This window comes from Cololabis saira, chromosome 12 (assembly GCF_033807715.1).
Source record: "Cololabis saira isolate AMF1-May2022 chromosome 12, fColSai1.1, whole genome shotgun sequence".
In the NCBI taxonomy this organism is placed as follows: domain Eukaryota; kingdom Metazoa; phylum Chordata; class Actinopteri; order Beloniformes; family Belonidae; genus Cololabis; species Cololabis saira.
This window is the reverse complement of record NC_084598.1, coordinates 9,675,914-9,806,000: the sequence shown is the minus strand read 5'-3', so window position 1 is coordinate 9,806,000 and position 130,087 is coordinate 9,675,914. Positions and strand designations below refer to the sequence as shown.

At 40.7% G+C, this 130,087-nt stretch overlaps 7 protein-coding genes across 15 annotated transcripts in view; 3 read left to right on the top strand and 4 right to left on the bottom strand.

Moving 5' to 3' along the window:
- dlgap4a (discs, large (Drosophila) homolog-associated protein 4a) overlaps positions 1-12,946 on the bottom strand; it is a 120,076-nt gene extending 107,130 nt beyond the window's left edge. For all 4 annotated transcript variants that reach the window (XM_061735409.1, XM_061735410.1, XM_061735411.1 and 1 more), the window contains exon 1: positions 12,655-12,946. The gene's annotated coding sequence lies outside the window, so the exon portion shown is untranslated. The remainder of the gene's footprint in view (positions 1-12,654) is intronic.
- A 24,228-nt stretch (positions 12,947-37,174) lies between these two features.
- On the top strand, positions 37,175-54,600 carry LOC133456813 (poly(rC)-binding protein 2-like). Of its 2 annotated transcripts, none has more exons than XM_061735408.1 (13): positions 37,175-37,315; positions 37,854-37,985; positions 44,227-44,250; positions 44,373-44,405; positions 44,520-44,636; positions 44,729-44,860; positions 44,956-45,084; positions 45,899-45,973; positions 46,157-46,198; positions 46,531-46,603; positions 46,688-46,743; positions 46,833-47,002; positions 53,415-54,600. In XM_061735408.1, the coding sequence occupies exons 2-13, from the start codon at positions 37,917-37,919 to the stop codon at positions 53,449-53,451; spliced, it is 957 nt and encodes a 318-aa protein (XP_061591392.1). In that variant the 5' UTR covers positions 37,175-37,315; positions 37,854-37,916; the 3' UTR covers positions 53,452-54,600. The 2 variants fall into 2 exon arrangements, with proteins under 2 accessions (XP_061591392.1, XP_061591391.1); XM_061735407.1 differs by having other exon boundaries at positions 46,157-46,216.
- Positions 54,601-54,786: 186 nt separating this feature from the next.
- On the bottom strand, positions 54,787-66,688 carry map3k12 (mitogen-activated protein kinase kinase kinase 12). 2 transcript variants are annotated; one of them, XM_061735404.1, is made up of 14 exons: positions 66,449-66,688; positions 64,770-65,293; positions 63,064-63,247; positions 62,792-62,983; positions 62,545-62,703; positions 62,161-62,319; positions 61,890-61,998; positions 61,046-61,155; positions 60,685-60,801; positions 60,435-60,587; positions 59,613-60,336; positions 58,480-58,547; positions 58,004-58,301; positions 54,787-56,948 (listed from the first exon to the last, which is right to left on the bottom strand). In XM_061735404.1, the coding sequence occupies exons 2-14, from the start codon at positions 65,230-65,232 to the stop codon at positions 56,793-56,795; spliced, it is 2,892 nt and encodes a 963-aa protein (XP_061591388.1). In that variant the 5' UTR covers positions 65,233-65,293; positions 66,449-66,688; the 3' UTR covers positions 54,787-56,792. The 2 variants fall into 2 exon arrangements, with proteins under 2 accessions (XP_061591388.1, XP_061591390.1); XM_061735406.1 differs by having other exon boundaries at positions 60,453-60,587.
- An 848-nt stretch (positions 66,689-67,536) lies between these two features.
- aaas (achalasia, adrenocortical insufficiency, alacrimia) lies at positions 67,537-77,102 on the top strand. Of its 2 annotated transcripts, none has more exons than XM_061734740.1 (17): positions 67,537-67,650; positions 68,675-68,854; positions 69,909-70,042; positions 71,839-71,894; positions 71,990-72,081; positions 72,173-72,219; positions 72,364-72,462; positions 72,729-72,872; positions 74,362-74,482; positions 74,562-74,686; positions 74,829-74,889; positions 74,969-75,059; positions 75,211-75,304; positions 76,094-76,161; positions 76,277-76,358; positions 76,478-76,562; positions 76,799-77,102. In XM_061734740.1, the coding sequence occupies exons 2-17, from the start codon at positions 68,744-68,746 to the stop codon at positions 76,952-76,954; spliced, it is 1,566 nt and encodes a 521-aa protein (XP_061590724.1). In that variant the 5' UTR covers positions 67,537-67,650; positions 68,675-68,743; the 3' UTR covers positions 76,955-77,102. The 2 variants fall into 2 exon arrangements, with proteins under 2 accessions (XP_061590724.1, XP_061590723.1); XM_061734739.1 differs by having other exon boundaries at positions 67,538-67,773.
- Positions 77,103-78,364: 1,262 nt separating this feature from the next.
- On the bottom strand, positions 78,365-101,040 carry col2a1a (collagen, type II, alpha 1a). Of its 2 annotated transcripts, XM_061735402.1 has the most exons (54): positions 100,726-101,040; positions 98,936-99,139; positions 97,495-97,511; positions 97,337-97,369; positions 96,652-96,684; positions 96,480-96,533; positions 96,053-96,145; positions 95,497-95,574; positions 94,878-94,922; positions 94,688-94,741; positions 94,469-94,522; positions 94,079-94,132; positions 93,894-93,947; positions 93,726-93,779; positions 93,576-93,620; positions 93,367-93,420; positions 93,184-93,228; positions 93,017-93,070; positions 92,765-92,863; positions 92,608-92,652; positions 92,408-92,506; positions 92,255-92,308; positions 92,033-92,140; positions 91,886-91,939; positions 91,632-91,730; positions 91,405-91,458; positions 90,856-90,954; positions 90,642-90,695; positions 90,479-90,532; positions 90,347-90,400; positions 90,051-90,104; positions 89,652-89,696; positions 89,426-89,524; positions 88,152-88,259; positions 87,896-87,949; positions 87,733-87,786; positions 87,595-87,648; positions 87,200-87,253; positions 86,999-87,106; positions 86,814-86,867; positions 84,744-84,797; positions 84,483-84,644; positions 84,215-84,322; positions 83,296-83,403; positions 83,137-83,190; positions 82,912-83,019; positions 82,760-82,813; positions 82,524-82,631; positions 82,383-82,436; positions 81,611-81,718; positions 81,231-81,519; positions 80,373-80,560; positions 80,032-80,274; positions 78,365-79,934 (listed from the first exon to the last, which is right to left on the bottom strand). In XM_061735402.1, exons 1-54 carry the CDS (start codon positions 100,817-100,819, stop codon positions 79,788-79,790), a joined length of 4,461 nt encoding a protein of 1,486 aa, XP_061591386.1. In that variant the 5' UTR covers positions 100,820-101,040; the 3' UTR covers positions 78,365-79,787. The 2 variants fall into 2 exon arrangements, with proteins under 2 accessions (XP_061591386.1, XP_061591387.1); XM_061735403.1 differs by lacking the exon at positions 98,936-99,139.
- Positions 101,041-107,746: 6,706 nt separating this feature from the next.
- Positions 107,747-124,131, top strand: LOC133456808 (glutaminase kidney isoform, mitochondrial-like). Of its 2 annotated transcripts, none has more exons than XM_061735400.1 (18): positions 107,747-108,048; positions 109,967-110,054; positions 113,031-113,152; positions 114,726-114,855; positions 114,927-115,006; positions 115,140-115,303; positions 115,923-115,981; positions 117,250-117,282; positions 117,384-117,442; positions 117,536-117,602; positions 117,709-117,759; positions 118,202-118,378; positions 118,501-118,632; positions 118,721-118,813; positions 119,623-119,684; positions 122,654-122,730; positions 122,880-122,943; positions 123,051-124,131. In XM_061735400.1, exons 1-18 carry the CDS (start codon positions 107,846-107,848, stop codon positions 123,205-123,207), a joined length of 1,818 nt encoding a protein of 605 aa, XP_061591384.1. In that variant the 5' UTR covers positions 107,747-107,845; the 3' UTR covers positions 123,208-124,131. The 2 variants fall into 2 exon arrangements, with proteins under 2 accessions (XP_061591384.1, XP_061591383.1); XM_061735399.1 differs by having other exon boundaries at positions 107,747-108,054.
- On the bottom strand, positions 124,129-127,067 carry spryd4 (SPRY domain containing 4). The gene is made up of 2 exons (XM_061735401.1): positions 126,885-127,067; positions 124,129-125,114 (listed from the first exon to the last, which is right to left on the bottom strand). The coding sequence occupies exons 1-2, from the start codon at positions 127,018-127,020 to the stop codon at positions 124,573-124,575; spliced, it is 678 nt and encodes a 225-aa protein (XP_061591385.1). The 5' UTR covers positions 127,021-127,067; the 3' UTR covers positions 124,129-124,572.
- Between the last annotated feature and the right edge of the window lie 3,020 nt (positions 127,068-130,087).

Below are 130,087 nucleotides of genomic sequence, written 5' to 3'. Positions count from 1 at the left end.
TCTTCATCGCTGCTAATTTTTGATACCCCAAGGAAACAGTTTTCATTTGTTGCAGGTGAAGAACAGCCATAAGAGCGCTCTTAGGAATAAACAGCTGTTGCATGGGATTGTCCCTGCCTGAGACACATGGGACATAATGGATCCCTGGGGGACACAGACTCATTAATAGCTGTGTGTTGATTAATTGTCCTTGCGGAACGCTCAGCTTAACATGCAAATTTGTGTCAGAGCACCCATTTTGCAGCACAGCCCAGGCAGGGACTTATCGTAAAATGACACTTACGGGGGGAGATAACAAGACACTCGTCAGGGGCTTTACTGTAAAACACTTGCTCCTATTTTGAGCCCTTGCACGAGAAATACATTTGACGAGAGCGAAGTGAAATGTGCCAAAGGAATGAGATTCTTTGCAGACTGCTCATTATTTGATTTGCTTTGTTCTTGTCCTTGTCTTTTTTCCCCCCTCTGCATCACACAAGCAGCTAAGCTGGAGAGCGGAGGATGGAGGACGAGAAGTGACATAAGTAGTAGAGTGGAGTTTGCAGGGCACGGTGATCTGATGCCAGGAAAGGTCACCGACTCAGCAGCGCAGAGGAGCATCCGTTGAGGCGGGCTTTAATCACCTGCCTCATCAGCTCCCGCATGACACGGACTCACCACAGCATCACCAAGGTCATAAATCCCTTTCAAATGCTGTCAAAAAGAATATAAGGAGGCACTCTGTTGCTTTCCATCATAGTTGTCTATTTCTAGAAAATTCGAGAAGGTGATGATGAGACATCAGCTGAACAGACTAAGACACCTCACCAACGATGAGGAGCAAGTAAACGCACACGTTTATAGCACCCTTCTTGTGTCTGAACTTCAGTCACACTGGCAGCCCGTTGCCATGGTAACCAAAGGTCAACGACGGGTTGAAATACTGGATGTGAACTTCGTACTGCGTGTGAACTGTGACATCAGCATAAAGCTATATGACACAGGTAAAGCTGCAGAGACATAAAGAGCAATACTGCACAGTTAACAGTGCAACGTTAAGTTTCAGCTCATAAATCCATGAAAGAGTCCTGTAAGGCAGTGTCTCCCAACCTGGGGTCCGGGCCCCCCCTGGGGGGGCGCCAGAGATCTCTTGGGGGGCGCGAAACTTTGTCTGCTTTGAGGATATGCAGTTGTAAAAATTATATTTACACATGTTAAATAAATAAAAAATCATAATAACACACCTAATGGAATACAGTAATCCAAATCTGTATAAACCCACTTGAAAGTATATTTTGGTCATTTTAAAATACTAAGTTATTTATCAGGATAAAAACTTAAAAATGTACTATTATATAATTATTCAACATTTGATCATACTACTACATATACTATAACTGGTTGTTATAGGAAAAATGTAAAAAAAATGTTGCTCTCATATTAAAAGAGACATTTTTCAGAAATATTTTAATGTCCTTGCAATTATTTTTTGTGTGTATTTTATACATTGGCGACACAAAAGGAAGGAGAGAAAAACAAAGTACAGGGTAAACCAAAGAGAACTGTATCACAAAAACATAATTAATGTTCATTTTTTCAATTAAAGGTTTGTAACGAATAACTTTACTCTTTTGCTGCTAGTACGTATGGGTCGGGGGCCCGGCTGGTCTTAGACACAAGTAGGGGGGGCTCCAAGGAAAAAAGGTTGGGTACCACTGCTGTAAGGGACTGGCGACCTCTCCATGGTGGATCTTCCTCTCACCTCTCACCCAGTGAGCGCCGGAGCGACACAGGCTTCACTTCAACGATGGCTGTGAGGTTCTTCGTATGTACGAATTCTATTTTTAAATGTGTTTTTTTTTTTCTCCACACGCCACACATGTCTTCACAACTCCGGAGCCACTTGATGTGTCAGCACGCTGCAGCATCTTGTGCTTTATACCGTGACCCGGACCAGAGCAGCGTATCACTATGAGCAGCACATGCAGAGCATAATCCAACAGTGCAGTCACGCAGCATGGAGGAGAGCCACACAACAGGCAGATTTTACACACACGTGGAAAGCAGAAAAGAAATAGAGCAGCATTACAAAAGTAGAGGCTTATAATGAGCTGAAATTACTTCAGGGGTTTACAGATTAATAAAAAATTGGGTGAAGTGAAGCCAGAGAATTGAAAATGGTTGACGCGCACTCACGATCAGAGAGGAGAAGAGTTTCAAATGAAGGCAGGATTGTTTTGTTATTATTGCAGTAAAAGCTTCCCAGTAAGTGTTAATCAACGAAAGATTAAACCAAACTGTTTTCCAATACCTTCTGATTACAAACTAAGCACTAGATTTTCCTCTGACCAGTTTGTGGTGAATCAGCATATCAGATTTCTTCCACCAGAGGGAAAGTTGGGAAGGTTAGAGTAAAAAAAATATATATATATAATTATGTATATATATATATATATATATATATATATATATATATATATATATATATATATATATATATATATATATATATATATATATATATATATATATATATATATATATATATATATATATATATATATACTGTATATATATATATATATATATATATATATATATATATATATATATATATATATACACACACACAATTTAAATCAATTATTATTTATTGACATATAAATAATTGCTGGAACCATTTAAAACAAACCCAAAACCAAAATCTTCATAAATTTGATTTGATGAAATCATTTTCTTGATTTATGATTACTAATACTAATGATTTAAAATGATTTGATGCAACAAACAAATAGTTCACAAGACAAGATTTTAAGAGGCAGACTGAGCCTTTTTCATTGTGTCATCACATAGTTACTAATGAGTTGCGTATTTTAGATCGGCGTTGGTCCGCGTCGGCGGCTCTGTTTGGTTCCATCCTACAAGTTGATCGACAGATCAGTTTGATCAACATGCCGCGCATACAACCAGAACTTGATTGTCTGTTTCTGACCCCTTCAGTGATCCACAGTAGGTCTTTGGTCTTGATATATTTTCTAGCACATAAAGAAAAACACTGTGGGTATCTTAACAAGAAAGAAATGGCAAGTGACTTCACGGAAAATCTTCCCCTGAACAGCAAACTTGTTTCCATTCTCTGCTCTGGCACCCCCGTCATCTGTTATTTTCAAACTGCAAGTGTGAAACAGTGTGACTTTCATGACAAATAAATATTCAGCAATCCATGTTGTTGTTAAAGCAGGGCATCATGTAATAAGGCGTGGAATGACAAGTATCTTATGTGGATGGTGAAGCTGCCGTACGGTAATTACCTAGTGTTTATCATCTGACGTGACACTCACGGCATACGGCTGACAACTTAAGGAGTTTCGCTCAGGAAAACCAACAAATCAACAAAAGTGAGTGAAAATAAGAAAAGAGGAGAACAAAAGACCGTTTAACTTTGTCCATGCTCACTGAAATGCCAATTAGGCCAATGCCTTGTGACATTTCTGCACTTTCTCATGCTCCCTTGCGTGTAGTCATTCTTTAGGCAGCTTTGTAATGCCAGAGCTCGAAGACGATAGGTCACAAACACAAGATCCTAACACTTGTACTACTATGGCTGCCATCTTTTAAGCAGAGGGGGAAACCTGTGCTTATATATGAGAGGTCTAATGATCCATCAGTCGACGTCAATACGACCATTCAAAGAATGATTCAATCGCATTTAAGCTAATGGCAATATTGATCAGACACTGATACAAGTAAATTCTCATCAATACATGTTGTCAAGTGGCCTCTCTATGACTATTTTTTACAAAAGAAACAGAGCATTTTTCATTCACCATTCTAGATAAACCCAGAAATAAACATTAGTTACTTTCTGTGATTTGACAGGAATTAAAGTGATTATTTTCAGCCAACACATGACATCATCCCATATTAATCTGCTCCTGCATCAATCTGAATCAAAATTGTACTGCAGCTGTTTCAGTGACATCGATGTAATATCGTAACATGATGAAATGAGTGATTAACAGCCCTGTCAAATATGTGCTGTTTCTAGCAGTGGCAAAACTGTTACATTCCCACAGAAATGCAGCAAATGACACTGTGAAAACAAGGATGGAAGATCAGGAATTGAGTTATTGCTCGAGCTTACAACTTGTCTGTCCACTGGTGATCTATTCAGTAAGTTAAAGCTCCCTCTTTAGCTTTCTTCCCCAATTCTTTACACTCCATTTTCACTTTTATGATAATTTCAGATCTCTTTTCAGCAAAAGGAAGAGAAAAAAAAGAATAAAAAACATCTCCAAAAATCCATTTGAACCCAAATGAACAGTGACAGAAGCCTTGGCCCAAAGGGTGTCTAAATTAGAAACACCAAAACATTGACTAAAGGCATAATGGCTGAAGGGAGAAAAAATTCTGTAATTCTTGCATTTATTCCAACTTTTATTTCATTGCAGAAAGCATGAAAACAATGTCATGCATTGTGTCATTACTTTGTTAGTAATGGTTGGTGATACTGTAAATTCATGAATCTCAGGCTGGGAACACATTCCAAAAATAGTCAGGACAGTAAAGCTGTCACCACGTTGTGCTGCTGACATTTCTACTCACAACACTTAAGACAGTCTGGCATTGATGATGCCAGGCGCAGCAGCATTTTTAGGTCTGATTTTATCCCTTTCTTCCTAGCAAAGTGCCTCAAAGTGTGGAACACTACACGGTTGGTTTCTTCAAATCCTGGTGTTTTCAATTCTCCACACATTCTCTATTTGCACCACGTCAGGATTGCATGCAGTTTGCTCAGTCATCTTCTTCTTCTTTCTCAGCCATGTCTTTGTTATGCGTGCAGAATGTGGTTTTGCTTTGTCTTGTTGTTTAAATGCATTAGAAACCCCTGGAGACGATGTGTTCATGAAGGCAGCACACACTGTGCTACTCAAAAGACTCAGTATACTTGTCACTATTAAAGCTGCCATCACACCAAAGCAAAATCAATTCAATTCCATTCAATCAAACTTCAGTTATCCCTAAAAGGAAATTGTATTCTTGTGGTATAAATTAAAGATAAATAAATAGATGATTTAAAAATAGATATCTAAAATTAGTCAACAGACTATTGGAAGTGTAGCAGAGTGAGAGGCAAGTTGAAAAGCTCCAGTTTTCCAGTGGGGTGTTGTGTTTGTAGTTTGAAAGCGTCTGAGCTCCTGACATCACCCACAGCTTCCCCACACAGGTGAGCTCTCTGTGGACAACATGGACCAAAACCGAGAACTGAGACGTTCATCTTCACAGTAGCATGTCCAGGATTTTGTATCTGTTCGTAGCAAGTCCTGCATTCGCCCCTTGCTTTCAGTTTTCCTGTTCCGTTTGCAGTCTGTCTTACCTTGTGAACGTTGGGCACTTAAAGTTGCTAGCGGGAACCTCCCAAAAATCCAGTAACTGGATAGAAATTTTGTACGTACAACGTTCCTCCCAACCTCAAGGAAGTTACGTTGCTACGGAAACCAGAGGCATCAGAAAACCGATTCCTGAGTAATGGAAAAAATTGAGGGAACTAAGTTTTAAATGACTAAACGATATCTGGATGCATGGCTACATAACGTAACCTTTAAGAAAAAGTGAGTGTTGTCCTCGAGCGTTTGGACGTGGACGTCAAAACCAGAGAGCTTACATGAGCTCCATGAAGACGTGTTTGTTTGTTTTGAAGTTGCAAACAGAATACTTTACTTGAAGAAACACGGCAGCATACGAACACATATGTTCAAATAACGTTTGAATAAATACATTCAAGCCAATTGAGCTTCTCAGTACAATAAACCAAACCTTAGCCTGAGCTTAGGCAATCCTAATTTTTTATAAAGTGCAGGGCTCCTGTATGTGTGTATGTACAAGTGTGTACAAGTGTATATGTGTGTATGTACAAGTGTGTACAGTATGTATATGTGTGTATGTACAAGTGTGTACAGTATGTATATGTGTGTATGTATGTTTATGTACAAGTATGTATGTATATGTGTGTGTGTGTGTGTGTGTGTGTGTATGTGTGTATGTATAAGTGTGTATCTATAAATGTGTATGTATATATGTGTATGTGAGTATATATCTATATATTAGGGTTGTCAAAATTAACAGGGATTAATCCGTCATCATGATTAATCTGATTAAAATTTCGGATACCATCGCATGTGTGCGATATGTGCGGTTGATCTAGTAATGACAAGCAGCAGAACCAATTAACTTGATGATAAAAAAGCATGTTTGGCCTCTCGATGGGAAATATGAGTACAAAAAAAAAACAAGACTACATAAAGCATTCTGCAAGAAGGAATCTTCTTTTCACCTAAGCACTTCCGGCTTAAGAGATCACATTAATATGTTAGTCGGGGATGCTGGTAGCACGGTGGCTAACACGTCCAGCTTGCAACAAACCATCGTCACGAAGCGTCTGGGCCTTGGTAAGTTTACTTCGGACAAATTGACAATTGCCAAGTGGATTGCAACAAAATGCAGACCTATTATCATTGTCGAGGACATGGGCTTTTTGCAAGTTTCCTCAAGATGTATTTTACAAGAATGCAACAAGAAGCACAATAATGTCACAGATTCATGGGCTTTATGAAGCAATGACAATGAGTCAACAATGAGCGGCTCAAGGACTTGAAGTGTCTCCCCAAAGGTGACAGGGGGAGGGTGTGGACTTGGAAGACTCCTCCATGAACAATCCCTACTTGGACAGAATTGTGAAGATGAGCCACCCAAGAAAATGAGTGTTTTACAGATGTTTCTGCCTGACAGAGTCATGCACCTGTACAGAGCAGAGCCTATCATTAGTATGCAGGACTGTCCCTTGGTGTGGTGGTCAGCTCATTCAGGAGGTCATGACTAGCCATCACTGCTGGCTTGCAAATATCTTGCCACTCCTGCAACTACTGTTCCCTGTGAGAGACTGTTCTCAGTTGCAGGTAACATTGTACATAAGAATAGGTCAGCTCTCCTCTCAAATAATATCAACAAGTCAGTTTGTTTTAGTAACAGGGCCACATTGTCACAGAGTGGTGGATTAGGGCCTAAATGCAGGAGAGACGCAGAGGCAGGAGTTCCAAAAAAGAGTGATTTATTATGCCCAAAAAAACACAAGAGCTTACCGCTACAGAAATACAAAATACCTTTCAGGACACAAGGAGGGTGGAAACAGTGTGGACCAGGGGCCTGTACTACGAAGCGGGATTTGGGTTTAGCGAGGTAACTTCAGGTTTAACCCTGGGTTTTCAGGACTACGACGGTGGTTCACTTCTTACCGGGATACATCGCCATGGTAACTTATGCTGAACAGCTAACCTGCTCCGGAGCAGGTTATGTTCGAGATACAGATCGCCGGGTATAAAAGCACCGCCCACTGACCAATCAGCTCTCTTGGAAAATGGCATGCCCTTTCGAAGAGAATCCAGTGGAGCTCGGTGCGCGGATCGTGAGAGGATCCCTCCGAAGAGAACGCGTATTCAGGGACCACCAAAACCCCTTTGCTTTCCCTGATGAGTACTGAACGATCCAAAAAAAAAGGAAAAAAAGAAAAAAGAGGTGGAGGAGAAAATAAAAAATAAATCAATCAATGAATAAATAAAACAAATCATCACCCAAAATCCGATGTACAGTCAATCCAAAACTAATACCAATTAAATAAATAAATCAAGAAGAAATCAAAAAGAAGATGCATTTGTAAGGGGATAGGAAAAAAGGGATTTTCAATTTCGTCCCTCGAACATTCTGAGAAGTCACTTTAAAATACTAAACACCCCCCTCCTGAAAAAATAAAAAATTAAATAAAATAAATAAATAAACCCAATTCTTTGGTACAGCATCAGCACAAGTTATCGGCCAACAACAATAGTTATAGAACCAATATATACAGGACTGTCTCAGAAAATTAGAATATTGTGATTTTCTGTAATGCAAACACAAAAACAAAAAATGTCATACATTCTGGATTCATTACAAATCAACTGAAATATTGCAAGCCTTTTATTATTTTAATATTGCTGATCATGGTTTACAGTTTAAGATTAAGATTCCCAGAATATTCAAATATATGTTTATATCCCTATGAATTTACGCATTTATACAGTCAGCGATCTTTTGCCAGCTGTCTTTCCTGCATTTTGCAGCTGCAACTGTGTTGCTTTTTGCCTGTATTCTATGCCTATACTCATCATATTTCCGTAAAGTTATTGTTTGCTCTTCGCTACTGAAATAAGCGGCTCTGACAGCGGACTTCTCCATGCTTGCGATTGGTCATGCGCTGAAAACACCGCCCCTTTTATGTGCACGCGCTCATATCCAGATTGGAGAAACCTGGGTTGATATACCGAGTTGATAACCACCGTCGTGTGACCGCTTAGCGTGATTGCAATTGTCCCGCTTAGTGAATCTGGATAAGGAAAAGATATCCTGGATATGTTGAACTTGCTTCGTAGTACAGGCCCCAGCTGGGAGCAGGGGAAAGACCAGGATAAGATATACTCAGAAGTCTTGGCGAGACACAGGTGCAAACAATCAGGGCAGATGGGAACAAGGGAAGACAAAACTTAAACACAAGGACATGGGATTTCAAAATAAAACAGGAAATTAAATACCAAAACTGTGACGCACATGAATGTGGATCAATATTCAGAGACAGTTTTACAACTGTTCAAGGTGTTTAATAAACATGTTAAGTGCATAGAAATTGGCATTTTTCTTGTCTGCTTGCTCATGCAAAGTGAAATGTTATTATTATAGATATTTAATCGTGATTAATCGAAATTATATATATATATTATATATAATTATATATATATATATATATATATATATATATATATATATATATATATATATATATATATGTGTGTGTGTGTGTGTGTGTGTGTGTGTGTGTGTGTGTGTGTGTGTATATGCATGACACAATACTTGGCTGTCCTATGTCTCCTTTTACTCCAACACAACATGATACACACTCATTCACATACACTACAACACATCACAAAGTCACCAAACTGCACTCATCACTGTCTTGTCTTTTCTTTCCTGCTCTTTCACGTGCCAGCCTCGGTGATCTTAGTCCTCTTTAGCAGAATTTGTTATTCTATTTCTTTTTCTTCTAGGGTTTAATAAAATATGGCTGGACTGTCAATAGAGCTTGTGAAGGAAACACACTCACACACACACACCTATGTACACAAACACACAAAAACTCTATTGCAAGATTAAGGAGGGGGAGTCCAGGCATTACTGCAGACTGTTTGCCATAAAGTATACACCTTATGGCAAACCGTCTGCACCTAAAAACCAAAATAAACCAGAGACTAGCAAAAATTAGATGATTACCTGTCAAGAAGAATTACTAATTCCACATCCAGATGAAAACCTTTCAAGTCCCGCAGCTCCCTCCACCGCTGAAATGTCACTCCAATGTTCACCAGGTTTTATTTCAAGCACGGTCAGTTTCGTTCTTTTCCCTGGCTGTGATTGGAAGGGCTGCAACGGGAGCGGCGCAAACTCTTTTAAACTGCATTGCGAGCTGCAGGTGATTCCAAAAGGAACAGATTTGTTTCTCAAATTACCTTGATTATGTAATATCAGAAAATAGTGGTAATTTAAGCACATAAGACAAAAATGAACTTAACAACTGTAACTTGAAGTGTTACAGTCCAGAGCATGTTCCTGCAGTCATGTCTTAATGAACTTGATAAACATATGGTATTCAGTTTTCAACAATCCCGATTTACCTTCAACTCAACATTTTGTCTGCCAGCGATCATGCGTTCAGCAAGAAAATTCAGAGAAGAAATGCTTTTAAACGTCATGTTCCTTGCCCGATTTTTTTTCTCCTGCCCTACATTCTTGATATAATTTTGTTAATTTGTCTGGATTTGCGTTCTTATACATGCATGGCTTTGGTTTTGTCAAGGTCACCCATCCAAGATGTTGCATATTTCCAAAACTACCGGCAGAAATCCTTGAAGCAGCTTTTTGTCTTTATGATGAGACAAAAAGCACATCAGAAAATCTGAAGATGTTTCAAAGAAAGAGAAACCATGACTGGAGCCGCTGCAACAGGTTGCAGCTGCAACCTTAAAACAACCACATGCCACCCATTATACCTGCTTTGGATTTGTTGGTGATCACAGTCTGCATGATCCTTTTCTTTCATTCAGAGCACATGGTGCCCATTTCTTCTGTCCCTGATGCCACTGAGCCCAGAGACATCAACGCTGCCTCTGGACAAGGTTAACATAAGGCTGTAGCCCTGAATAAATGCTTCCCATCTGCGTACATACAGCTTATGATGAATGATGGCGGATGCAGTGCCATCTGAGGGATTGGAAATCACAAGTGTCCAGCTGGGTTCCCCCTCGCGTTTTATCCACTAAAAGATTTCATAATTTGTTTAATAAGTTATTGCAGCAGTAGAATACTGCCAACCCTTTCTGAATTTTGTTTGAAGAACATGTTTTTTTTAGCAAGGCAATTATTTTTCTCATCCATATGTTGAAAAACTGGAGTAAGCCTTCCATTAACACAGATTTTACTGATTTTATTTTCACTAAATAGTAACTTTAAATTTCCCTCGACCTTGGTTTAATTGGAAAGTGTTGCACTCCTGAAATGCAAGAATAAATGCATATTAACAAGAAAATTTGAGTTAATATGACAAACAAAAAAAATAATCTTGCGCTTAATCTGTTTCCAATGAATAGAAAGTCAAAGTAAACAAAATGTTGTACTTTTTACTCTTCTTGACTTGTCTGGCATCTGAAATCATTGGTTACTTTTTGTTTCCCAGCCTCGGGTCAAGTTAATTAAAGCAAAATGTTGTTGCAAAATAAATTGTAGGCTATTTTATGATAAGTTTTGTATCAGATGTAACACCTTTACCAGCAACAACATTTAGGAAATTTTTCATCCACCGATTTCACCTGTGTTTCAATAAATATGTATATTTCATTGAAAACAGTCTCTTTCTAAAATGAGACGGGGATGATGTTATTCAGGTATAATTTGACACTGCCAATACTTGCTTTTGGTGGTATTTCTACACACCATTGTTTACAGTTTCCTGAGGCTTTCAATCAATATAGAGAAATAAAAAAGTGCAACATTTCTAAAATGCAGCCAAAATTACTCAGAAATAGTGAAAACAAAAAAACAGTTCACATTTACCTAAATCTTGACATAATAGATTTAGCAGTCCTGGTTGAGTTACTGCAGAATTCCAGTGGGTTTCAGTATGAAGATACTTTGAACGCTACGTTGGCTGATGACGCCATCTGCATGAGCGTTACACAGAACACGCTCTCATCTAATCAGTCCCAGAAGCCCTGACTAAGCCCGTTTTTAAAACACTCACCACCCTGGACCTGAGCCAGCTGGGTTTCCTTCAGACGCTGTGGTACAGCATCATCGTAGCTGTTGGCACCCTGGCAGCAGATGTGACATTGACACCCTAGTGAGATGCTCAGACCACCACCGACAGAGATATTTGACTCTGGGAACCCACAGCTACTGTACTCTTTAGTCCTGAATATTTATGATTTTAGCCTTGTGCTAAAAACTCATGTAAAAGGACACGATACAGAATGAAGATGATTCATGTTTATTCACCTAGTAACCTTTATTGTATCTCTGTACCTTTCTGTTTTCCCCAGCATTGCTACACCGACATCATTCGGTGTAGCATCCACAGATTTGTGGTCCCATTAAGCCGTGGGAGAATTGTTAATCAACTCTCTACAAATAAAATTGGCTTTTAATTATAGGAAGCGCTAGTTCGACAAGGACAACCGATACACAGGTCTGCAAATCAACCACAAATCAATCTCCCACCCAGCATGCAGCCTGGTCCTTGGCTTCTCCGAAGAGCTGAGCTGAGTTTATAGAGAACAAGCTGGCAGCTCTTGCTCCCTCCAGAGGACAGGGCCCTTCACAAAACATGTTTTTCACATAGGCTACTATCCTTTTAGACGCAGAAAAAACTGTAATACTTCTTGCAATGAAAGTGATGAAACTTCAAAGAGAGAACAGTCTCTGATCTTGCAAGTTGGGGGTCTTTTTTTTTTTTTTGAACTCATCAAAAGCAAGACAAGAAAAATCAAAAAAAATAAACCATGCAGCCAATGCAAGTAAATGTTAATTTAGTCCTTGTTAATTCAATATCTGCAGAGAGATTAAAGCAAACACAGATTCATGTAATTGTTCTCAAGAGAGATGGTTTTCCCTCTCGACATAGACGAGACCTTCACACAGAGGTGAGGATTGAATGAAATGTTTCAGGTGCCATTGTCTTCCTGGTATAGGACAAGCTGACTTATAGTGGCAGCCTGGAGCCAGGTTTAGGCTTGTCCAGGCGTCCTGGGGGAGAAATAAATCACGTTCAAATGCACCACGAAGCAGGATCTGGACATGACATAACAAGTTACATATGAACATCTCTCGTGTGGAGCCACACGCAGGAGTCGACAGGTGAAACGCGACCAGAAAACGAGCAAATGGTAAATATCAACTCCGGAGGGGGGGGATTGACGATGCAACAACGCAGCCCTCTGGGCTCCAGTCGAGCTGTCATTTTCTCCCTCTTTTCTGTTTATTATTATGACACATCCCCTGTACGCCCGATCCGAACCCTGAACGCGTCAACGAGCTTACCTTTTACATGGTGCGTTGTGATCAGCTGCAGGATGGGTGTCGCTCACACGGCAATAGTTATCCAGCTCTTACATGCCGTAATATCACAGCCGGGCAGACAGCTGGTAAACAAGACGATCCTGTGGAATTAGAGGGGTGGGGGGGTGTAGTTGTCTTTTATGTCCTCCCTTGGGCGTGCAGCGGGATGTGCGTGCAGGTGTGGAGCGGCGGTCCCTCTCCCCGGCTCCGCGGAGCATCAGTCGGGAGTCTGCCGGGGATGGTGCTGATGCTGATGCTGCTGCAGCGGCGCTGGCTCTGTGGAGACGCGGGGTGAGGGGGGCTCGGGTGGGGGTGGGGGCGTCCGAGGGGCCCACGACGACACGGCCAGCGCCGAGGAGGATGAGGAGGAGGAGGAGGATGATGAACTCATCGGACCCGAAATCTCGCCCTCATGAGCAAAAGGTGGTTGACGGACCATGACGCGCACGCAGAGACAGGCGACATGGGTGATGCGGGAGTGAGTCAAGCCTGATTTATGGTTCCGCGTTAAATCGACGCAGAGCCTACGCCGTAGGGTACGGCGTAGCCTACGGTACCATACGCCGTATAGGCTCTGCGTCGGTGTAACGCGGAACCATAAATCAGCATTTATCCCTCCCGGTCGTCAGGAGCGATGCTCATCGGTGATTCAGCGGGAGAGCAGAGGAACTTTAAAGAGAAAAATTCCTTCAAAAATGCTGGAAGCTTTGATTGAGAGGATTGGTTGACCCGTTTGTCAAACTGAGAACCCCTTTAAAGTTGTTCTGTTGACATGTCGTCAACGTCACTAGGACCAATAACAGGCCATAATTGATTCATCTGCTTATTACAACTCCAATCCAAAAATAAATGTAAAGGAAAACACAATGCAATGAATTGCAAATCTCACAAATCAGTTTTATTCCCAATATGATGAAACTGAGACATCTTGGGAACATTTCATCTAATTTTGAATTTTATTGCACAACAATCTAAAAAAAACTGTGGACAATAAAAGGCTAGAAAAGTTATTGGCTCAAGTCAAAAACAACTGGATGAGCATTTGACAACTAATTAGGTGAAATGGCAGCAGCTCAGTAACATGACTGAATATAAAATGAGCATTTCAGAGAGCCAGAGCCTTTCAGGTGCAAAGATGGGCAGATTCACCAGTCTTTGACAAACTGCATCAAAAACAATTGTGGAATCAATTCAGAATAATCTTCCTCAATGTAAAATTGTGAAGACTTTTAAGATCACACCATCTACAGTGTATAATATCAAGATTCAGAGAATCAGGAACAATGTCTGGGCTCAAGGGACGAGACCAAAGGTCAAAAGTGGATGTTCTTCTTCGGGCCCTCAGGTGATGCTGCATTAAATAAGCCTCATTCTCTTTTTGAAATCACTCAGGGGGGACTTCCAGAGCAGACTCTGAACACAGATTGCAATCCACAAATCATCTATAGAGCTACCGTGAAAGGAAGAAGCCATGAAAACACGATCCAGAAACGTCTTCTCTGGGCCGGAGCTCATTTAAAATAGTCTGAGGCAAGATGGAAAACTGTTCTGCGGTCGTCTGAGTCAAAATCTGAAATTCTTTTAGGAAACCATACGCCGTGTCCTGAGGACTGCTGAGGAGGGGGACCATCCAGCTTGTTATCAGTGCTTGCTTCAAAAAACCAGCGTCTCTGATGGTGCGGGGTTGCAGCAGCGCCCGTGGCATGGGCAGCTTGCACATCCAGAAAGATGCTGGCAGTTCTGACCAATACAGCGAGGTATTAGAGAAGCATAAGCTCCATCCAGACATCTCTTTCAGGGAAGGCCTTGCATATTTCAGTAAAAAATAAAATAAATATGTACTGACCCAAAATACAAATGCACAAAGGGATTTTGCCTCAATATTTGTATTTCCCACACCAAAATATTTCAGAATAAACACAGCAAAACATCAAATGTGAATAGTGCCTTAATATTAACATAGTGTTGTTACTTTTCTGTCAAAAGAAATCATCTGTATATGCAGCATTAGAACATAGAGGTCATTGGAGCTCACAGCTTTCAGTATTACGTATGGCCTCCACGCGCATCACCAAGAGCAACACACCTCCGACACATTGAGGTCAACAGGTTGTCAACTGTGACCTGTGGAATATTGTCCCATTCTTCCTGGAGCGCCGCACGGAGACGGGGTGCGTTTTCTGGAGCTGAAAGACATTGTCGCACCCTCTGATCCAGAGTGTCCCAAAGGTGTTCAATTGGGCGGTTCACAATGCCGCCAGTCTCTCTAAAGCGACTGTTGAAGCAACCGAAGGTTGAATGAGACACATTCAGTCGTCCTGACACAGCTGTGACAGACATCCCTCTGCTGAGCATGCCGATAACAGGCTCTCTCATTACTTGTGACATCTGTGCCATGGTGACTTGTGACAAACAGAGTTCCACATTTTGGAGTGTCCTATTATTGGAGACGCTGAAAGGATTGGCTGTAGACTGCTCACACCGACCTCCCACAATGTGGACTTGCTGCATGCAGCTCATGTGTGACAAACCTCAACAATTCAGTGATCTCACTGGGAATGGCCATTTGAAGTCAAGACTCAAAACCTGAGCAAAACAGAGGTTTCAGCACCTTACTAATTTCTAATCTGGGGCAAATATGTCATTCAAAGTCATTTTAATTACATCTGGTACATGCATTTATATTTTTGCTCATTGTATATCAGACTCTACATCCATCACAACAGCATGGTCTCTCAAAATTGAATGAAACTTGACTGGCAGGCTGCAGGTTTCTGCCTGAAACATGCAAGTCAGGAGACCAATGTTGTGAAAACCATCATACTGTCAATCACTCAAGCAAACCTAGGAATAAAACACACACTGTGAAATCTACACTGCAAATTTGCAGTAATGATGAATCACCAATATATTCATCTCTGTGTGGGTGTGTGTGTGTGTGTGTGTGTGTGTGTGTGTGTGTGTGTGTGTGTGACAGACAAAAATAGTATGTATTAAATACTACACTGTACTATTACAGTATTTAATGTGGATCAAATACTATTCTAATACAATGAAAACAGCATTTATTAAAGCGCTTAACTGAAGAATAATTTACTAAATGAGTTAAATCATGTCTAATAGTATTAATGGATGGATTTGTTCTGTTTGGTATGTGAATTTATTTTACATACTGTGACTGTTTTATATGCACAGATAAGTCGTTTACTGGAAGAGTAAAGATGTTGTGGTTCAACTTGTACTGCAGCATCTTGTTAAGTAGGAGGATTTAAGGACAAACTGTGTTCTCATTTGAGAGTTGGGCAGAGAAAACACAGTTTTCTCTCTGGAGACTTCAGTTTGACAGTTATTATTAATCAACAATTTCATTTGGGATCTTTAGGTGCTGTGGTATAAGTGGTATAAGATTAATGCAGCCAAACTATTTGTTTAGTTTAAGAAAATGTCTAGCTTTTCGCTTTAAATTAGGGTTAGGGTTTTAACTTTCACAACAACAGTCTCTCCCTTCTCCAACTAACTTATCCTGCATGGTCTTTGACAACACCATGTTGATCATTAATCCTGATATAGATATCTCAGTGAGCAATCCCACCGTGCTAGTTTTCTTCCAGCTTCATAGCTTCCTGGAATCACCTTTTATTGTCTTGCTTTACTCTTCATGTTGTCATAATTAAGGTCTTCCAGTCCCAGTTTATCCCTACTTCCTACTAACTCCTCTGAAAGTATGTTTTCTTTATGGTAGGAGATACAGTAGCTACATCTCAGGAAATAGTTCAAAATAATTTTTCCATTTGAACAAGTGATACTTAGTACCCTTGGTAAGACATTTTACTCCTGGTAACTAACGCTGCATTCACACTGCTGGCCCAATTTTTTCACAATTCTGCTTTTGTAAAGGTGCACACGTGCAACTGCTTGCATCAGAATTTAATGTTGACATGACAACCATCTGAGACACCATGCACGTGCACTAGATATCATTCACCATGTGTCATTTGTATCAACAACATGAGAAAACGTCATATTTATGAGACTATACTGAAATGGAGAATTTGTTTGTGGCAAAAACGAAGCCATTGCTGGTATCGGTGACACCCTCCCACTGTCTGCTGTCACTTTGCTCCGTTTTTGCTGACAGATTTGTGCTGCGCTGCCGGTGTCATGCAGAGTTCTGCATGCATACCAAGGAATGCATTCCCAGCACTCAGTGCATGTGCATTGGAAAAAAGGGACATGATATTGGATATTTTTGTTCTCACTCTTTTTGTATTGAATTGAATTGAATTGAAATTTTATTACATCGATAACAATATGTTGGATACATATCCGGTCTGGGAACACAGAGTCACGCAACACAATTCCAGTCTCAAAATTGGAATGGATGATCGGATTTCTGCATCCATGCAGCTCTAAAAATAATAGATCTGAGTCATGTTCATAAACAAAAAAAAAACAGGTAATAATGAAAAAACAAAAAACAAAAACAAAGCAGAGGCAATTTCAGTGATGTAGTGTGAACCAAAATTGCCAGGGAACTTTGCTGGGTCAAATATAACAGTCACGTCTACAGGTATTTACCTAAATTAATGAGTTTCCTTCTTTTGAATTAGGCTCCAAATGTTTGGAGCTAATTGTAATTTCAAACGCTGCATGACAGTTTACATGAAATTTGCAGATTGCTCATGAATACTCATGAGTTTGCACATCATGCTGATAGCCTACCCCAAACATCTGCAGTGCTCCACAAAGCCTGTGACTTCTGTCATTCTGTCAATGGGCAGCAGGTACAGTAGGCTATGCCCCGACAATACCCAGATTCAGCTGGATTGCCCCTATCAATGAAAGAAAAGTGCTCCATCAGGTAACACATGTCAAAGTAGAAGTAAACCAGTTCACAGTCCAGGTTTCTCTTTTTGGCTCCCTCCTCCAAAACATATATGGTATATGATTAACTCTTTTCGTGCTGATCCTCTGATTCTAGTTGTAATTAGCACTGACAGTCTTCAGTTACATAGATGCTCGGTTTTGTTACTGTAAGGAACGTGGACAAATAGGATCGTTTTTTTTAATAATAAAAATACCTCTGAGTCTAAGGATCAAATTCATGTTGAGCTAGCAAAACATAGTTAGGTAAAATGAAATGTGCTGAGGCCAGCAGAACCCCTCCGATGGTGTGACTCAGTTTCAGCATCAAACAGGGAGCTGCTGGATGTTGTTTTAGGTTGGTGATTTCACAGCTGACTGAGCGAGTTGAGAGAAATGGAGTTGCAGCTAGCCTGCTGCTCATCTGCAGTCAGCCTTCTCTTACAACCAAGAACTATGAGAATTGTATAATATTTGGGGGGGTATAGAAGACATACTGTATAGTAGGATAACACTGCAGCTAACTGTATTTTGGGTCATATTACAGAAGAAGCTGCTGGACTGTAGGCAATAAAGGTATTAGCCCTACAGAACATCATAGAAGTATTATACATTACTGAAGAAATACTACAGATCCTCTTGGTCATTATTACAATGATTTTTTTTTTCATATCTGAATTGCGCATTAGTAACTACAAAAGTCCCCTGAGGTCTTTATGTAAAGGTATATTTTCAGCAGTTTCTGCCAGGGGAGGATGGTGTGCGACGTCTGGCTACGCCTCTGGCGTGAACAAAGGCTACATAATAACAGGAAAGAGACATTTGAGGCCTACATTTTGAAACCTGTGAAGGAACAATGGGATGAAAACTTCTTCCAAGCACATCCCAACACATATGGAAGAGAGTAAATGTGACAGCTAAATCCCTATTAAAATAACACCAACCGCCATTAGGACTCTTTTGTATTAAACACAATACTTCAGAACCTTTTGCATCTTCTTCAGTGCACACGTTAAACTATATCCACCTCTTTTGACCACTAATGACCATATAAATGAAGTAAAACATGAAAACAAGGATTATTTTCTCTAGAGTCAAATGTTGTCTGTCCTTTAAGGGGAAATAATCTTGTTGGCTTTCAGAAAAGATGGGCCATTATTGCCTTTGTTCCAGGGAATTATTCATTTTATCTGTCCCCAGCGCCTGCTCTGAATTCAGAACATGAAGAATTTAAATATGCCATTCCCTTTGCTTGGAATCAACCGCAAAATCGCCCGACTCTTTGACAGATACTGCAAACGCGTCTCTTTGTAAAGATAATGACTGTCTAATCTGCCGCTGATAACTGTGCTGTTACTCTTTTACAAGGTTTTGATTTGAAATATGAAGTTTTTTAGTTCTCTTGTGGAAAATAACATGTAAATCTCTAAAGTTCCTTTTCCGGTTTAAGAAGCATTGATTAAAAAATAGATATCATTGTGACCTCAGCAAAGAGGTCAGAGTAAGGATTGAATAACTGTTTCTATATTCCCTCCTCGCCCCACAATATATATACAGTTATTGATATCAAATGATTAGGAGTAATAGTCCAGTTTCTGTACATTCAGAGGACAGACAGGAAAACAAGTGATTAGGAGTAATAGTCCAGTTTCTGTACATTCACCATTCGTCTTTCTTTATTCTTTGTGAAATGTAAATGTCATTACTGCTGTCTTTGTCTTATTTCCTGCTTCATTTTAAAAAATGTTCCCCTTTGTGTGGCATGACTGCATTTGTTTGCTTTCTCTCTGCCTCGGGAGGACGTTGGTTACAAAATGGCATTATACAAATAAATTAAAGTGAACTGAATTAATAGCTTTGCTGCAGCAGCTGAATAAATATGGGGGGTGTCTAGAATAAAGTCAAGCTGACAATAAAAAACTAAAAACAATCCTTCTTCTCCGGAGCAATGCCCACCAGCACAAGGATTAGGAATGGTTGATTAGACAAGACCGTGACTAACAACTTTGAGTCTGATCCAAACTGGATATCCAAAGAAGGTAAAGAAGTAGCCAACAGTTGTGTTGTAAACCAAATACATTTTATTCTCCAAAATGCTGAGCAAAGTTTTCCAACGCTGGTCCCTTTAGTTTACATCATGTCTACCAGCAAGATGGATGAGTCAAGCTCCCTTTTCGCTAAAGCTTCAGGGGACTGTTGGTCAACTATTCCAGTCAAATTCGTAGATTATTTAAATGTTGCTAGTCGACAGCCGTATTATGAGGGTTTATGTTTGTATTTATTGAGAGCATATATCTTATATGAGAGCAGGTATCCTTGTTTTACCTGCACTTTGTTAAAACCCCTTCATATATTATCCTTTCATGTTTGTATTTTTTAATTATTACTGTATGTGACACAAAGATCCAGCTTAACATCCTCTTAACAGCATTTTGGACCTCAAAAGCGTGCCATCATTTTCTGCTCATTTGTATGAACTGAAAAACAATTTTGTGATGTGTCCCTGTTGTCATTCACAAAGACTGGACCCAGATGCAGGATTCAAAGAGGCCAGTTTATCAAACACACACAAAAACAGAGGCCAAAATATTAGATCATTTGTGGTCACAGCTGATTTTTTTATGATAATTTTAAAGAAAATGTCTCAGGATGTCATTTCAAGTGAAATCCTGGATCGCTGCAGAGTATGTGACAGACTGGTGAGGATGGAGGGCAGAGGTAAATGCACCCGAGAGGATTGGAGATGGAGATCAGGTGTGTCTCTCTTGCAGTCCCCAGCCGGCACACACTCAGAGGACAGACAGGAAAACAAGTGCAAGGGCAGGGGGGGACGGACTGCCAACTCATTAAAGTATCTTATGCTTTTCCTTTGTCAAAAAAAGAATCAAAAGGGCTCATCAGCAACTGGCAGGTGACCTAAGTGAAGATGACCACAGTCAGAAAACCTATACAGGATACATAACACCGGCAGACATTTCATTTCAGTGTCGGGTGGGTGTGGGGCTATGAACACAAACATTTCACTCCAGCGGTCACATCTCATTTCAGCTTCGCCCGCGCTCAGTTTAATCAGAAATCCTCTGAGATGGTTTGAGTGATGGCTAGAGCACATGAAGGAATTTTTGAGGCGTTCAGTAAACCTAAATGGATAAACCTCGTGAACATGAAATAATCCTAAATCTATTACCAGATGGTAATGAGTGTAAACTTTCAGTAGGTTCCAGAAAAAGCTTCCTGGTTCAGAGTCTAACCATGAACCTTCTCTCTGAGAGGCAGAAGGGTTAGCCACCATGCTGCCCTGGAATGGACTGTGTGCAGAAAATTTGGTCCAACTTCTTTTTTTTTTTTGTCCACATGTAGTGCATACTTGCTTCAATTCATAGACTGAAAAAATGGTTAAGCTTTATGTACTGTATGAGGTGCCGTGAGGGACATCATTCTGAATTAGCGTTCATAAACATAGGAAACCAAACTCTTTTACATATAATACTGAAAACCTCACACACTCACATGTGAAATGCTCTTAAACATACAACTGGAAATGTATCCACCCACATACACAACTGAAACGTGCTCACAGATACTACCGGAACACTTTCACACATCCTAGTGAAATCTGCTAATATATACAGTTGAAAATGTTTCCCTCATACACACACTGGTGAAATACACACGTACCACTGGAAATACTAAAGACAGCAGTGGTGCGAATGGTATTTGGAGCATTCAGGGCTGTGACCGTCAAATTGGCACATTAATAGATTATGTACATTCTTCAATTTCTCAACGTTGATGCCACGATGCACCCAGCCCCTCCCATCTAATAACAGGTCAGAGGGGCTGCAGCATCTGTAACCACTAGTATTAGTAGTTGTTGGAATAATAGTAAGGTTAGTAACAGTAGCTGTAATTTGATTAGTAGTCGTGTATTATATCACAGCATTAGATATAATAACACATCAAACATAACCATCCATTTTCACTGTATCATTATTACTGTAGCCATACATTGGTATAATAATGCAACATACAGTATATTATTATAACATTCTCTTCTGTTTCTTTTTTGTACCCTTCAAACTTTGGTATTTTAGCTTCATACTGTCTTTGTATTTCATATTTATCATGTCTTTATGGATAATTTTACTTTGCTGAGCCACAGTATTGAAACCAATGTCAGGTAACATGAGTAACACTCAAACCGCCACATGGCAACATCAGTTCTCTACAGCCGTGATTCCCAACCCCCGGTCCCCGGACCGGTACCGGTCCGTAGAGCCGTTACTACCGGGCCGTGGAATGGCTTGTGTTCCGATCATAATTAGGGCTGCAACGACGTTGTCGACAAAAAGCGATAATCAAAATTGTCGGCAATTGTCACCAGACGGTTTTTTCCCAATGGAGTGAGGCATCTCACTTCACTTCACCTCATACAATCTCTGCCCAGAGCCGCGTGTCAGCGCAGCTTTTTTTTTTTTTTTTTTCTTTTTTGCGTCTCCCCGCACCAGACGACTGCGCTCATTGATCAATACTGCAGATGCTGATCAATGATGAGCAGGGGTCCGTTTCACAAAGCAGGTTTAGTGAAAACTCTGAGTCTGTTAACCCTGAAATGAGGGAAACTCTGAGTTTTCCGTTTCACAAAGGGAGGTAACTCAAACCAGAGAAAGAGAGGTAACTCTAGCCTGTTTCACAAAGAGAGGTAACTTAAGCTCTCGGTCAGTTACCGTAGTAACAGACGCTCTGAACCTAACCTGGTCGGGACCAGGTTTATATCAATGAACCTCGAGTTTTTCTGCGTCTCCGCCTCTTTCAGAGACACACGCACATTTGATTTCCTCATTAATTCAGTCAACAGGCGAGTTTTGGCGAAGTTCTGCCGTCTGTCATTAAAAACAGAGTCAGTATTTTAGAAGTCCATTGTCACGAACATGGCATGTCCTTTTGATGAAGACACAATTGATGAAGGTGCAGAATTAATGCGCAGAGAATTAAATATTCGTCGGGAGATGGTTATCAGACCGGGTAATACATGTATATTACAGTACATAGTCTCATTACAGGCAAAGCAATATGTGTTAATCCTTTATTTGTTATTATTTTGATGATTGAATTGTTTAATGATTTCATAATATATTCAAATTTTTTGAGATTTTTTATTTGGGGTTTCATAAACTGTGAGCCATAATCACCAAAATTATAACAAAGGCTTGAAATATCTCACTTTGCATGTAGTGGGAAATAATATTTGTTTCACCTTAAGTTGAATTTACTACGAATGAAGTTTTGCAATATATTCAAATTTTCCGACCTCCACCTGTATATTATTACATGAATAAATAAGAGCATAATACAGGGGTCTCCAACTCCGGTCCTGGATCCACCTATCCAGCATGTTTTAGGTGTCTCCCTGCATGAATGACAGCAGCAAAGTTGAATAAAATATCTATTTTTCATTGAAGAACCCATCTTTCTCGTGTTTATTATCATTTGCCACATAATTAAAGCAACCTCATACTAAATTTAAGAAAACAATTTTTGCATTTTTTTGTCATATAATTTCATCCAAAACTTGTCGAAATGTGTTTCTTTGAGTGGCAGACCTGTCATGGCTTGGCGGACAATAAGTTCTGGTACCCGACCGGACTGAACAGCGCCATCTCAGCAAATCCATCGACACCTCAGCAAACCTCCATGAGCCGTTTCTTTACTGGTTGTTCGAGTAAAAGAAATAGTGATGAACAAGTGGAAAATCCTACCAAAAAGAAAAGCAAAAGCTTTAATCGCAAGTACGACATTATGTATATAAAATACGGATTTGTTGCAACGGGCGATTTGGAGGCGCCAAACACACTTTGTATTTTATGTGGAGAAACGCTCGCCAACGAAGCAATGAAGCCATCCAAGCTTCAAAGACACCTAAATACAAAACATCCTTCTCTCAAAGACAAACCAGTGGAAGGAAAAAACGTGACTTAGATTTGCAGAAGCAAGTTTTAAAGGCCACAACATCAGCTAACGTCGCTGATGATAGCCTGCATTTTAAAATGCATTGTTTTTTTCTAAAATGTTTATTAAAATTGACATAAATTGTCAACCGGTCCCTGAGCTTTTTGTTTATACTTCTGCTGGTCCTTGGCACAAAAAAGGTTGGGAACCCCTGCTCTACAGGACCAGCCTCCCCAGCAGGCCAGCAGCATCTGCAAAAACAGCGTAAGAAGGACTCAATAAAAACAACAAAGTATCCAAGGTGTTCACTCTCTGTCAGAAGTCCTCAGTTGCCAATCTGATTGGATCTCTTGAGTCAAATCTGCAGAGACCCCATCTCATCGTCCACATGTCCCAACGCAAACATCCCAGTACCAGACCGCCTTCTTCTACACCCTAACCGGTCAGGGGTTCTATTGGTGGTCAACAGAAGGCCTATTGTGGCTGATCAGTGTATGTCCATGTATTAATCTATAAGTTGTTCCAATGCATATCTTCCATGTTACAATCTATCAAAGGATTTGTCATGCAGGCATACAAGTTTACATTAGAATTACATTAGAACATATTTTGGTTCTATAAACTGCAGATTTTAAAGATATATTGTGACGTTGTCACTTTTGAAAAGTCAGAAAGAAAAACCACTTGACTAATTTCTCTGTGCAACAGTTGGTTCATATAGCAGCAATCAAGCTAAGTACATAGGCTAATGACATTACGGCATTGGACACTTGGACATACAAATATTAATATGGGAATATTATGACCACAAACCACAGCAGTGGGATACTTTTCAAATTTGTTCAGCCCATAATGTCGGCTGGAGTAGCTGAGTGGCCAGTCAACTCGTCTCATGATAAGTCAGCATGTGCTTGGATAGATAACAATATTTGAAGCTATTTCATTAAGGTGGCAAAACTGAATATACGTGACAAAATCCACCTGGCAAAGTTTCACTTCATACAAAAACATGATTCAAAACTGCAGTTAGGAATAGATGAGATGGGGTTTTTTGGGGTATTTTTGAATGACTTCAGAAGTTGGTTTTATAGATGGTGCACCAAAACGTTCACCCCAAACATGGGGTCAAAGGAGACTCAAGCTAGACCACACCTGCCCACAGTGTCTGGTTTTTCACTACAGTCTTATTAAAGTCCATATTTTTCTCAAATTAGAAAAAACGTGGATAAAATAACAAACCTGAAGCACTCTCCACAGAAGCAGCTGTAACTTTCCCTAACTGATTTTCTCTGTGGCACCACGTTTGCTTGGTGTTTAGCACTGTTGCCTCACAGTGAGAAGGTTCCCGGTTCGACTTCCAGGCCCAGCGGGGGTCTTTGTGTGTGGAGTTTGAATGTTCTCCCTGTGCTTGGGTTCTCTCCGGTTACTCCGGCTTCCTCCCACAGTCCAAAAACATGCTAGTAGGTTGAATGATGATTTTAATTGACTGGTGACCTGTCCAGGGTGTACCTGCCTCTCTCCTGTAATGAGCTGGGACAGGCTGCAGCAGACCCCCATGACCCTGCGAAGGATAAAGCGGGTTTGGAAAATGGATGGATGGATTTACTCTGTCATGTATGCATGTGTGCGCCTTTCATCAGAAAAAAACAAGGCAGCTCTGCAGTGTTGAGACACATTTACATTTACTCATTATGTGAATCAGAACCTTTGTCTGTACTCCTACCCCGCCTGCATTTATTAGGTCATATTGGGTATTGATAGATCAATTGATACAGTAGAAGGAGCAAAAGAGCATTAATGGAAAACCCCTAAAACTTTATCAAAGAATCACTTCCTCCCAATGATTTTTAGGCAAACTTAATATCATATTTCACCTCATGCTTTTTTGACCAATATTAAAAACATATGTTGCTATTAGAAATAGTGATAAAGATCCAGCTTTGTTGAAAAATGCTTAAGTAAAGAAAGAACAGCAATTTACCCCCCCAAAAAAGCAATTTAACAACTTTAAGAGAATTTCTTATTTTCTTCCTGAATAAAAGCTTATCAGGTAAACAGACCATTGCTAAGGTAAAAGCAACACCAGTTGATTAGGTTTTTGTTGTTATTTTTTGGTGTTGTCTCACAACAAAGTTTTGAGGACTGACTATTGCCATTAAAGGGTTTTGCTGTTGATGTTGTTCTTTTTATCCCTTCCCGTACATACGGTCCAGATGGAAGAAAGACAAAGAAATGACTTTCTTCCTCCATTCATTAGAAGGCAATCTGTCTGGGAATGTACCTCATCTTCCCCTTAGTTTCAGATGAGAAATGTCATAACCCCCCACACACACACACACACACACACACACACACACACACACACACACACACACACACACACACACACACACACACACGACCCACAAACCTACGCAGGATGAGGTGAGTATAGAAAATAGAGGGCTGGATGGAACCAATCATGACTGTAAAAGACATTTACTTCTGAGGTTCATTTAATCTGGTCAGTTTTTATCTCAGGAGGCAGAGTGATGGTGGCTTGTTCAGTGTCCAACATATTGCTCTGCATATCAACGTGTCCTTGACCAAATACCTTCAACAGGGCATCCTTCTCTCGTAACTTACTTTTTCATAAAAGCAGCTGCTAATTGCGAACAATATCATTCTAACTGAAACAAAAGAATTGCGTTTTATTACTCTGAGCTGACACATAACCAAATCACATTTGTAAAAAGTCACACACCATAAAAATGTTGACTGAGACAGGGCACATGGGACTGCCAGGGCTTTGTCTCGGGCCTCATTCAGCTGTACACAAATCAGTGAGTACAGTTTGATTTATGCTGAATGTTCTGGAGGAGAGAGAAAGCTGTTCCTGCATCAGCTGCCAAGCTCTGTTGTGAGCTTCATCAAAATGGTTCATTTGGTTTTATGTAACAATGCCCATAGACAGTGTCTGTTCGGAGACGAGCAAACAGTCTCATACCTTACCCAGAAAACTTTGTTGCCAGGTTTGTGTCAGTGTCGGTGTGTGTAAGTGTGCGCTGCTTCCAGTCTGTATTTGTGATGCTTACAGACCCTAATTTGTACGTTCTCATGTTACATAATATACTGTACACTGGACTGTGTTAGATAACAGAAGCAAATAGAGCAGACAATACAGCTCACAATGGAAATATATGTTTTTATCTGGAATAATATACTACTTATTTGACCATGTTACCATATAGTTTTCTCCTTTGACAGGCCTGTTAATCTCACAAAACCAATATTCAGGAGTGGGACGTTGTGGTAAGCATGATACTTTTATAGGTCAAATATATAACTTTCACCCAGCAGCAGTCCAGGAAAATGTGTTGCCATTACATGGTAATGTATATTTTCATGCACTCAAACCAGTCAAACCATTTTTTTTAAATGTATTTATTTATTTTATTTATGCATGCCTAATTTTCCTTGTATTTGTATTTGTATTTAACTTCCATCTTAGTATTTTTGTTTACCAGACATGTCATAACCTGATTGTCCGTCACATGGCCAACATGAGAATAAGAAAATGAAAATATAAATATGAAACCTTAAGCTATAGTTTCATGTTCATGAATTTGAGCCTACACACACAGCTTGGCTACCCAGTTCATGCTGCCATGAATGTGTTTGAATATTTCATTAACAAACTGCAACCACTATTCATGCAGAGCAATTTAAAGTAGACAGTTTGACTCAGACAGAAAAGTGGAAATAAGAGCTCTGAGCCCTGAAAGCTCCACACAAAAGGTTTGTTACCTTTCCCAATACTACGACTGTTTTTAGGGGTTGAATTTCATCCGTTTTCTGTTGTGGAAATGAAAAGCGGTTGAGAAAAGGCGCTCATGAAGGATCCTATAATTGGTCCAGGAAAATATTCCTGTTATGTTAAGGCAATTCAACAAAAACAAATTTAAGACAGAAGAAAACAGGGTGCATTAGTCACTAGGCTGTTAACTAGTCGTCATTATCAGCCAAATTGTGTTACATAAATGGTAAATTTGAGTTACATATGACATATCAACACAAACACTGTGTGTTTACTGTGAACCACATTTCTTGATTTTGAAGTAGTGCCATTGAAAATGTCCTTCACAATGGTTAATATTATCCATTTATTCAATTCAATTCAATTCAACGTTATTTATATAGTATCTATTATAACACAAGTTGTCCCTAGGTGCTTTCCAGTAACCCAGAACATGACCCCTGAGCAATTATTACATAAACAATGGCAGGTAAAAAACTCCCCTAGTGGGAGGAAAACCTTAAACCAAACAGTGGCAAGAAAAACCTTTAGGAGGGAAGAAACCTTGAGCAGGACCTGTCCTGGATCATAAGGGGGTTCCCTCCTGCCGGAGGCCAGCTGGGTAGACCATGAAGAGTGAGATAGGAAAGAGAGAATGAAGAACAGAGAAAGGAAAGACAGATAGATTGTCAAATATACAAAAGATGCATTAGTATTCAGTATCCATCAGCTGGAGAACTAGGAGTTCTATGTACATATGACTGATACATGTTTAGTTGGTGGACTACAGAGACGACTGTATAAACAGATGTAGACAGCAGACATTGAGGTGGTGAAAGGGGGAGACTGTAGATCAGCATGCAGCTCCTGAGACTCTGGCCTGCAAACATGTACAGAAGAGAAAAAGAGGGGGCAGACCAACACAACAAACTACAAGACCAATGGAGAACAATTATGCTGATGAGATACTTCTTATTAATATCTGAGGGTTGAGCTGAAGAAAGGAAAGAGAAGAAGAGGAGAGAAAAGAGTAAGGGGCAGTGCTCAGTGGATCATGTTGGTGTCCCCCTGCAGCGTAGGTCTATAGCAGCATATCTACCATGAAGCTATTATAGTCTTGTTCTATAGCCATGGCTATGACTACTGACTCTAACACACTAGAGTTTACACTAACTAGAGGTTTACTAAACACTAACTTTACCAAACACTAACGTTTTATGTTTTAAAGGTGGAGGTGGTGTCAGTCTCCTTAACCCAGATTGGAAGTCGGTTCCATAGTAACGGTTCCTGATAGCAGAAGACCGTCCTCCAAATCTACATGTGGATACTCATGGAACTACGAGTAAACCTGCACTCTGAGAATGGAGAGCTCTGTTAGGAACTTATCACTGTATAAGTTATTTATCAATAAATTCCTGCCCCTCTAGCTCTGTTTCTAATCGTAGATTGCAGAGATCGTGCTCAGTGCCGTGCATAACTGCTTTCTTCCTGTGGAGGACTGGCATTAAAATGCAGACTGCTCATGCCCCCAAGATATCACGCCAATTATTTGTCTCTGTGGGGGAAAACCTATTTGTGGAAAATCCTCTTAAAATAAGAGTGGGGTGTCACGGCCCAGCACATCCTTTCTGGTTCCTGAATGGACATATTAAACAGGCACATGCCACCTCTCGCTGCGTCCCTGCAGCGCCATCTAACTTTAGCTGTGGAAAGGCGGTGACGTTGCCGTCACCACGCAAGTGCAGCCTTTTGGCTCTTTTCACACCCCTGCAGAGAGAATTCAGTCCCACTGTGAATCCCTGCATCTCTATTTTGGTGAGTTTACAGATCTGAACAACTTGCCCACGGCTTTGGCAAGCATGAAATGAACCTTTGTTTTGATCGCATAAACGCTGCAAAGTTTGGTTCAGATGTCACAAATTACAAATGAGAACCGGCCGTGTCAGATGGATTAGATCAAGTTGTCAAATGTAAAAGATATTAAACTGGTGGTGGAGTTTTGTTTGCAGTGCCGGTGTCATCCATCTTTTTTAGAAGAACTTTTCCTTACTAACCAGGTGATTCATTTAATGCTCGCCTCTCAAGCTGGGAGGCTTTTGCTTGGTAATCCGGATAATTTACTTTGATGTTTGTACGCAGTCTACTGCTGAAGAGAATACATTAGTGTTAGTTTCCACATTTATAATTGTAAACAATAGTATTTTTAAGATTAAGATTAAAGAATGTATTGGTATCATATAGCAGATTGAGCTGTCTTTGGGACATCTTTGCACCGTCTGCATCTAGGGTCTTGTCTAATTTAGCAGGGCCCCAGCATCGCTTGCTCTTGTGTTCAGGGCCTGTTCTTGTGGTGCCGTCATCGGCGTATCGGTGCCGCCTTTCAGACAAGCTTTTTGTAGCAACTGTCAGACTTCCTTCAATCTGCTGGTTGTGTACATGCCTTGGAGGGGCTTCTCTTTCCCAACGCTTTGTCCTTTTTTATCCTCTTCCCCACTGGACTTCTGCTGCCTGAGACATCCATGTAGCAGGTCGTTTCTGGAGGCCATCTCTAGGATGGACTCGTTGCTAGATGCTCTTTTCTTTTCTCCTCTCTTTTTCCCTCCTCTCAAACAGGACTGGCCACCTGTCTTTCACCCAAAGAGAGCTGGGATAGGTTCCAGCAGACTCCTGTGAGCCTGCATGTAGACTGAATTTCACTCAGTGTACAGTGTCTGTGTGCTGGACTGTGGTTGAAACCGTCCTTGAGCCTAGTCATCTAACTAATTGTCAACTTTTCTCTGTTTTTCACTTTAGCTTTCTCTTGTGTATTTCTTGGCGCTTAGCATCATGTCTGCATCAAGTCTGCCTGCTTGGCAAGCAACTATTATCATCAAACCCTGACACACACTTATCCTGTTTGGGTCAGGACTTTTTAGCAGTGGACTACAGGACGTCTGGACTGGACCTGTCACCGACCAGATGACCAGGTAGTTGTTGGGGCTCACTTGAAGGCTGCCGGTTTCAGCACACAGACAGTGTAGCAAACAAAAAAAGAAAGGTTCCACACCTGCTGAATCCTGTACAAGGTCACGTGTTTATCATCTCATTTTGTTTGTACTTTTGTACTTTACTTTTCCTTCATTGTACGGTATTCCTCCTTTAATTTCGTGATTGGTTTTCTTATTCTTTGGCAAACATATTCTTTTTTACTATTTTTTCTGTCTCTCAATATATCACTCCATCGCTCCCCCAAAGAGATAAATGAATTCATCCGAACAAGAAATCCATATCGGTTGCAGCTAACTGGACTTTATGGGATAGTAGAGTCTGCAGTGCACAGAGGGAGTGGGATGTCAGGGGCGGCCGACAAGAGGATGTTAGTTAGGTGGGCGAGCGGCATTTCGTCATACAGCCCATGTATGATGATCAATGACCACTTGGGAAAGAGGAAACGGAGTGAGTGAGAGTACCAGTGGGCTTGTTTGATAGAAGGAAAGAAAGAAAGACAGAAACTGAACAAGGTGACCGTGCACTGGATTTGTTTTCAATTGTACGAGAGAGAAAAGTGGAAAAAAACAAGTAACAAAACACAAATTATGAGAAAATGCAGTGATTAAACTAAGAATATGATTATGTAACCAGTCGCTTGGCAGGAGAGGCACATATAAAAGGCCATGGAGACCATGTGCTGATTGCAAACGATCCTCTCCTCTGCATCATCCGGCTCCCAGTTGCTGTGCTTCAGATCAAACAGCTTTTCTGACACTAATTAGACATCTTTTGTTTTGGTTAAATAAATAAAAAATAAAAGAAGAGCACCTGGCATTTGTATTTGTCTTTCCTTTCACATGCACTCGATTTATATAACCCCTGGCTAAGAAAAAAAGAAATAGCATTAAAATAAACACTTTTTAGGAATCGTGCAGGAGCAGAAAACATTTACCCTGTAACCAGGTTGGTTTGGTCTTTGTTAGTGTTTAATCTGACTCTCATGAACCTGGAACCACATACAGATGATTTGAAGAGCAAGCTCCAGCATCCACTGCCTGGATGTTTAAGGAAAAAAGGAGAAGAAAGCAGGAAGTGCTGAAACATAGGGCTTTCAGAGTAACTTCACTCTGTTATTCCAGTGTGAAGGCAATCTGTCAAAAGTGGAGTCATTTTGCTACTACTACTACTGTCATTTAGCAGAAGCTTTTATCCAAAGCGACTTACATATGAGAGAACAACACAAGCAAGAAATCCCATAGGAGGTCCAGCTGGATCAGTGCTGCCCAGACTGCTGAGAGTCCAGTTGGACACAGGTGCTGCCATGCTACTGCAAGAATTTTTGATTTTTATTTATTTATTTTAAATTTATATAAAAAATATACATTTATTTATATTTTATATTTTGAATGCATGACACTCCGCCAGACATGAATGACAAGTCATAAACCAGTGGGTAAAGTTTGGATTTGTTAGAGTATTGGTTTTAAATAAGAATAACCATTGAGAAAACTATAGGATATTAGTTAAAGTCAATAGCTAGCTACTCTGGCCATCAGCAATTTGCATTGTGGGTGCTCTGATGTGCACCAAATTAATGAACATGTGCTGCACGAGTTCAGGCAGAACACACTGTCAACCAGACCATGAACACATGGTTATGGGGCTTTACTGTTCCATTTTATCTATCTCATTTGCTTCCAAGTTTTATAAATCTAAGCCACTGTAGCAATTCTTGCGATTTCAAATCCAATATAAAAAATAGCACACAATTGAAATGTATTTTGTCAATCATGTGATGAAGCCTCAAAAAAGTTGGTTTGCAGAAAACACAACAAAGTCATGTGTTCTCAGGAACGTGTTTTTCAGCAATGTGCCTTCCACTACCGTGCATTTAAAACAAAAATAATAATGATGAGGTTTGTTATTTTCAGGTCATGAAGCATGTTCCTGAAGTTCTGTCCATGCAGATAACGTGTCATCAGAATCTCTGTGTCAGATAAGACTACGGTAGATAAGATGATACTTTATTGTCGTTCCTTTTCAGGGTAACAACGAAATTGGATATGCATCTTGGCACAGACGCACACATATATATATATATATATATATATATATATATATATATATATATATATATATATATATGTATGTATGTATGTATATACAGTACACACACAAGGATCCTCTTTAGCCTGTTTGTCCTGGAATGCATCCCTCTGTACGTCTTGTGTGATGGCAACAACTGAACCAGGCTATGACCAGGATGTGACGAGTCCTGACAGATACTGTTGGCCTCTTTACGGCATTGAGAGGCGAATATCTGATCCAGACTTGGAAGAGGGCATCCAACAATCTTTTCCGCTGTCCTGATGACCCTGTGGCGCGCCTTCCTCTCCGAGGTTGAGCAGCTGCCGTACCACACACGCAGTCTGTACGACAGCACACTCCATGGCACAGTGGTGGAAGGCAAGAAGGAACTTCTGTTGTAGCCGGTTCTTCCTGAAGATCCTCAGAAAGAAGAATCTCTGCTGCGGCTCCTTCACCACCCCCTGGGTTTTGGCAGTCCGGGTCAGATCATCCTCCAGCTTGATGTCTGGGCACTGGGAACCGCTCCATGTCGGCCCCGTTTATGATGAGTGGTGTGGTGTTAAAGGATAACATGTCACATTAGCCTTAAAAGTTAGGGGGAATCAATAGATTTCTTCCCCAGAATATGAAACGTGTTTCAGGGAAAATGTTGCTTTTAGAACCATAATTTTATGGATCAGCTTTTCGTAGACATACCGGTAATCAGAAATACTGAAAGACTAACTCCAGTGACAATATTTATTATCTTATACATTTAAAATGTTGTGAGTCAAAACAAATTAAACCTAGCTCTATCTTTCTTATTTTTAAGCCAATTTGCTGTGCTAACTCATTCAGCAACATTTCCTGGACAGAAGACCTTCCCTTTACTGCTCTTAACAATATGTAAATGGGTGTTGTTATTTTTTTGTCTTTGTTTTCTTCAGAAAAAATACTTTGTCATTATACTAAGTATTGTACTACTCCTTCTCTATGTATAATGCACCTTAATGTGTTCATATTTGTATGTCTCATACTGGAAAGGATATTGAATGTACTGGATGGATGGGTAGAAAGCGGACAAAAACTCTTGCAGTACTATCATGCCATCTGATGGAATTGTGCACAATTGCAGCACAGTTGACCGTTTTAGTTGATGATGGACTGAAATATCATGTAAGTTGGTTAAAATGTAGGGTTTGCAGTAATTTACACAAAACAGAAGGAGAAAATAGATGCTTGGTCCTACACTGAAACTGCATACTCTAATAACTGCACTTTGAATTAAATTAAATGATGTATGATGCTCTTCCTCTACCACCAAATATCTAAACATGTTGGGGTTTTTTTTAAATTTGTAAAACAAATTATTCTCATGTGCAGTGTAAATACACATTGTGTAAAGCAGTTACAATAATATAAATATTGATATTTATTTTTAGTGTTGTTCATTTTTCTATAAAGTTATATGGGAAATTGTTTGTACTCTTTACCATTACTTTTTTTCTTTATTTTACTATTTCACATTTAAGTTTCCAAATTTTACTGGGGATCCAAAATGTAATTACATAATCAAAAAAAGCAGATGTTTTAATTCTTGTTTCTGTGCTTTGTTTCACTTTATTGCATTTTATTACTTTTATCTGTGTAACATGCCATATATCCCTGCAATGATGCAAGTATAATATATTTAGGGTTCCAAGCAGAGAAGCTGCTGGAAGTATTCTTATTATCATTATTGTTGTTATAACAGATAACGGTTTCCTCAGTCTTTTTGATAGTTGCAGTTTCATAAAAGTTGAAAGACAATCAGCCTTGTGTGCTTGACTTGAAGACAGGCAATCGTGTTTCTTGTGATGTAGTGACCAAAAGTGGATGAAAGTATTGACAATCAGTATGGCATTGTGGAACGAAGTTTCCTGAAATGTTGGCAATGTGGAGCTACTACTACTCTACTACTCACTTACATATCAATATTTAATAAACTGACCATAAATCTGGGATTTAGCAAGCATATACAAGGCTTCAGTTGTTGGTAAGTGCCTACTGGCTGACAATTAATCAAATTTCAGAGGCAGATATTTACAAATTTGAACAACCTATGTATGGTCATAAAACTTGCTAAAATACTTAATTGCACTTAATAGCTAGATCATAGTTGCATGTGGAAAGAATTTAGTAAATTTCATACCTTTTGTCAAATCAAATGGCTTTATGTCCCTTCCCTCAGTTTTTCTTACAGTTAAATATGATTAAAATGGTGGTTTGAAAAAAAAAAAAAAAACAACCAACAACTTATGAGGACTTCCCTCAAGTTATCACAAAACTGGACGAGCATCATCTCCAAACAGCAGTGATAAAAATAATAATAATAATCAATTTTATTTATATAGCGCTTTCTTATATAGATCTCTTATACAGAAGATCACCGGCTCTCTGCCCTCTCTGCCCTCCCTGTCTGACATCTACAGCTCCCGCTGTCTCAGCAGGGCAAGGAACATTTTAAAGGTCAACTCCCACCCCGGTTTCCACTTCTTTGACCTGTTGCCCTCTGGCAGGAGCTTCAGGTCCTTACGATCCCGAACAAACAGACTCAGGGACAGCTTCTTCCCCAAAGCTGTGAACTTTCTGAACCAATAAGCTACATCATACTGTGCAATATTCTTCATCCATTCTGTGCAATATTCTTTACTCATTTATGTGCACTATTCTTCCATCCATTCAAGTGCAATATTCTTTCACTCATTTATGTGCATTATTATTCTCTCATTCACCCATTTTCATATTGTATATATATTTATGTTTCCTGTTTCTTATTTTGTTGTTTACACAGTCTTTGTTTACATAGTCTTTGTTTACATAGTCTTTGCATGTGTGCACTTTTACGGAGCTGCTGCCTAATCTCATTGTACCATTATAATGATAATAAAGGCTTTCTATTCTATTCTATTTCTATTCTATTTTATTCTAATAACAGTAATTATAATAACACTATCACATTCTGTAACAATGAACCTTCCAACAATAATCATGTCTGCTCATTCTGCTGCACCTTTCACTTTTTAAAAATGGTATATATGTCATTTAGAGCCGTCATTACCATGTCTACCTCATACTGCTGCACCTTCAGTTTTTTAATTGTATATATGTTAATAAGTGCCACATTTGTTTATTTACTGTTTGCTATTTTTAAATCTGGGTACAGTGAGCAAAATAACCGGAGTCAAATTCCTTGTCGGGCAATGTTCAAACTTGGCCAATAAAGCTGATTCTGATTCTGATTCTATAGATCTCTTCTTTCAAAAATGTTTTTAAAAAAAATATTGCACAACATTCCACATTGCTGAAGCCATTCTAGTTGCCGTTTTTACGAATCTGCTTTAACCCTGATGAGCACAACTTGCTTCTATATTTGTATAATCCTTTGCATGTTATTTGACAAACAAATTTTTTTTTGTACTCTTTATTTAAATCTTTAAATACAATGAAAAATTAAGAACAAAGGTAACATACGAACACCATATTTTAAAGAAATAAACAAAATAATATATAAAGGACAAGACAGTTGAATGTAAATTAAAAGGATAAATAAAAATAAAAACAACATAATGTGCGAGAGTAGGTTTCATGTAAACAAATTGAGCGAAGTTCTTTTTTGAGTACAAGGAGTTCAGGCTTTCTGTGGATGAATTTGCACTTGTGTATGTGAAATTTAGTTAAAAATAAAGACAGATTAATAAAAAAGAAAGTGTCCCTATCTTTTTGATTAAAATTGTGAAAACCAAAAATAACATTCTTAAAATAAAGATGAAAATCAGAAAAGACAGAATCAACAATATACTTGTGGAAGTCCCTCCGGAATTTATAAGTGAATTCACATGACCAGAATAAGTGAGAATATGTCTCATGATGCCTTTGGCAAAAAGAATAATTAACATCTATATCCTTCTTAAATTTTTATAAATATTGTTTTGCAGGGTTATTTGCAGTACTGGAGTTGAGGGGGGATGAGGGGGGATGGCATCCCTCCTGAAATAAAAACGGTCCAAATCATCCCCCCTGTAAAACTGCCATCCCCCCTTTCCATCCCTTATGTCATTTCATCAATGAATGTGGTTTTACTGCCATTTCAACATTTAGAGTCATCACCAGAAAGATAACACCAGAAAAATTTTGACAAGCTTATTTGACAATTTTCACCTGTTTCAAGTACATTTTCACTTCAAATAAGTAGAAAAAGATTTATCCTCTCATTACAAGCAAAAAAATCTTGTTCCACTGGCAGATTTTTCTACTTATTTCAAGTGAAAATCTACTTGAAACAGATGAAAATTGTTGTTTTTTCCAGTGATGAGTCTTGTTTTAAGTGTAATTTTTACTAAAATGAGATATTTTAACTAGAAATAAGACAAATATTCTTGTTAAGATTTTGAGTTTTTGCCGTGATCCATTTTACTTATCCTGTGAAGGACAGAGTCATATTGATAAGTTCAGAAAACTGTTTTTTCTTGTTGTGTTTTGATGTATTTGATGTAAGCCCAGTGGATATTTAAAGCTTACAGAAGGCTGCATTTAACTGCTGCTATGTCATTCCTGCAGTATTTCTGCAGGTGTTTTGGTCAGTGCTATTATTTGTAATATATTATATTATTTATAATCAGCACAAATTATCTGTCCCCATATGATAAAATCCACCATCCCCCCTGATTTTCTTTTACAACTCGAGTACTGGTTATTTCTTTGACAAACAAATACCACTAAAGTGATTGAATTGTTGTCGTTTCCACCAGTGGGCGGGGCCTGTGCCCCTGTGGGCGTGTCCGACCCGGAGGGGGCGGTGCGTGTCGGGGTCAGAGTTCAGCGTGCTCCGTCTTTTGTGCAGCAGAAGAAGAGTGGAGTCCGAGCGGCAGCAGCGTCTCTTCCCTCTTCCCCGGATCCTCTCAAAACTCCCCCCGAACCTCTCCCCTCCACCCTCGTTACCCCACCCACCCCCTGAACACTCTTCAAGGGACGGTCCAGGTGAGTAGCGATGCTTGTTTCCCTCTCCAGCCTGTAATAGTGAAGGACGGGAGGGGGGAAGAGGCCGCGGGATCCGGCTATTTCCTGGAGCACACCACGCTAGCGCTAGCTGCATGGAAAATTACCCTGGTCGGCTCAAATCGATGCTGCCGGGACTAACGAGCTAGACTCCCGGGTTTCATAACGACACGTACCGATAGCGCGGAAGGGATGAAGTCACGTCGCCCCCGCCAGGAAATAGCCCAGTCCTCGGGAGGACAGTAGGTCATTGTACCGTGAATGAGTGAATGAGTGAATGAGTGGACCCCCGCCAACCCCGGGACTACTGTACTCAACTGGCTCCATTATTCCCCCAAGTTTGCAAGATAACGTTGTTAAAACGCACTGCGAGCTCGTCTAGAGAGCGATACTGTCTGCGTCGCTTCATTGATCCGCTCTCTCTGGTTTGGTAAACAAGCTTCCCTCTTCCCTCCATGTCCTCACAGTTTCCAGCAGACACTTCACTCTGACGTTGTCGTGTTTTTCCACTGTGTTGCAGACTTTTACCCAGCAAAGCCAAACCTCACTTCGGTGACCGTTCAGTCTGGAGCTGGCAGCAGAAATGGATTCGAGTCTGGTTGAAGGAGGACTTAATGTCACCTTAACCATCAGGCTCCTCATGCACGGGAAGGTGAGTGTGTGTGTGTGGCTTCACGCTGGGCTGGAAATCTGCCTTCATGTCAGCCCAGTTTACCCTGCAGGCAGTGTGTTACAGCCTCAGCTCTGGGGTTAAAGAAATACACATTCAAATAGGAAAGTGTTGCTTTGTGTATGTCTTTTTTAGTGATGCACCATTGCATTTGTGGCCCAAATACCGAATAACATACAATGGTTCTTTGCAGTTTTTCATTTATTTTGCCAATTTTTTCACCATTCCATAAATCAAAAAATCTCAATCCCTTTCCCATACAAGTAGTCTACCTAATTATTTATATTATAGTATCATATCTCCATTTCTCTTATGCACTCTTCAGTGTAGGGCCGGGCGATATGGCCTTTTATTAATATCTCGATATTTTTAGGCCATGTCACGATACACGATATATATCTCGATATTTTGCCTTAGCCTTGAATTAACACTTTGATGCATACAATCACACTAGTATGATGACTCTATGGGCCTGATTTACTAAAGGTTTGCGTGTGTAAAAACGTGTGCAAACTTGACAGCACCCGCAAAGCAATGTGCAAGCTGATCTACTAACAGCGTGCAAAGAGGACTGCGCCTCTCAAATGCGCAAAATTGCACACGCAATCCATTTAGTACTTTTGCCCTGATGAATAATCAATATGGGGCGTACCCGCCAGAAATCGCTAAATACTGGGAGGGGAAGATGCAAATTGGTCCATTTACCATGCGCAATGAGATTTACCAAGCCTGAAAGTTGTTGCGGGGATTGTGATTGCGTCTGTATTTAATACGTTCGAAAGGAAGGTGCTAATCTCCACATGCAAAAGGAGAAATATTTTATTTGAATGTTAAATCGAGTATTATTCAGCAAAAGGTTGCCACAGGAGGCACATTCATTTTTTTATTTGTGATAATAAATAAATCACGTGTTTTTGGAGAAAAAAGTGTTTCTTATTGTGCGCCTGTTCTGCAGTTGTCATACCCCGGTGTTGTGCCGTATTCAGCACCCCTGCTGTGAAAAGCACCCCCTCGTCTGACAAAAATTATATTCTCATTTCGTGTCATGTTCTGTTTAGCGTCCAGTTTTGTGTTAATGATTCATGTTTAAATGCGCTCATGGATTCCACAATAGTCATACTTTCCCAGAATCACAGTCACAAATAACAAAAATCGGGTAAATGGTTATTGATGTCATTAATTAATAGCCTGCTTACTGTGTTGTCTTCCATAATATTTGTAAATATATATAATATAAACTGCTAAGTATGTGTTTGTGTGAGTGTGTATATATAAATATATTGAAGTGTCAGTGTGTTGTTTTTTTTCTTGGTCTACTTATCATTGAATATACGAGGGGGTGCTTTTCACGGCAGGGGTGCTGAATACGGCACAACAATTTGCCTCTTCCACTAATATCTCTAACTCCAACTCGTTAAATTTCATTTTGCGCTTGCGACTATATCCTGCTTTCCATCCAGACTCTCCATGGCGCAAAGTTTGCGCCGCAAACCCTAAAACACGCAACACCTCATTTAAATACTGCTGTTTGCACCTGTTATCAATTGCGCACGCAATCTTAGTTGATCACCCGCAAAACACACAACAACAGCACGTGCAAACTTTTTCAGTGCACATGCAATTTAGTACTCTTTATTTAGGATCTTAGTAAATCGGGCCCTATATGTCTACATTAAAACATTCTTGTTCATACTGCATCAATATATGCTAACTTTAAACTTTCATGCAAAAAGGGGGAAATCACAACTTGGTCAAACGCACGTGACTGACGTATGTAAGCAGGTGCGCTTGTTTTATCTCTCTGAGAAGGAGAAACAAGACGAGAGAGTGAGAAAAGCCTGCAATTTAATGCCCTAAAAGCAAATGCGTGACAATGTATACTCGATTCACGATATAGTCATTTTGTACATCGCACAGAGTAGAAGCTGCGATACATCGAGTATATTCGATATATCGCCGAGCCCTACTTCAGTGCTTTTATTTGTTTTATTGCTTTCATGTTAAATACAGCTTCTTATTATTATTATTATTATTATTATTATTATTATTACCTGCGTGCAATCTGTGCCAAGTCAGGAAAGCGGCCTTCATTGGTCCTCCAATATGTGAGAGTGTTCTCACTCCTGGGGATGGGACTTCTGACAGATGACCATCTAACTGTTGAGCAGCTGCGCTTGTCGTCTGCCGGGCACCTGGGTTATTTTCTCGGAGGATCAGACAGTGAGGATTCGCGCACCGCATCAGTAGTTCGGGCCCTTTTCTCTGCCCTGTGCGTCCCGCGACCGTCTCCAAGCGGCTTTCCCAAATCCAACTCGGCCTGGATCATTTCTCGTGTCCTCTGCTTTTTCTCCACATCCAAGTAATGATCTGACATGCTGACATGTTTTCTGCATTTAACACCGCACGCCCCTCACTCCAGCTGTTCGCTATTTTATTGCGCCATCACACGCCGTTATTAATTGTTCGTTTTTTTCCCCACTTATTCCACCGAACACCGAAAGTGTTTTTTTTGCTATTTTCGGCCGAACAATTTCGGTTACCCAACATTCGGTGCATCACTAGTCTTTTTCAGTTAGGTGGAATAAATACAATTCTAAGGGATATTAGAAGTTTTATGAATTAAAGAATGTGATCCCAGGACAAAACATTTCTGTGCCATGGCTTATTGTGCTGGGTGTTTTAAGCCCCCTCAGCACCTTTTTTTCATAAATATTGGATTTTATGGCACTTGACCTGAAAATCATCTATAGTGGTGCGTAGAAGTCCATCTTTGTCTCTTACACCATGCAGAGTGAAGTACTTTGTCAGGCACGTCAGTTGGGATCCATGGGCTCAGATTCAGTCTTCAGAAAAGCTAATTGGACGTGGCTCTTGGAGAATGAGCCGTGTTTGGGTTGGCTGCAAGCTTTTGAATCAGAAAGAGGCCAGTACCAAATTATGTCATCGTAAGGATGGCGAAGCTCCAAAATGGAAGAAAGATGTGTGTTAAAATGTAAACCAACAACCGAAAGATACACAAAAACACTGGATAAATCAAAACAATATAACAAAAAAAACACACAAATTAACCACAAGAAAATCTGCTGTAAGAAGACATGAGCTGAATGAAGATGCTAAGATCTTTTATTTGAGAAAATGTATTTAATTGGAGGGGGTTGAACACAAAAGATGATTACTTGATTTATTAAGTTTTTCATTTCGGAGGACCCTACCAATGCACCTTATCCACGACTGTTACCATACAGTGCTTGTTGCTGGAGCGCTTAAACATCTGTTTTAACGATTTAAGAATAACAAATCTCTTGTTGCTGAATCTTGAATTGACCATTAGGTGGGTGTAAGATCAGCATGCAGACTTTCTTTGCGTTTTCTACCTAATCATGAGCAGCATGGTTGCAGCAAAACACTGTAGCCTGTTCAACATATGTCGCGTTTCCATTGCACCTTTTCACACAAGAAAATCAAAACTGAAATTTCCAATAAATGTACCTCTGCAGGGGTTGGTGTTTTCAATTCTTTTTAATGAGCGGAACTGCTTGTTCTCTCTCTATCTCATCCTGCGAGACTTGTCTTCAGAAGAATCAAAAAGATTTTGAATAAGATGGACGAAATCATATTTAGTCTTTGATAAATTATTGTGATTACTGTTACCTGTTGGCTTCCTGTCAGTTACAGGATTAATTTCAAAGTTATCGTTTTAACGTGAGAGCTCTTCCCCGTCAGGCACAGGTTGATGTGTCTAACCTGCTCTCAAGTCTGGTTTTGCCTCAGACCAGACTCAAAACAAAGGGAGACAGAGCCTTTCGTGTCGCTCCCAGGCTGTGGAGCGCTCTTCCACAGGACCTGAGAGACTCGGCTACTGTGGATATTTAAAAAAAAAAAAAAACAACTTAAATCACACCTGTATAGGCAGGATTGTAGTAAAGATTTGTAAATTAATTATTTTTGACTGTTCTTGTCTGTTTTCATCTCTGTATTTTTTTGTTTCCATTTTTATTTGTGAACTGATTTTTCTTATTTTTTTTTTTATTGGTCTTTTACTTGCCAAGTGTGTCTTTAACCTTGTGAAGAACTTTGAGCCTTTCTCTGTGGACGGCACTATACAAATAAAAGTTCACTTAAATTGTTGCAAAAATAGTCCAAGGATTAAGGCAGCAGATGATAATTCGTATGATTATTCAGAGGCAAAGCCTTACGTAATGCATAATGATTAAGTGGTATTATAGCATATCTATATTGTATTAATGAGGCCAAAAACAGCAGGAAACTAGATTTTGATGACTTTAGATTGACTGACTATGTGCCGCACAACACAGTACTGCCAGAGAAGTGCAAATGCACAAAAAACCACCATGTGAAAGTGTAAAAAGGGTTTTGCAATATTTAATATTTGTTTCCGAATTAGACATTTCCATTACAGGTTTGTCTTTGAGATATTTAGGTTTGGCACAAATCTAGAGGTGATGGAAATGTGACTATAACTGAAGAGCAACGATAATACCCCGTCAGGATTACTCTCTTCATCTCTAGTTTAGAAAAAAACATTAGAATATTTCTCTGAGTCAGCTATAGCTGATTGCTACATCTGTTGGGTAGGAACAGCCTGCACAACATATCACGACTGATAAATGCGTCTTAATAACTTATTGGTATGAAAATGTTGTGAACGCACAACCGTGTATTTTGAAAATGATATTTTCCTCCGTTTGGCTGCTACTCAAGCCTCACAACCCCAGCATCTTTGGGCTGATTCCAAGCTGGGAAGTGGAAAATATTTTACACACTTCTATAAATGCTCTCTTATCAGGATGCGTGAAATAGTTTTGGCATATCCACAACACGGTAACTATTAATGCTAAATTGTTTAAGATGTCATAGTTTTGACTTTCAAATCTGCTTATGTTGTGATTTTGTTATTGGCAGGACTGAGCAGTTTTTGTTTTACTTTCACTCCATCACAAAGCAGCTCATTGAACACCTCGACTTTTGTCTTTTCCACAGTGGGGATAAACAAATTCATCAACAGCTATAACACATAGACTGCATTAAATAATGCACAAAGCACTAGGTCATGTGACCCATTGGTTTTGAAGCCCATTTTTATTCGTACGGGGTCCAGCGATGTTGGTTGAGAAGCTGATGGGAACTTGCCCATCATATGTTAATCAGAGTTAGCTTTGCTCCCAGCTGCCTGGTGAAGTATCTGCAGGTTCTGCCTCGGTTAAGAGCAGCCGGCACCTCCGATTGTTTTACAGATTTCTTAAACTGCCCCCAAAACGAAACATGCGACGGCAAGTAAGTATTTGTTCTCAGCAGAGTGCTTGCAGAACCATATCAACACCTCTAATGATCCGGCTCAAAACCCGTCCCTGTGTTTACTTTGTAGAGAATCCTGACTGTTAAAGAATAGGATTTCAGACGCGGCGGCCTGATAACAGATTCATTTATTGTAACACAAACATATGAAAACAGATGATCATTCTATAAAGCATAAGGATGTTTTTGACACTTGCACAAAGCATTAATACTAACCTTACAAACAATTTGTTAATTGAACTTAAATACAGTCTTTACAGTTGCCTTCAATGTGCAAGACGGTGGACAACAAGCTCCTCTGTACCCCTGACTTGGGAACCAGCTATTTCTTCCCTGCTAATGTCTTCTCAGCTTCAGGGAAGGTGCTTTGCAGAACTGTAGCTCCTCTCAACATCCTGTTGAAGCAGGTAGGAGGAAAGCTGTAAAAGCGCTCCAGCTCTGGCCACCAATTTATTTGCAGAGACGGGAGCGCAAGTATGCAATCTGTCCCTTTTTTCTATGGGAGGGAAGGAACACGTGGGCCCGACAGAAGAGCAGCGAGAATTCAGGACTCCTACATGAACAGTCAGACATTTCTCTGACTTTAGGAGACTCTGGTCTAATGTGAGACTCCACTGTTGCTTCTGTTGGAGAGAAAAACTTGACTCATCTCTTCAGTCCATTTTCTGCAACCCCCCCCCCCCACACCTTTTCTAAGCTAGTGTTGGTATGTGAGTGCAGTACCTACTTATTTAGTTTCAGAAATGCTTTGCAAGTATATAAAATATACAATTATGGGCTTTTTAAGGCAAAATAAATTTTTGGGCTTCTGTGGTCATTGAAAATGAGAACTTTGCAAGTTTTACTTGTTTCATACAGTAACAATCCATTGTTTTGTGTTAATATGTATTTTTGTCATCTTCTGTAGGAGGTTGGGAGCATCATTGGAAAGGTGAGTGATCGCTGTCTATCTAATCTGTCTGTTACTTTATTTTTGGGTAGAATGATTCTGCTTGATGCCCTTTTGTGTCTTTTTTTTTTTCTAAATATTGCATATTTGTGCTTTTGTTGCAGAAAGGGGAGTCTGTGAAGAAGATGAGAGAGGAGGTTAGTTCAGTTTTTCAACATACAAGCAAACCAGACCAAACATGTTCATAACTAGTTTACTCATACATCAGCAAGAGATTTAATTGTCCTGCTTTCCTTCAACCGTCTCTGCAGAGTGGTGCTCGAATCAACATCTCGGAGGGAAACTGTCCGGAGAGGATCATAACCCTTGCCGGACCAACAACCTCCATTTTTAAAGCCTTTTCCATGATCATTGAAAAACTGGAGGAGGTTAGAGAGGCACACCGTACCCTCATCAGACAAGCTGTAATAACAGATGTGACACTCTCTCAAATCCTGTTGATGTGCACCTTTGTCTGCAGGACATCAGCACGTCAATGACTAACAGTACGGCCACCAGCAAACCGCCAGTCACCATGCGCCTCGTCGTGCCTGCCAGCCAGTGTGGCTCTCTCATAGGCAAGGGTGGCTGCAAGATCAAAGAAATCCGCGAGGTTCGTTATCATGTGTCTTATCTTCCTGGAAAATGTTCAATCTGCCCCTTATCTCAGGTGCGTCATAACTGGTTTGTGGCGGTATGTGTCCACAGTCAGCAGGAGCTCAGGTACAAGTAGCAGGGGACATGCTGCCCAACTCAACAGAGCGTGCCATCACCGTTGCAGGGACCCCCCAGTCCATTATCGAGTGTGTCAAGCAGATCTGCATTGTCATGCTTGAGGTACGCTGTTTGACGTGATGCTTCTCTTTAGGCCTGTGTTGACAAAAAATCGATTTTCTGATTCTAAATCGATTCTCATATTAATTCCTAAAAATCGATTTGTATGTCTAAAGATCGATTTCTTTTTATTATATTTTTTATTATTTTATTTTTTTTTTTTCTCCTAATTATTACATTTTTGCCTGGTAAACTTTAATCCCAGTAGTCCCAGTAGTTTTGAAAACTCCTGAACTAAATTAACTTTTCTTTAGAGAAAATGCTGGACATTTCAGCTTAAATTTCTAAATGTTATATTAGTTCAATGAAGTTCATATTATCTATATTTACTATAGCTTGTTTGGTTTCTCTGTTATCGGACACGGTTTGTCATGAAATACCTGAAAAATGCCGGTGCTTCATGGCAAGCTGTGTGTCTGGTGACAGAATAAATCAGACAAGCTAAAATAATTAGTTTACTGCTTGAGCTGTTGCAATTTCTTTCTTTTTTTGCACTTTAAATGGATATTGAAATGCCTATTTGAGTTATTTATTTCTTAGTTATTTCACAATAATAATTGTGTAATTATTATTTCAATAGTTATTTTACAGTCATATAATCCAGGCAACACTAACCCAAATCAATATCGGATCGGATCGAATCAAATGGTGATAATCGATTCTGAATCTTAAGAATCGGAATCGAATCGATTCTTGACATTTGAATCGATACCCAGCTCTACTTCTCTTAATGTGTTTGTTATTTGCTGCGACTGCTGCTGATTGTGATGATGGTTGTTTCTTCAGTAGGTAAATGTGAATGTTTCTACTTTCTCAGTCTCCACCTAAAGGAGTGACCATCCCTTACAGACCCAAACCCTCAGGCTCTCCCGTCATCTTTGCAGGTGGTCAGGTAAACAAAAGACTTCTTTTTTTCAGTCATACATATAACCACGCCCTACCAGCTGGCGTGCTGCGTGTAGCATGTCCGGCTTTGTTTTATGTGGCTCAGGTATGTAGTGTAGGAGACCGTGGGATGTTGGCTCCCGCCGTGTCCCGCTGCCACTCCCTCATTACTGCTGTTGTCTTGTTGCAGGCCTACGCTGTCCAAGGGCAGCATGCCATTCCACAGCCTGATGTAAGTGAAGGGCCCTCTGTAAGTGATCTAATATATTTGCAACTTCGGTCCTGAGAAGCCATGCCACCCTCTTATTTCATCCCTTTATTTTTCTTCTTTTTTTCCCCACACCCAACCACACTTTCTCAATACACACATCCATTTAACTGTTCCTGAGATTGTAGACTAAAACATAAGGCTTAATCATGGACCCATGTTACATTTCATGATTTCTGCTCATTATCACTTACAAAAGGGGAATAAAAGCATTTAATTCTAGCAGGAGGGTTTCAGTTATTCCTAACGTATTTCTGTCGTTGTTCTCCATGTCCTTCCCTCCATTGTTCCAACAGCTCACCAAACTTCACCAGCTGGCCATGCAGCAGAGCCCCTTTCCTATTGCACACAGCAACCAGGGCTTCCAGGGTGAGTGGACGCCTCTGAAACATGCAGTGTTATTGTCTTTTTACTTGTAATATCCACTCAGGGGTTTTTTATTTATTCCTCCAGCTGGGATGGATGCCTCTGCACAAACTGGCTCTCATGAGCTGACCATTCCAAATGATGTAAGTGTTTTTTTAGGTATTCTTTCTAATGACTGATTCCTTTGTGTAGAATTGAATGTGTGAATGGGATTTTTCATCTTCTTCCTCAGCTCATTGGTTGCATCATCGGTCGTCAGGGTGCAAAGATCAATGAGATCCGTCAGATGTCAGGGGCTCAGATCAAAATTGCCAACCCGGTGGAAGGCTCGACTGACAGACAGGTCACCATCACTGGCTCCCACGCCAGCATCAGCCTGGCTGAGTACCTGATTAATGCCCGGTAAGAACGGAGCTGCAGACTGCTGCAGCACATCCATCAAAGTGCGGCGAGCAGGCTGGAGCAGTGTCTTAAATCCGTTTGCTGGTTCACATGTTCAGTTTCTAGAATGCATTTCTGAGTTTATGGAGGTTTGGTTTACTTGTAAGTTTGTCTAATCAGTTGGTGGCAGTGAAGTAATTTTTTTTTTAAAGATGGCCATCTGTCATCACTTGAGACAGTTCTAAATCCTGATTTATTGGGAGCCAGAAATAAAATGCAGAATCATGGTGATAATCTGACCAGACCTCCAGTAGCATCTTTCCTGCTCATAACATTTAAAACCTAATTCCCTTAAGTAGTTTTTAATAAACTTAGTCTTTTTAATTAGATATTTTTTGCATCATTACTTTAAACATGTACACCCAGTATGACACGTATGAACTATGTGTATTCGATGTTTGAAACTGCTCTTGCAGCTCTCCACCACCGCGTTGAGGTAGTAGATTTAAATCAGAATCCACGCTTCAGGCAACAGCACCTGAGGAAGATGAATGTGAGGTTCATGGGCCTGATGGAGCCTTGAATATTTGTCTTTTTTTTTGGTTGAGACACCTTTTAAGCAGATGGATTTGGAATAATCCAGTTCACTCACAGCATCCCATCAGTGTTTTTTTTACAGACACGTCGATTACAGACTTATGTAAAAAGTGAGTTCACGAGATGAAAAGGTGCAGAAAGCCGACATGAGACGCTGGCATACTGGTGTTCTCTAACACTTACTTCATGACGTGTGTGAAACGTGACTGAAGGCGTCACATGTTAATTGCACACCCTAAAGGAGGAGATGATGCTTTCAGCTTTCTTCATATGTTTAAGAATTCATGGTCCCAATTAACAGGCTGAGCTCCGTGTGTGTAAGCGTGGATGAAAGAGACGTGGATGAAAAGCGTTGACTGGGAATGTTTGAACTATGTAACTAGACGGATTCACCTGCATGTACAGCATCGGTACAGTAATAACAACACTGCGACTCCTCCAGATGGAAGTGGCTGCGTCTCTCTCTTTTTTTTTTTTTTTTTGATTTGTGAGCGAATTTTAACCACGGGCGCGGCTCCTGTGATTACGACTACGGGCGGTAACAGGAACGGTTCAAAATATTTGTCAATTTATGCCAATTTAATCAGCTTTCGTGATGTGATATACTGAATAATTGTGGCCGATTCTTTGCCTCTCGCGGCAGGTGACATCATCCTCTCCTGTTCAGTCTAAACTCAACTCTTCTGATTATTTCTATATCTCCCAAATTCTGCATTTTCAAACTATTTAAAGTGAATAATAATAATAATAATAATAATGCATGGTGCAGGCAAGTTTCCCTATGAAGGCAAGTTCTGATCTGTTATAGAATTTGGGGGGGTGTCCCTTACATACACAAGTGGGTTCTCCCTTTTTCACACATTTTTGTCTACCCCAGGAGGTGGAAAAAAGAGGGGATTAGATTTGAGGCCTTTCCAGACATACTCTTGCATACTGGCACCGAAACCGGCAAAAGGGGGAAATGTTCGGCAAACCAAAACGCCACAGGAGTGGTTTTTACCTGCAGGGTTTAGAGACATTCAGTTGAGTCGTACACAGTGTAGAAGGCAGGATTTGCAACGTATGCAAATTATAGACAAAATAGTCAGGGGGCAAACCCTAAGATTGATAACTATGCTCACGCTTCTGGGTAAAGTTTGACAACCTTATTTTTTTGTTAGAAGGAACCCCTAGGAGGAATAATAGGGGTGTTATCTTGGATTTTTTTTGCTGGTGACCACTGGAGGCGCTGTAACATTCAAATACTCAATTCATGCATATGGTCACAATAATGGTCAAAATGTACATTTTATATGCAAAATCTTCAATGTTCAAGATTTTATATTGAGGGAAATGGATAAAACATCAATTGAAAAACATTTTTTTAATTGTATTGCTATATTTTGTCCAATATTGGTTAAAAATACTTTTTTTATATAGGCGTTTTTAACACACACATAAGCATCTTTTTTTTTTGCATTCTAAATAGTAATGGGATGTTATGCTAATTTAAGCAGCTAGGTAGTTAGGCAAGCTAGCAAGGCCAACCTTCACCTTCTGGGGACAATACATGGAGCTCGTGTCTATTCTCCTGGTATTCACACGGGCACTTAGGTGTGGAGATTGGAAGCTATACATGTCAGCATTCAAGAGCATGATGCCCTGGTTCGCTGCTTATGATCACGCTCATTACACAAGATGGGGTACTGTATTCATTGCAGACATGGAACATCTGGCACACACAGCACCAGAGGTCTACCAGGGATTTTTTAGATGGTGATTTTGTTGCCAAAGAAACAAAGCATAGCTTCAACGGGGTTGCCTTTTGACCTTCGCCTTGAACACATCAAGAAAACTGGAAAAGTTGCTGGAGGACTGGTGGACATCACAAGAAATGAGAGTGCGAGAAATCGCTGGTCCATCACCTACAATGAACGTGCTTCCCTGGCAGAGGATACAAGATCAGTCTTTGGGCTGACACATGAGGATGAGGATGGTGAAGATACCCATAAAGACTTTCTTCCATCAAGAGTCAAACGGGATCATGATGATGTCAACAAACTTGTTGACCAGTTTGAGAGATACCATGTCTTTCAACAGCACAATATGTATGATCTTGTGGCACTGACAACTGGTGATGTTGCTTCACAAGATATAAAGGAGGATCTTTTAAATGTTGCAGAGTCTGGCAAACAAATAGTCACTCAACTGGTAAAAGAACGACTGGAAACCAATAACACTGACTTTCATGATAGCCTAAAAAAGAGAAAAACAAAAACATTTGCCACCCTCTACAGTGTGGATGCCAAGAAGGAGAAACTCAGAGCCAAATGTGTGAAGCCAGACAGGGATATTTTCCGACGCATCATTGTATCAATGGAGAGTGGTAGAGAGGAGAACATGGATGAGCTGCTACAGAAGGAACTGTGTGCCGTGCCTCTGTCCATCGCCACCACAGATGCTCAGACCAACCAACAAAGCTGACCGCTCCACCATGTTACAAGTTGGTGCAAAGGAGACAGAGCTCAGGCCATCCAGTCTGAAGACATGCACCATTATTGATGGAATGGCCTTGGTGAGAGCAATGGGGAAACCTCAAAATGCTGCAACTTTTGGCAATTATGCTGATGAGTTCACAAAGAGAGAAACAAGTAATCTACATGAGAACACCACCAGAGTGGATGTAGTCTTTAACCAGTACCAAGACCACTCAATAAAGAGTGGAACAAGAGCAAAACGTAGCACTAACCCTCACAAGGTTCGGACTATTGTGAGTATTAGGGATGTAAAGCTACCAGCGAACTGGAATAACTTCATTGAAATGGATGAAAACAAAGCCAACCTGACAGAGTTCCTATCAAATGAGCTTGAGAAGCATGTGCACAATTATGGACAAAAAATTGTCATCAGTGGAGGATTTAAAGATCCTGAAATAGTGGCATCAGCAGCTGGGATTGATGTTTCTCACCTACAGGCTGCACATGAAGAAGCTGATACGAGGATACTTTTACATGCAGCTGATGCAACAACCAATGGGTATCAGAGACTGATTGTCCATTGCAGAGACACAGATGTACTGGTGTTACTCCTTGTGTTTGCACTTCGACTCAGCCAAGAAATATGGATGAAGGCCGGCACAGCAAAGAAACCACGCTTCATCAAAGTTCATGAAATCAACTTGCCCAAAGAGATCCTCAGTGGTCTGTTAGCATTTCATGCTATAACTGGATGTGACACCACCAGCCAGTTCACCGGCATAAGTAAAAAGACTGCATGGAGAGTGTTTCAGCAGGATCCTGACCTTCTCCACAACTTTGGTGAGGATGAACTACCAAATCCAGCTACTCTCTTTGGCAGAACAGTTTGTGTGCAAATTGTATGACCCCAAATCAACCAGCAACTCAATCCACAAAGTTCGCTGTACCATGTTTCGCAAACAGAAAGCAAATATTGATACTCTACCACCAACAAGGGATGCCTTGACTCTACCCATGATGAGAGCCCACTATCAAGCTAGGGTTTGGAAGCAGTCACTAATGACCCATCCACAGTTCCCCTCTCCAATCAACTGTGGTTGGCACATGGTGGAAGGTACGCTGGTCCCGCAGCTGTTACCCAAGGAGCATGAACAGGCCAGATTTGTGGAGCTGACCATCTTTGGCTGCAAGGAAACAGGAAATCAGTGCAGTACCAGACAATGCTCCTGCCGCAGAGGAGGCATGTTATGCAGTGGAGCATGTGGATGTGCCCGTGCAGGTCGGTGCAAGAACTGCTTTGACCAGGAGGAAATGGCGAACAACAGTAGATGCATTAGTGGAATTTCTTTCTATGCCTCTTGCTCTTTTTCTCTTCACTCTGTGCTCCTATATTTATCTCTTTTCATCTCTCTCTGACGACATTTTACTTTTTCCTTGATTTCCCCACTGCAGGCTTGTCTCATTAACCAGCCAGTTGACATGCTCCCCCCTCTCAAACAAGGACACCCGCTATTGGACCCACTGTTAAGATGTTTTCTGTTGAATACATCAAGTGTGAATACATCAAGTGTGAATAAACACATTTTCTATGAAATTCTGTGTAAAAAAAAAGTCTATAAAAAAGTTATATTTTGTATCCAATATTGGCTAAAATATTACAATATAATTCATAAAGGCTTTTTTAGTATTGTTGTATCTTATTTCCTTTGATATACGTTTTAATCTTGACAATTATGCATACAAATTGTACAGGTTGAGAACTTGAATATTCTAGCGCCTCTAATGGTCACCAGCAAAAAATTCAAGATGACAACACCCCTAAAATTCCTTCTATAGATTTGTTCTAACAAAAAAAAATAGTTTGTCAAACTTTACCCAGACATGTGAGCAAAAGTCTTAACGGAGGCTCTTTTCTAAAGTTGCCCCTTGACTAAGATGCAAAAGAACGCCGTGAGATGCAGGTAGAGGGGAAACAAAGAGGATAAGCTATAGCACTTGTACTTTAAGCTGTGTACAGCGATCAACAGAGGCTGAGACGCTGACCGTGAGCTCTGTGTGGGAATGTTTGACATGGGGGGCCGCCCCTGACTGAATCGGGGCCCTAAGTGAAATGTTGTTTGGAGGCCCCAACGCGCTCACGCCTCTCCTCATCCCGAAGGTTATCATCGGTACAAAATGACCGTATAACATCAAGCCTTTTAACTTGACAGCCTTTATCAATAATAACACGTTGGTATGTATAGATAAAGTAGTTTGGCTGTATAAGTAGAATAAAATCAACATAAAATAAATATTGAATAAAAAAATTCTACTTTAAATAAATATAACCCCCACCACCTCAATCCCCCACAAAAAACTGAAAGCAGGTCTGAAATCAGAACTAAACACGCACGTGTGCCTTTTACGAATGCACATTTATCTCCTTAAAAATAGTCAAACTTCTTAACAGTATAAATTTATATAAAACTATAGCCAATTTATTATATATTGGCTGAAGTTTATGGTTTATATACGACCAACTGGTCATGTTACCACTCCTTTTCAACAGAGGTGAAAGCATATGGTGTTAAGTGTCTGTGGAGATTCATTCATATGGTGTTAACAAGATGTTCAATAAATGTTCATCAGGAAAAAAACAATCCTCCAGTCTAGACACAGACTGGAGACAGAGATTCCTATCTAATAAGTGGCAGCTCAGGTGTTTGTGCCAAAGTTTTATTCAACAACTTATCCACCTTTTAAGTGAAGCACGGGTTTCCTCGTGTTTTGCCTTGTTTCTTTTCTTGCTTGCTCCTGATTCGTGATGTCTTTTGGACATGTTGAAATCTCTACTGCTGTAGCTGCATGAGCCTGTCTGCCCTCTGATGGTCAGATGTCGAGTGCCATAAATCACTGTGCGGTCAGATTAGAAGTCTCTTTTTCTCGATGCATGTCTGGGTTACCGTGAAAATGCGTTCCCTCGTGCAAAATGTGGCCCCCGTTGGCAGATGAGGCCCTTCGCACAGCGCAGGTTCTGCGTTTAGGGAGGGGCAGCCCTCTGTATATGTTTTTGTTGAATTAAAAACTCAAGATGGCTACTAGCCGTGTTAGGCCTTTGTACTCCAAACCCTGCTTGGTTTTTGTGTTTCCAACTTTAAGCTTCAGTTGAATCTGCTGATGTTTAGCCAGGCGAGTAATCGAGGGTCTTTTTCAAGGAAACTATCCGACTTCACACTGAAAGGGACTTCATTTTTATTTTATTTTTTCATCACTTCACCCTCAAAGTGATTACTGCATTTCAGATGCAGAAATATTAGAAGTGGTATATCTGCAGATGAATATTTGTATTTACTGTTTTTAACTAAAACATCTGATCACTTTATTTCCTGTCGTCTGCTCAGGCTGTCTTCTGAAGCTACTGGACTCGCAGCCAACTGACATGGAGCATCTTCATCAGCACCTAATATAACCCCCACCCCTACTTTTTACCGAGAGGTCCCTTAATGCAAAAACCAAGTACTATAAACTCACTGTTTTTCCCCTGCTTTGGTTAGACACCTACTCAGTTGTAATTACAGCATCAACATGATATTGGTATTTTATTTATTTATTATGTTTTTAAATTCCCTTTGCATATAGTTTTGAAAGACTTTTGTCGGTTGTATTTTTTTTTTCTTATTATTTTGCTGTATATCTGTATGATCCTCTTGATATAATGTAGGTAAAACGTTTTGGAAAAATCTGGAAAGGCATAAATGTTTTCTTATGTCAGATTTTTCTTAGAAAATGTAAAAATGAAGAAAAAAAACTCAATATTATAGATGGACTGTTCTTTCCCTTCTTTTTAAATATCTATTTATTTTTATTTAATACACAGTTCCTTGTACAATTAGAATTAATTGATATTTGCCTTTTACTATTTGAAGCTGTACTTCCTGAAAGAGGCATTGTGGTTAACAAGTTTTAGTGGGTGTGGAGATATATGCAGGGAAAAACTTTGAATTCAGAAGGTAACTTGTGTCTTGTTTAGTGCGGGTTCAAAGGAAGATTTTTAAGCTAAATCATGTCTCACCTCTAACTTGCTGGGTAATTATTTTGTCATTCCTGTGTTTTCCATCTGTTTCATCGTCGATCAGGACTTTTGAGCATTGTGTATTGGATTCTGATGGGTGGGCGGGCTTTGGTCACCGGTGGGGGCCTGAATGAGGAGAAAATATTTTCTTTTCTCAGAAATTACTAAGAACATAGTGATGATAACATTGAAATGTTTGTTTTAAATAGAGAAAATATTTTTTTTAACTGCAGGGCTGGGGAATGCTGCAAGGGGCAAAATTACAAGACATATTTGTCCTTATAAGTATATTATGCTGAGGTATTAAATTATGATTAACTAGAAGGAGAAAATAGAGAATTAACACTAGTTTCCTGCTACCTTTTTCCTTTTTGCCTGGGTCAGATTTTATTTTTCTTATTCTTTGCAGGATGAAGAGATGTTTTTGTGCACGTTTTCAAACTATTGTAGATCTGGGTGCAACTAAATTGTTGAAGAAATGAAATGCAGAAATAAAAAATGTGAAATGCTTAAAAAAAAAAATCTTTGTCCATGTATTTATTTCTGTATAAAAGCCGGTTATGACCCTCTAATATTAGCCACGATGGCACAAAGTTGTGAATGCGTAGATCTTTAGATCAAGAAATGACACAGGAACATTTTGGACCTGCTTAAAGTCATTGAAAATAATTTATTTCTCATTCAGCTGTCTTATGTGATGTGACAACAGCACAAACTGCAGCTATAACATGGCCCATCTTTTAGGTTTTTTTCTTTTAACAAACATCACACATTTGTTTTTAACCAATACATTATTTATTGTTCCTCTTAATATTTTTGCTTTCAATATAATTCCTATGTTACAAGTACAATGTGCAATGCTGTATAAAAACAAAAACAGTTATTTAACCTCAAAGGAAACTTACTGTTCTACTAGTAACCACCACAGAGAAGTGCTCTACTCTTTATCTGGTTCCTCCTGCAGTGATCTTAAAGGGTCAAAGGAACGGATGAGGTTTTTAAGAAGCCTGTCAACTTCAAGAACAACAGGAGACCTTCTGGGTCATGACAAAAACAAGACCACCAAGAACTTCTACTGGGTTCATAAGACCCCCTGACCGGTGAGTGTCCCCTCTAACCACATCACATCAAATAGAAACCCCAAATAAAAGTACTTTTGCTCTTTTACACCGATGAACTTCGTTTAACTTTGAAGTAAAAGTTATATGCCGACTCATGGATGTCGCATCAACGTTTCTAGAGAAGCATCCGTTGGTTGTTACAGACAGTATGAAAAGAAAAATAAAGTTGCAGAGAAACAAATTGAAATGGGCAACAAAAGGAGTCGTGGAGCCAGAGAGAAATGAGCTTCCATCTGTAAACAGTTAATATGTTTCGCTCTGTAATAAAAAAACAAACAAACTCGGTAGCCTCCTCTTTTCTGAGGCGCAGTATAAATTTAAAGCTACATTAACAGTGCACCTTACTCTTGGACGTGGCTGAGTTGCATTGTAGGTAACGAAGGCGCTAAGGTTTTACAATTAGGAGTTTGTGATAAATAAAAAAAAAAATCCTTGTTTTGTCAATTTAATCTAGTTTAGTAGTTTATCAGAGAACGAAAATAACAGACAAAACATTAAACGCTAAATTGACACTCGGGTACAACTTTCTTAAACTTATGTAGTGTCATGTTGTTTTTGCTGAATATATTTGGAAAGATGTTCATCAGGCAGAAGGATGCTCCACATCCTGTCTGCATAAATGAACAAACAGATCCCACACACACATTTGCTGCAGCTGTGAACAATAAACTAGACTACACGATGGCAGAGGTGTATTTAGAGTGAACCCAAAAGTCAGACCTGATGAACCCAATAAAAACCTCACATGTGTCACGTGTGTTTGAAACTCAGTAGTAGAGTAAAACAAAACAATATATATATATATATATATATAGTATCTACTGAGATTCCTATTTATGCATCATAATCATAGTTTTTGGTGAGATTTTAAATCCACGTTGATTTTTTTTTCTCTCTCTTTTTCGTGAGTGCGGACACTTACAAAAAATAAATAAATAAAAATAAGATACGGAAATAATACTTTCAGGATTAAAAAAGTGTAAACTTTCACAAAATATAAAACGGACACATTCAAACCATAAATTATAAACATGTAATCATGCATTTGTTCACGGGGCTGCATACCATTAAGTCTTATATTTTATCTTACAAATAAAATAGAGTTAGATATTTCTCATGTGGTACGTAAGGGATATTTACATTATTATTCATTAGCATTTGATGCATTAGTGTGTGGAGTGTCATAGAGGATGCTCCCAGAGTAAAAGTTATAGTGTTTAAAGGACTAAGAGTGTGGTTTCTTCTTGTGTGTGTCTGAGGAAAAGGTTTTTGCTGAACTGAAGCAGTGGCTAAGGTTACCGTGGTAACAATTTTGCCTAAAAAAACCCTACTTAACAGACATTTATCTGATGTCACAAGCTGCCAAAATATCGGGTGTTTGGTTATGACATTTCCTATTCCACCTGATGCTCGTTTACCTGCCAACAAAGTTATGGACCACCATAAGTCAACTTGTCAGAGTCTGAATGGTGTGGTAGGTATGATCCCTCGTGGCAACAGTAATGCACTGCACTGATAAATGGGTGTAAGTCTGTGATGGCTGCTCGTTGTGGGGAAGCTGGAGGTCTTTGCTTGTGCCCGGCGACCTACGGAGGTCCCGTGTGGGGGGCCTGCGGAGAGCCCTGGTAGGGCTGAGATGACGGCACCCACGCTCCAGCGCTGGGGGGACGGCTGGGCTCCCCACTACCTGACTGATCCAGCTCGGCACTGTCACAGTCGGAATCATCACACAGAGCCCGGCTCTAGAGAGAAAGTGGCAGAAAGTGCAGAGAGGCGTCAGAGACGAAGCACAGCAGTAGCTGCAGACACTTAGGTAAAAGCACAAATGCAAGAATGTGGGAAATGTCAAATAAGGGTTAGCAATATTTTAATTGAGCAATGACACAGCAGCATGCAACAGTCACTCCAGGGCATGCAGTCTCACGTTTGGCAAATTAACTCCACATCACACTACAGTTATGGCTACAATAGGTTAAGACACTGCCACCAAAAGATCATCAGGCTGCAACTAATTTGACTCCAAGAAGCTTTATGATACCAGAAAAACTGTTTGAGGTGCCTGGTGAGTGTCTCCACTGCAAAAGGCAACGTGAATGACTGGTTTGATCTGTTAGAGTGGCACCCCAGATCTCTGTTTTACAAGTACTAAAAGGTGCAAGTCACATCTGAATGCCAACCAAATAAAAATACTACCATTACTTCTTTATGCAAGATTTAGGGGCCAAAAAAGATAGATAACACTCATTTACTTGAGTTTATATATACAGGACTGTCTCAGAAAACTTGAATATTGTGATAAAGTTCTTTATTTTCTGTAATGCAATTAAAAAAACAAAAATGTCATACATTCTGGATTCATTACATAAATATCAACTGAAATATTGCAAGCCTTTTATTATTTTAATATTGCTGATTATGGCTTACAGTTTAAGATTAATATTCCCAGAATATTCAAATTTTTTGAGATAGGATATTTGAGTTTTCTTAAGCTGTAAGCCATGATCAGAAATATTAAAATAATAAAAGGCTTGCAATATTTCAGTTGATTTGTAATGAATCCAGAATGTATGACATTTTTGTTTTTGTAATTGCATTACAGAAAATCACAATATTCTAATTTTCTGAGACATATATATATATATATATATATATATATATATATATATATATATATATATATATATATATATATATATATATATATATATATATATATATATATATATATATATATATATATATATATATATATGATGCACAATGTTATGCACAATGCTTTCCATGCAGCTTCTTTTACCTCATTAGGATTCTGCCCAGCATCCAGATGAGCTTTGTCTTGCCCCTGGGCTCCATCTCTCTCTGACAGGCCATCAGAAGCCTGCGCAGGATCAGTGTTGTCCGCTGGGATCTCTGACCCCTGAGACAGGAGGTCGTCGCTGCGGTCGTCCAGCCTGTCGTCCGTGTTGGTGCTGACCACGTCGGGCGTGCCGCTGTGGGAGTGGTCGGTGGTGTGACCCTCCTCGCCGTCGGAGACCGACAGGTTCTCCGAACTGAAGGTAGAAACCGACTGACACTTGGTAATGCTGGTCGGACGCCTGGCGAGATAAAAGCAAAAGAAACAAAACTGGCTTTAAAGTCACTGAGATTTATGATATGAGAGAATGACGCAATTTGGAAGCTATTCTTAGCCCTCTGAACGAATCTGCAACTTGTCAGAAAGGGAGGATGGCTTGAGGGAATTTTCCAGTGACAAAAGAATGGCAAGTTACTCACCGTCTCCGTGGTAACTCAACCTCACTGTCAACTTCCCCCTCCTCCTCTTCCGATGACACTCCACGTCTCTGTCAGGAACAGGAAATATGTGAGAGTCAACCTGCTCAAGTACGGTCGGGAGGAGGACTATGCAGAGGTGTCAAAAGTATTCACATTCATTACTCAGGTAGAAGTATAGATACTAGAGTTTAAAAATACTCCTGCAGAAGTTGAAGTATCAACTCAAGTTTTTTACTCAAGTAAAAGTATAAAAGTACTGGTTTCAAAACTACTTAAAGTATAAAAGTAAAAGTAATGTAAGGGGGAAAAGGCCATTAAGGACAAAAGCCATTGAAAATGAATGCATCTTAGTATAATGCAAATATATTAAAGAAGCATATATGTGTACTATTGAGCCTTAACATCTGTTTCAGAGAGCAGAAGATATGACGACTAGTTGCCTATAAGTATTGTAATGGTGAAAAAAAGTCAAACTTCAGAGGCATGTTATCATTTATCCTAACCTTTATTTGAATCCAAGTTTAGTTGCAGGAATCTGAGGGAACGGATGTAAGAACAAAACTGGACAAGAACATCTGAAACAACCACAACCAAATTCACTCTATCCGGATGGAGCAATTTAACTGGATAGTTTTTTTTTAAAGGCCGAAATGAAATCGAGTAACGAGGCTGAAAAATAATTACTCATATAGATAATAATAACTAATATAGATAACCAAAATTTCTACTTAAAGGAGCTTGAGGCTCCTTTTAAGAAATGAGACTCTCTAGCGCCACCCCTCACCACGACGGCCGTTGGGGGTACTGCAGCCAACAGTGAAGCCGGCACGGGAGAACGGGGAGAACGCACATGCAGCGTCATGTGACGTCACATCCGCAGCCCAGGAAATTCGGGACCGAATTGCAGCACATTTTGCAGCACACAGCCTGTTCAAGGCAAAGGAGAGATACACTAGAGGGCTCATTCTTTTGGGTTTGGAACGCTTCATCTGACATTATTACTAGAAAACTTAAAATGTATACGGATTTTTTTCATAAATCTTGCCACAATCCGGCCTTCAAGCTCCTTTAAGGTAACAAAGTATTTGTACTTTGTTCCTTGACACCTCTGGGACTATGAAGCAGTGTGGTACCTGTTTGCGTGTGATAGCTGCCCGGTACAGAATGGCTGAAGGTGTGAGGTGCTGACTCCCGATTCCCCCCGATGCCCCCCGGGGTAACCTCACAGCCCCGGCTCCCTCCTCTTTATCGTCTCCATCATGGGGAAGACGAGGACATCCCAAGGATCCTCTTCGTGCCGCCGCTCCCTTTCCACACGGTGAGTCCGGACTGCTGGAGAAGGGGAAGGATGCAGCATCCTCACTGGGAGTGTCACTGCGTGGAGGGGTTTCCGTGAGGTCGTCCAGCCCGACCGCACCAACTCCCGCGCCCCCCAACCCCGCGGAGGCGCTGAGGCTCCCCCCTCTCTCCAGCCCGCTGACGGAGGGCTCCACTTTTCCCTGGGCTTCAGCCTCCAGGGTGGTGCAGATGAGGTCGGGGCTGGAGGAGGAGAGCTGCCTCTGCTGCTGCTCGTGTCCGAGGCCCCGCAGGGCTGCAGACGGCTCCAGCAGCTGCTTGGAGGTGTTGTTGGTGGAGCTGTTGGCCTGGGCGGCCGTGTTCCTGTTAGGGGACGACTGATTGGCCTTCAGTCCGGCCAGGTCCCCGCTGCTGCCCTTGCCCGGCTTGCGGTGGCGGGTCTTCACTCGCCTGGACCGGCTGGGGGAAGTGGAGCTTCTGTTGGGGCAGGCCGGGATAGTGACTTGCATTACGGAAGGATCCATTTTGGGAATGATTACCTCAGACTTAAGAAGGTCTGGCCTGAACAAGTGGGAAGGATTAGTCAACAACTGCACTCCACAACTCTCATGCATATTTATTTAACCCTTTTCTGTATCAATCTTTTACCAAATCCCCACTGAAATGTGATCTCACACCTCTTTCCTGAGGGCAGTTTCTGTGGGACATTTCTCTTCTTGATGAGTTTGTCCATGGAGTTGGAGGAGCCACTCTGTCTGGAGCTGTGGTGCTTGAACAGTCCTGGGTACTTTTTATCCAAAGACTGCTCTCTCCTGGAAATAAATAACAATATTACATCACAGTTTAAATGCACGAAGGTCTTATATGTAAAGAGCTTCTTCTTCTCTTTTTTTGAGTATTCATGTGCACCTCTGCAACTCTTTTTCTTTGAGCTCTAACTGCAGCATGACAGCGCTGAGCTCCATGTAAAGGTTATTAGCCCTCTCCAGTTTCCTCTCGTAGTGTTCACGGATGTCCAAAGCATGTCTGGAAAGAAAAGAGAGCTGATCATGTCATTCTGGATCTATATAACATCAGACATACACTCAAAGAACTGATTCTGATTCTCAAAGGCAGACAAAGGAGAGGCAGCAAGAAAGGGACAAAGGGAGGAGATTTCATACTTTCATCATACAGTCACAGCTATCTTCAGGTTGCCAATAGTCTGGTAGAGCATAAGACTTTGAGTAAATATAAGCTAAATTGTGTCAGAATATGTGAAACGGCCGACCTGAGTTCCTCTCTGCGTCGGTTGATCAGTTCCTCGTCGAGTCGGTGCAGACAAGTGCCCTCAGATTTAATCTTTTCAAAGTGCTGTTTCACCTCCTCTCTCCATTCAGCCTGATGAGAGCACATTTCTGTTAACTATGTTTGTCGAGAGCTGACTTTAGGAGCAGCTCCTATTGTGCAGCGTTTCATTTAACTGATTGCTTTGTGCGATATGTGGTGGGTGCACATGTCTGTTTGTGCGTGTCGATGCACAGAAGCGTGCAAATACGATAAAAACAACAACGCTTTGGTTTCACAAAATGAGAAAATGACTCGCCTCAAATTCAGATTTAGTGAACAGAGGCATGAACAAAAAATGTCTGCTTGGTGAGTCAAAGGTTTTCAAGGTTAAAGATGATCTTTCATGTTTGGAGGAAGAATATCGATTTATTTCCCTTTTTTTATGACTTCAAAATATGGCGAAAGGCCAAAGCCACATTTTTAGCAGACAGTAGTGACTCACAATGCGAGCATCACAGCATAGTAGAACATCGCCGTTACAGATTCTATTAAACAATCTCACATAGAAGGCTGTTATTATGGTTTTTCCACCTCAACTTAACCTCCACTGATATTTTGAACTGCCATTTCTAGATGAGATTACAAACTGAGAAAAACCTCTACCTTAAAAACCTATTATATATTCTCACAACTTTCTCTCTCTTTGTTTTGCCTTGCAGAGTCAAAAGAAAAGATGTGTAGCTGAGCTTATGGCTAGTGAGGGACGGGATAAGGTAAATATTATTTATAAACCTCTGAACTTTGCACTCAGCCTTTCTTGGAAGTAATAATACAGGCAACCATACCTGGGACTTGAAGTATGTTTCCTGTGGTGTTGATAGTACATCAGCTGATGCTATATCCAAATGAAGAAGGATCTGACGGAAAGAAGGTCTATTTCTGGGCTTACAATTCCTGCAAATCCAAGAAGGGAAACACAGTTGTGTACACTTTCTATGCACAACAAAAAATAAAGTACTTAAACCATGAGCAAACACTTCCCCGTGCAACAGCCTACTACTCCTATCTGCTCTCATCTCTCATCATTCTTACTGTCCATTTCCAGGCGCCACTCACCAGCACTGTCTGAGGAGGATCTTGAAACCATCTGGGCAGCTTTCAGGTATGGGCAGCTGCAGGCTGTTGTTTCCCACGCCCCAGATGATGGCAGACGAGTCTACATCTTTATAAGGGATCTCTCCAGTTAGCATCTCCCACAGCACCACTCCAAAAGACCTAGAATATGTCAGGATTTATTTTTTTAGTCAAGACTGAAGGCGGTCATGATGCTTTAGGTTACAGAGACCAGAAGGGAAATAAGATCAACTTGAAATCATTACTGTCAACTCTCAATTCTGACATGTTTGTCTGCATTTGTTCTGCGGTGCAGAATAGTACTGAGAGAAGCTTTTGCTGCTCCATCTGTAAGCAAAGAACAATGTGAATGTTAATCGGGCTCACCAGATATCAACTTTCTCTGACACTGGCTCATTCCGAATGACTTCAGGAGCCATCCAGGCCACAGTGCCGGCAAATGACATCTTAGTGCTCTTGTCACTGAGTTCTTTTGAAGTGCCAAAGTCAGAGATCTTCACCAGGTCATCGTGCGTGATCAGCATGCTGTAAAAGTGACATTACAGACATGATGAACAGTGGTAGTAACATTTCAGCTCTTGTGCTGAAGGAAACTCTGATTCGACTGTCTTACTTTGGGGATTTGAGGTCTCTGTGGATGATTTTGTGGAGGTGTAAGTAGTTCATGCCACCTGCAATGCCCATGGCCCAGTCAACCAGGAGGGAGGGGGTGATATTACGGCCCGCTCTGAGCACCTCATACAGCTGGCCTTGGGCACAATACTCCATCAAGATACAGTAACAGGGTGCCTGGGTGCACACACCCCTACAAGGAAAGGAACAGCACAATTACAGTTACATCACTGGAAGGGTGTCACAGTAAAATGAGAGTCACAGTGTCCTCACTTGAAAGTGATGATGTTGGGGTGCTTGAGTTTGCGGAGATGTTTGATCTCAGTTTCTTTGATATCCCGCACTTTCTTGACAGCCACCTCTTCTCCGTGGAACTTTCCAAGGAAGACAGCTCCCTGAGCCCCGCTGCCCACCCACTGCAGGTCAGAAATTTCTTCAAAAGGAACCTCCCAGGACTCTAAATTCAGACCAGGAAAATGATAGTAAATAGTAAAATGTTAAAAAAGATAGAAAAAAAGTCATTTCACTTTTATTTTCCAGTGTTTTTGTGTATTTATTCCCTAAGTTATAATAATCATATTGATTGGAAAGTGTCCCAAACTCAATATGTACTCCTATTAACAAGGAAAAGAAGGTTAAAGGGGACTGGCTGAGCAAATAATAGTACAGTACTGACGGCAAGATACAACTGTATCCCATTAAAGGCTAGACATGTTTAAATAAATGGATTATTGGCAGCTTATCAAGCAGACCGTTACTTTTATATGCTGTGACATGGAGAAGAAAAAGAGAAAAATGAGCTAAAACTAATAATCCACTCATGGTTTGATCCATCTGTCATCTGTCACACCGACATTGCTTAAATGACTGTGAAGGCATGGCCACTACAGACGGATGAGTCTGTTAGAATAAAACAGACAGGCAGATCAATTCTTCATGAGGTCCACTGGAGGGGCAAGATCTCTTGAGAGCTACAGCAGTGCAGGAAGATGCACATGACGCTTCCCCCTCGCCAGCTGTGAAAACTCAATTTTTTCTGGTGACACCAGTTGAACGGGACTGACAGAGCCAAAAACGTGTTGACAGCTGTGCAAGGTGGAAACCAGTGAACAACAGAAATTGAGGAGTTCTAGATTTAAAAATAAAACGGTAAATGTATTCAAGTTGTGTTTTTTTAAGAATGACTGGTGGTTGAGCTTTACCATGTCTACATGTCTGCTGCACCACATTTTAGATCTTGACACTCTACCTTTAAGTACTATACAGGACTGTCTCAGAAAATTAGAATATTGTGATACATTCCTTTATTTTCTGTAATGCAAAAATGTCATACATTCTGGATTCATTACAAATCAACTGAAATATTGCAAGCCTTTTATTATTTTAATATTGCTGATCATGGCTTACAGCTTAAGAAAACTCAAATATCCTATCTCAAGAAATTAGAATATTCTGGGAATCTTAATCTTAAACTGTAAGCCATAATCAGCAATATTAAAATAATAAAAGGCTTGCAATATTTCAGTTGATTTGTAATGAATCCAGAATGTATGACATTTTTGTTTTTTAAATTGCATTACAGAAAATAAAATACACATAATTCACAGCCATCATTTGTTGAAAGACAAAACAGCAAATACTAAAATGTTGGCAGATGTTGTGGTTATCAACTTGTTTCAATAATTGTTTTTAGGTCCAGTTCCAGTGATCCAACATTTTACAAAGATCCAATAATATTAATCGTACATTTGTAATTCTACTCAAATGGGCGGAATTTGAAATGTATAACTTTAAATTATTCCACTAATATGGTTTCAGCTTTAAGATATTTTTTTTAATGTTTGTTGTTATTGCATAACATTATTTATTTGAAATAATCTTATGCAATAAAATAACTGAGAAGTTTAAATCATCCCTTATCTGACTTCCCAGTTTAAATACAGTACAGTAGAGTAAAACTGAGCAGAGGTGGGACATACCTTCGTGGTTATGTTTGTGTTCAGTGGAGTAGGCCTTTCCGATCATGGTCCAGACTGGTTTTAGGCAGCCAAACAGTCCCTCCAAAAAACCTCCACTTCCTGATTGTAGCCGGATATTCTCTGAGCGGCTCCGGACAGCCCCAGCCTCTGGACTGTGTCCTGCTTCGGCCCCGCCGCCGCACTGACAGACCTCATGTTCCTGTAGTTTCAGCACGCTGTTGTCAAAGTGGGCTGAGGGTCTATCGCTGGGAGTGGGGCTGTTGCCACTGGGAGCCCCTGGGCCGCCAGTGTCGATGGACAGTACGTTACGGAGGACACACTGTGTGGGGGTCAGGTCAGTTTCAGGGGTGCAGGCAGGGGTGTCTCCATCGAGCCTTCGATAGGGGGGTTCTGAGATGGGGGTGCTGAAGCCTGACAGGGAAGGGGAAGGGGCACGGGGCTCATGGATACAGGTCCCACTCATCAGGGGTTTCCCCAACACAGCAGGTTAGGGGGGATGCAGGATGTAGCAATGAGAAGAAAACCTGGGGGAAAAGATTGTTATAAAAAATACATTAGGAGGATTTATAGCCATTGATGAATCCATTGTCAGCTCATAATATGCTTGTTGCTTTTCTATATATCAACTCGAGTCAATTTCAGCACTGGACAGCTCCACAAATAGTGTAGTCGTCTTCATTAGGGAGCTGTCCAGTGCTGAAACAACAGTCATCTTCAGTGTCTGCTGGGGCCAACAAAACTTACTTCCATGATTCAAACAATGCAAAACAATGCAAAACAGCCAAAACTCTGGGCATTGAGCCCAGAGTTTTGACCAGTCTCGTGGTTTATCGAGTCAGTCACTGAATTTCCACCAACAAATTCTTTCTGAATCACGTTGTAACGCATCATGCCTGCGTCTGTGAATGGGAAAACCAAAACGGCCCAGTGGAGCCATCATCACCCCGAGTGGAGATGGGCTTTATGAATGAATCGAGCAGAGGAGGTTGTACATGCACATCCTCGGGAAGGAGCAGCGGCCGCGCAGAGAGAGAGACTCCCACTCGCGCATCAGGACAAGCTCATTGTGTGTAATGAAGAATATGACAAATTGCATAACCAGCCTGCGTGTGGATGTGTACGTAAAGCAGTGCGTGCGTGCGTGCGTGCATGCGTGCGTGCGTGTGTTTGAGAGGGAGTAAAGCGAGCGCACATGTGCCCAATTCACATGTCCAGCAGCTTCATGTCTTACACTGCACCAATGCACAAGCAGAGCCGCGCAAAAGCGGGGGAAAAAACGGGCATCAACCTCCAGCGGCCTGTGCGAATTAAGGAGGAGAGCAAGATCAATCTTTAAATAACCGAGGGATGTGATGATGACACTCAGCGGCATCACAGCCGACGTACATGAATTACAAGCCCCGATTCCTACTATGGTCCATGCCAAGTGAAACTGCCGCAGCGTCTGTACGTTTTGCTCAACGCTGCTGGCAGCAACACAAATATTCCCTTATGTGCGCTTTTTCTCGCCCGCACAAATGTGATTTTGTAGCATTCATCGACGACGATCGTCCTCTTGCCATCATCAGCATCACTCATGGTGCAGTGAGCGGCATGAAGCCCCCGCTGCCCAGCGACGGCATCCCGTCCCGGCGGCTTATTCTAGCAGCGTTTAAGCGGATAGCGTGACATTCCCATACCTTTCTGCCTGCTCGCTGTCGCGTTGTCAAGTGAAGGGGTGGGCTCGCTTTTCTATTTGTCCGTGTCGGAGAGCTGCTCGTTGTTTTTCCTCAGTCCTGGGGCGTCTTTGGCATTTCCAGCAGCCACATCCACGAGTTTCATGTTACCGGGATGGATCCCAGAGGGTAAATTGTGTTATCAGGAGCTGGGGACCCATGCAACGTGAGGCGCAGGGTTTTGGGGGGAGGGAGCTGTCTCATGCCCAGTGCTGAATTGACGTCACGGAAATGCGGGTCGCGCCGCTAGGGGGCGCTGCCACATCTCTCTCCATACACAATAAGGCTGTTTTCCATCAGCACGTTTCTATTTTTCATCGGAAAATGTGTCAGCAGGGCCATTCACTATTTTCTGTGTTCAGTAATGATCCTTGATCAGGACTGATGCTGCTGGTGCTTCTGGTACTACCCGTGTGTCCTTGAGCAAGACGCATGAACGAATCCGTCCACCATCCAGGAGGGCCGGAGGAAGCAGAACTTTTCTTGTGTAAGATCTAAACTCATTGTCTATACTTCATTAGTTCAGTAAAATAATAATGCATGAAGATTAAGCTTATTGCTTGTAGTGTGGCATCACCATAAAATCAAGAACACGGCTACAAAATATAATTATTATAATTATCACAATAAATAATAAAAAAAAAAACAATACAAGATTTTAATGTGTAAAATAAGAACCTAAACAAAACATTTCACAAAATTCAGCAAAATGCTTAAAACCATAAAACAAAATAATAATAATAATAATAATAATAATAATAATAAAAAAACACACCAGACCATCAAAGAACATTTCAGTGATAAAGCATTTCACCAAAGTACAACAAAGCCAAATTTAAAAAGACAAAAACATTTAAAAAAAACACGTGAAAAACCAGAAAAAAGAAATAAAAGGAAAACTTTTGCCAGGATTAATACATCCTGTACTAGTCTGACTTGTGCTGCAGTTCCAGCGTTCCTCCTGCAGGGGGCAGCACACCAGGACTCCACCTGTGTGTCCCAGCGAAACTCGTCTTTTGGTCCGTCCGGGTTTCCGTAGTCTACACGGCGGGACCAGAACTACAGATAAATGTGTCAACAAGTCCCCGCCATGCGCTCTTAGCTGGGTTTATAGTAGAAAACCCGGCGAAGGATAAGTGAAGACTCAGTAGAAAACCAAGTACAAGGTAACGAAGACACCACGGGAAATGTTAAAGACAGGTCACCAACCAAACCAGCCGGAGCTAGAGAGATAAGATACTATAGTTAGATGGAACAATATCCTAGCATCACAGGCTACTCATTGTAAGGTATGAATACAGTCTGTCTTCTTCCTGGACCAAGACGCCAGAAGTATTTTTTTAGTACTGATAGAAATTGCAAATATCTGTTCAAATGTTTTTTTATCTTAATAAAATAACTTTCATAGTGTTTTTGTTTCTGATATATAGTAGCATTGGCAACATCATATACTTTCATATGTTATGAGTCCAGCAAATCAGTGGGTCCAAATTTGATTGTCTCAATGAGTTATTAACACGTACTGAACTTAATTGAATAGAGCATATTAATCCACAAAAGGGAAATAATGTTGTTGCAGTGAACATTTCTGAGGAAAAATATGTATGAAAGTCAATATTATTAAAACTAACAAAAATGTAAATATTAAAATAAACATTTGTTGAAAAACTGTTCAACAGTATACAGTAGGAAGTATTCCCACTTGACTGAAAGCTCTAGAAATCCCATGGGCTGATGTGTTTGGGGTGATACCTGCCTGGCAACAATCATGAACATGTAACACACGTGAACTATCTCAATACCAAACGGACTAAAACTGTTTATTCGGTTATAATCTGGTTTTTGAAAAGTTCACTCAGATGTTCCCACATTTCAGTTGTCATGGTAACTCATAAATAGTTAAAATCCATGAAGCAGATTAGCAAAAACAAACAAACAAACAAACTAAACTAAAAAGAAAACCTCAATTAGAAGCAAAGAAAGGAGCAATTTGACAGAACTAGTTTACTGCAACAAGCTGCTACATCAGTGGCTACAGTCTCAGAATTATATGGCAGCAACAAGTATATTTGATATAAATTGAATTATTTGATCAAACGATAGCTTTTCATTCAGATTTTATTGCTATTTGTTTTTTTTTACAGTAACAGTTAGCCGCTGGTTGTTGTAAACCTGGTTTCTGTGTTGAAGGTTACCTGGCGGGTCTGACGTGGGTCTGTCGTGGGTCTCCCGGGTCTCCCGGGTCCGGCAGGGGTGAAGATGTGCTCCCTGGCTCTGTTTCCTCCCCCGCTGCCCGCCGGGCAGATCACGCTGTGCGAGTCCAACAACGTGCTGCTGCCCGGGACCAGCAGCGAGGAGCTGCTCAAACAGGTCCGCTACACCTTCCTGATCCACTTTCTCCACTTTCCTGCTTCACTTTCACACAGCAGCATTTCACCAACACAATCTCGGGATAAAACAGGGGGTTGATCTCCTTTAATGGGGTAACTTGATATTTAGATATTCTGTTTGTTTATTTGTGGTCATGATGGGCCTCCTAAGTGTTAGTGAAGCACCTGCTGTGAGCTTTTCAATTAAATTCAATTAAATTTTATTCATATAGCTTCTATCACTTTATTTTTTTAACCTTTATTTTACTAGGTAAGTCAGTTGAGAACAGTTTCTCATTTACAATGACGACCTGAGCAAGAGGCAGCATAAAGAGCCAAACACATACAATCACAGTGAAACAAACAATCAAACACGATATATAAAAAACACACAACACATAAAAAATATGAGTAAAAAGTGGTAGCGCTGGTCCGGAAGAGTTACAAACATGTGCAATGATCACAGATGAATGTTGGGAGTGTATTTTTGAACGAGGAGAATAGGATGAATGTGTGAAGTTGAAGCGTTTGTTGCAGCAGCGAACTGAAATGAATTATGGCCAAAGGAGGTTCGTGCTTCTGCAATGACCAGGTTACGTAGGTTCAGATTACTGATGTTGATATTAAGTAGTGAGCCAAGATATGAAGGGGTGCTTCCAGTGATGGTTTAGTAGATGAAGTGATACCACTGCATCAGTCTACAGGAGTGAAGTGAAGGCCAGATGACAAGTAAGTAGAGGTTACAGTGATGGGTGTTAAAAGGAGCATCAGAAGTTACAACAGAAGTTGTCTCCAGGATCTTTCCAGAGACCCAGAACATGACCCCCGAGCAATTATTAAATAAACATAACATAAACACTGGCAGGTATAAACTCCCCTTTAGGAGGGAAGAAACCTTGAGTAGGACCTGGATCATAAAGGGGGACTAAGAGCATAAGAATTATGCTAATTGATAATTAATAAATAATGAATAATATTCTTATTAAGCATAAGATTCATTCATAAGAGCTGAGCCCAGTGAGGGTCTCTCATGTTGTGTGGTGTGTCTTTTGCAGGACTCCAGTCCTCTCAGTCTGCATTTTCCAAGAGAGTCTCTGAAGCTTCACAGCCGCGCAGAGAACAGCAGCAGAGCGACTTTCCTGGACCACTCCGAATCAGAAACTCTGTGGATGAGGAGTGCAGCAGCATGGTGAGCAGAAGCAGACACACATGAGTTTTCATGTTTCTCAACGTTACTTCATGTCCACAAAGGTTGTTTTGGTCCTTTTAGTAGAGTACTTGATAGAATAAATGAGTCAGACAAAATGTTGTTGAGTCTGTAAACCTTAGTACAGATTTACAACATGCACCTAAAGAAACACATTACAAGCAGTTCAATCAACACATTTATAGAAATGTTCTGTTGAACTACTTTGGTTTTTCTTATAGAGCATGATATAATTTCAGTAAGTTAATAATAAGATTAATGTTCTTCTGTTATTTTTTTTATTGTTGCAGTCTATTTGTCTCAGTTAACATTTGAACTGATCTTTCATATAAACGTAGCACAAAAGTAAGGAAGTATTTCTTTGTTGTAACAATGCTTATTGGCGATAAATCTTATACCGTTGGAAAGCCTGTTTATTTCCCTTTATGGTAACACATTTGTAAGGAAGATGCATTTATGGGATGAGCAGCAGAGCTGAGTATGTGGGCTGCACCCATGAAAGATTTACCAAATCTTTCCTGCCAATGCCAAACAACATTGCCTCTTGAGGGTTGGATGAATAAAGTTTGAAGAAACAACACATATTGGCAACATAACAATTTATCCAGTTCAGAGGGGTTGAGGTCAGGACTGCTGGCGGGCCGTCCCATTCTCTCCACTCCAAGTCCTGCAGGTAGTCTCTGATAAACCCGCTCTGTGGGGGGAGTGTTGTCATCTTGGAGGATAGAGTTTGGTTCCAAAATGGAGATAAGGGATTGCTACTGGTTGCAGAATCTCATCTCAATATTTCTCTGCATTGAGATTTCCTCCAATGATGATGAGCCTCGTTTTTCCAGTGAAGGAGATGCCGCCCGACACCATCACACTGCCTCCACCATAATATTTAATTCTATCAGCTGGACTGATATGCGATTGGGTTCTCTGTCTGCATCTTCTCCACACTTTGACCCCACAATCCTACGGCCGTAGGCAGAATCTGGACTCATCTCTGAACATAACGTTCCTCCACATGATCAGGTTCTAGTGCACGTGTTGCAGACACCAGTGCAAGGGTGAAGGTGAACGGCAGTTGCGGCCGGCCTCCTGGCAGCCCTATGGGACTGGAGATTTGGCTGTGTGCCGTCGGTACCTAAGTGGTGACGGGTTGAAGAAACGCTCTTCTTGGGACGCCCACTTTGCTACTTCCCGGTACATGGAACTTGGTACTCGGTTGGTTTTGTGGAGCCCCAGCTGGAAGTTGCCGGGGCACGAGTCCTGTCCAGACACCGCTTGAGGAAGGCCGGCTGTGAAACAGTCATACTAGGTTTATTAATTATAAAACGTATTTACATCCATTTGTAACATTATTGATTTATTCTCAGGTATCGGTTCTCTGATGCCTCTGGTTTCCATAGTAACCTCCTTGTCCTCCCGCACTACAGCGCACTCGTCGACGGCAGGGGGAGGTAGACAGTTTTGGAGGTCATGGAGAGGTTGGGGAGGGGGGGACGTGGGAAAGGGGGGTTTCTAGCCTGTTGCTGGACTTGTGGGAAGATACCGACTGCAGCTTTAACTTGGAGCATCAGTTTGACGTGTTGTTGCTCATTTTCAGAGGAGCAGTGAATTGGCAAAAGACTTGTATTGCTCTTAAACAGTCTACCCCCAAAGCGAGGGATGCAGCGCCGCCTCATGGCCGTGCAAGTAAAACCCAGTACAGCAGCGTAGCTGGTTTCAGTAACGTTTAGCAGTAGATTATATCGTAGTTATGAGATGATCCTTCACCTTTCTGTCTGTTGCAGGCGGGACGGTGGGTTCACCAGGCTGCTCAATGAAATTACCACCTCACACTCCGAAGGTACGCTATCTGCTCAAATCTAATGTCTTTTAGTTAGGACATACGTTGATAATCCTGTACGTGGGTGCATAGTAACGGTCCTGTGGCGTTTGCAGTACCAAAGTGGCTCTCAGTCAGCTCCGGTTGTATCCTGGCATTACTGCGATGGGTGTCCTCCCTTCACGGCTCCCTGTTTCCTCATCTCACAGTAAGTTGCATCTATTATCATGTGACACTTCGTCACAGAACATTAGTAGCTGTGCTAATAACTGTTTTTTATTTTCCTTTTCTGCATCTAGCTGAGCAGTGAGGACATGATCGCTGAGTTCTCGCAGGTGCTCAACTGGTAGGTGCCAACTTGGTGATATGTTGATTATTTATTTACAAAAATGGCTTAAAACTGTATTTATTATGAAGAATCGGCATGTGTACTCTAAATGTATTGTAAACTGAAAGACCACTTCCTGTGCTGCCCCCCTGCTGTTACCAGGTCTGATTGTGTGGTCCGAGCCTTCGCCTGGCACCCCCACACCGATAAGTTTGCTGTGGCCTTGTTGGATGACTCCATCAAGATCTACAACCCCAAAAGGTACGGTATGACTACAATTTGAAAAGTGCGCAGTAGCAGGTGAAAGGGCAGATCATCGGAGACTGACAGTGCAAGAGTACAAACCCGGCGTTAGCGCCTTATGACAGGACGGTTACACCCGTCCCAGTGGAGCAATGCAACAGTGCTGTGTGTCTCCACCACAGAACACAAGCTCAGATCTGAGCTCACCTCGGCCTCGGAGCAGCGTTCTTTGTCCTCTTATTGACGGAGTCATCGCTGATCTGTATTCTCTTGTTCTCCCGCAGCGCCACGACGCCCACGCTGAAGCACCGGCTACAGAAGAGCGTTTCAGTGCTGCAGTGGAAGCCGCTGTGCGCGTCTGCCCTCGCGGTCGCGTGCCAGAACTGCATCCTTGTCTGGCACGTGGACCCCTGCTCGCTGTCAAACAGGTGTGTAACGTCACCTCCACGTCATCCTCACGAGCAGATCGTTTCAGCTGCGTTTAAGTCTGGGTTTAATCTAAAACACTTGGAGTTGCCGGTGTGTTCGGGATCAGAAAGTTAAGTACTCACTTGTGTGTTGTTTTTTTTAGTTACTTAGGTTTATTGGTGGTGTGAGCCATTAGACCAGGTGTTACATGCTCACTCTTACGGTGTAATGAGCTCCAGAGGTTACTGAGTGTAATTTCTGTCTAGATTTACAGCTTGATGCTGTAACCCCGACCTCGAGCCAGGTGCAGCTCATGTTAGAGTGGGTGGAGGTAAAATCAGCTGTGAATTCATAGCTGAAGAGGGAGCTGGACTGTCTCTGTGGTAATCTGACTAAACCATCGTACAGATGTTTGAATAAAACCTCAGGAATCATGTGGACTGGAGAAAAAAGGGCATAATACTCCTCTTTTTTTAATCTTCCTTGTCAACCTTACATTTTTTCTGTACCCTATTTAACGGACCGTTACGCGGGTTATAAGGTGCAGTTTCAATGGACGGGTCTATTTTCATACATAAGGCACCACGGGTTATAAGGTGCATCATAAAACATTTATAAAGCAAGAAAAAAAAACAGTCTGAGTCGAACTTTATTCAACTCATTCACGATAACTCAGAATATCATTCAGTTGTAACTAATGCAGAAAAATACACTCAGATTTTAGATCATTCGTCTTCCACAAATCCACCAATAAAAAGTTGCGGCGGTTAGCGTCGTACTACGTCCTGTTCTCTGATTGGTTCATCCTTGCCAGCGATAGCAGACACCTGAAATTGGTGTGAGTTTGGATGTAATTTGATTATAGATTTGAAAACTGGGTTTACGCTAAAAACCTAACATTAGGTTGATGCCTAATTATAGTAAGGTAACGTTGATTATATGTTGGATGATGGCTGCTTTCCAGGACAACATAATTGGTAATCTAACGTTGCAACCCGTATCCAACCAAGGACTGACTTTAATACAACATCCCCGTGTCAGCTGTGAACGGTCCGACAATCGGCAAAGCGGAGCGTCTTCATCGCTAACAAATCGCATTAAAACATTTTGACAGATTTTTGAGCGCAGTGTACCACATAAAATTGGTTTGAGGTCAGTAAACACAGTTCATACATAAGGCAAATCTGATTACAGGCACACTGCCGATTTTTGAGAAAATTTGAGGATTTTAAGTGCAACTTGTAGTGTGGAAAATACAGTAAATAAACCGATCAATCCACCACTCTTCTGCTTCTTCATCGTGTCCAGTTCATGTAAACTAATAGTTGTTAAAAAATCATTTTAGGGTATGAATTATTATTTTCTTCCATTAAAGTATTTTTTCTGCAGATGAAATGAAAGACTTTTTTGTCTGAGTTTTTCAGATGCACTTAAACTCTCTTAAACTCACTTAAACGCCGAAGTCATGTTTTAGTGCAGCTGTTTCTTTTCTCTGATGATCCCCTGCAGGCCATCGTCCGGTTGTGCTCAAGTTCTGTCTCATCCTGGTCACAATCCCGTCACGTCCATCGCCTGGTCTCCGAGTGGATCCCTCCTGGTGTCGGCCTCGCCCATGGACACGTCGATGATGGTTTGCTGCCGCTGCTTCATCCTGAACTGCTGCTGTTCCTCCCGTTATTGTACCTTTTTAAGATCAGTCCATCTCCCAGGTGTGGGACGTTGCTGCAGAGACCTGCGTGCCGCTCCAGCGCGTTGGGGGAGGCGGCGTCACCCTCCTCTCCTGGTCTCCGGACGGCAGCCACGTCTTGGCTTCTACGCCCTCTGCCCTGTTCAGGTTCCCCAAAATTAAGATCTCAGAAATGTATCAGAACGTCCTCCAATTTAAAGCTATTTGAGCATATTCTGAATAAAGATATCTCTGTTTAATTATTTAAAAATAATGCATGGATGGTGAACTAAAATAAGTTTTCCTCCAGGGTTTGGGAGACCAGGATGTGGACCTGTGAGCGCTGGCCCTGCATGAAAGGCCGCTGCCAGGTGAAAGCTGTTTCCTTGATATTCTAGTTTCGTTAGCTGACAGAATATTCTCTCAACGGTGTTTCTGACTGTTGTTCAGTCTGGCTGTTGGAGTCCGGACGGGAGTCGGCTTCTCTTCGCTGTTCAGGGGGAGACGGTTATCTACGCCCTGACCTTCAGCGGCTCCCCAGGTGAACTACTGCTCCCTACACAAACCTGGCAGAACATCCATTTTTCTGTTGAAATGGTTTCCTTTTGAAGTGACTACCGTGCTGGGAAGTGCTTCAGATGGGATCACCACGGGGTGTTGGAGTTAAAAAAGACATGGTCCCTTTGTTTCAGGTCTGCCCACGAGCGCGTTGAAGGGGCCGCAGGCCGCAGCTGTCGTGGCCGACCTCTCAGAGACGACATTTAACACCCCAGATGGAGACATTATGTAAGCGCTTTTAACCAAATGGATAACTGGCCGTCTTGTAGCCTACCTGCATAGATAACACATGTGAGCATGACTTCTACAAAGGAGGAGAGTCACCCTCCGGGACTGCAGTAATGACATGCTGCATTCATTTGTATTCATCTTATTTTTCACCTTATATTGTGCTTTGCTTCCATTTCCATGTTAATTAGCAAATTTGCTGTATGTTGTTGCATTTACAATTACCGTATTTTCTGGACTATAAGCTGCTACTTTTTTCATAGGTTTTCAACCATGCGGCTTATACAAAGGTGCGGCTATTATGTGGATTTTTCTTCCACCGCTCGGGGCGCTTTAACCGGAATTAGAATCAAAACTAAGATGCAAAGAAGAATACAGTACTTCTTGTTTAGCAGATAGAAGTAGAAGCAGGTTTCAAACAGATAAATAGATAAATAATTACCGGTTATTTTCTCTTGGTTCTGTCCCGTTTTAATCAGTAAAGTTGCTGCCGTGTTAAAAGACACTGTTAGGAAAGGATCTATTTAGGTACAAACATGTACATCATTTACAGTTCAAAATCCTTCTGTACATGTAGTAAATATCTAATCTAACAACATAAATATCTGCAGCTTGCATATCTTTTTTTTTTTAAATAGAGCAGATGCGGCTTATATGCAGGTGCAGCTTATAGTCCAGAAAATACGGTACAATTTTTCTGTGGAAAGCTCATAAAAGTGATCGACTTTGGATTTTGAATGTGTGTGATGTGAATGTTTCCACTAACGCTGTGCCGCTCATCTTCCTCAGTGTCGGCGGAGAGATCCAGTCCTTAGCCTGGGATCCGAGAGGAGAGAGGCTCGCGGTTCTGCTCAAAGGTCCCACGTTTCTCCTGCTCATCATGATGATAATGATGATGATGATGATGATGATGATGGAACCTGTCAGTTATTGGGCTTTAGTGACTGACGTCGGTCTCTTTCTCTCTGTCAGGTGACCCACAAGCAGCGGACCGGGCCGCCACCATCGCCGTGTTCAAAACCAGAGCCAACCCCATCTTCGAGCTGTTACCATGGTTCGCTCTTTGATTGAACTTGGTTCTTGTTTGACTGAACAAGAGCTCACATGTGTTGCTTTTCTGTGTGAATAGTCTCCTTCTCATCTGCATCTCCTGAACCGTTTCTTTTGATCCAGTGGTTTCATTCAGGGGGAGCCAGGCGCAGAGCCAAGACTAATGCAGTTCCACCCTAGTTTTCGGCACGGAGCTCTGCTCACTGTGGTCAGTATTGCTCTATATATACACCGTATATCCCGTTATATCCCCTGAAGGAATTTAAAATGCCAGAAATTGGGCTCTAAATCCATTCTGGGCACATTACCTTGATACAGTGGATTTGCTGTATCCCGTGAGCTATTTTAAAGGCTTTTGGACTTTATAAATAAAAGTAAATGAGCCCGCCAGCCTCCTCGTGTCCTCTACCAGCTCCTGACTCATGTTTCTGTCTCTGTCTTCAGTGTTGGTCCACTGGGAAAATCACGCATGTGCCTTTCTACTTCCTGGGTGCCGGTGTCCCCCACGTCGGCCTCAGCGGGAGTCCGTCACTGCCCAACCCGCAGGAAAGACCCGTCGACTTCGCCAATCAGTCGCTCTACTCAGAGCTCATCTCTTGACCGAGCGGCGCCCAACATCCCACCATCCCAACATCCCAACATCCCACCATCACAGATCATTATCCGTTATCATGAATATTTAAGAAAGTTCTTGCTTTTCTTATTTTTCAAACATGTAAACCCAACATTTTGAGGTTATTGATTAAACGTTTTTGTCTAGTCAAAACGTGTCTGCTGTCTGCTGAGTGAAGACGTGCAGCGTTTTAAGTGAGATGCAATCACAGCAGGTAATCTTTCCCACGTTGGGAAAGATTTACATATATATTAGAAAAACTAATTTAAAATGGTTTAAACTCAAATGCGGGTAAGTGCTGCGAGGGAGACCACATTTATCTTCTAAGGAGTCTCAGGGCAACCATTAGTTATTGGGCTCCCACCGTACATTCTGCTTTATTTAGCAGTGCTCTGGAGCCACTTCTCATTATTGATATTCAGTTTGTTTCAAAGGACTCGAGGTTCAGTCAGATGAAGCTATTTAAATGTTTGGGGTTTTTATTTTCACTTATTTTCAATCAAAATGGGCTTTTGATTACTGAAAATGACTCAAATGTGATAAAGTGATTTTGGTCTTGTAAGTAGGTCGAGGCCAGCGGAGGATGGAGGACGAGTTGACACCATGTGGTGCTTATTTGTGACAAATTTCACTAAATCTCTTAAGCTCAAATAATACAGGGCCTTTATGTGCTCGGTTGCCCACCTTTGCCTTTATAACCCAACCTTTCTATTGCTTTCCTGCAGAGTTGACAGATATAAACTGCAGTAACCTGGGATGTATGAAAACAAAGCAAAACAAAGTGCGTGGACGTTAACTAGAGTTGTGGGGCAAAGGAGAGCACATGGTCGCACGGCTTGTATGCCAGCCTTCACATTCAGTTAAAATTAGATAACCTAAATGCATTATTCTCAACATATTGCTTTCTGCTTGTGTTTTTTTTTTTTACTTCAAATGAACATCAGATTATTTGAAAATTAAACAGTTTGAATGGACTCAAAAGAGAATATCTCTGTTAAAGCTTGAGAGCAGCTTTTAATGATGAGAAGGACAGACCGGAGACCAGTCGGCGCACGACTAAGCTACAAAATGCGTGATTTCTGACAACAATATATTCTTTATTTATGTCCATTAGCTCAGACAAACAGGAGCCGACCTGAGCCGACCTGACCCTGAATCCGCACAATGAATACAGTACGTTTGTTTCTTTTTAGGATTTCACGAGGAAACACTCACTTCCTTCACAGTCTGAAACGTTCATACACAAGCTCTCACACACACTCACAGTTTCCAGAATCTGAAACAACTTTTTTTTAAAAACAAACTCTTAATCACACATGAATGCTTTCGTTGACTAGAATTACATTCCCACACCGGTTCCGCTTTCAGCTCCAAACTCAATTAAAAAATCCACTTCATTTGAATTAGTTTTTCCTTTTATTTTCCAATTTACATCAATTAGAGGTGCAACAAAATAAAATAAAAAAAAAATAAATCCAAAAAAAAAAGATCATCAAATAAATTCAAAAAAAATGTACACGCCCTCACACACACAGAAACAAGCCACCCTGGTGGTGTTGGAGCGACTGTCCTTGGAGTCTCTCGTTTAGCTGGCAGGGTCCAGAGGAGCCTCCAAGTGGCCCGTCTGCCCCGTCTTACCCCGACTGCCCCCCTGCTCCAGGGTGGAGTGTGAGTGTGTGGTGTGAAGCTAGTGGGATTTAAGGATAGGTGGCGCGGGCGGGGCGTTGGGGAGAGGGCGGACTGAAGGGGGGGGGGGGGGGGGGGGGTCTCGTAGCACCTTCTGAGGAGAGAGCAACCCAAAGCAGAGATGGCTGTCAGCCCCAGATCTATCTGGTCAGCTCACATTGGAACTCATTTTCAGTTTGTTTTTCACCGTGAGGTAGCTTTAAACAATCTGGATGACTGCGAGGAAAAAGCGAAACAAATTTCCCCTCAAATTATTTCTAACCTCCTTGTCTTTTTTTGTATCTTATAACGAGAGCTGGGTCTTCTTCTGATGGGCAGTTGAGGGGTACGGGATATTAAAACTCACATCCCAGATGTAAACCTCACTTTCCAAAAAAGTGTTGGTGTGCATATAGACACATGTACACACATAATGTGGAAATATATATATAAAACCATCTGGTTGTTTATAAACACAGACTTTTACAACAACAGAACCAAGGGTTTATAATACACAGTAAAAGCATTTGCTTTGGTGATGGACGGGTCTGGATCACCCGGATGAATTTTACTGGCTGAGAATCGTTCTTATTTCTTTTTTTTTTTTTTTCGTTCTACACTGATTGAAAACGCCGTATCGAGAGGGAGGCGGGGAGGGAGGTGTCGTAGGACTGGGACAGAGGTTGTGCGGCTGTTCTGTAGTGGAAAGGGGGCTTGTGTTACATACAAAAGTGAAACCCGTCCAGTCCTATCTAAACTCTGCCCACTCAGGTTAGACAATAAATAAGTGACATCGAGCCATGTTTCTGTTTTCTCCATAACTTTGTTGGCTTGGTCCCTCTTCCTCATGGCTCGGGCTCATTCCCGTCAACAGTGGGCCACGGGAAACATGACTGGATCTCAGGAAGTGGGTTGACAGAGGATGCTGGTGTGGTGTACAGATATTGCCGGTGCCCTTCAGTGCTAACATCCAGGAGCTACAACTTGGAGAGCACTTCGTTGTGAGAAAAAAAAGTATCAATTTTCTTTTTTTTTTTTTTTTAATTTCCAGTCTTCTTTATTGGAAGTGTGTGTAATGCTTCATGGTTGAGTTTATTTTTTTTCCTGCATTTTGTTTTTTTTGGGGGGGAAGGGGAGCCATTGTAACACTCCACTTTACAAGAAGCAGACTGCGCCTACATCCACTCCGAACTCCTGATCCTCTCCTCCGATATCTGTAGGAGCGATGTCCACGATTGGCAGACGGGAGGTTTTCTGTGTTTTGTACTCGATGACGGTCTTGCCCCACCGGCCTGTATGTCTCTGTTGGGCAAGAGCAAAGAAATGTGTAAATACAACCATTCAGTGCAAAAAAGGAAGACATTTTTCTTCTTGGTTGTTTTTTTTTTTTTGCACCCACCTTGCAGCCATCCTCCAACACGCTGTAAGTGAAGCGACTGTTGCCTTCTGGACGGATCTCCACTTCGTTGGAGCCCTGCAGAATCACGCCCTTCTTCAGGTTTCCTGTGGCCTGGTCCATGTAGGCGATGCTGTTTTTGCAGTGATAAGTGATGTTCTGGGAGGCTTCGGTGGACAGAAGCCTCAAGAAGTTGAGCTGGATGCTGGCGGCGTTGGCGGCGGGGCCGTCCTCGGCGTAGCTGAACTGTGGAGTCAGAGAGCGGATGTGATCAGATCCACGTTCATCTACTCAACGTCGATGCAAAGGCATGATTCTAATTCAGATTGTTGTAATGAACTCACGTGGAATCCTCCGTTCATCGTTTCTCCGAACCAGATCCTTTTCTGCTCCTTGCTCTTGCTGGTCCACCAGTTCTTCTTTGGTACTTTGGGGATGCTGGGATAGACGCAGGTCTCACCGGTCTCCATGTTGCAGAATGCCTTCATGGCGTCACTCACGCTGCCCAGGTTGGGATCCACCCAGTAGTCATCTGAAGAGAGGAGAGTAGTTGTCATTCAGGAGAAAGGCCTGATGTTTAAATGCATTACATGTCGAATCTTCCTGTTATGAGAGCAAGTACGTCTGTTTTCAAGGTCCGGTATGAGCCAAAGTATCAGTGAATGAAAGTGTGATCAAACATTTAAGAACTGTTAAGAACTGAAGGAAAGGAAACACAGGAGAACATAAAATCTTTTTCTTCCTTCATTTGACTGATTTCTTTTTCATGGTTTGCTCGTTTCGTTGTTTGAAGTTGTTGACTATGCAAAAACTCAAAATCTTAACAAGAATATTTGTCTTATTTCTAGTTAAAATGTCTAATTTTTAGTCAAACAAAATCTCATTACACTTAAAACAAGACTCACTGGAAAAATAACTTATTTGACAATTTTCACCTGTTTCAAGTAGATTTTCACTTGAAATAAGTAGAAAAATCTCCCAGTGGAACAAGATTTTTTTGCTTGTAATGAGAAGATAAATCATTCTCATTTTCTACTTATTTCAAGTGAAAATTTACTTGAAACAACAAGTTATTTTTCTGGTGATGACTCTTGTTTTTTGACTAAAAATGAGACATTTTAACTAGAAATAAGACAAATATTCCTGGTAAGATTTTGAGTTTTTGCAGAGGCTGATCAGAGCCTGACGTTTGCTCCACCTACCGCTCTTCCACTCGGGATGACACAGCTTCAGGTCTCTGCAGGTGCGAGCAGGATTCTTCTGGGAACCATCAGGACTGCGCAGGTTCTCGATCTGGGTGTTGAGTGACTTCAAGGTGGAATCCACCTCGACGTCGTGCTGCCTGAGGGAGCTGGAGGCCTCGTCCGCCCTCATGTACCTCAGAGGGTCGGTGGACTTCTCCGTCTGGCCCAGGCCGGCGAAGGCGGACATGTCGATGCCGGGGCCCGGTGGGCCGGGGGGACCAGGGGGTCCAGCGTTACCAGGGGGACCCTTAACCAGGGCAAAAACAGGACATTAGACTGTGCTGACATTAAAAAATGAGCAGACTTGGACGCTGTTTTTTGTGGTTTTTATCACATACAGCAGGACCACTTTCTCCAGAGCGTCCACGAGGTCCAGGAGGTCCGATGGGGCCAGACTGTCCGTTAGATCCATCTTTGCCAGCAGGTCCAGTGGGTCCAGGTGGTCCCTACAGAAACGAGGAGAGTCTCAGTTGTTAAGTGGAAACTGCTTCATTGATTGACCAACAAAATTAAAGTTTAAGAATTTAAATATATCTTCAAAAAAACTTGTCATCTGTGTACTGCCCAAACATCCATGGGGGGCCCCGGCCCCCACAGAAGACAAAACTGAGCCACTGGGTCTTACAGGGGTTATAATAATGTCTGTAATGTGGAAGATAAGAATATCTGATACAGCCATTTAAATTCTCCAGAACTCTGTTCATTTCAGAGCCTTTCTTCGGTATGCATAAAGATTATTTTCATGGTAACGTTTCCCTTGATTTTTCTTATCATCCCCACTGCCAAACTAATTGAGAATAGATGTTTTAGGCCATTTTTTGATCTCATCAAGGCGGCTTTCACAAATGACCATCTCCCTGTCACTCTTACACTTTTCCTCACAGAGAGTAATTAGAAAACGCCGCAGCTGCCCATCTTATCGCAGCGGTGGGTGATTAAAAGCGGCAGCCCATTTCCTGCCATCTTCATCAGGTGATTGGACAATTACAAAAAGACTGACCTATGCACTTCATTATCGCCCCTCGTATTGGGGGTTAAAAGCTGCTTGATGGATTTGCTTAGAGAGATTTTCTTCTCTCTCTCTCTATCTCTCTCTCTCCGTTTCCTCACCTTAGCGCCGCTTGGTCCTGCAGGCCCGGAAGTTCCAGAATCTCCAGCGGGACCCTGTCAAGACAAGGACGGTGACAGATTAGAAGGCAGACAGTCGATATAAGAAGTGTCACTTGAAGAATTAACTATTTCATCTCTTACAGGGGGTCCGGGGAGACCCTGCAGACCGGTGAAGCCACGGTGTCCCTTCTGTCCCCTCTCTCCGGTTTCACCAGACTCTCCCTTGTCTCCACGTGGTCCTTGGGGTCCCTGGAGTAAAGATTTGCCATGTTTTCAAATTCAGGGCACTATATGTTTTGTACTTTAATCATTTTTTTTTGTAAATTCCTCTAATAAAAGCTATTACTAATGTTACAGTCAGATACAAAGGTACTTACAGCCATTCCTCTAGCACCAGCTGATCCCGGGGGTCCTGAAGGTCCTTGAGCACCCTGGATAAAGACAGGACGAGTGCAGGTGGATTGTCAAGGAAAAAGAACCAATGCCTAACACTGTTCCAGGGGACCGTAGGTGGGGACGTGCTACTTACAGACTCTCCTCTGTCTCCCTGCTTGCCCAGAGGTCCTACGGATCCGGGGCCACCAGGGGGGCCAGGAGCTCCCGGGGCGCCAGCAGGACCTGTGTTTCCACGCTCTCCCTAAAGGAGAACATAAAGCCACGAAGCAGGAAACACATCAGTTTTTCTGCCAGAATCCGCAGATCAGAAACACTCGTGTCCAACATGTTTGAAGGTTTTGCAGGTGAGATGTCTCACCTTGATCCCGACCGATCCGTCCCGACCAGGAGGTCCGTCTGATCCAGGTGTACCCTGAGATACAGGAACATATGTTTCACCATATGGCGTACATTTGAATAAATTGGCGGCGGGTTTATGAATATGGATGATTGGTCATTATTGTCGTTTAGCTCTGACCTCTCTCCCGGGCTCGCCAGAAGGTCCACTGAGTCCAGGGGGCCCGACAGGTCCAGGAGGTCCACGGTCGCCAGCTCCACCAGATGCTCCCTGTTTACCAGGCTCTCCCTACAAACACACACAATACTCTCATTACACTGAATAACCATCTGTTTTAATTAATATATAACAGTTTGTACTCTATTTAGATATAAACCAGAGTACATTGAATGTAAATCTGTAAAAAAAAGAAACTAAAAGTTTCATGAGAAAAAGATCACTTATATTATAAAGGGTAAACTATCATTGTTTCAAAACATTTGGGGTCCTTTTATGGAATTTATGGAGAGTGTGGACTGGGGTCTGGGGAGTTGGGCGGATGAGTCGTAGCTACTAATGATCCTCTGCAGTGTTCTTAAATCATTTACTTTCTTTTGATACTTGATTTCTTTATTGTGTGAATTGTATATATGAGTTTATATTTCTGAATTAAGCACAACGGTGAAATACCTTTGTTGTTTTGATTTTTGTTACTTTTTTGTTTTGTTTGGGGTTTTATTTCTTTCTTTTTTTCTTTCTTTTTCTCTTTCCTTTTCTCATTTAAACCTAAATTGAGTGTTGCTTTATGATATCTTATAAATATCCGAGTTGTAAGAAATATGATTCGATTGCTGGAACATAATTCAGCGGCCCTTGATGTTTCATTTTATGTAAGAGCACTCTTATTTTTGTGTCATTGGAATGATTTTGAAAAACAAATAAAGATATTGTTGGAAAAAAAAGAAGTTTCATGAGAGCTTGTTTGACATAAACTGTGTTTAAAAAAAAAAAAAAAAGTTGAGAAGCATTTTAAATGGGTCGTTCTGGTGCCTATCAGGCTTTCAGACAGCTCATACGAGGCCAAAAAGAGCCTAAATCATGTGCAGACAAAATGACTCACAGAAGGTCCAGGAAGGCCAGCGAAGCCTCTCTCTCCACGCTGACCGGGCAGACCCACAATACCACGAGATCCAGCCAGACCTTGGGGACCTGAAGGCCCGTCAGCACCCTAGGGAGACGACACATGCAGGACTGAATCAAGAAATGCTCTCGTTTTGCTGCACCTGACTGATCTGAGCTGAGGTTGTGGTACTTTCACTGCAAATCAGACTGATGCTTGACCCAGGATGTTACTGGGTTCTTAAAAAAGGTAGGAATGTGAAACTCACAGGAGGCCCATCCTCTCCAGCCTCTCCCTTCTCTCCCTGAAGACCACCGGGTCCACGCAGCCCGGGGTCGCCCTGTCGCCCTGGGGGGCCGGCGTCACCACGGACACCCTTGGGTCCATCTTTACCAGCAGCACCCGCAGGACCACCCGCGCCAGGGTTACCCTGGGATAGAAAAACAGAGTTTTAATACATAATGGAGGAAAGGCTATGAATTAAAAACCCACTTGTTTCCTTCTAGTCTGTTATTGATCAGTTACTCACATTAGGACCAGGAGATCCAACTCTGCCAGCAGCACCAGGGAAGCCTGTCGCACCCTGTCAAGGAGAAGGGGAGGTCAGTTAACCCTGGGTGAGGAGCTTTCTCTGCACTGTTGAAGGCCGGCAAATTGTAAGTTGCATGTTGAAAATTGAATGTATTTTTGTATTCTTTTTCTCCTTTCTTTCGTTTTCTTTTACTAAAAGCCTAACTAGACAGGAGATGGAAACTAGCAATAGCTATAATCTCTGTATGCAGAACATCAGTCACATTGGCTTGTTTGTAATGAGTGAATGTGATCACATGTAAACCTGCATTGTCCTTATTAAATAAAATAAATTAAATTAAACTAAGTTGTTCCAATACATACAACACTGATTAACGACAGTGAATGGGAAAATAATTTCACAACGACAGCCCTCAAATGACTTTGAAATAACTGTTGTTATGTGTCACTAAGGTGTTTTTTTGGCAGTGATCTAACAAAACCCTTACACTGATACCACACTATGAAATTACTGTACAATTCAAATGAAAGCTCTTGATGTTAATGTTTTTTGTTACTGATAAAGATTTGACACAAAAACAACAAGTCTAAGTATGATGGGTTCCTGTTTGGTTGCTTCAATTTCAGGATGCTCGTACAGTTCTTTCTTCTCAGTGCAACACCATCGCGACTAACTTGTCCACTGAGCTTTTCTTCCCATGAAAAGTCGAAGCGTCTGCTTTGAAAAGGCTTTCTCTGCTCTGAGAACAGCCCAGAGCTGATTGCAGAGTTCTGCTTCTATTATTGATGATGGCTGGATCCCATTTATATATTTATGTGACATACCTAGATGTTGCTGACGTGGACCTGGAAGAGCAAACCGTGACGACATGCACCATGTGGTCAGGAGTTATTTATCTATTCTTTATTTAATTCTATTTTATTCTTACACAGGCTGGATATTTGCTTGATTTCTGAATTGAAGTTATTCTTTATCCATCTGGTTGACAGCTTTGATCAATGTCTATATTCTGCTCAGATAATATTCCTAATCACCTGTTCATGGCTCTGATTCATTTTACTGGAACGTCCTATTGATCTGATGATTGCAGTTCTTGTTTTGAACAGTGGAAGATTAAGAGGAAACAAAGTCTCTCTGATCTCTTTTACAGAAATCTCAAATCACAATCTGCCACTGAGGCTCAAGCATCATCTTAGCGTTATGCCGTACTCATGTATTCTTTCATCTCCTCCTTCAATGAATAATGCTGCCTTTGTTGTAAATATTTGTATTGTTTTTTTCTGGCATTTGGAAAAACACCAGGACCCAATCTTTAAAGTGGGGCTTACTTCAAAATCAAGCGACAACGATCCTTCTGCTGCAACATAAGAGAAGTTCCAGTGGCAAATATGTTTCTATATAGTTGATGATATAAACATCGTATACATTTCTCTTTTCTTGCAACGCTTTAATTTGCTACAATGTGCTTAGTGTTGAGCACTAAGGCTCTTGAAAAGTTTCAAAGCCCCAACATACTGCTGCTCATTGTATGTTGGGATTAATTGCTCTGAGTTGATCACCCACAGACCCTAGTGCTTCTATCTGACATGCAGATTTACATCCTTAAAAAACATATGGGAAGTCTTTGTCACTTTCTCTGCTACAGGATTTTACAGTCAGTCCTGAGGCCCTTCCTGTATTGGGGAGACGGGGGTTGAAGGTGTGTATCGTAGGGATACTGCACCTTTTGTTTGGAATCGAATGCAACCCAATTCTGATCTAACCTCTGTAAATTAACTCGAAGAAACTGTAAATGACCTGAAGACAAGTGCGTGTGGTACCGTGACTGATTCATACAGCCCTGTTTGACCCTGTTAATGACGACATGCAGCAAGTGTTTTTGAGGTTTTATGACTGTGATTATTTTCTTGTCACTGTACAGATTTCTAAACAAGATTTCAGCTTTATGCTCCCCTTTTCTCACATAAATGATGTATTATTGCCCTCTTGTAGGATCACTCAGTTAACTGATAACTGCATTAACAGTTTGTGGTATAAAATGTTATGTGCATATGATGCGTTACTCACAGGAGCTCCCTGAGCACCACGTGCTCCTTTAGGTCCAGATACACCAGTAGGGCCCTAAAGAAGAGGAACAACGATATTCATGTCATATGTCAATCAACCTAAGAACACCTTGTAATGTGTTTATTTCTCTGATTTTAACAAGATACATCCAATGTCATGAAGTCAGATCCAGGTCTAATACCCACCGAAGGTCCAGGAGCCCCGGACGGTCCCTGAGGTCCAGGGGAACCACCTTCTCCCTTCTGTCCGGACTCACCCAGCTCTCCCTTGGTACCAGGCTGACCATCTGAGCCCTAAATATATCAAACAGAACCGTTATATTGGCAACATGTCAACTGGGGGCTCCTAACTGTTTCAGATAAAGCAGAAGCAGTGATGTGACTTACAGGAGGTCCAGCAAAGCCAGCGGGACCAGGAGGACCGAGCTCACCGCGGTCGCCCTGCAAGAGAACAGACAGTTAGATTCATGTTTTTGATCAGAAAAAGTTTAAGAGTGACTTTGAATTAAAAAAAGACAACAAGATAACAGTTCCAATAAAAAGAGACACTTAACTTTAAATAGAAATAAATCATTTTATCTGGGTAATATAAGTAAAAATGTATAAAAATTCATTTTTTTATCTGAAAGTAACAACATTACACTATCAGGAGTAAACTAAACTAATGAGAGCTTGTGAAAGTATAGCGTTTTACTCTCTAAGACAGAAACAGGTGTTCACTGGTGTCTGACCCATGTTGTGCAGAAGAGAAAGTAGAAGAGAGAGAGAGAGAAAGTACTTACAGGAGCACCGCGAACGCCGGGGGCACCACTGGGGCCGATGGGTCCATTCTCACCCTGCAGGATAGAAGCGCCGTTAGTAAAATGCAGTTTAATCGCTAATCTAAAATATGAACACTGAGGTAAGTTCACTATATTTACCTTGGCGCCGTTGGGTCCAGATGGGCCAGGAGGACCTATAGGACCGGTCAAACCCTGATGAAGAGGAGAGCATGAATTAGACAGAAGAGGAAACACATTCAAGAGAACAAAGATGCAAAGGCAGACTTCCCAAAAGAAGAGACCCAGGTCTCTATTAACTTACTCTTGAACCATCCTTTCCAGGAGCTCCCTCAGGTCCCTTCTGGCCATTGTCACCCTGTAGGATAAAAAGAAGGATGGGTTTCAATTATGACCTAAAACACAGTTATTATTATTACTTATTCATTTTACTATTGTTTTGTATCACAATAGACGCTGATCTCCTGTGAAAGTATCAGTTACACCTTCACTCATGAAGTCCGCCATGATGTCAAACTAGAAGACCATAATACTAATTTATACAACAATGTGTCACTCACTCTGTCTCCCTTGGGTCCTGAGATGCCACCGGCTCCTCTCTCTCCGGGCATGCCCTGCAGACCGGGGGGTCCCTGGGATCCGGCAGAACCGGCTGGTCCAATAGCGCCCTAGTAAAAACAGTCACAATGAGTTTGGCAGCTGCAGTAATTAAAAAAAAATATATATGGAACTCTTTAAACATGTCCTAGTAATGTTTCCAATTCCAATTTCACCTAACTGGGACTTTTTGTTTGCTAAACACTGAGACTAAACACACACAGTAGCTAAAACATTCACTTATAGATATCAGGGGTTGCAGGCTGTCTAATCACTTTATTTTTAGCCTCTAAGCTTTAGCAGGATGATGCTGTTTTACCATACAAGCTGTTCAAATATCTATCTGTGGATATTCTACAGCTACTCACAGTAAAAAAGGTTGTTTCTAAGTGTTCCCTAGAGTCATTATGATTGGCTAACTAAGAGGGAATTGACTTAAGATAGCATACTTCTTAAATATGCATTTGATTGTGGGGTTAGCCAAAGCTGCAGATCCTTGCTCTGCGTGCTCTCCGGTTAATGAATGCAAAAGGAAAAGCTTCGACTTCACTGCTCCTTGTGGGTTTATTTCAAATGCATTTGGAGAAAATGCATTTACTTTACTTAGTGTCACTTTAATGACACCGTTGTGGCTTCATAGTAGATACTGTATGAGCCCATTAGCTTAGTTTAACACAAGAACTGGCAACATGGGTAAACAGCTGGCCTGGCTCTGTTTAAAGATAGCGCAATCCCCCGATAAAACTAGATTTAATCTAAAACCGCAAACGCAAGGGGCTGATTTGGGATGAGACAGATATGTCTTAGCAGGAAGCAGCAACTTCTGGAGTCACTGTGAGGTTGCCAGGCAACCAGCGGATGCTCCAGAAAGTCGATGCCCTTGGCACAGATATCAAAATCCCACCCTTTTTTAATTGTATATATGTTAATAAGTGCCACATCTGTTTATTTACTGTTTGCTACTTTTTAAATCTGGGTACAGTGAGTGAAATAACTGGAGTCAAATTCCTTGTCAGGCATTCTCAAACTTAGCCAATAAAGCTGATTCTGATTCTGATGGCACGTTTATCGATTTAAATCTATAGACATAGACTTGTCTGTGCATTGTTTGAAGCTACATTTAAAGCATGAATAGTTACAACACACATAGCGGTAGTGCTACATTGTCAGAAAGTGGATATTTAATATCTGGTAAGAAAGTTGGTGATAATTTGAGATGGTTGAAGAATCTTCTCACCTTGGGTCCATCACTTCCAGCTGTTCCAGGAAGTCCGCGGGGGCCTTGCAGACCCTGGGGTCCTCCACCACCCCTCTCACCAGGGAAACCACGCTCTCCCTGCAGGGTGCATTGACACAGTGAATCAGTAGGTGAAAGAGAGAATGACAGCAGCCGCTCAATTCAGACGTATAAGCCCAGCAAAGTAAGTTTGAACTGCGTATGCATGTGCACTTTGGGAACTCACCCTGGGTCCAGCAGCACCAGGAGCTCCACCTTCTCCAGGAACACCCTGCAAACACACAGACACAAGTTACCACAGTTCACAGCTTATTCTGTAGCAACAAATGGAGCCTTCAGATCCATTTGTTGCTGCAGATCATTTTTCACAATTATCTTTTTGATATTTCCTGCTTAAATTAATGTTTTATTTCTTATTTGTTTTCTACTTCCTCACAATTATTCTAGCCTTTTGGCATAGTCGCTTCACATATCAGCATCATCTACCAGATTTTGTTGCAGTACTAGAAATTTGAGGCATTATATCAGAAATGTTGGTCTCTCTGTGCATGTGATGAATATAGTTTCTCAAGACATAGACAAAGACAAACCTGCAAAAAATCAGATAGACAAAATGAACCCTTACCATATCTCCAGGTTTTCCACCCTCTCCGGGGGATCCAGAGGGTCCAGGCAGACCCTGAGCAACAGCAGTGGAGGAGTTAGTGACATCATAGCTGTACATACACATTCAACCTCTGCCTGCAGTTTTCCTGAATATTCTGAAGTGACTGACAAGAACACTGAGGACAAAAAGTACGCCTCTGTTTTATCTTTAATATAAGCCAGTTTTGATACCTGCTGCTATTTGAGCTTTGAGTAAAGGCTTTTCTAACGTACATTTTAGTTTTACGGACAGATTTGAAGAAAATATAAACTCACTTGGAAGCCAGAAGGTCCAGGCTGTCCTTGCTCTCCTCTCTCTCCGGCAGGTCCCTGAATCCAAACATATACCATCAGTCGAGCATACTGTCAGCTCACCATGTGTAGTAGTACCGGTACTGATATACTCACGGAAGGGCCAGGAGGTCCAGCAGAACCAGTCTCACCATCCTTTCCAGACAGACCCTGTTCAGAGAAGAGTGCTTACATTATTTAAAGTGATCTGGAAATGAAAAATGTTCATTTGTCAAGCTGGGTGAAGGGTGAAGTATCTGTGGCAAAGAAATGTACTCACTCTCAGACCAGGGCGGCCCACAAGTCCCTTCTCTCCTGACTTTCCAGCTTCACCCTGTTGCAGAAAAATAACCTTTAGCTTTCATTTTTAACCAATCTTAACAATACAGACTTTTAAATCCATACAGTTTTTTAGACTTGTGCGTTGTAATAGTGAAGAGCTCTTATTCTGTTGTAACACACACACACACACACACACACACACACACACGTACATTAGCTCCCTTTGGTCCTGGGAATCCCATCACTCCAGGCTGTCCACGTGCTCCCTGGGGGCCGGGTGGGCCGGGGCGACCGTCCTCACCACCAGCACCCTGTCAGAGGCACAAATAAACATGAAAAATCTGTGCAGAAATCCAGAGTCAGCAGGCGTCAGTCTGGTGGATGAAACCTCTAAACCGTTACCACGACTATATTTCTGAGTCTAAATGCTGGTTTGTGCTGGAGGTTGAATGCCAGACCTGCTGGCCAACAGGAGAACGTGAACTGTCTTGTTCTAGTCAATGTAGCTTATACAAAACTGGGAATAGTAGCTTAAACGAGCACCAAGTCCTTTTCACTGTGCTTTTTGCATGTTAATGTGTGATTTCCCATTTGAAAGATTAATCACATTAAAGATTTATCACAAAGATTAATTAGACGTAGCTCTGTAACCCACATTTAACTTACTTTTTAAACATGTTATAAATGGTTTTGCTTGATATATCTTGAATCTCTATGTATGAATTGTTATGCATGCTGAATTTGTGGAGTATTTTACTCACAGTAGGTCCAACTTTGCCTTGAGGACCAGCATCTCCAGGGCGACCGGTAAGACCCTGCAAAAGATGCACATTAGAAATTGTGAACATTATTTAAAAACTTTGCACAGATCTTGACAGCAAACAAATTAGAGGTTGTCCCCTCAAACCAGTCTCACTAATGATCCTTCAAGACCACTATGAATGACTGTTTCTGGAGAGTTAATGATTAAAAAAAGCGTAGGACTCACTCTGGCTCCGGGAAGACCAGACTCTCCTGTGCGTCCTGGGTCTCCTGTAGCACCTTTAGGCCCGCCTGCACCAGGGACACCACGGTCCCCAGGAGCACCCTAAAGGAGGATAGGAGAAAAACTTTGAATCAGCTACTCAACAATCAGCTGCTTAAAGTATTGTTTGTGTTGTGCTGCAGTGTCGCAGCTGCAGAAACGCTTGTTAGGTTTATGGTGTCATAGAGCCGAAATCAGCACGTTTGAGCGGCACTCACCTTAGCTCCAGCCAGACCATCCTGACCAGGGAAACCACGGTTACCAGGAGCTCCCTAGGAAGAAAAACAGAACAGAGCAGTGTATTGAAATGTATTCTGGATAACACCTGTGTCCGTACTGTTAACTTTCACATCAAAATAACTTACTCTCTCTCCTGGAGGTCCAAGTGGTCCAGCAGCTCCGGGCTCTCCTCTCGCCCCCCTCTTTCCCTCTTCTCCAGCAGGCCCATTGGGACCTTGAAGACCAACAGGACCCTGGGAAAATTAAGATACTTCAGTAAATTTACTCCCACTAACAAATACCACCCAGCCTTTACTGCAAACATGCTCCACAAATCCTCCAAATTGGCTCAAAACAGAGGAACTCACAAGCTCTCCTTTGGGTCCGGCTTCACCTTTGAATCCAGGAAGACCGGGGTCTCCCTAAAAGAAAGGAAATAAGACAGCCGTCACAATAAATAATCACAACTTGGGCAAGCATGGACGTGCCAAACAGTGTCGGATCCTCCCCAGACAACTTACAGACTGTCCTTTGGGCCCGAGAGGTCCAGTTGCTCCCTGTGGTCCAGGTGGCCCGCGGGGGCCGGGGAATCCAGGAGCACCAGCAATTCCAGAAGCTCCCTATATAGAGACACATAATGTTAGAGTAATGCCAAAGATTATTATTAATTTTATACAATATACACACAGAATAAAGGCATTAATAAAGAAAGTGTGCTTACAGCGGATCCTTTGGCTCCAGGAATACCATCAGTACCGGGGTTACCCTGCACAGACCCAGGAGAAGAGGCATTACATTACTGAGAAATACAAATACAGTCTGTACATTTGGGGCTGAATTGCAGTTGGGATAATTAGAATAAGTAATGAGCAACACACGGATGCTCCAGCAGGTCCAGGAGATCCTGGGGTGCCAGCCTCTCCACGGGGTCCCTGCTGTCCTTCAGCTCCTCGAGCACCAGTAGGGCCAGCTTCTCCCTGAAAGAACACAAGAGATTTCTCTTCTGTAGCATTTGTCCCACCAAATCCTTCAGCTGAATATGAACCGGTTGTCTTTAATATGAAACAGTGTTTTCATATTTGTGTTTTTTAATGTTCACTTTGATAATGAGACAAGGTCTCAGTACAAACCTTGGCTCCTGGGGATCCTGGGAAACCGGGAGCTCCAGCAGGACCGACTGGCCCCTATGGAAGAACCACAAGCCATCAGGTCAGACTATATTTTCATACACTAAAGGCAGAATTTTAAAGAAAAAAAATGGAGGATATTGATGAAAAAAAATGGTAATGATACGTACAGGTGGACCAGCAGGACCGGGCAATCCATCATTTCCACGGGCACCCTGAAGAGAGCAAGGACAGGGTAGTCAGTTTCATGCAGCATAATAACAAGCCCTTCTTACGGATTTTAACTCTCAGGAGCAGCAAACTAAAAACATGCTTTTGCTCTTTGCTAGAAGCAGATAAAAAAGGTTTCTCACAGCAGATCCGGCAGCTCCAGGACGACCTCTCTCGCCGGGCAGACCACGTGGGCCCTGTGGAAGGAGATACCGTCAGTGCCTTGCAACAATTACAATTTACATTTACATCTTTTTTTTCATATGCAAAAGCTAGACAGAAAAATACAGTTATTGTATTTTTATTCTGCAGCGCTAAGAGTGATATGGAAGACCGGATAAATAAGACTCACCATGGGTCCAGGTGAACCGTTTTCTCCAGCAGAACCACCCTCACCCTGAAAGGCAAAGAGACCAGAAAAAATTAAAAGATGTGAGGGAAAAAAAAAATCAATAAACAATAAAAATAGAAATAAAAAAATAAAAGAGATGCATGACTGTACCTTGGCTCCTGCGGCGCCAGTCTCTCCTTTAGCTCCATCCAGACCAGGATGACCCTACAAGTCATAGAGATCACATCAGAACAGCAGCAGCAGCTACAGCTGCAGTTCAGGGGCTGATCAGCTGCTTCTCCCGCCTGCTCCTTCAAGCATGAAGGCTGTAACACTCACTCTGTGTCCTTTGATTCCAGGAAGTCCAGGAGTTCCAGGGAATCCACGAGCTCCCTGAAAATAAACACACACAGTTTTATTTATTCACAATGTTTGTGTTTTCATCCTCTGGACTGTATGGCAGTCCTGAAATGAGGAAGAAACAAATGAATCAGTCAGTTCCTGAAGGATGGGTGTTTTCTCACCTGAGGCCCTGCAGGTCCACGCTCACCAGCTTTGCCAGGCTTTCCAGATTCGCCCTGGAAACAAACGGGGAGTATGACGTTTAGATGCTGAAGCAGTGTAACTTCACTGTAGTGTTAATTATTTGCTGCATATATGCTGTCGGTGCTGCTGAGATCATCAGCAACAAATAGTGCCCTCTGGTGGTACAGGACGCTTATGACGAAAAATACATGACAGTTTGGATAAATGCTGCAACATTAGATCAGGTAAGAGCAGCCAAAAACAAAAAGAAATAAATTAAAATATTAATATTTTTTGAAAATAAAAGCATAAAAAACAGGGTTTGGCCATGGGACTTATCATCAATTTGTGTTCATAACTGTAAGTGTAGGTGCAGAGTTAATACTTACATCGCTTCCTGGTTTTCCAGAAGGTCCTGATGGTCCACGAGGTCCCATTGGTCCCTGTCACAAAGCAAAGGAAAACTGAACAAAACTGAAAAAAACACAATGTTGTAACTACCAAACATTTTTTTCTTCTTTTTTTTTGTTGCTAAATATTTAATAAAATGTGACAGACTGACAACGGTCTGTGAGACACTACTTTGTGGTGTTGATGTTGATACTCACAGATGGACCTGACTCCCCGGGCTCTCCAGGGCCGCCCTGGAAACCCTGTGGCCCCTGTTGGTACGAATGGAAAGCAAAGAATTAGGGACTCGCTGATTTAGTGGATGTTGATCATTTCTTCAAATCTCTAGAAATCAATATCAGCTTGATAATAAAGTCAGGTCACATGATATGTAATGAATGTACTTACAGGAGCACCGGTGGGCCCAGGGGGACCACGGGGACCCATGGGACCCTGCAGTGACACACAACAAGGTAACAGTGTCAATATACCATCATTCATTTTTTCACATTTTGCAAAAAAATCTGTAAATTCAGTGCAGATGAACCACAAAAAACCCAGTGAGACAAACAAGTGCAGTGTTTACAGCCCTTCCAGTCTCTATTTATGAGGACATTTGCACGATAACATGTTTTATAGCCTGATAAGGCTCTTATCACACAGTTCAATACAGCATCAAACGCACTGCTGTTATCTGGAATTTCTGCTCAACCCTTGTGATATAATACTATGATGATAATACAATCCTACAATTACCAATTACGTTGTATCCTGTATAGTGACAATAAATAATTGTACTGTAATTGTATTTTATAAACTAGTGGACTGTGTTGGAGTTGAATCCCCCACTAGGGGGCAGTGTCTCCCCCATCTTTCTAAGGCAGTGCTTATATTTCATGGGCTTTTCTGGACAGCATGAACGGCTGAACATCCGCTGTTTTATTTAATAACAGATTAAGCTTCTTCATTTTGAGAAATGTACAGCTTCATTACGCTTGTCCCACGCACTGTGCCCACTAGTACTTACCATGGGTCCCTGCATGACACCCATCTGAGCTCCTCCAGCCTTCTCATCAAAACCTCCAGCCATCTGAGCAGCAAAGTTCTGTGAACACACAAAACACAGAGAATAAGAATAAGAGTGATGCATCTATCAGTTATAAATGAGTCTTAAATACCGATTTGAGTGATGCTTGGTTACCAAGGCAGAAGATGAAAATGGACAAAATGCTCTCTGAATCTATCATGTTTCTGTTTCAATGGTCAGTGCAGCCATAGTGTAATAACCCGTCTGTTCACCTAACAAGCAATAGTTTTCTTCTTTGTCCTTTCACAGAGGAAAGCTGGAGTATCAAGGCAACATTGATTATCAGTCTCCTTTTATTTCTATTAGTAAGTGAAGAAACAAGAGATGTAAAGTCAAATGTAGTCATGTTGATTAAATGTGAGCTATTCATTTTTCATGTCACACAGCTGAATGTTTATTTTTCTTGTTCATTCAAACATTTCATCACTGTGCTGTCTGTGAGGGTTATATTGTGCAGTTTGGACTGTAAAAGGCAGATTTGCATCCTTGGGCTTACCCCTCCGAGTCCTGGGGGTCCAGGTGGGCCGGCAGGTCCAGGGTTTCCAGGGGTGCCAGGCTCACCGTCTCTTCCTCGAGGTCCAACATTTCCCTGGGCAAAAGAAAGAGGGGTGTTTGTTCCAAGTTACTGAAACTATTGAACGATGAACTCATTCTCAAGCCTCTGTAATATACTATGATTCTGCTATTGCATTATTATTTGTTTATTATTTATTCCAGTGGCTAATCTTTCATTTAAGCATTCATAACAGAAGTCTGAGGTCTGCGACATCATTATGTTTTAATATGAACATATTTCAGCAGTAATGAGCCGTCGTTCCGGTTATACTGACAGACATCCTGCGGTTGTTTGACCCAGACAGCATCTTCCGAGTGATGCACTAAGTAGATTAGAGGCAGAAGTGGATTTTTGTTTCACCTCTTACCTTATCACCTTTAGCACCAACTGCTCCACGTGGTCCCTGCTCCCCTGGGGGGCCCTGCACAAACACACATATTTGTTTCAGCAACATTCAAATGATGATTTCAACTCCTGATCAGAGAATGAGTGAAGTTGTTTGACAACTTTTTTAAATGTAAGTGTAGACAGATGTTTACCATAGGGCCCAGTGGTCCCTTGGGTCCTACGACCTGCACAGAGATAAAGATAAAAGTTTTTGTCAGGTTTCTGTGGCAACTCTTTTAGATGACTTTACATTTTTCTTATTGAGTCTTATCCCCACCCCCTCCCCCTTTCCTTTTTGTGCTACAGAATACTCCATCTTTGTAGCAGGAAGGCATGAAACTCAAACTAAATCAGAGGAAATTTCATTTGACAAGATGGATTTTTCTAAAAAACATTCCCGCCTCTTAACCTCTAATTTGGCTGACTTTGTTCACCTGACATGCTGTCAGCTGCTGAGAAGATCTAAGAGGATTTGATTGGGTTCATTATGTGCCTGGAATGTGGGCTTTTTTTCCCCTCGTTTAATTGTCTGAAACATTTGCAGTCAGTTTTCAGGAAAGGCTATTAAAACTTCCGCAGAAATGTTGCTTAATGACTCAAGCTAATTTAGAAAAGCTGAAAAATGTTCCTCTAATCAACTAAGCAAGTGAAAAGTGTGTGTTTTGACTAAGCATGCATGAAAGGCCGCAGTAATAAAAATGTTTGCTTTTGAAACTTCCTCATTAATGATGTTTTTTTAGTCAGTTTACAGATCTCTAATGAAAGTCAAGTTTTAAGCACCACAATGAAGTATCTATTATCACGCTATAAACATGTACGACTGAAACTCATACTTACATCTGCAATATCTCCGGGTTCTCCTTTCTGGCCCTGATTAGTAAGAAAAATAATTTGAATGAGGTGTTTGACATCAAATCTAATGCTTTAATGAATAGAAAAGTAATTACTCCTGATGTACATGCATATCAGAAGTTTGCCATTACCCACTGCCTCACCTGAGCACCATACGTCTCTGATGTTGTAGATTGATGGAGGAGGGAAAAAGAAGGACAAGGTCATCAAAAGCGGTACCTTGAAATGAAACATTTTTTGGACACGCAATAGATTTGAAATCTAGTCTACGATTCTTTTGGAAGGGAAACCGACATGAAAATCAGAAGATGCTACAGAGATCAAATACCAATCATCAAACCCAGAGGCAGAAAACCCATCCAGACTTTATTAGTGATGCAAGAGAAGAAGCAGAAGCGAGTGGAGGCAACGAGAGGAGGATTGAGCTCTAATGATTAATGCAAACAATGAAAGTAAGAAACTTTGTGATATCCACTGGACATCAAAAAGATGCACCTTTTTAATAAAATATGGCACAACGACCCATGCATGCACTTTTGATTCTTTTTCCTACCATGTGTCTTACATCGCGAAGAAACTTTTGTAGAACGAATTTCTGCCACACAAGTTTTAGTTATATAATATATACATATATATGCATATAAATATATATTTATGTATATTTTTTCCTCTCATGGTTTACAGAAGGTTGGAAAATTCTGGTCCTCGAGGGATGGAGCTCCATGAGCTTGTCACTAAGCTCTACACAACTCTGTTAGTGACACATTCACCTGAATCAGGTGTGTTGAAGCAAGAAACATATAAAACACGAATGGCCCTCGAGGACTGGAATGGGCTAGAACCTTTCCTGAGATGTCAGCAAAGACACCTTCATTAAGCTACCATTTTCTTTTTTGTTATTCTGTTCCTGTACTTTGATTTAAATTTAAAAACACGTGTATTATATTCTCTAAACAACTTAGCACCAGCTTGATTAGATTATCAGGGAGTTGTAGCTGTCATGTAAAAAGAAATATTCCTAACACCTCACACCGTTAAACATGATTACTGTACATGAACCTGAAACTTACAGCCTTCTCCTAAAATGTTAGAAAGACTGTGGGGAAAACTTTAATGCAGAAGAAAACCTCCAAATGGGTCACATTAATTATTGAGATGTGGCTCAGGATAAAGATAGATTCCATCTTGGCTTTGGGTTAAACTTAGCAGGAGTGAGTTTGCTTGTTCAGATGAGAACTCGACAGCAGATCTCCGCTTTCAAATGTCACGCTTTCATCAGGGTTGATCCCATCCCGATAATGCTGCTAATCTCCATAAATGAGCCTCCGTAAATACGCTGCTCATGTTCCCTTTAGAACAGGCAACATCAGGTGAAGACTGAATCTAATCTAAAATCATAACACTATAATCAGAACAGCCCAAGTTATAATATTAGCATCAACACAATGTTTCTGAAGGCCTGATCATAAGTAATATTTGGATCCAGTGGGGGTGCACCCTTTTCAAAAGTGTTAGCAAGGAAGGATATACATGCAAGCTCAGAGAGTAATTTATTTATAGGTGTGTGAATAAATAAATTACAACCAATGGGGGCACTGGCATCAGCAGGGCAGATGGGACAGCACTCTCCAGATGGGATGATAGGGTTGGCACACTCTTTGATCTCCTCGCAGATTATCTCATCACACAGAACCGCTCCGCTGTCACACACACAGATACGGCACGGCTCTGGCTTCCACACATCCTTATCGTTATAGCGCTGGTCATCCTGGATGCAGCCAGCTGCCTCTGCAGCGAGCAGCAGGGAGCGAGCGGCAGATGTGCAGGGGAGGAATGGGAGTGATGAGCAAACAGAAAGGTCGGTTCAGGAGAGAATCATAAAGCCAAAGTTAAAAAGGGGGGGGGTGTTTATATATACAAAGTGATGAGTTGATATAACAGATATTATTGTCTCACAGGGCGGAAGAGGGGATAAGGAGATGTTGAGGAAGTAGGAAGGGGGTAACAGCAGAGAAGGAGGGGTTGGCAAGTTCAGGGGAGGGGCTTAAAAAGATGAGGCAGCAAGAATTTATCTGCGTCCAACAAAACAATTAAAAGCTCGGCACCTGCGCATAAAAAGGAATTCACTTTGACAGACAATGGTAATGATGATTGAATATGATACTAAGTTCCTCAAAAAGTGAGATAGAGCAACACCTGAACAGGTGCTGCTTTGACCCAAACCTACAAATCAGTTGTTAGTTCCAATTATAACTCGTGAGATCTGCAAGAAAATGCTCCAAATGTTTATAAGGAGACATTTCCAGCAGCAGCAATGTCAACACGGGCCACAGTTTGCAGTTGTGTTGAGGTATTTCACAGCCCTGGCTGAGCGTGCTTGACCTGCCGCACGGCTCTGCGGCTCTTATGAATGAACCTTTCTTACAGGGATACTGTGCCTAATTGACAAGCTGCTGCTGTAAGTAAACAGTAAGTAATAGGGTCCTTCTAAATCTCTCCATCTGGGTCCCAGACCCGTGTTAAGTGCCAGTGCAAACATATTGGGAAAGTAAGAATGGGTGGCTTGTTCAATACTGTATACAGTCTAACTGTTTGTGAAAGTGTGTTAGAAGATATGTTTAGATACTTGTAAATGAAAAAAAAATTAATTAAACTGCTCTAGATTTAAATTTTTAGACTTGGAGAAACAAGAAGTGGAATGCAATATTGCTATAAATATGACCAAATGTCCGTTATCTGTGCGCTCCCTGCTGTGCACGCTGTCCCCTGCTCTACTCCCTTCCTGCTACCCTTTGAGCCTTCCAGTCTGGGGTCAAGCACAGTCTGACCCTGTCACTTTACATCATGGAAAGCCTGATTCTGCACCAGCCAAACCCTGTGAACAAGGTTTAAACATTGAAACACTTTTCATTTCACCACAGTGGATAAATGTCCCTGCTGCAAAAATGAATTAAAAAAAAATACATAAAAGGTAATCCAGAAGTTATATTTTTGTTTTGACATAAAAGGAGAACTACAGTGGGACGAGGCACAGCAGAAGATGCTGAGAGCAGAACTCAGGTCAGGACAGACCTGGTCCTCCATCCCACACAGATGCACCTTGACAGCCTTACTTATCCCACAGAGAAAAAAAGCCTAGGCTTCCTTGGCAAGACATCTCAAAGGTTGCCTGAGTTTGACATTACAAGTGACATGTAAAATAACACCAAACCTGCCACAGTCATTCAACTGACATTACATCAACAACATTTGAGTTAGTCTCCACTATTCTCCTGGAACTGCAGGTAAATTATCTTGAAATGGCAGAGAAAAAAAATGTTGGTAATGACATTCAGAGCTTTAGGAATAAAAAGAAAAATAGGTGTGTGACTTACGATCGTCGTCCTCTTGACATCTGACCAGGGATAGTAAAACAACTTGGGATGCTACAAGTAGCAGAACAGTCCTTGAATCCACAAAGCTGAACATGTCTAAATATTAGACATGCAGGACCTTGGGTGAGAAGTGAAGGGATGCGGGAGAACCAGGCCTTCAGTCAGGTGGTGTGTTAAGAGTGTGTTCCAGAGACTTATGGCACCATGCAGTCAAACCCTCCGAAAACTAAGTGGAATCCAACGCGGGGCCCCAGCTGGCACTCTGCACCCAGCGCGTCAGGGCAAGCACCGCGGTTTTATGTCCACTGTGCCTTGTATGGATCTTCGTATATTCCAAAATGCCAGTCCTTCCCCCAGACCCCCTGTAAGGCTGAAACCTGACCCTCCTCCCCCTCCCCTCAATCCAGCAGCATCTAGGGATTTCTTTTTTCTTTTTCCACCAAAGCCCTCCTTCTTCCTTTGACCCGCTTGGCCTGGTAAAAAGATGCACCTTCACTTTTACATTAAAAAGCCGGCCACAGGCCGCAGAACACAGCTCAGAGTCTGGGTCCATTACATGACATTGTCTTAATAATGAGGAGATCCCAAGTCTGGGTTATGTTGCACTTGTCTGTGTCGGGCTATTATTTTATTACGATTTTTAACGTACATTTCATTTGACTCTGAAAACTGATCAATTATTGTATCCATAGAAGGAGCTATACAATGTTGTAGGTCAATTACTTTAAAAATCAAGGGCTCTACACTAGTATTTATTTCCTGTCCTAGTTAGCAAATGTTTTACCTGCAGGATGCATTTGGAAAAGCTCTTTCGTCAGACCCAGGAAAACTTTCCACTTGCATTTAAAATCCCAGGCTGTGCGAATTCAGCATTCAGTCAGTCTCTTGGATAATGGATTAATCTGCAAACTTTAGACAACCTTTAAATGTGGGCCAATCAGCAGGCATGGCATTTACCCATTACAGTACAAATGTTCTGAGAGGATTTATTTAGCTTCATAGCAACAATCCTGGATAAAAAGCACATGTAAGCCAGTATCATCTAGTGTGAAGTAGAGCTGAAAGCATGATGAAATATCTCTGATCTAGTACCTCAACAATAGCTGAGTGGGTTTAAAAGGGGGTCTTTGTCATGAGTAAAGGCACAATAACTCCTGGGTCATGACCTTTGAAAGAACTCCATCTTACCTCTACAAAATGTGGGAGGTTTGATAGACTGGTATTACACTTCAGAAATTAGTTAGCAGAAAACTAATCCGCTTTCAGCTCTAATTACACCGTTTAACACCAAGAGGCCCCTCATCTTCTCTTTTGTGCACTGTGTTATAATTAATAATCATTTTATAAGAAACTGAGGGCTGATTGCCGTAAATAAGGATATTATAGTTACTCCAGAGGAAAATGGCCATCAATGTCTTTGACTTTCTTTTCTTGTCATTTCAATTGTAACAAACAAACAGAAATGGCAATGAAAAACATTTAAGAAATTCAGTTTCCCAGCTGAATCAATAAGCATGGTCCTTTAACGAAAGTAAGAGTCCACAGTGCAGTTCTGTGCTAAAACAAGTGCCGTCAAGTCAAGCCATGGTTGCTTTGTCATCTAAAGAAAGAGATCAGGTTATGCTTTGCAACTTGGGGTAAATTTGATCATCTAAAAAAGCTAATAAAAGAAGCAATTGACCTGAGTTTTTAGCATCAGGCAGGTGCTGGGAATGCCGACCCACCAAACAGAGAGGAAAACTGGAGTCTCCACAGCAGCATTACGATAGTTTTATATAAAACAATGTTACAGTAATGTTACTGAATGTCTATGCAACTTAAGTGAAAGATTTGTGTCAGCGTACAGCATGGACACCGAGTCCAGTCCAGCTGTACACATCCTTTTTCTGTGGTGCTCTGACTCTATGCTGCTTTCTGTCGTCTCCCAGCACACACAATAGACCTCTGTGTGCACGGCCCGCGGAATGCTGCGAGATGGCAGGGCAGTGGGATAGCTGCGTGGTGAGGATGGGGGTTGGTGGATGAGGAAGGGTGTGGAAGCTTGGAGGATGAAAAACGGGAGGCGGCGGGGGGAGCGGGGCTGGTCTGAAGGTTGGGGAAGGAGAGGAGATGGCGGTGACGGAAGGAGGGTGGTGATGGCGGAGCTGATCTCTCTACTGTAAGGGTGCACAGAGGCTCCAGGGGTCTACAGGGTGTCCAGGTTTCGGCACAGTGGCCGTATTAGAGGGGTGGCTGTGTGGGCCTCTTTGCAAACACAAACCGCCAACGGGAGGGCAGTCTGGACTCGCTTGGAGAGTACGAACATGCTTGTGAGACGCAAAACTGTCCCTGACTGGTATAACTGTTTCAGTTTTAAAAAGAAATGCATAAAATCATTTAATAAGGGGATTTATTTAACAGTCCAACAAAAATCAACAGCTACATTACTGGTCTTTCTGCTTAGCTAGAAGTGGCATGCCTGAAAACAAAGCGGATAAAGGGATAAAAAACATTCTGTATCTACTTCTGCTGTTCTTGTGTTACTGTGAAAGAAGGAAATCCACTTTCATACATTTGCCACAGGTACAACTGGAGTGAGGAGTTTATTTGATGGGTTCTGAGGTAGGACTCACATTCTAGGAACCACAAAAGTCTAAAGCGGTGGATGCAGTCATGTGCAAATATTAGCACTGCGTCTATTAATGTTGTGTTTTTTGTGTAAAAATAGATAAAAAATGATCTGATTATAGTGGATTTTGGCATTAGTCTGACAAATATTTAGACAAGAAAATTTTTTGATTTGGTAAAATTGAAAACTGCACTAATCATGTATAAAGCTAAAAACTATCTTCTTCCAAGTTTAATTCAAAAATTATTTCATTACAGGGAAGGTTGTAAAAGGTATTGAAAAACTTAAATTGCAACAACAAAGTATAAGATCAACTCTTAAAAGTATGTGTGTTTCTGTTGGAGGGGTTATTCTGTGGAACAGCTTAGAAGATGGAATTAAACTTAGTCAAAGTGTCAGTCAATTTAAAAGCAAGTACAGAAAAGCAGTCTTTGAAATGTATAAAAGGGAAGGGGAGATAAACTGATGTAAAGAAATGAAATGATTGAGGGGAAGAGGGGTTTAAGGGAGTAACTTTGTGTTATGGTTGTCTTTGTTATATGTGTGTTGGCGGGGGATGGAAATTAATAAGCTTTGCTTCTGCCATCCCCTTTTCAAACAGTGTTTGTTTTTTTTGTTTTGTTATAGTTTCTGTTGTTGGTATTGTTGTTTGTTCTGTTCAATGGTGTCCTGTAACTTTCTGTTCTTGTTTTGTAGTACGAGAGTTGTGGTTTTGTTGGTTTGAAATAAAATGATTGATTGATTGATTGATTTATTGAAGACTAACGACTAACTTTTTTCACTGTGACATTATTAATTCAACAAAAATAAATGCAAAAAAAGAGAATAAAAAAAAAAACACATGGGCAATGCAAAGTACCCCTACTATATGCTATGGCAGCCCTACTGCTGCTGCAGGATTTGAGAGGGGAAATTGCAGACACTTGCATCAGCATTTGTGTAAACTTCTAGAAAATCCGATATTTTGACAGTTTAATAGTCTGGAGCCTTTCAATGTGTTAACACAATGCTAAGAGGGAAAGACGAAAGGAATGCTATGAGGGGAGCAACTGTTGCTGCATATCAATCTCGAAAGGGTTATACAGAAAAGAAATAGAAAGATTACTCACATGTTGAAAGTATTCAAGAGTGTGGTGAACTTCTCACACTCACTGTCAAGCACAGGTGTGGAGGAATGATTTGGGGTTGTTTCACAGTCAGAGGACCTGGGTACCTTACAGTCATTGAGCAGACCTTGAACTTGACTCCGTAACTGAGTAGTAGAGAGTAGCAATTGTGAGGCCATCTTTGCAGTAGCTGAAGCTTAGTCGGACTGGTTCATTCAAAAGCACGATAATCTGCAACACATCAGCAGAACTGCATAAGAATGGCAAAAAAAATAAAAGAACAACTGCTTTGAAATGGCCCTCTAAAAAAGTTTTTCAATTGTAGATTAGGACAAGAGTGACTTGACTTTGATAAAACTGATTGAAAGAAGAGGGAGGGGGAAAAAAGGAAGTACAGAGAACCAGAACAGTTTCAACATACATATTAATATGGGCACATGGCATTTTATAATGCCATTGCAGATACTTTGTAGACTATCTTCTACAATATGTTCCAGCGAATAGATCCAGGTATAATTTGGTTTGGTCAAGTTTTTAGGAAATTAATGCAAGTCCATGTGTTTTTCATTGAGTGGGTAAGACTGAATTAAGTGACGGTAAGGAATTCCTTCCACCCTGGGTGGCACCGGCATAATGGCCCTTTAATTAATCCTTTAATTTAGAGGATGAACTAAACGATGCATTAAATCTCTACAAGCATTGGTTTTTTCTATGTCCTATTCTTATTTCATGCTTCGGTATCATATCATTACCAAGCAGGCATTGTAGAAGGTTTTTGGGTTTGAATTATACTGAAAATTGATGAAATCAAAGTGTTTTATGTTGTCGCTTCAGAGTTAACAGAACATAACCAGGGTTCATTTTCCTTTTAAACTAAAAGGTATCTCTCACCTTGTTCATTATCACATTATCTGGCAGGCTCTTCTCAAGTCCAAAGATGTATGTTGGTACTAAATATTTGATTCATGATCACAAAGTGGAGGCTTTGTCTGATTAATCCTAATAACTTCAGCAATCACATGTTGGCAGTCACCGTTTCTTTTCATACCAAAAAGGTCCTAAAACTGGCTTCTCAGCCAGGGCTTTATCCAGACCTGCAGATTACTGAGTCTGAATCAAAGCCCCAGACCCGGTATGTTTCTTTTCCTGTGTGAGGTGGAGGGGGAAGAGGTTAAGTTTGTGCAGGCTTGGTGAGTGCAGCGGTGGGGGGGGCTTTCTCACACAAGATGGAGGATGAAGGGACAAAGGTGGCATTCATTGGCCCAGGAATGGAAAACATTTTCTCCTGAAAACAGAGAAGCTACAACCGGCAGAAGCAGCACGGAGAGGCCATGGGTTAGCATGCACCCCTTTGGAAGAGCCAGATGCATAGAAATGCAGAGAACAGGAAGAAACCGATGAGGCCTTGATGATACGGCAACGGAGATAATATCACGCCACCTTCTAGAGTCGGCTCAGGTGCGATACTGTACAGTCTGCAAGAAAGACTGCATGTGCAGGATGTGTGCTGTGAACCTAAGCATGATTCTTCATCTCCTAAAGCACAAGGGGTCCAAATAAGAACCCATGGTGGACCATGGTGGCCCAGACATGCAAAACACAACTACTAAACCAGAATCACAGCAACCTCACATGAAAACAAAAGATCGAAAAGAACACAATAAGAAAACAGACGTTTCAGACAACACAACTTTGTCTGTGTGTGTATGTGTGCATGTGTGTATGTGTGTGTGTGTGTGTGTGTTTGTAATTCCCAGTGATATTATGTTTTGCACTTCTGAAACATAGGGGGTGAGAGTTTATAAGTTTTACTTCTTCTCACTCCCTTTCGAATATGTACTTTGTTATGTCCCATGTTAAGACGATTGTCTTATTTCTTCCTTTTTTTTATATGATTCATATTCGAAATAAATATTAACATTCATTCATTCATTCACTTCTGAAACATAGAGTATAGAGAACAGTGATAAAGACTATTAGCAAACAATTCAAATGTTCAAGTATTTCTTTATGATTGAATATGTGTTGAAATATACCCTGCTGAGCATCAAGCAGATCAGCTGAGATCAAAGACAGAAAGCTTGGATTCAAATTTCTAAAAGTAAAAAAAAAAAAGAAAAAGAAACACAAGGACTTATGTTTGAAGCACCAGAGGGCAAGAACATAAATCAGTCAGACAGGAAGGATCTCAGACTCAAAACAAATCATCAAACAACACAGAAAGAGACTGACCTGAAGAGAGGGTCCTGGAGTCAGGGCGCCACCTAGAGGTCGATACAGGGAGATGTGAGTGAATCAGTGAGAGTAACTCACCATGGGGTGTCACCGTATCACAGTGGTAGAAATCACTGTCTGGAGGCAGTGGGACTGCATGCTTAAAACTCACTTTTCTCTAAGGAACACACACTTGACCTTGTCAGGAGTCCACGTCTAAGTTATTGAATACAATGTTGTCCTGCAGAAAAAGGCAGTTTCTGAAGTGATATTAGTTTATAGCACAGGGTAAGTTTCGTATTACAATTTTTTTTTTTTAGGATACATCATAGTAAACACAATTGACTATAATAATTATAATGCTTGGCTTTAAATCATGCAATATTAGAAGTCACTGTTGAATTTTGAGTTCCAACCAGATTTATCATTAAATGTTTGTTTATGGTTATAAAAAATAAATGAATACACCTTTCCCTTAGATATTATGTCAGTTTGTGTATTTATCACAATTTTCTTCAAGTTTTCAGTGCAAATCACTACAAATTAAAAAAGTTTCTTTCCAAAAGCCATTGACATCCTAAACAAGTATAAGATACAAGATGTACAGTTACTATACATTTTTAAGGACTTTATTATTATTATTTTGCATATCTGCACTTTTTACTAAGCCTACTTGTTGTTTTCACTTTTTTAATTGTTTTGCACTGTGACTGAGCACATGAGAAGCTTCGTTGTACAATGTATAATGACAATTCAAAATCAATTCGATTCAAATCCCTACAAATTAACTTTGTTAAATATTTTTGGAAGGGTGACAAAAGCAATGATAACAATTATGAAATGCTCAGCACTTTATAATAACACGCCAGAGCTTGCAGCTGAAGGGTGAAACTGATTTTCAACCTGATTAATGAACAGCTGTAGTTGAAATGTCTGCAGTCATACGGCCTGATCCCACCTGACAGGCTGCGTGAAACACCTTCAGTGCTGCTGCTTTCTGCACCACGTGTAGTGAGTTTCCCGGCGGCTCCGCCTCCTGCAGCAGCATGTGCTGGACTGGATCTGCAGGCAGCAGCTCCTATTAAAGCTCTGCTGGGCACAGAGTACAGGACACATCACTCTCTGACATCAACGACTGAACAGGGGGGAAACAAGTCCTTGCAATTAGTGAAATTAAGCCCTTCTCACCACAATGCACTGCTTGAAGGGTCTGAGGACAACCAACCCGGGAGTGTTGCAGCTGTTTAAACATGCAGTTGTCTCCGCCAGAGTTGGGGCTGACATGTCCAGGAGTCAGCAGCAAGCTGGTCCTGTCTGCAGGGGGTCAGCATCACCCCACTCCCACAGAGCCCTGCATCAGCACCTGGGTCCTCCTGGTGGGGAACAAAAGTCCAAGTCCAAGTAGGTCACAAAACCCGTCCCAACACTAACAATGTCAGTCCAAGACAACAGCCTCAACTCTTACGGACAGTTTGGGCGTTAAGCCTGATTTATGGTTCCGCGTTAAATCTTCGGCGTAGCCTACGGCGTAAGGTACGCGGGGACGCGCACCGTGCGCGTTAGTGTAACGCGGAACCATAAATCAGCCTTTACTTTGGGTCAAGCTACTTTATGTTTCAAGGAATAATCTGAAATTCAAATGTGCCGCTAGTTTATACGTCCATAAAGGTACACACGTTGCAAAGGAGACGCTAACTAACTTTAACTTGTTACATAAACTACAGTTAATAATTGGAAGCTCGCTTAATAATTAATTAAAGTAAATTTAAAAAGTAAAAATAATACTCGTTTAAGGTTCAGTTAGCACTGTGACGTTCACGAATACCTGTTGGTTGCCTGGCATCAATGAAGGAAAAGTCAGGGATTTAAAGTCATACTTACAACGCTACTTTATCACTACGAGTTTTCCTTTGTTGAGTAAAAAAGTGAATATAAACACATTGTACTGCAATATGAGTAAACCATAGAATTACTGTTTTTAAGCCTCAGAAAATTCAAAAAAAAATCTCTCTTTGTTCAAGCCAATAGTTGAAATGGCTCTTACATTCAAATTAATCGATTACAGTAGACCTGTCAATCAGTGCTATATCCAATCAAAAGCCTATAAAGAAGTAGATATTTGATAACTAGCTTGTTGTTTTTAACAAGACTATAAAATGCAGAAGCATAGCATCAACTTGACAAAATGTTTCATGATATTTCCAAATTAGTTTGAAAACTATGTGAATAGTAAAAACAAGCAATCAAATGAAATCCAACTTTGAAGTGTTCAATGGTTTAACAAAAGAGTTATGTAATGTTGAAAAGAAAGATAAACCCACTGTAATGGAAAATCCACAGAGCAAGAAGTTAATCAGCAACAGGTCAGTGTCATAACTGTGTGTAAGACCATCCTCGAGACTAGAGACAAAGCTTTTTAGAAATAGAGATGTGATATTTTATAGGTAAAGTACAATGCTGATGCAAAAGTAAAGAGAATCTAATGTGGAATGCAAATTCCTGTTAAAAAGTTAAAAGACTGATAATCCAGAATAGAGACTCAGTTCACCCGTAAATTATCGATCAAGAGAAGAAAAAACTAAATGAAAACCACTGACCTCATATTTTTTGGGCCGAAGATGAGAGAGACAAATATATACATGAATATACATTTATATGAATTGTTTCTAATAACGAAATGAACCCTGTAAACATGCAGATAACAGCAGACAAAATACAGACATTTCAACCCTAATAAAGTTCACACATTTAGATTATGATGCGGTATTACCACAGACTATTTGTGCCAGCACTGTAAATACTTTTTCAATTATAGTAAAATTAACAGTAAAAATTACCTGCTGGAATTAACACTCACCAGCCTTTTTATTAGGTACAGCTGGTATAACTGATAAAGAACCTAATAAAGTAAATTCTTGAAATGGCATTGATTAACTCCATAAAAGGTATCACTGTACACTTTAATGTTTGTATTTGTGCCCATTTTAGCTCTTTCTATAAAAAAAACGTTTGTCATGTTCTTAAAATTGTCAATATAAAGATACAAATGACAAGATTAATAACAAATTAAGACAGTTGGAAATTCTTATGTATGCATAGCAAATAAGGTATATAGGAACTCTTGTTAAATTTTTTTTATTGCTTAGCGGTAATCCCTTCTCTTGAAACCCTAGTGCATGTGATAAATCTGGTCAACAGGTGGACATATGCCTTTATTTTCACTGCTGGCACTAATGTTGACATAAGCATTGTGACACTGTTTACACTCTGTGAACTGGAGCTTATTGGTTTTTCATTCTCTTTGTTTTGGCAGCAGTTCGCCGAAGTCCAGTGTGGTCGACTTACTTTTTTACACCATCACTGATGGCAAGGAAACAATCCCCCTCTCCCAGTTCATCACTGTGAGTTAACGGCACATTCACACTGTTTTCTACCACACCAAGGCGTTGCTTCACTTTCCATGACATATGTGAACAAACACATTCCCACAGCAACCTCGTGCTTCGCCTAAGGACCTCTGACTTTAGCTCAAACAGCTTCGCTGAGAGACATAGTGGCCTAAAACAGGCATCAGAAGAAATGCCAGGCCTGCGAGGTCTGCTTTAAAACATGTTGAGAAACTTCTCACGTAATAGGTCTACTAAATATAGCAGGTGTGACACTGCAGACTAAAATAGTTACCATCAGAGAGCAACATTTATGTTTGACATATAGGCTTAGCTGTGTTTGGACTTTATTTACTATAATGGCCTACATTTTTACAGCTTTTATGACTTAGAAAGATTATATACCTGTACATTTCATTTAGCCTGTAAGATCTGATGCAGCATATGAAAATGCACCCCATCTGTGTCTAGAGAGAGTGTGTGACCAACACGGACAGTGAGCTATGTAGGCCCTAAATAATTGAAAACAAAAAGGACTAACATCTGGTCACCTATGTATCTATGGCAACTCAGTTATCTTAAAATAAACAGGAATGCATTTAGAAAATGAGACATGTGTCAACACAGGCAGCAGCTTGTAACATCACAGCTGACTGGATGTGTTTGTGTGTGTGTGTGTTGGGGGGGTTGGGGGGGTTAGACCATTTCATTTTATTTTCATTTATTTTTATTTGTTATAGAGGTACAATGTACATTAATGAACATTTAAAAAAAATGTAAATGCACCCAATTGTAGCCAAAAGGCTAATTTCCATTGGCAGTCCCCCTGTCAGAAGGAACACAAGGCGTAGTAGTAAAAGCAAAAAAATGACAGTAAAAACAAAGACATGTCATAGATACAATATTCAGAAAGCAACATTACACATAACTCCTCCTCCCCTCCCGCACACACACTATCTGATCCACTAGCAGTGACACGCTCTCATCCCCCTCAGCAACACAGGAATGTATATACATCCCCCATCATGAGTGTGCTGGTCAGTATCTGAGCTGTATAATAACAACAATAGAAAAAAGTCCAGTCCAGCAGGTATGCTGTTAACTTACAATCATTCTAGAAAAGAAAAAAAAGAATAGTTGCATTTATCTTTTGTTTAAATCATTGAAATAAATTAACTTGATTAATTGAAAAAGTTATTCGGTAATGATAGAAAATACGAAGCGTGAAGAACATTTTAAAAACATGATATTTTATGAATTAACTATAAAACATTTGCAATAAATGAATATTCCAAATATTTTTTTTTATTTATAAAAGTGAAATCTAAGCTTGCATATGCATAATTCATATTATTTTTGTGGAGGCAAATAGCTCAATTAAAGAAGAAACGTGTTAGTGACACTCCAACTTTGACATTCCTGTCCTGCAGCCCGTATCAGACATGAAGAATCCAAGAAAAAATGTTCAAGCTTCTCTGGACGGCCTTGCACATGGTGTCTCTAAAATAGAAACATATGTTTTGTACGGTAGCTATCAATGTGACCTAAAGTATGAGAAGGATGGTGATCCTTTGCCCCTTGTAGTGATACTTTGAAATCTGGTGGGACACAAAGTGTATCCTCTTTCACTTGTGAGGATTTGTGTGGTAGGACATTAAAAAAATCTCCTGGTCCTTCCTTTGCCTTGCCTTAACTTAACTTAACCTTACCTTAAAAGTTGTGTAAAAACAGTCTCAGTTGAACAACACGGAAAATATTAAACTGTGCCATTATGTATTTAACAAAAAATAAACAAAAATTCAGAAACAGTTTGTGAAAAACATAGTACACCCTGTGATTTGATAGTTTGTTACCTTTAGCAGCGATAGTTACTGAACTTATGTGATGTGACGTTGTCAGTCTGTAAGACTGCCGTGGATGGATTTTTGTCCATTTTTCTTTTAAAATTTGGCTTTAAATAAAGGTCTAGGCATTGACTGGATCATCGCATCCTTTCTTTTTCATTCTTTTCTTTTTTGTAGTGTGGCCCAGTCCAGGCAAGCTTTAGTTGTTGTATAGTTGTTGTACTGATTGCCTCACATGGGATTCATGGGATTCAGGTATTCAGAGGAGTTCATGGTCAACTCATTGCAAGCTGCTCATGTCCTCTGGCTACAAACCAAGCCCAAACGAACATTCCTCCGTCACCATGCTTAGCAGGTGGCAGAAAGTTTTTGTGCTGTTATGCTGTGTTTGGGCTAATTGGTCCATATGACACTGTAAGGGAAATCTTATATTTGCTGATACTTCCTTTTTTAGAGGGCACACATTTTTCTTCTGTCATTCCTCCCAGACAAGCTATGCATTTTTGTTCCTAAAATGAAATGATGAACTTGAAATTGTTTGGAAATAGCTTTATACCCTATACAGGCTGGTGGATGCATGAATGATTGCAAATCTAGGTTCATTGCTGATGTCTTTCCTTCTTGGGATTGTTATAACTGACCTATTTATTATTAACCTTTATTTTACCAGGAAAATCCCTTGAGATTGAATCTCTTTTGCGAGGGAGACCTGGCCAAGAGGCTTAACTGGTGCAACAACAATAAAATCAGGTGGCTGACCTGAAAGCTTTAACCCAGAAAACTGTTGTTATTAGAGGTGTTCATACTTCCCATGGAAGCTGGAGGTGTGTACTTTTTCTCACAGTGTTTCTGATACCTTAGTTTTTTTGTTTAATAATGACACAGTGTAATGAGTTCATCTGAGGTTTAACTTATCCAGTTTTAGAACCAGCTGATGAATTGGTTTTTAGTTTCTTTTAAACGTCGTTATACCTTGACCCTTAGCATTTTAATGAGGGTATTCTTAGTTTTTGAAGTGACGTCTTCCATCTTCAGACATTTGAGGTTCTGCCAGGTGACGTCATGCGACTAAGACGCGAGCCATTTATGAACTTTTCTGTTCATTCCTTAAATTGTTCCCACATATCTTGTTTTCTTTCCTCATTAGGCATTAAAGAAAACAGGGTTGTTACTATCTGACCCTCGGCTGCAGGACTGCGTCCGTCAACTGCGACAATCCACGCTTGACTCTGTTGGAACCGTCATGATGGACAGGAAGCTCTTTAGAAGGTGAGAAAAGCTTTGTTTAAGACACATAGTTATATACGCAGTAATTCAAAGGCAGGCCATTTAAAAACACGAAAACGAGCATATTCTGCATGATTTTTGAATGAACATTTGGTCTGTGTGACTGCTGCATTAGTAATGTTTCAAACAGATATGTCAAAAAGAGTGGTAAAAAGGATAAAAGGTGTTATATCAACCCTTTTATAACCCTTTTATTGGAGAATATGTCATTACTTTTTTACTTTTGTAGCTTTTCAGAATTGTTTACTTCATTTGCAGTTAGCAAATACTTTAATTTGTACCATTTAAGTAACATTTGTTATTTAAGGGAGGGGAATATGACTATTAGAGTCCCGGAGACTGACAGGCACGGGTGTTTTATAGCTAACAGCTGCTTTGAAACAAAAACCCGTGCCTGGATTCCAGCCAAAGCAGTGGAGGACAGAGGAAGACAGAGGGGTCTGTGGCGCTGTTAATGAAAGGGCATCATTCTGGTTGAGCTCCAGATTGTAGCAATCACATTAGCAGGCTCAACAGATCTACAAGCACTGTGCTTCCTTCTGTCCAAATGGTGTAATTACTCAACTGACTACTGTAATGCACTCTGACTCATCTTCTGCTCTGAAACTGTGTAAGGTTGCACACTCTCACCTTGTTCTTGAGGGTTTTTTTCCTCAAAATTTTGAGGTGATGACCTCACTCACTCCCAAAGACCTCACCAGAGCTCACTTTGAATATGCAGCACAGAACAAGAGAGAGCTATTTTCTATTATTTTTAGGAAATGACCTGCATGAAAAATGCAAGCTCTCCCCACTCTCTTCTCCAAGTGTCTCAAAACCTGGCATCGCCTTGGATTAGTAAGGGCTCCCGGCCAGATCCTGTCCTACAGACCAGCTGTGAGAAAATGTGATACCGTGGCGTTGAGTGCATGCAGCATCGGTGCAAAATATAGCAAAGAAAACCTACGATCACTATCAGGATATACCGATAATATTTTTCACTAGCTTTTTTTCACCATATGCTGATCAGTTTGACTCTATTTTGATGTATTAATGTGGCAAAAGAACATAAAAAATGTAACATTTCATTTCAGTTTTAGTCATACAAGCATCTCTCAGGAACTCAATAAAACTAATCATCTCTGACATTTGTTTGTGCTCTAGCGATATTATATCTCTACATTATGACAATATTTATTCATCGGCTGCTGGTTTCACTGTTATCTTGAATGAATTGTGGTTATTTGGCTTTCAGTTTTCAAGGGTTCGTTTGATGAATAAATAGTAGTTGATAAATGGTAGTTTTAGTGATGTGTATTGTTCACAATAACCGAGGCCGTGTCTCTGGAGAGACATACAGCTATTACATTTTTCAATCTCATTGTGTTTGTTTTCAAAGTTTTTAATATCTGATTTTAAATAAATATTTATTTTCAAATAAAATGTACGAGCAGATGCCATTAGGAAAACGAAACAAAAAAAAAGTTGGGGATTTGGATGAAACCAACACATCATTAATGGCATTTGGACACCATTATTGGAGGAACACAGCGTTTTAACGTGCGTCCTCTCGTAGGTGTGTGGGCAACAACATCGTCTTGTTGACAAAGGCTTTCAAAAAACACTTCATCATCCCCGGCTTTGAAGACTTCACCCACCTGATCAAGAAGATCTATGCCAGCGCACATTCACAAGAGGGAGGACACGTAAGTAACACTGGTTCTGTGTTTGCGCGCTCTTTGAAGCACGCCCACATGCATTTCACATCTTTCCCCAGGTAGCTGATTACATTCCTCAACTGGCCAAGTTTAGCCCTGATCTCTGGGGTGTATCTTTGTGCACAATCGATGGCCAGAGGTAAGGGAGCAGTATCTTTCCGTCCTTTAAAGCTTCCACCATATATACATCATCTATACACTCTGACTCTTCTGTTTCATATTTGTTTTGCTTCCTTTCTGTGTCTAATCATTAACGTCCTTGTATCGCGCAGATTCTCAGTGGGCGACACCAAGATCCCCTTCTGCCTGCAGTCGTGTGTGAAGCCTCTGGAGTACGCCATCGCCGTGCACGAGCTCGGCAGCGACCATGTTCATCACCTTGTGGGCAAAGAGCCCAGTGGGTTCAAGTTCAATAAACTGCAACTCAGTGATGAAGGTGAGTGATTAATGTCATCAACTCCACTATTTGGTCCACGCAGGTGCAAATAGCACTGATACGGTTAAGTGTACAGGTGATCAGTCCTTGATGCTCACAAAAAAAAACCAAAACAACCCACTGTGTCTTGTCCAACCAGCTTTTTCTTCGTCTTAGTGGTTTGTTTTCTTTTTTTCCATATGGACCAGCTACTCAGCAGTCCCTCAAAAAGTCCATTCACTGCTGTCCAGCTCATAAAATAATGCATTTGTCTCCAACAGTCAAATCAAATAAAGTTGTAGAAGCTGCTAAACAGAGATAAGGAAGAATGAGACAGCATCATCTTTACTATACGATGGACTACATGTTTCAGAAAAGACTGGACAAACCTCTGAATTGCTGTTAGCACACTATTTGTCCTGATATAAGGTTTTAAGGGGTTAGGAACAAAGCAAGCATGGTTAATGTAAGAGCCTGTTGTGTGTTTTTACCTCACCTTTCTAGCTATATGCTATTTGTTTTATAAGCTGATAGTAAATGGAAGTTGCCTATTAAGACCAGTGTCCTCTCCTCTCAACCCTGTTATTGCCTGTGTGTTTTGGTGCAGGTCATTGACACCGTGCTGTTATTTCTTGTGCAGATAAACCCCACAACCCCATGGTGAACGCCGGAGCTATCGTCATCAGTTCTTTAATCAAGGTACAATCTGAAGACCCATCAGCACTCAATTCATATGATATCAGATATTTAGCAGAATATGTGAATATTTACATCTTAGAATTGACAAAAAGAAATATGACATAGTTGACGGACTGTAATGAATCAGAGTAAGACAGAGAGATTTATAGTTTATATAGGATGATGAGCTTGTTTCAGTTAAATGCTCAGTATAAAAACATATGTTACAATGCTATAAGATGTTTTTTTGTCAAATGATATTAATTGCAGTTTTAAAACCTAAACAAATAGGACGATACTAAAGCTGCATAAAAAGCAACGCTATTTTTATCAAAAGTTGGGGATTTTTTCCCCGTTGGGGATTTTATCTCATTTTTATGACCTGTTATGATGCAAGCTTGAGGTTAAGGGTACAGTTCAACCTTAACTCTCATGTCAGCAACAGCTGTCAGCTGCTCCTGAACCACTGGGCACCCTGCACCCGTGACAGCTGGACTGTGGCAACACCGCATAACATACTGACAAACTTCAGATCTGTTAGCTTTGACTTTGAACTGAAACACGTGAGATTGTATTTTTTAAATGGTTGGGCTTCTGTGGAGCTCGTTTAGGAGTAGTTTGGCTCCTCTTATCAATTGGGGCTCAGGCTCAGCGGTGAGAGCGGGCCTCTGGGCTGGACAACAGGGGTGTGTGTGTGTGTGTGGGATTTTGGCCAATAGCAGCTTCCATAACAGAGGGTGTGTTTGCAGCCCCTATTCTGCATGTGCGTGGAGAGATTTGCTCAAATATTATATTTGCATATGGCCCACATAGGTCATGTTACATAATGTTGCTGAACCTCTGCAGTATTAGTGCCTTGGTGGGCTTTTTGTGTTGAAATCATATTAATTTGTCACATCAGAGAAAGCACAAACCATAAAAACGTTTTATAGCATAAAACCAAAAGGTTTTGTGCACTCTTATGTCTTCCCTTCAGCTCACATAGATAGCTTATGTTATCTTCAACCTTTCTAGGAGTAATTAAATATGAATGAGCTACTTGGTAATGATCTATTACTAGTATGTGAAATTCAAGTACTGCCATAAACAGCTCCAGACCACACGGAGCACATTGCCACATGGACTTGCACGTTCAGTCATAACATGCACGGGTCACACACCCACCCAAGTCTGAACTCCAGTGTCTTTTACTCAAAGTACTCAAATGCTGCCATCTGTAGGGATTGACTGACATGTCTTCCTCTAAAGCTGACGTCTTAAAATCAGTTTTCTTTGATCTTTTTCCACAGCCAAATTCAAATAAAGCTGAGAGGTTTGACTCTGTAAGTAAATCCTTTTCTTTTGCATTTTTTTTTTTATCCCTCTACTATTCTTACTGTTTAATTTGATCTTGCTGAACTGTCTCTAAACTTAATGCCACCAGGTGATGGAGTACTTAAAAAGAATGTCTGGTTCAGAGTATGTGGGATTCAGCAATGCAACGTAAGAACTTTGCACAATTTGATTAATTTCTGTTTGTGTTTTTGTTGTAGTTGTTTTTTTAGAAAATATAGGTTTTTATTCTTCTTCTTGCAGGTTCCAGTCAGAAAGGGAGACAGGTGATAGAAATTACGCAATTGGTTATTATCTAAAAGAGAAAAAGGTTTGGGTTTTTCTTTTTTTTTTACCTGGTGTTTTTGTCAGAGTTCATGTTTTTTAATTGCATTGATATCCTCAGTTTGTATTGACTCTGATGATAACTCTTACAGTGCTTTCCTGACAATGCAGATATGATTGCAGCCCTTGACTTCTACTTTCAGGTGAGGCCCAATAACATTTAAGCCACTCTATCATTTACTTGATTATCATTTGTTGTATCTAGATGAAAATGTTTCAGCAGAAATAGATTACCATGATGGTAAAAGATTTTTAACTCCAAAAAACTTGCAGAAAATGTGTTTTTTTTTTTTTTTTTTTTTTTTTACTTTTCTCCCAGTGATAACTTGTCTGATCTATTTTAACCTTGAGACTTTTTCATCTTGAATTTGACAGTTTCATAATGTGCACAAAATCTTTTTTTTCTTCTTCTTTTTCTTTCTTTCATTTTTTAAAACCTAATGGCAACAAGCTGCGAGAATATGAGGTGTTTAGGGAGGACCAGTACAGATGAAATAACCCGACCCTAAAGTACTTGAAATCTTCAGCACTAGTGTAAAATGTGTGAGTGAAGCTTTGAAACTCCTCTGTGCCTCTGGGATCCAGCTGTGCTCCATAGAGGTGACCTGTGAGTCAGGAAGCGTCATGGCTGCCACACTGGCCAATGGGGGCATTTGTCCAATCACGGGCGACCGCGTGCTGAGTGCTGAGGCCGTTCGCAACACCCTGAGTCTCATGCATTCCTGTGGCATGTATGACTTTTCTGGACAGTTTGCCTTCCATGTGAGTTTCTTTAATTTAATTAATCCATTTAATTGTATTACAATGGTTAACAAGAGAAAAATGCAACCCATGAGATGTTGCTGCCAGACTTATAATGTTTTTTATTGACTGTTTTTGTTTAGGTGGGGCTTCCAGCCAAATCTGGAGTTTCAGGTGCCGTACTGCTGGTGGTTCCCAACGTCATGGGCATGATGTGCTGGTCCCCACCACTAGACAGACTTGGAAACAGTGTGCGTGGCATTCACTTCTGTCAGGTATGCTGCTTCAAATGTCATATGTATGTCTTTTAAAACATTAAACTTCCTCTACATTGTTTAATATTTACATTGTTTTATCCACAAGGAGCTTGTGTCAAACTTCAACTTCCACAACTACGACAACCTGAGGCACTTCACTAAGAAACATGATCCCAGGAGTCGAACAGAAGACGACCCGGTGAGTTTAGTGCAACAAGCGTCATTATTTGGCAAGAAATACAACATCTCCATGTTGTCCCTTAAAATATCACTGACTGTATGATAGGGCTGGGCGATATGGACCAAAAGTCATATCTCGATATTTTCTAGCTGAATGGCGATACTCGATATATATCGATATTTTTTCTGTGCCATAATTGGGGTTTCCCCAAAGGATTATAGCATAGCATCTCTGTTAGCTTCATTTTTTTCTGAGGCAAACCCCTAAAAAAACAGTCAGTTTTAATACAATGCCTCGTGCCAAATGTCACACAGGTACCTTTATTAACAGAGGTCTGCACAATATCAAAATGTATAAAACCAATGAAATAAAAATAAACGGCCTGCATATATAGAATAAAAATGCTTCTTGAATAAAATAAAACAAATATCCCTTTCCTGCATAACAATTACATTAAAATACACTGTGCAATTAATACAATGTAGACAGTAACAGGTAGACTTTTCCACTGAGGTTGACAGTTGTGCAAATAACAAAACATTTGTGCAAATCTCAAATAAAACATTCAAGTCAATTTGTCACAAAATAAGCTATATCAAAATCATAAAAAAAAAAAAAATCTCGATATAAACGATATTGTCTCGTGCCGTATCGCGTTTGAAAATATATGGATATATATTAAAATCTCGATATATCGCCCAGCCCTACTGTATGACCTTAAATGGATTTCTGTAATGAAGTGAGATTGACTCCTATTTAGTCAGCCTTGTATGAAGCAGTGTTATGAAACAGTTAATTGTGTTAATACTTTCCTTCTGCTCCGCTAGAACAAGTCAGTGGTAAACCTCTTGTTTGCTGCATACAGCGGTGACATCACTGCTCTGAGGAGGTACGTTCAAACAACACCAACACTTTGCATTTCTCACCAAGACAGGGATCTAGTCACAGGACAGAAACTTGAATGAACAGTTTGAAATTTTTGTAAAAAGGTCAATAAAAAGATTACTGCTTTAATGTGATATTAGATTTTAAAAAATAGTAAAAATCTCTAACATCTGGTTATTTAGCTTTGATTATTGCATACATTTGCCATGGCATTGTTTTTAAAAGCATATTCAATGCCACATTATTTATTTCCATCTGGAATTTTACATAGATTTTTCTTGTATTGATGACGGGAGAGTCGGACCCATGTGTGCAGCCCTCTCCAACACGTCCCAAAGATCCTCAGTAGGGTTAAGATCTAGACACTGTGGTCATTTTTCCATGTGTGAGAGGGATGTTCCCTTCTCCCTGAAGCACTTTGACAATGTGAGCCCGATGTAACCTGGCACTGTCATCTCATGTCTTTTCCATCAGGGATGAAATTATGATGGAAAAACACAGCTCGTTCGCAGTATTCAGGTAGCTGCATTGCTGAAGCTGGTGAACTGAGGCAAACCCAGGTCGTCATCGTGTTGGCATAGTGTGCGCTAGGAATGTCAGTTGCATCACTTTATCTGTCACTCTTCTCACCCTTATGCACCGATCACTCTGGATCAGCGTGAATCTGGAATTATCAGAGCACACAACCTTTTCCCATTGCGCATAAAGAGTCTCCTCTTTATGCTGCCATGGAAATGGAAACCTCTCTTTTTTCCCTCTGATTAGCTTCCTTGACAAGTTGTTTTATTACTGCACAACTGTTTAAGTCCAGTACAGTGATTCCTCCTCAAAATCTCCATGTTGAAATGCTCTGTTCTTCACTTTCCATCTTTCCAGGTTTTAATAATATCTTTATTATTAATTTAATTATTTATAATAATTTATAATAATATTAATATTATTATTAATATTTGCACGGTTTTAGCAGTATCTGGAATGTTTGTTTCTTTTAGTTTTCATGTAGTCTTGTGACATTACCCTTCTGAAACGGTGACATTTTTTCTTCGTGACAACCCGGTTGTTTAAGCAGCTGCACATGGCATTGTTCAAATAAGCTGTTGCAAATTGAAACATGTTGATCACTGCAGTACTTGACCAATAAGAAGCTTTTTGTTTATTTATAAGATCCTGATGGTGGATTTTTTTCCTGTCCACGCAGTGTGTCTGTGTGCGAAATGATGCTACAGGCAGTAGCAGTAGTAGCATTACTTAAGACCAGCAAAGAATTAATGATGCCTAGACCGTTTGTCATGCACATGCAGTGGGGGAAATAATCTGATCCCCTGCTGAATTTGTAAGTGTGCTAGCTTACAAAGAAATTAACTCTCCCTATGTTGTATGCTGGATAGTGACTATGGTAATAGAAGCATTCAAAAATGCATTAAAATATATATAAATATATATGTATTTAAATATGAAAAGGAAAAAAATGTGCATGTTACTGAGTGAAATAAGTATTTGACCCCTAAACAAAACATAAGTTAGTACTTGGTGGAGAAACCCTTGCTGGCGTGTAGTTGGTCACCAGGTTTGCACAGAGCTCAGGGGGATTCTGGCCCACCTCCCTTTAAAGAAGCTGTCTGAAGCCTTCAAGTTTATTGGCTCTAACCTTCAGCTCCCGGCGCAGGTTTTCTCCTGGGTTAAGGTCTGGAGACTGATGAGGCGACTCCATGACCTAAATATGCTTCTTCTTGAGCCACTTTTTTGTTTCCCTGGTGGTATTTTTTTAGGTCACTATCATGCAGAAAGACCAATCCAGAGATTAGGAAGTTTACATCCAAGATTTGAGAGAACATGGCTACGTTCATTGCGGTGAAGTGGCCTTGCACCTTTTGCAGAAAATCAGCCCTAATAATGTTTCCACCTCCATGCTCGAATTTGTTTGGTGTTCTTTGGGCCATACAGATTTTTTTCATTCTCCGAACACAGTGGGATGAGTTTATGCCAAATAGTGCAACTTTAGTTTCATCAGACCACAGCACTTTTTCGCAGGCCCTTTGTCGTGATCACCCTCACTCCATGGAGCACCAGCTTGCATGGAGCTCCAGACCAAGGGGAGCTGATGATCAATTTGTGTGTCTTCCATTCTTGAATAATGGCATCAATAGTTGCCACCGTCTCAACAAGGCTTTTGCTGATGGTTTTGTAACCCATCCCAGCCTCATGCAATCTTCCCTGACATCTTTTGACAGCTCTTTGGTCTTGCCCACGCTGGTTTAGAGACTGGAAAGTAAGAATTTGATTCCCAACACAAGTGTGCTTTATAAACATGTCGATTTGGGATTAGAAGTATTGGTAATTTGTTGATTGTGTACAACTGTATACCACACGGGCACCAGCTAGTCTGTGGGCCCCAGAGCTCTGGTTGAGTTGTTAAGGTTTAAATACTTATTTCACTCAATAAAATGCACAACATTTTGAAACTTTTATATTGTTTTTTAATGCAGTTTTGACTGACATTATGTCTATTACCACTGTCACTAGAAACCATAGAAATTAGAGATTGTTAATTTACTTGTAAGCGAGCAACCATCCAAATTCAGCAGAGGATGAAATAATTTTTTCCCGCACTTGGTAAAAAAAAAGTTTTTTTTATATAATCTGTAACTTTTAGTTGTCACATTTCAATAAACGAGTCGAAATTAATATCGTGAAGCAATGTCGACAATCAGAGCCGTTCCTAGCTGCATATTGCTATTTCAAGGCTTTCTGCAGAGCAGTTAACCATCTTCTGGCTTTAATAGACCGTCATGAGATTGCATTAGCGTTTTAGTCATACTTTCTGCAAGAAAGCCAATTATTTACTTATTGGCTGATTTTCAAAACAGGTTTACTCATCCAAAACAGTTCAGCCCTACACAATACACACTCTGAAAATGTGGCCGTCTTTCATTCTCTTCAGTCACATAAATATTTCTCTTTGCCCTCCCCCAGGTTTGCCCTTTCAGCGGTGAACATGGAGGAGAGGGACTATGACTCCCGCACGGCGCTCCACATTGCTGCTGCAGAAGGTGACACTTCTCGTTATTAGTTCATTTACTCTTCAGTAGTCTGGGCTTTGACATTCATAAAAGTCCCTGAAATACATCATTTCCATGACACTTTTATGGATTACTGTTGTTTGTGCTTGATGGGGGCTTTGCTCACTTTTTCCTCTCAGGCCACGAGGAAGCTGTATTATTCCTGATCGAAATTTGCAAAGTAAATCCCAACATGAAAGACAGGTATGAATTCATATATGAAGTCACTCATCTGATATACTAACTCAATTCACTAACTATAACAATCCATCCATCTCCATATCAAACTGTGCTACTGCCCCATTTATCAGATGGGGCAACACACCCATAGATGACGCCATGCAGTTTGGCCATGACGTTATTGTTTCAATCCTGCAAAAGTACCAGTGTGTGTACAATGACAGTGACTCACCGAACAACATAGAGGAGCAGAAGACCACACTGGACACCATGAAGAGCACTCTGTAAACGTGCAGGATCACGATGGTCTGTGAAGCAAATCTATTTTATTTTGTAAATGAGAGGCGTGAAAGGACCCAGGATGAGTGAGGAAACGGATGAATGTGTGAGCTTTTGTTTTGAATTTGGTGAAAGTGTTAGTATCTTCCTTTTAAACTGTTAAAATATATATATATATATATATATCTATATATATTTTGCAGGCTGAAGATTTTGGTCAGTCAGTTATTGTATAGTAATGTGTTGCATATGTAAAGATATATTTCAGACGCCATGATATGGCTTTTGTGTGTAAAGGCTGCTGAGATGTAAATATCTAATATACTATATTTGTAACATATTGAAAAGTTTAATGTTTGAGTTTATTATCCATCCATTTTCTGCTGCTTTGAGTTTGAGTTGAGTTTATTAGTAGCTCTTTAATCACAGAAAGTTGACAAATCCTGTGGAAAAAGATATTCTTCCCCGAGCTACTTTCTTAGTCCGTCGACCTCAAGAGGTGGTGATTTAGTTTACTTGGGTTGATAAAACTAGATGGACTGTTTGTGTCGTGCAGAAAGATGCGTGTTTAGACCACTTCCCTGTTATGGGCTTTATAGGAAACATGACAGGACTGGTCTTGCATATGCTTGTGAGCATGTCCCCTCTAGTGTTCAGGTTTCTGAACGTTTTCAATCATTGCACTTTTAACTCTGTCACCATCTGCTACCATTTTTTTACCCACACACGTGCTTTTAAAACCTGTAGAAACCCAGTATAAGACCTTAACCAGGCTTTGAAACCCGAGTGCCTTCATGTAAACTAAATTGTAATATAATAAATGTAATATTCTAAGCTTTCATGATCTCGAATGACTGTATTGAGTTTTCTTTCATTAAAGCGATGGATCATTCCTCCGAAAGAATCATTACGCTGTAAATAAAAGAAATGTAAAAGCAATGTCAGTCACATTATTTTATTAAGAATGAACGAGGCTGAAAGGTTGTATGTTTTCATGTTATGTGATGGTGACAAATGCCACGACATTCAATGGTTTTTTGTTTTTTTTTTAAAGAAAAAAGAGAAAGGCAGCTGATGTTTGTCTCGAAAACTAATCACATCATTTTCACCTCAAAGAGTGAAGTAATACAAGGTGAACACTCAGACTGCTTTGATACAAATGCCTGAGGCTCGACGACATACACAAGGAGTGAATTTAAATAGTTAAGATGTGATGATTAACTGGACCACAGACAATAACCATCACCTTGAGTTAAGGTTTAAATGACTCCCAGGGAACATATTGCTTTGAGTTCTGCACAGTTACTTAAGATGCTGTTTTAGTTGAGTGTTTCCAAAGAACCGAACCCAGCCCATCGCCTCATCGATTCGGATTCACTTCAGGCCTTCGGGCTCCTCCAACCCAGAGTGTGTGAGCAGCTCCCCGTCCCAGAGTCCAAACGCAGGACAGAGAGGAGCCTTGAATTGAGCCTTGACAGCATGAGCGATCTGACGCTTCTCGATGTCCACCAAGCTCAAGAGGCCTGCGTCGTAGTCGAGGAGGAGCCCTACGCGCTCCGGCCTCCCCACCAGCGTTACAGGAACCATCTTATTGTTGGTCATGGCAAACCACTTCCGCTGAGCGTAGCCGAACACCCAGGAAGTGTTGCAGGTGCCCACGCAGTCGTGTCTGGACATCTGCGCGTCCGCGACGCCCAGACGGAACTCTTGAGACTTTTTGACGGTCACCTCCCAGTAGTGGCGTCCGCCGCTGATCCTCTCATCGCCCAGCACAACGGCCCAGTCTCGAAAACGCTCTGGATTGTTTTGGACGTGGGACGGGTCCAGGCCCAGCATGCGGTAGATGATCCCGGTGTTCTTCTTGAAGAGATCCAGGCTGCTGTGGGCGGTGCGCTCATCAAGTTTGAACTGCAGATCTAGAGCCAAAAACAAAAGCAATTACTCTAATGTTGACTGTTAGTTTGACATTGAATGAATGAATTAATTTATTTCAAACATGTATATAAAAAATACAAATAAACAGTAACATCTTCATATGCACATAGGTTCAAAAAAGGAGTAGGAAGAAGTATACACTTTTTCCTAGTTCCTACCCCTTTATAACTCTATGAATTTACATTATTGCTATTATTATATCTACACAATATCCATATAAATATAGTCTATATAAATACTACGTAAACATGCCTATTACTACATAATTATCCATATAAGTATATAGAAAATATAAATATTACATAAATATATCAATATATAGAAAATACAAATATTACATAAATATACACTATATAAACTACATAAATATCCCTATAAATATATATATGCTACATACATTAAAATATATAACATATACTACATACATAAACATATATAACATATACTACATAATTATAACTATCCTTCTCAACATATAATATATACTACATAAATATCCACATAAATATCTTAAGCAAGTATAATATATATAGTTTGACATATAATAATGTCTTTATCGGCATTTTGTGTTCTGTTGTCTTCACTGACTCCTACAAGGCCCTGATGGAAACGAGTAATTACTAATCCGTCTTCTACGTTAAGTTTACGCATTATCGCACGTCAACACATCTTTTGTGTAAAATGAATTCAGGGGGAGGGAAGATACAGACAGATAAGAACTCCGATAGGAGCATTCGCTGTCAAATCTGTGGGTTGTAATAATTATTCAGAAAGCAAAACACTTCAGTTTCAACAGATTTATTCCAGCAAGGTTCAAAGTGACTGATGAAAAGACAAGGACAGGCTCAGACAAGGACAAAAACTCAGGTAAAAACTTTACTTTTAATGTGTCCTGTGCATTACAGAAATTAAAGATGCTGATAAAGATATTGGTATGTTAAGATAAATTGATCTTAGTAACATAACTATATCCTAGAGAAATTCATAAATACTATTCAATTCAAATTTATTTGTATAGCGTCCAATACAACAAAAGTTGTCTCTAAGATCTTTCCAGAGACCGAGAACATGACCCCCCTGAGCTATTATTACATAAACAGTGGCAAGAAAAACTCCCTCTTAGGAGGGAACAAAACCTTGAGCAGGACCTGGATCATAAGGAGGGACCCTCCTGCCAAAGGCCAGACTGGGGTGGTCGGGGACGAATACTATCTGTAAACATTTTTTGTGCAAACTTAATATAATAAGCTGTCAATATTTGAGTTCAAACACAGATTCTAGTTGAGTTGTAACCAACTGCTTTCAATTGAGGACAATATAGTTAAAAGTACGGTATGTACTTTACAGTTTAAGTCTACTTACTAATATGCCAAAAGGAAGTAAATGGGCAGTTTTCAGCAGAGTAGTACTTTGAACTTTGCTATGCCAGATGTACAATACAACTACATAAAAAGTCATTGACCTTAACTAATATTTAAAAAATAAAGTATTTTGCTAATACATTTTAGAACTTCAATAAAGCTGTACATCCAGGACATTACTCTACTTATGTAATCAATTCCTACATACAGTTTTTCACAGTATTGACACACTAAATAGTGATTCACATAAACCTTGCAAGTGAACCGTAGAGCCAAAACAATAACAGTCATCAGTCATCAGCTGTCAGCTCAGCCTCAGCTGCTCATGCTCTGACCTCTGATGTTCAGCATAATAACACATGTCTGTGTTTCTGAGGCTCATGAACTCACTGCTGGCCGGTGTCGTGGATATGAAGCGTGTCCGGGCCGGCAGCCCGGCAGCAGCAGCCTGGTGTGGGACTGACAGCGAGGACGCAGTCCGCCCGACCGAGCGGCACAGCCGCGCTAAGCCCACGGTTACCACCATGTTTTCCTCTAGTTTCTCATCACGTGTTGTCCTCTCCTCTCCTCTGCTTCTGCTTCTGCTGGGTAAAGGCCGTCGTTGGGCATCCTGTCGCCCCCTGCAGGTCTGGAGAGGAACAGCAACACACGGCTGACCGCAGCGCTTCAGCACCACGGACAGCGGCCAGTCCGTCCGCTTGTCTCAATATGGGGATTTGCTAAACTTATAAGTATAAAAAAAAACTGTGAATGCAAAAACATGCACACATTGTAGAAAAAATAAATACAAAATCGAATAAATCACAAATTTACCTCATATATCAAGAAAAATTGGTGTTCAAGTGTACAAGTGTACATTATTTGTACACAGTATACATATGAATGTTGCAACAAACAATTACTTTTAATACTTAATATTGATCAATGAGTAGTTTGTCATTTGAGATAAGAACTGCTCCTGGGCACCAGAGCAAGTCATTTAATATCCCTGTTGATCTCTGTGAGATAGTTGATGCATCTTTCAGCATGTGTGATAAATATTTTGTGATATTAGCGAAGCTTAATCTGGCCTTGTGGCACAGCTTGATCAATTTTTCATGCCAATCTCCAACTGTGTACTAAATGCCATTGCTTATTCATGGATCCAATCTAAATTCAGCACATTTATTTTATTTTTTCCGGTACTGCTGGTTTGTTATTGAGAAAAGTTGTTAAGACATCCTCAGTAACTTGAGGGTCTTACCCAGTTTCTGTTATTCAGGTTTGAGTTTATGAAGACAAGACAAAAATAATCCCTTATAACAAAATTTCTTGGCATACTCACCAATACATGATACAGTGGTACAATAATCCTCCAACTTATTAAAATGATAGACACCTAGACACAATATTAAACATGACTTTTAGTAAGGATATGCAAAAATATAAGATTTAAAACACTTTCTTCACTTTTTTCACCGTCACTGTCATTAATCATGAAATGTATTTATCTGTTTGTTTACTTATTACTCATTCCTTTGTATCCTTTTACATTTCAAAGGCACTTGAATCCATAGAAACCATCATTTTGCATATGCACTGTCCAAATCCAAAGCCTATAGAAGTCCAACGTCAGAGACATCAAGATAAAGTGTATACTGAAAAAACCTCCCAGCAAATTGCTTTACAATTAAATTCAATTCCATTTTATTTATATACCGTCTATTACAATACAACCTATTGGTGTTTTCCAGAGACCCAGAACATGACCCCCGAGCAATTATTACATAAACAATGGCAGATGAAAACTCCCCTAGTGGAAGAAATATTGAACAGGACCAAAGAAAATCTTTCCTTTGAGAGGGAAGAAACCTTGAGCAGGACCTGGATCATAGGGGGGGAACCTCCTGCTGAAGGCCAGCTGGGCAGAACAGGAAAAGAGAGATTAGAAAGAGAGAATGAAGAACAGAGAGAGGAGATGCACAGATATATTGTCAAAGGTAAAAAAAAAAAAAAACACAATTTAGTATTAGTATTAATTATCTTTGAGCATGAAAACTAAGAGTTGTATGTACATATTACTGATACATGGTTAGTTGGCGTAGGCGACTAAACAGATGTTGACAGTAGACACTGAGGTGGTCAGACACACATCTAGGACTCATTCCTTTGGAGTGCACCTAAAAGATTCATACATCGTTTTATATACATGCTTCTTCATCATGGTTGGGGGTCTTGAGCCAATCTCAAGTGTCACTGGTAGAGAGGCAGGGTACCCCCCAGACGGACCACCAGTCCATCGCGTAGCCACACAAAGATAAATGAGACAATCAACCATCATCACAACTCACACCAATTAGCATAATTATGCATATTTTTTTCACTGTGGGAAGAAGGTGGAATACTATGAGAAAACCCACGCAAGCATGGGGGTTGTCTTTACACCACACCCACTACCATTTTGGCAAAATACTCTTAGTAGTGTACATCTTTTTTTCTTGTTTGCTGTCAAATTAAAAAAAGAAAAGAAAGAAAAAACCTTTGATCTTTGTATTTCAGGAAAAACTCATGCAATAACCTCACAATGTTGTCTTTTCAATTCCTGCCTTAAGTATGACTAGTAAAAAAAGACACCTCTTCTTGTGGTTATTCTGCACCTACATGTCAATAGTTCAAAATATAATGTTATCACAAAAGACTGATAAGGGTGGGGGAAAAACAAGAGACATTTAATCCGGTCTGAGGAACCTTGATTTCTAAGATGAATTCTATCATATCACCTGGATGTTACTATTGTTAAAGTCAAAGCTACAGGTGTGACTGTTTGGTATCTGTTTTATTCCAACAAAATGTTAAGACAGATTTTTAAAGTTTCTTTCTTTCTTTCTTTCTTTCTTTCTTTCTTTCTTTCTTTCTTTCTTTCTTTCTTTCTTTCTTTCTTTCTTTCTTTCTTTCTTTCTTTCTTTCTTTCTTTCTTTTGTTGGTTTTTGAACAAATCAACAAAATTACACTGGAACCATAACCTCATCCTTCTCACAGCGAAACGTAGACCTCAGCAAAGCTGATCAAACTAATCAGATGTGTCAGCAGTGCCCACCTTGTAAGAGACACAGATATGATGCATTCACAGAGCATGTTTAGGATTTTATAGGCAAGCTATTTGATAAACTAAAGCAAACTCAGGTTAGGTTAATTAAATTCAGATTAAATCTCAGCAAAAAAAAAAGGTTTATGTGAGGTATTGTCTATGCTTGAGTGGGCTTGATCTCCTTCTCACATCTTTCTGAGCTGTTCATAAAGTCGACACAATATTATTTTCTAAAAATTAGTTGCGGCACATATCACACATCACAACAGTGACATAGGCACTACAGCAATCCCCCATGCCATTAACTGTGAATGTCCTGCTTGAATGTCAAATAGCATATGTTTCTACATGTGAGGAAATACAACAACAAATAAAGCAACTTTTAGAAAAGATACTTAAAGTCTGTATCATTGTGAGAGGTGAGGAAACAAAAGCACAAACATGAGCGGGTTAACATGAAAATGGGGGAGAAATGCAGATCCAGTTGACACTTGTGCACCAGCTCTTTCGTACCATTTATTTATCA

Bases quoted from the DNA above. Each gene is read 5' to 3' on its own strand.
- col2a1a (XM_061735402.1), bottom strand. From the start codon at position 100,819: ATGTTCAGCTTTGTGGATTCAAGGACTGTTCTGCTACTTGTAGCATCC. The intron at 91,731-91,885 runs GTGAGTGCCGCT...ATCCTCCTTTAG, and splicing joins ATGGTCTGGCTGGAGCTAAG to GGTGCTCCTGGGGACCGTGG. The intron at 84,798-86,813 runs GTGAGTAACGCA...TCTCCTTGACAG, and splicing joins GTGGTGCTCAGGGAGCTCCT to GGTGCGACAGGCTTCCCTGG.
- LOC133456813 (XM_061735407.1), top strand. From the start codon at position 37,917: ATGGATTCGAGTCTGGTTGAAGGAGGACTTAATGTCACCTTAACCATC. The intron at 44,251-44,372 runs GTGAGTGATCGC...CTTTTGTTGCAG, and splicing joins TTGGGAGCATCATTGGAAAG to AAAGGGGAGTCTGTGAAGAA. The intron at 45,974-46,156 runs GTAAACAAAAGA...GTCTTGTTGCAG, and splicing joins TCATCTTTGCAGGTGGTCAG to GCCTACGCTGTCCAAGGGCA.
- LOC133456808 (XM_061735399.1), top strand. From the start codon at position 107,846: ATGCACTGCTTGAAGGGTCTGAGGACAACCAACCCGGGAGTGTTGCAG. The intron at 117,760-118,201 runs GTGAGGCCCAAT...TCTGGGATCCAG, and splicing joins CCCTTGACTTCTACTTTCAG to CTGTGCTCCATAGAGGTGAC. The intron at 118,814-119,622 runs GTGAGTTTAGTG...CTGCTCCGCTAG, and splicing joins GTCGAACAGAAGACGACCCG to AACAAGTCAGTGGTAAACCT.
- spryd4 (XM_061735401.1), bottom strand. From the start codon at position 127,020: ATGGTGGTAACCGTGGGCTTAGCGCGGCTGTGCCGCTCGGTCGGGCGG. The intron at 125,115-126,884 runs GTGAGTTCATGA...TTTTGGCTCTAG, and splicing joins ATCCACGACACCGGCCAGCA to ATCTGCAGTTCAAACTTGAT.
- aaas (XM_061734740.1), top strand. From the start codon at position 68,744: ATGTGCTCCCTGGCTCTGTTTCCTCCCCCGCTGCCCGCCGGGCAGATC. The intron at 72,873-74,361 runs GTGTGTAACGTC...GATCCCCTGCAG, and splicing joins CCCTGCTCGCTGTCAAACAG to GCCATCGTCCGGTTGTGCTC. The intron at 74,687-74,828 runs GTTCCCCAAAAT...GTTTTCCTCCAG, and splicing joins ACGCCCTCTGCCCTGTTCAG to GGTTTGGGAGACCAGGATGT.
- map3k12 (XM_061735404.1), bottom strand. From the start codon at position 65,232: ATGAGTGGGACCTGTATCCATGAGCCCCGTGCCCCTTCCCCTTCCCTG. The intron at 61,999-62,160 runs GTGAGTGGCGCC...TTGGATTTGCAG, and splicing joins ATCCTCCTCAGACAGTGCTG to GAATTGTAAGCCCAGAAATA. The intron at 60,802-61,045 runs GTCGGCCGTTTC...TTTTCTTTCCAG, and splicing joins CGACGCAGAGAGGAACTCAG to ACATGCTTTGGACATCCGTG.